This window comes from Triticum aestivum, chromosome 2D (genome assembly GCF_018294505.1).
Source record: "Triticum aestivum cultivar Chinese Spring chromosome 2D, IWGSC CS RefSeq v2.1, whole genome shotgun sequence".
Classification (NCBI taxonomy): Eukaryota; Viridiplantae; Streptophyta; class Magnoliopsida; order Poales; family Poaceae; genus Triticum; species Triticum aestivum.
Genome location: NC_057799.1, coordinates 546,513,038 through 546,657,216, shown reverse-complemented (window position 1 = coordinate 546,657,216; position 144,179 = coordinate 546,513,038).

Sequence of the window (144,179 nt, the reverse complement as noted above, 5' to 3'; positions counted from 1 at the left end):
AAAGATGAACAATATGGAGGTGAGAAAACTTTGTATGTATCAAGCATATGACCACACACACACACACACAGAGACACACACGCACGAACACAACAACAATCCAATAAGTATAGTGCATCTATTTTTCCAAACCATGCATGTATGACACGAATTCAAAAATACTCCTTCTATTCCTAAATATTAGTCTTTTAGAGAGTTCAACAAGTGACTACATACGGAGCAAAATGAGTGAATCTAGACTCTAAAATATGTCTATATACATCCGTATGTGCCAGTCCATTTGAAGCCTCTAAAAAGACTAATATTTAGGAACGAAGGGAGTAAAATGTAAGACATCCATGGTCCTCAGTTCAATATTTAAAATGAACATGAAACTGAAACATGAATATTAAGTCTAGTACTACAGTACATGCAAATGTTGTGTTTAGGCGGAGCTATGATTGTCGGGGGTCAACCCCTCGACCTTAGATAAAATTGTGGAGCTCTGTTTAGGGTTGTTTAGATTATATTTGTCCCCACCCTCCCAACCACCGATTGGTTGTGCACCCCCACCCCTCCTCCCCGGGAGAATATCATGTGCCCCCATACCTTAGATGCTATATGCCGATACGAGTTGCTTGGAGCTTGTAGATCTGAGATATAGCAGCTCACATGATGTGTCTTAATATTTTTGCAGGAAACCTTGATGAGTTTGAGAATTGCACACAATTTGTACAAAAACTACTTAGATGCCCTTTGATCCCATATCCAACGACCTCGAAGCTCGTATCACCGTAGCATCTAAGATGAAGGAGGACATCATATTCTCCTGTATGTAAGAATATCATGTGCTACCACACCTTAGATGCTTTGGTGATACAAGCTCTTCGGAGGCGTTGGATTTGTGACCCAACACCTCCTCGGTGGTTCGAATGGTTTTTTGCAGAAAAGCCCCAAAAGAGTTCGGCCACTGCTTACAAGCACAAAGACTGCTCAGATGCCATTGGATCTCAGATCAAACGACCTCCAAGCTCGTATCACCGTAGCATCCAAGCTGCGATAGCACCTTATGTTTTCTCGCACGGGAGAGTATGAGGTGCTCCCGCACCGTAGATTCTATGGTGATACGAGTTCACTGAGATCTAACGGCCCACAGTAGGAGGTTTGAATGTTTTTGCAATATACGACTGATAGAGTTTGGGAAATGCGCAGAAAGTACAAGTACTACGCATGTGCCATCTGATCACTGATCATACGACCTAGATGCTCATATCACCGTAGCGGGTAATTAAGCTACGGGGAGCACCTAATATGAGCACCGGGGAGCCGTTGGATCGAAGATGCAGCGGCACACACGAGGCCTGAATGTTTTATTTGCAAAAAAAACCTTTGGAGAGTTTGGAAATTGCGCATAATTACAAAGACTACTCCCAAGCCATTGGATCTCACTTCCAACGGTGTAAAAACTCGTATCACCATAGTATCTAAGCTGCGGGGTGGATGTGATATTCTATGCCGCTGTCATTTTTGTTCGTAAACTTGCAAAATACGTGTAACTCGTGCCGTTACTTGTCTAACCGCGCAAAGTGTTTGTTCAAAAAAAACCATCCTACACTGAAATATCGGAACAACACACGGGGGTCCCACTTGTCATTAATCAAATTTGGACCTAAAACTAACAAATCTGAAAGACGAGATTCGAACTGGCAACCTGGACTACAAAGCGTAAGTCGATAGCCTGAAAAAACGAACGGTTGTTGGCTTTGTCCCATAACTTGATTTTATACAGTACTTGCGTTGAGTAGAGTAGAGGGAGTGCCTCGTCAACACGTGCATGACCGTTGTCTCACTTACTGGTGGGTCCCAGGTCTGCGATCTCAATCTCTCTTCTCTCCATCGTCTAACCTTTGCACGGGCACACACGAAGAGCGGCGCTAGCTTGCCGTGGTGTTATTACAACTAAAAAAAGCTTGGAAAATAGAAGAATCGCCTAGAACAAGAGACGTTGTGGCTGGTCGAGACGGAGCTAACCACATCTATCCTCCGTGCCACGTTTGCATGATGAAGCTGTGTGGCTAGTGGGGTGTTTTCGACCGACTGGCTGGGTCCCGAGGTCGAACCATAGGTACTACGTCTGATACAGTATATTTTTACACGCACATTTTTCCTCCGTGCCGAGACGTGGCACACCCTACCGCGCGGTTTCGGGGTCCTCCCGGGTGGTGCACGCATATATTCTTCCTAACGTGGGATGCCCTACCGCGCGTTTTCTGGGTCCTCCTCGGTCGTAGCGCCGAAGCATGTAAATGAGTCGTCAAATCACGAAAGACCACCTTTCCCGCCGAGTACATCAGTGAAGCACGGTGGCTAGCTAGTTGGGCTAGTTCGACCGATTAGCTAGGCCGCCGCCACATTTGTTTTTTCACCCCTTTTTTATCTACTTGCCGGCAGGTAAATTTAAATATCCACCGCGGCGTTGCTCTGGTGTTTGGGTGCGGCAGGATTTTTAATTTTTTGATTGACGGGAGCAGGCGCGGCAGGATTTTTAATTTTTTGATTGACGGGAGCAGGCGCGGCAGCAATTAGTCACGATGACTCCGCCTGTAAAAACCCACTGCTCCCTGATGTGAGAAGTCGTCGACTGGTGTTTTACCGTGGTGAAAACCAAAAGATTCCCCGCTCCCTCCGCCTTCCCGTAGATTGCATTGCCTTTCAGCCGTTTCGCCCCCTTTGCTTCCTCTCCCCATTGCTTCTACCTGGTGCCATGGCGGCGCAGCAGATCACGGAGTCCGAGGTGAGGCGCCTGACACAGGAGCTCCATGTCAAGGATGCGGAGCTCAGGGCCAAGGACGTGGAGCTCCGTGAGCTCAAGGAGGAGAGGAGTGCCATGCTCCTCCGTTATGTGCGGGAGTTCACGGAGCTTCAAAAGCGGCAGGCGTCCACCACAAAGATGCTCGAGGCGTCGGCGGCGTTGCTGCAGAAAGCGGGAGATACGATAGGCCGTCAGGGGAGCCGGCTGGAGCGCGAGCGGGCCGATCGTGACGAGGTCCAGGATCGCCTCAGCCACTTGGTGAACCAAGTTGCCACGCACGTGTTGCGGCTGCGCGATGCCTACCGTCGTGCCAGCGCGACGATGCCGGCCGTCGGGCTAAACCCGTTCGACCACCCGGTCGACTTCAACGAGCTGCGGCTTCCTGACCTGGTCTCCTTCTTCACCTATATCTCCGAGGAGCTGAGCCGTCTCCGCGCGATGGTGGGGGCTGAGCTGGACAAGGAGGGGTTGCGGGCTGCCGTCGCCATTGCCGGGCGAATCCTTTCAGGGCTCCGTCACCGGAATCCATTCGTGCCATTGGACGCCGTCTTTGACGAGCTGGCTCCCGTCGACCGGGAGCGGGCTCTGCGGGCGGTTGCACCCTGCATCACCAACGTCGTGCGCCTCGAGAAGCAGAGGGACTTCGGTGGTGTTTAGGCGCCCTCTGCATGGGCATGTCCATGTCTCGGCGCAACATGACCGTTGGATCAAACTCAGACGGTGCAGATCAGTCACTGTAGCACAAAGCGTGTGGGTGTGTTTGGTTGCATTCTCATCTCAATATAGTTGTTTCCTCTTCGTGTATTTTTGTCAACCTACTAGTGTGGACTCATGCACCCTTCATGCACTCTGCCAAACACCCAAAAGTGGGTCGAGAAGGGAACTTTTGCTCCCATCCCGTGCACCCTTCATACACCCTGCCTAACACTATTCGTGCTTCATATGGTTCATGTTTCGTGGAGTACTGTAGCACCGTACTCTCCGTGCGCTGTGGACCTAGTTCTGTTAACATTGATCTCACCGTTCATTCTCGACCGGACAGTCGAAAAAGCGGTACTATGTTACATATAGGAGTAGTTGACATGCGCACAACATCATTTGTTATCCTCATATCTTACTACACTAGCAACAAGATTGTGTAGTACTGACGTATGAACCACTGCACATGCCTAGTAGTAGGAGCACTGTGTATGTTCAAGTGGCTGCCGTGTTTCGCACTCCTCCGTCGTAAGAGTGGAAACGCTTGCTGTAATCATTTTTTTCTTCAGAAAAACAGTGGACACGCTCTACCATGCGGATCCTCCTCCAGCCATGCACTAAATTACTCACTTTCGCCGACGTGTGGGACAGCCAGCACCTGGGTCCACCAGCCATGCACTAAATTACTCCGTAGTAGAGTGACGGTAGACTACCCCGATCGAACCGCCGCAGTAATGCCCAATGAGCCGTCAAATCACAAAACCCCCTCCTTTCCAGCAGTAAGTTGGACGGACGAAGCAACCATCATTTCACTCTTCTCTCTCAGCTTCCTCTCTTGAAGAAAACCCCCACTCGCTTCGCTTCTCCCTCATCTCGTTCCTCCTTTCACTCTTCTCTCTCAGCTTCCTCTCTTGGATGGACGCCGGAGCACCGGCCGACGTGATGTCTATGGCTCTGGCCAAAACCGTCGAGGCTCATGGTACGAAGAAGCGCAAGCACCCCGCCGAGACTACCGCAGACAAGCTCAAAGCCATCGCCCTGTCCAAGCCCCCCTCTCCGGGATCCCTCATTAAGCAAGTCCAGGTAATGTCTCTTGTTGACGATCTTTTTCTCGATCTTGATCGTGTTTTTTCATCTAACACGCAGTACTAGTACTGGTAGTACAACTTTCTGGGTGATCTTGCATGTGATTTTAGTGTGCCAAATGACGGTTCTAAATTCCTCTTTTGACCAAAACATGCGAGAGGTTGACACTGATTTCTTATAGATTACTTTCAACTACTCCCTCTGTCCCAAATTTCTTGTCTTAGATTTGTCTAGATACGGATGTATCTAATACTAAAATGTGACTTGATACATCCGTATCTAGACAAATCTAAGACAAGAATTTTGGGACGGAGGGAGTACTTTATGAACATCAATGCTACCTTTTAAGAGGGTATATTTGCCTCAGTAACTTGTGTTATGGATATTGCATGTAATCCCTCTGCTCTCATGCCTTTGAAGACATGTTCTAGTGTCTTTGTTCACTCATTTCTGTGCGTATATGTAGTCATATATGGAGTATAATATCGAAAATCATCTTATATTTCTGAACGGAGGTAGTAATAAAATATGGTTTCTGTTTGAATTAGAACCAGGTCCGCGGTGGAGATGAAGTTCTCAAAGTCATGCCGTGTGAACTGGAAGACCTGATGATGAGTTCTACTGCTGAACTATCCAGCTGCTGTGTCCTTGTCGCCACGTGTCCTGAACTAGTGTTTTCCTGTAGCATTGTTGTCAGGCGTGTTCTCGAGGCTGTACTTGACCACAACAATTTCCTGGCTGTGCCTTCGATTACGAAGGGTGTGGTTCTTGTAAAGCTTCCCAACAAATCTGATGCGGCCTGTCTTCATCATCATGTTTATGAGTGGAAAGACCACTCTGTTAGGTTCTCCAAGGTTGACAAGATGGTGATGGTGCATGTAGACATCTCACACGAAGTCCATGGCCTAGTCAGTTATGCGGGGTTCATCCCGTAGGTCGGTGGCAAGAAATAGTCTGCAGAGTTTAGTTAGTGCAACTTTGCTTGTCTGTAGTAAGTACTATTGTTCAGTACTTGATTTGTGTTTGTGAACCCTGTATTGTTTATTAGTACTGCCGCTTTTGGTGTGTGAACGGTCTATGTTAATGTCTGTCCACTCAATTCAGTCTGTATATTTTGAAGTATCCAGATCATATTTTTTGTGAGGACGGTTTATCAATTATGGTTACACTCCAATATCTGTATGCATTGCAGGGTTTATCGCACCCACCAGGATTTCCAGTCCCATGGATGTTCGGTCCATACGATTTGTCACGACCTTTGGACTGTCCTGCTTGTGGGAGTAGGCGGGGCCCCTGCATGCCACGCGTAGTTGGACGATCAATCTTCTGTTTAGTACTTCAACATAGTGATTTCCTGGTAAGGATTCACTCGTGTCACATCAAGTAAATCTTATTGATTTACTGTCTAAATCTTATTGATTTAATGTCATGTTTTCTTTCTTTTCCTGCAATTTTACGATGCAGGTTTTGCCATGTGACATTCATCACAGAATAAACCGTTTGGTTTGCTCTACGATGGCTATTTTTGCAGGTTTCACTTCTTATGTCGTGTCAGTAACGAAGGCACTGTCCATCACTTATATTACTAGAAAAAATTGGATCAGTCTGTTGTCTGAGTACAAGCTGAATCCCTATGATGAACTGCAATTTGGTTTAACAAAAACGCCACAATTAGTCCTTCTCGCGTTTAAAAGAAATGAAGAAAAAAACTGGATCACGGTCACGGATCCTAGTCAAGTTAGAAAGCTGATCATAGCAGACCAGACACGATCGCCGCTGTCTCGCACAGATCGAGCACCGGTAGTTGCTCTAGCACTGACAGCGGCAGCATCTCAGTCTGATCCAGCTGAGGGTTGGGCACCGACCACGTCAGCGGATCAGTCTGATCTACCGGAGGATCGAGCATCAACACCGGCACCTGCTCCGACACCAGCACCAGCTCTAGAAGGAGCACCATCTCTGGCAGCAGCAGCGGCTTCGGCACCTGCACCAACACTTGCACTTGCATCTGCTCCGGCCCGTGCAGTTGCACCGGCAACAGACTGGGCTGCAATTCGCACTTCATATACCAAAGTCCTTACAAAAACCGACATGTCCACCTTCTTGGTAAGCATTGGCCGCCCAAGTGCTTCATTCTTTTTTCTTTCCATGTTGTTTCACATGATTCACTGTGTTGATCTAACTGTTTGGGTATGTCTTCTTGTTTGCAAACAGAGAATTCCTAGAGCAACGAGGGAGTCGTTCAACAATTCGGGCGACCGCGGCCAAGTTTCTCTTACCATGCGCAGCCTTGGTGTGAATGAACCTGCTCAATATACCGTAAGTACAAAGGATGGTCGCATGATGATTGATGCTAAAGGATGGTTAAGGTTCAAATCTAAATCATATCTTGCGGTAGGGGATGATGTCAAAATCGAAATTTCTCGACAAGGAGAGCTGGTCCAAATCAACTTTGAAATTCTTCAGTAGCAGCACGCAACTGCCAAACTGATCTATCCTCCGAGAGATTTTGATGTAATAATCTGGCATGGTGAAACAAGTGTCCTGTGTGTATAAGTAGTACGACAGTATTATTTATCACATGGTATATCGTTGATAGAATTGCAACTCTGATTGCTGGTTAGGAACTGTCGTTCGATTTCATTCCAACAGCTGCCGTGCTTTATTCAATTTTGTGTATTCGCCTTGCGACAGCATCTAAAACCACCGCCGTACCGATCGCTTGCAATATGAAAAGCGCTGAGGTAGAACACATGGGCCCCCAAACATGCAGGGTCGGCCTGCGGTCCAAAGTCCAGAACTGTGAGCCTATCTGAGTATTATATTCTTAGCTAAACCCCCATAAAAAAAGCTGAACCCCCATAATGCCCGTGCGTTGCAGAGGGAGTATATTTCTCAGCAAGGTGAGCCTGTGATATAAAAGATTTGTATATTTCTTTACAGAGGGAGCATCTCTCTGTCAAAAAATATATTTATGTGTAACTAGTTACTCCTGTCTTTCTACTTCCTTTCGCTGATATATGGGGCAACCGACAACGGGGTCCACGTGCCATATGCACAAATTAGAGTGCACAACTTCACGGTAGACACACCCCGGTCGTAGCGCCGCAGTAATGCCCAATGAGCCATTAAATCACAACCCCCCTTTCCAGCTTTATCAGTAAGCTGGACGGACGAAGCGGCAATATTTCACTGGGCCTGAATCCCCTTCTCCCTCGTCTGCTTGTTCAGAGAAAACCCCCTCTCGGCGATTGCATAGGGTTTTCTCATGGAGAACCAGGTACGAATTCTTCATCCATCCCCGATAAATCCAAGTCCCTTGGTCGCAGGTAATCCTAGGATGGTAGCCGCCACTGTTCATGCATTTTCTTCCTACTGAATCTAGTGTGTTTCATTTGCAGTGCCCAAAGTGCGAGGACCCTACAGGTTTCTGCGCCCTCGGTGAGACGCCACACTTGTTCCTTCTCATCCTAACATAACATTTTGAAACGCGCACGGTATGTTCCTAGAATCCTCTTTTCTATCCGAGAGGGTGGGGTTTTTTTGAACATGCTGTGTTCTCATATTATTTTTCCTGCAGTGTATTATTTGCTCTGCCAGAACACATGTACTCAAGATGCTCGGCCTTGCCATAACTGAATACACTAGTTTAATGGTCACAGTGAAGACAAGCCATGGATATAAGTTCCGAGTTGGGTTCATGAACCAAGAAGATCGCTGCTTTTTTTATGGCCGAACTTGGATAAACTTTCTCAAGTGTTACAGACTGAAAGTTGGCGCATGAATGTTGATGGAAATAGCAGAACCTGGTCTCATCTTCACTGCGATCTTCCACCCCGACGTCGTTCCAATTGTTCATCCATGTTAGTTTTGTATCTGGTTCTTGCTTGTTGCCTCGATTACTTCTTAATCCACCTATTCTGTCTAACTAATCACAATTTAACTTTAGAAGTAGCAACGAATCTCTCACGAAGATGCTACTTCTAACTATTATTTTCTTATAATTGGTGGCACGTGTAGGTTTTTTCAGAGTTAAGCAGTCTGCTCGTTTGTTACTCTGTAATAACTCGGCTGTTACTAATGGCACTAAAGTTGACTGGATCGACATCCACAAGTTCCTACACTTTATTGATCGTCTTGAGGTCCTTGTGGGGCGTTTCAATGGTGGAAGTGTTGGGGAATGTAGTAATTTCAAAAAATTTCCTACGCACACGCAAGATCATGGTGATGCATAGCAACGAGAGGGGAGAGTGTTGTCCACGTACCCTCGTAGACCGACAGCGGAAGCGTTATCACAACGCGGTTGATGTAGTCGTACGTCTTCACGATCCGACCGATCAAGTACCGAACGTACGGCACCTCCAAGTTCTACACACGTTCAGCTCGATGACGTCCCTCGAACTCCGATCCAGCCGAGTGTTGAGGGAGAGTTTCCTCAGCACGACGGCATGGTGACGATGATGATGTTCCACCGATGCAGGGCTTCGCCTAAGCTCCGCGACGGTATTATCGAGGTGTAATCTGGTGGAGGGGGCACCGCACACGGCTAAAATATCATATATCCAAGTGTGTTCTTAGGTGCCCCCTGCCCCCGTATATAAAGGAGCAAGGGGGAGGCCGGCTGCCCTAGGCGCGCCAAGGAGAGAGGGGGAGTCCTCCTCCTAGTAGGAGTAGGACTCCCCTTTCCTAGTCCTACTAGGAAAGAAGGGGGGGAAGGAAAGAGAGGGAGGGGGAGAGGGAAAGGGGGCTGCGCCCCCCTCTCCTAGTCCAACTAGGACTCCCCTTGGGAGGGGGCGCGCCACCTCCTGGCTGCTGCCCTCCCTCTCCCCTCAAGGCCCACCAAGGCCCAATACTTCCCCGGGGGGTTCCGGTAACCCTCCGGCACTCCGGTTTAATCCGAAACTTCTCCGGAACACTTCCGGTGTCCGAATATAGTCGTCCAATATATCAATCTTTACGTCTCGACCATTTCGAGACTCCTCGTCATGTCCGTGATCACATCCGGGACTCCGAACAACCTTCGGTACATCAAATCACATAAACTCATAATATAACTGTCATCGTAACTTTAAGCGTGCGAACCCTTTGGGTTCGAGAACTATGTAGACATGACCGAGACACCTCTCTGGTCAATAACCAATAGCGGGACCTGGATGCCCATATTGGCTCCCACATATTCTACGAAGATCTTTATCGGTCAGACCGCATAACAACATACGTTGTTCCCTTTGTCATCGGTATGTTACTTGCCCGAGATTCGATCGTCGGTATCTCGATACCTAGTTCAATCTCGTTACCGGCAAGTCTCTTTACTCGTTCCGTAATACATCATCCTGCAACTAACTCATTAGTCACAATGCTTGCAAGGCTTATAGTGATGTGCATTACCGAGTGGGCCCAGAGATACCTCTCCGACAATCGGAGTGACAAATCCTAATCTCGAAATACGCCAACCCAACAAGTACCTTTGGTGACACCTGTAGAGCACCTTTATAATCACCCAGTTACGTTGTGACGTTTGGTAGCCCACAAAGTGTTCCTCCGGTAAACGGGAGTTGCATAATCTCATAGTCATAGGAACATGTATAAGTCATGAAGAAAGCAATAGCAACATACTAAATGATCGGGTGCTAAGCTAACGTAATGGGTCATGTCAATCACGTCATTCTCCTAATGAGGTGATCCCGTTAATCAAATGACAACTCATGTCTATGGCAAGGAAACATAACCATCTTTGATTAACGAGCTAGTCAAGTAGAGGCATACTAGTGACACTCTGTTTGTCTATGTATTCACACATGTATTATGTTTCCGGTTAATACAATTCTAGCATGAATAATAAACATTTATCATGATATAAGGAAATATATAATACTTTATTATTGCCTCTAGGGCATATTTCCTTCAGTCTCCCACTTGCACTAGAGTCAATAATCTAGATTACATAGTAATGATTCTTACACCCATGGAGTCTTGGTGCTGATCATGTTTTGCTCGTGGAAGAGGCTTAGTCAACAGGTCTGCTACATTCAGATCCGTATGTATCTTGTAAATTTCTATGTCTCCCACCTGGACTAAATCCGGGATGGAATTGAAGCATCTTCTGATGTGCTTGGTTCTCTTGTGAAATCTGGATTCCTTTGCTAAGGCAATTGCACCAGTATTATCACAAAAGATTTTCATTGGTCCCGATGTACTAGGTATGACACCTAGATCGGATATGAACTCCTTCATCCAGACTCCTTCATTCGCTGCTTCCGAAGCAGCTATGTATTCCGCTTCACACGTAGATCCCGCCACGACACTTTGCTTGGAACTGCACCAACTGACAGCTCCACCTTTCAATGTAAATACGTATCCGGTTTGCGATTTCGAATCGTCCGGATCAGTGTCAAAGCTTGCATCAACGTAACCCCTTACGATGAGCTCTTTGTCACCTCCATAAACGAGAAACATATCCTTAGTCCTTTTCAGGTATTTCAGGATGTTCTTGACCGCTGTCCAGTGATCCACTCCTGGATTACTTTGGTACCTCCCTGCTAAACTTATAGCAAGGGACACATCAGGTCTGGTACACAGCATTGCATACATGATAGAGCCTATGGCTGAAGCATAGGGAACATCTTTCATTTTCTCTCTATCTTCTGCAGTGGTCGGGCATTGAGTCTTACTCAATCTCACACCTTGTAGTACAGGAAAGAACCCTTTCTTTGCTTGATCCATTTTGAACTTCTTCAAAACTTTGTCAAGGTATGTGCTTTGTGAAAGTCCAATTAAGCATCTTGATCTATCTCTATAGATCTTAATGCCTAATATATATGCAGCTTCACCGAGGTCTTTCATTGAAAAACTCTTATTCAAGTATCCCTTTATGCTATCCAGAAATTCTATATCATTTCCAATCAGTAATATGTCATCCACATATAATATCAGAAATGCTATCGAGCTCCCACTCACTTTCTTGTAGATACAGGCTTCTCCAAAAGTCTGTATAAAACCAAATGCTTTGATCACACTATCAAAGCGTTTATTCCAACTCCGAGAGGCTTGCACCAGTCCATAAATGGATCGCTGGAGCTTGCACACTTTGTTAGCTCCCTTTGGATCGACAAAACCTTCCGGTTGCATCATATACAACTCTTCTTCCAGAAATCCATTCAGGAATGCAGTTTTGACATCCATTTGCCAAATTTCATAATCATAAAATGCGGCAACTGCTAACATGATTCGGACAGACTTAAGCATCGCTACGGGTGAGAAGGTCTCATCGTAGTCAATCCCTTGAACTTGTCGAAAACCTTTTGCAACAAGTCGAGCTTTATAGACAGTAACATTACCATCAGCGTCAGTCTTCTTCTTGAAGATCCATTTATTTTCAATGGCTTGCCAACCATCGGGCAAGTCAACCAAAGTCCATACTTTGTTCTCATACATGGATCCCATCTCGGATTTCATGGCTTCAAGCCATTTTGCGGAATCTGGGCTCACCATCGCTTCTTCATAGTTCATAGGTTCATCATGGTCTAGTAACATGACCTCCAAAACAGGATTACCGTACCACTCTGGTGCGGATCTTGATCTAGTTGACCTACGAAGTTCAGTAATGACTTGATCTGAAGTTTCATGATCATTATCATTAACTTCCTCACTAATTGGTGTAGGTGTCGCAGAAACTGATTTCTGCGATGATCTACTTTCCAATAAGTGAGCAGGTACAGTTACCTCATCAAGTTCTACTTTCCTCCCACTCACATCTTTCGAGAGAAACTCTTTCTCTAGAAAGGATCCATTCTTAGCAACAAATATCTTGCCTTCGGATCTGTGATAGAAGGTGTACCCAACAGTCTCCTTTGGGTATCCTATGAAGACACATTTCTCCGATTTAGGTTCGAGCTTATCAGGTTGAAGTTTCTTCACATAAGCATCGCAACCCCAAACTTTAAGATACGACAACTTTGGTTTCTTGCCAAACCATAGTTCAAAAGGCGTCGTCTCAACGGATTTCGATGGTGTCCTATTTAGAGTGAATGCAGCCGTCTCTAAAGCATAACCCCAAAAGGATAGCGGTAAATCAGTAAGAGACATCATAGTTCGCACCATATCTAATAAAGTACGATTACGACGTTCGGACACACCATTACGCTGTGGTGTTCCGGGTGGCGTGAGTTGCGAAACTATTCCGCATTATTTCAAATGTAGACCAAACTCGTAACTCAAATATTCTCCTCCACGATCAGATCGTAGGAATTTTATTTTCTTGTTACGGTGATTTTCAACTTCACTCTAAAATTCTTTGAACTTTTCAAATGTTTCAGACTTATGTTTCATTAAGTAGATATACCCATATCTGCTCAAATCATCTGTGAAGGTGAGAAAATAACGATATCCGCCATGAGCCTCAATATTCATCGGACCACATACATCTGTATGTATGATTTCCAACAAATCTGTTGCTCTCTCCATAGTTCCGGAGAACGGTGTTTTGGTCATCTTGCCCATAAGGCATGGTTCGCAAGTACCAAGTGATTCAAAATCAAGTGATTCCAAAATTCCATCAGTGTGGAGTTTCTTCATGCACTTTACACCGATATGACCCAAACGGCAGTGCCACAAATAAGTTGCACTGTCATTATTAACTCTGCATCTTTTGGCTTCAACAATATGAATATGTGTATCACCACTATCGAGATTCATTAAAAATAGACCACTCTTCAAGGGTGCATGACCATAAAAGATATTATTCATATAAATAGAACAACCATTATTCTTTGATTTAAATGAATAACCGTCTCGCATTAAACAAGATCCAGATATAATGTTCATGCTCAACGCTGGCACCAAATAACAATTATTTAGGTCTAAAACTAATCCCGAAGGTAGATGTAGAGGTAGCGTGCCGACGGCGATCACATCGACTTTGGAACCATTTCCCACGCGCATCGTCACCTCGTCCTTAACCAAACTTCGCTTAATCCGTAGCCCCTGTTTTGAGTTGCAAATATTAGCAACAGAACTAGTATCAAATACCCAGGTGCTACTGCGAGTATTAGTAAGGTACACATCAATAACATGTATATCACATATACCTTTGTTAACCTTGCCATCCTTCTTATCCGCCAAATACTTGGGGCAGTTCCGCTTCCAGTGGCCAGTCTGCTTACAGTAGAAGCACTCAGTTTCAGGCTTAGGTCCAGACTTGGATTTCTTCTCCTGAACAACAACTTGCTTCCTGTTCTTCTTGAAGTTCCCTTTCTTCTTCCCTTTGCCCTTTTTCTTGAAACTAGTGGTTTTATTGACCATCAACACTTGATGCTCCATTTTGATTTCTACCTCCGCTGCCTTTAGCATTGCGAAGAGCTCGGGAATCGTCTTATCCATCCCTTGCATGTTATGGTTCATCACGAAGCTCTTGTAGCTTGGTGGCAGTGACTGAAGAATTCTGTCAATGACGCAATCATCCGGAAGTTGAACTCCCAGTTGAATCAAGTGATTATTATACCCAGACATTCTGAGTATATGCTCACTGACAGAACTATTCTCTTCCATCTTGCAGCTATAGAATTTATTGGAGACTTCATATCTCTCAATCCGGGCATTTGCTTGAAATATTAACTTCAACTCCTGGAACATCTCATATGCTCCATGACGTTCAAAACGTCGTTGAAGTCCCGGTTCTAAGCCGTAAAGCATGGCACACTGAACTATTGAGTAGTCATCAGCTTTGCTTTGCCAGACGTTCATAACTTCTGGCGTAGGTCTTGCAGGAGGCCTGGCACCTAGCGGTGCTTCCAGGACGTAATTCTTTTGTGCAGCAATGAGGATAATCCTCAAGTTACGGACTCAGTCCGTGTAATTGCTACCATCATGTTTCAACTTAGCTTTCTCAAGGAACGCATTAAAATTCAACGGAACAACAGCACGGGCCATTTATCTACAACATAGACAAGCAAGATACTATCAGGTACTAAGTTCATGATAAATTTAAGTTCAATTAATCATATTACTTAAGAACTCCCACTTAGATAGATATCCCTCTAATCATCTAAGTGATTACGTGATCCAAATCAACTAAACCATGTCCGATCATCACGTGAGATGGAGTAGTTTCAATTGTGAACATCACTATGTTGATCATATCTACTATATGATTCACGCTCGACCTTTCGGTCTCTGTGTTCCGAGGCCATATCTGTACATATGCTAGGCTCGTCAAGTTTAACCTGAGTATTCCGCGTGTGCAACTGTTTTGCACCCGTTGTATTTGAACGTAGAGCTTATCACACCCGATCATCACGTGGTGTCTCAGCACGAAGAACTTTCGCAACGGTGCATACTCAGGGAGAACACTTTTATCTTGAAATTTTAGTGAGGGATCATCTTATAATGCTACCACCAATCAAAGCAAGATAAGATGCATAAAGGATTAACATCACATGCAATAAATATAAGTGATATGATATGGCCATCATCATCTTATGCTTGTGATCTCCATCCCCGAAGCACCGTGCTCGTGATCTCCATCTCCGAAGCACTGTCATGATCACCATCGTCACTGGCACGACACCTTGCTCTCCATCGTAGTATCGTTGTCGTCTCGCCAACTTATTGCTTTTACGACTATCGCTACCGCTTAGTGATAAAGTAAAACTATTACATGGCGATTGCATCTCATACAATAAAGCGACAACCATATGGCTCCTGCCAGTTGCCGATAACTCAGTTACAAAACATGATCATCTCATACAACACATTATATCACATCATGTCTTGACCATATCACATCACAACATGCCCTGCAAAAACAAGTTAGACGTCCTCTACTTTGTTGTTGCATGTTTTACGTGGCTGCTACGGGCTTAGCAAGAACCGTTCTTACCTACGCATCAAAACCACAACGATAGTTTGTCAAGTTGGTGCTGTTTTAACCTTCGCAAGGACCGGGCGTAGCCACACTCGGTTCAACTAAAGTGAGAGAGACAGACACCCGTCAGTCACCTTTAAGCAACGAGTGCTCCGAACGGTGAAACCAGTCTCGCGTAAGCGTACGCGCAATGTCGGTCCGGGCCGCTTCATCTCACAATACCGCTGAACCAAAGTATGACATGCTGGGAAGCAGTATGACTTATATCGCCCACAACTCACTTGTGTTCTACTCGTGCATAGCATCAACGCATAAAACCTGGCTCTGATACCACTGTTGGGGAACGTAGAAATTTCAAAAAAATTCCTACGCACACGCAAGATCATGGTGATGCATAGCAACGAGAGGGGAGAGTGTTGTCCACGTACCCTCGTAGACCGATAGCGGAAGCGTTATCACAACGCGGTTGATGTAGTCGTACGTCTTCACGATCCGATCGATCAAGTACCGAACGTACGGCACCTCCAAGTTCTACACATGTTCAGCTCGATGACGTCCCTCGAACTCCGATCCAGCCGAGTGTTGAGGGAGAGTTTTGTCAGCACGACGACGTGGTGACGATGATGATGTTCCACCGACGCAGGGCTTCGCCTAAGCTCCATGACAGTATTATCGAGGTGTAATCTGGTGGAGGGGGGCACCGCACACGGCTAAAATATCGTATATCAAAGTTTGTTCTTAGGTGCCCCTGCCCCCGTATATAAAGGAGCAAGGGGGAGGCCGGCTGCCCTAGGCGTGCCAAGGAGAGAGGGGGAGTCCTCCTCCTAGTAGGAGTAGGACTCCCCTTTCCTAGTCCTACTAGGAAAGAAGGGGGGGAAGGAAAGAGAGGGAGAGGGAGAGGGAAAGGGGGCTGCGCCCCCCTCTCCTAGTCCAACTAGGACTCCCCTTGGGAGGAGGCGCGCCACCTCCTGGCTGCTGCCCTCTCTCTCCCCTCAAGGCCCACCAAGGCCCAATACTTCCCCGGGGGGTTCTGGTAACCCTCCGGCACTCCGGTTTAATCCGAAACTTCTCCGGAACACTTCCGGTGTCCGAATATAGTCGTCCAATATATCAATCTTTATGTCTCGACCATTTCGAGATTCCTCGTCATGTCCGTGATCACATCCGGGACTCCGAACAACCTTCGGTACATCAAATCACATAAACTCATAATATAACTGTCATCGTAACTTTAAGCGTGCGGACCCTTTGGGTTCGAGAACTATGTAGACATGACCGAGACACCTCTCCGGTCAATAACCAATAGCGGGACCTGGATGCCTATATTGGCTCCCACATATTCTACGAAGATCTTTATCGGTCAGACCGCATAACAACATACGTTGTTCCCTTTGTCATCGGTATGTTACTTGCCCGAGATTCGATCGTCGGTATCTCGATACCTAGTTCAATCTCATTACCGGCAAGTCTCTTTACTCGTTCCGTAATACATCATCCCGCAACTAACTCATTAGTCACAATGCTTGCAAGGCTTATAGTGATGTGCATTACCGAGTGGGCCCAGAGATACCTCTCCGACAGTCAGAGTGACAAATCCTAATCTCGAAATACGCCAACCCAACAAGTACCTTTGGAGACACCTGTAGAGCACCTTTATAATCACCCAGTTATGTTGTGATGTTTGGTAGCACACAAAGTGTTCCTCCGGTAAACGGGAGTTGCATAATCTCATAGTCATAGGAACATGTATAAGTCATGAAGAAAGCAATAGCAACATACTAAACGATCGGGTGATAAGCTAACGTAATGGGTCATGTCAATCACGTCATTCTCCTAATGAGGTGATACCGTTAATCAAATGACAACTCATGTCTATGCCTAGGAAACATAACCATCTTTGATTAACGAGCTAGTCAAGTAGAGGCATACCAGTGACACTCTGTTTGTCTATGTATTCACACATGTATTATGTTTCCGGTTAATACAATTCTAGCATGAATAATAAACATTTATCATGATATAAGGAAATATATAATACTTTATTATTGCCTCTAGGGCATATTTCCTTCAGGAAGGCCACGTGGGATATGTGTGCCACTACTGCACTCGTTGAACAGGTCCAACTGTGTCGAGAAACTTATGGTACGAGCTATTTTCTGTTATATATGTTGTTCATAAACTATTGCTTATACACAGTTTTACAGCTGTGATCTTCTTGAAACAGGAACTGCCGAGTTCTATTGTTCCTATACAGATGCCTGACCATGGTTGGGTCAGACTTGCGCTCGGTTACAACATGATGTTTATGTCGACCTACTCAATTCCCCTTGGATGTGAAAAGATACTTATTCATGGGTGGTCTCAAATAATGAAGGCCCGTCCATCTTGGAGAATAGGATAGAAGATTATGTTCATGCTTTTCCATGGCTCTAAAGCGAATATCCTGTTTATTGACCACGTTGCGAGATGAAGCCGCTTTCAGAAGGTTGTGGATGTGCGGGGTGGCGCCTCGGCCTTGTCCTGGGGCTTGGCGGCCTCACCCTTGGTTAACTGTAGGCAAAGTAGCACTGTTCGAGGCGTGCTTTGTACGGTTGAACCTGTATAAGTACTCATACTGCTTTCAGCTTTGGTTGTTAAGTGCCCCTGCTGGTTTCAGTTAAGGTTGTTAAGTACTCCTGCTGCTTTTATAGTCTGTCGTGTTTCTTCAGTCCTGTCTTCCTCCAGCCGCCAAAACCAAACCAGCGCCGGCGGGGCCGCCTGCTTCCGCCTCCCATGGCTGGCTGCGCCTCAGCGCACGCATCGCCGCCCCACCGTCTCCTAAATCGTTAACGCCGACGTCCTCCGCGCGCTTTCGTGCGCTCGCCGCAGCGCCGCCCTCTCGCGTTTTCAACATGGTCAACAAACAACAGGAATCGGCAGAAGTACGTGGAGAGGATCACAGTAGGGCCCACCACATCAGCGTATGGAAAAATAAAATGCTTCCTCCTAGTGTTTTCCTGACATCTGGGACCCACGACATTGTGAGCGCATATAGTCAATAGACAAGAGAACAGCACAAGATCGACTGACACCTGGGACGTAGCTACTCGAGCAGTATTTTTTTTGTTTGGTATTGTTGAGACGGAGCAGGGTTTGAACTGGGCTGTGGCCCGTCTAGCCCAGGCTTATATTTTATGTTCACCATGTGACCAGCCCAGCTATTTTTTCTTTGTGAAAATGAGCCCAGTTTATTTTTTCTGAAGAATACCCAATCCAGGCCTACTTATTTTTCTACGCCCTGATGGGCTGCAACTCTTTCAAGATGCCTGCAAATCTTGAAAGTAATATGAAATGGGTTGTAAATATAAAAACAGATGACAAATTGGCAATTACTTTATAATTTCTGAATTTTTTCACATTTTCAGATTCCTATTTCACTCGGCATTAACCTAATTTAAATATATCTTCAAAGTACTTTAAATCTGGCTCGACATTTCGGTATTAAAAATAGTTTGGAACCCACATAAATATGCGAAATTGGCCCTGGCCAACCAAAAAAAACGACTGCAATAAATTGCATAAGAAGTTGCCATGAGCTATATATAAATTATTAAAAAAGAGGGAGTGGTCTGACTTGTGGGCCTGTTTAGTTGACGCGTATGCAATATTTTTTTAGTTATTATATACGTCAACAAACGATTCTAGCAGACGTAACTGTTGGATGTCAATCCAACGGCCGTCGTGTTTCTTCAATCTCTGATCTTCTTGCTCCAGCCGCCAAAGCAGCGCCGGCGGGACCGCCTACTCCCGCCTCCCGTGGCCGGCTGTGCTGCCGCGCAGGCCTCAGCGCCCCCTACTACTCCCACCGCTGGCTAGGGCATCCCTCTACTCACCCACACCCCCTGTTATTCTGCGGCGACGGCAGCCTCACACCGCAGCCGAACCGGTGAACCCTCGTACTCCTCTCCGCGTGGGCTTCCACTGCCGCGTCTTCCCCGGCTCCGCGTCGTCCCCTTCCTAGGCCTCGCCCTCGTCTACCGCCGTGGTGCTCTCGGCGCGGCCTGGTCAGTGTGGTCAACGACCGACTTCCATCGGAAGAGTACTGTACGTGGAGAGGCTGACAGCTGGGTCCACGGCAGCCGCAAGGAAGTGCCTCCTTATTACGCGGAAAATAATTATTCCTCCACCTGACAGCAGGGACCCACCGGACGGGCCACCAGTATTTCGCGAAAAAAAAGTTTCCCCCTGATTGCTGGGACCCACAGGACGGGCCACCGTATTTCGCGAAAAAAACGTTCCCCCCGCTGTCAGCTCGGACCCACCGGAAGTCCCTCCTTATTACGCACAAACAATGAATACCCCCCTGCTAGCTGGGACCCACCTTGGTGGGAGGCTGACTTGTGGGCCTAGTAAGTTGACTGGGATGGAGGCCTTTGTCAACTTTAGTCAATATATGAACGATTCTAGCTCCAGTGACCTTACGATGTCCATCCAACGGCCGTAGTGCTTCTTCAACCTCTGGTCTTCTTGCTCCAGCCGCCCAAAGCAGCGCCGGTCGTGCTGCCTGCTCCTGTAGCCCGTGGCCGGCTATGATGCTGCGGAGGCCTCACCGCCCCCTACTACTCCCACCGCTGGCCAGGCCATCCCTCTACGCACCCACACCCCTGTTATTCTGCGGCGACGGCAACCTCGCACCGCAGCCGAACGAGTGAATCCTCATACTCCTCTACGCGTGGGCATCCACTGCCGCGTCTTCCCCGGATCCGCGTCGTCCCCTTCCTAGCCCTCGTCGTCGTCCACCGCCCTGGTGCTCTCGGCGCGGCGTGGTCAACGTGGTCAAGGAATGGCTTCCATCGGACGTGGACTGTACGTGGAGAGGCTGACAGCTGGGTCCACGGCCGTAGCAAGGAAGTGCCTCCTTATTATGCGCAAAATAATTATTCCTCCACCTGACAGCGGGGACCCACCAGACGGGCCACCGTATTTCGCGAAAAAAACATTTCCCCTTGACTGCTGGGACCCACCAGCTACATCTTCGCACGCAAGGAAGTGCGTCCAAAAAAAAACGATTCGCCCCCCTGACTGCGGGGACCCACCAGCTACATCTTCGCACGCAAGGAAGTGCGTCCGGGAAAAAAAAACAAAACGATTCCCCCCTGACTGCTGGGACCCAGCAGCTACATCTTCGCACGCAAGGAAGTGCGTCCGGGCAAAAAAATAAACGATTCGCCCCCCTGACTGCTAGGACCCACCAGCTACATCTTTGCAGGCAAGTGCCTGACAGTCGGGACCCACCTGGTCGAAGCGTACATAGCATTGTCATTCTGGTCGCGAACGTTTACGTACATATATACTGGTCGATGTAGAAGCGCGCACGTGTCATAGTAGAGGCGCGTACGTGTCATAGTAGAGGCGCGCACATAGCATGTACACGTACGTACAGCGGCCAGGGTGCAAGAAAGAAAATACGGCCACGTACGTACATACGAGCAGGGTCTCGAACGCCTACTCGCGCATACGTACGGCCAGGGTCGTGTACATGGCTGGGTCGGAATGGAGAAACAGCATCGTCGTCGTGTTCATGGGGAGGCAACGGAATGCGTCGTGTTCATCGGGAGGCAACGGAACGCGTGGGAGCCAACCGACTGGGTCGGAATAGAATGCGTGGTCGTGTTCATCGGGAGGGCTTGGATGGAATAGGCGATGGAAACGAGGCCTGGCGTACCGCAAAACGGAGGAAACGGCCTTGTGTTCGCCCTGCCACGTTCAAAATGGGATCCTGTTCATCGGGAGGGGTCTGGCGTACCGCAAAATGGAGGAAACAGACCTCCTACGGTCGAAACGGGGGTCCTGTTGATCGGGAGGGGTGTGGCGTACCGCAAAACGGAGGAAACACACTTGTGTTGGGGCGCTACGGTCGAAACGGGTGTCCTGTTGATCGGGAGGGGTGTGGCGTATCGCAAAACGGGACTCCACGGGATACTGTTCATCTCCACCGTCGACCTCCTCCAGCATCCACGGGCTCTTGTTCATCCAGCCTCCACCGCGCGCTACTCCACCGGCTACTGTTCAACCACCCCTCCACCGTCTACTGTTCATCCAGCCCTCGACACCACGGGGTCCTGTTCAACCACCCCTCCACGGGCACCCCTCCACCGTCTACTGTTCATCCAGCCCTCCACACCACGGGGTCCTGTTCATCCAGAGGCAACGCCACCGCTCACTGTTCATCCAACCCCCCCCCCCCCCCCCCCCCCGCAACGCTCACTGTTCATCCAATCGATCGGCTTCAGTTAGCAGCAGTAGCGAAGGAATCGCTCGATCGGGTTCAGTTAACAGCCATCGATCGATCGCTCGGGTTCAGTAACGCGTAGCCTGCAGTGTAATAGCTCGGGTTCATTTAGAGCCCAACGCCTCGCTCGGGTTCAGTTAGAGCCAACGCCTCGCACACACGCGCGTACGTGTACGAGGGAAACGCGCATCGCTCGGCCCCCGACCTCCCACCGTAACCGGGAACTCCCCAAAATTTTCCTCCCCCTCGCTTCTACCACGGTTTTTTCCGTCATGGACGGCCCAAAGAATGTCATGCAGCTGCGTCTCCGGCCCGCCCAGGACGAAAAGCCCATTTTCTGTCATGATTTTTTGTCATAGAAGTAGGAGCCCACCACATCTATGATGATACCGGGTTTTGTCACAATTATCATCATAGAAGTGTCATATGTATGATAGAAAAAAATTTCGTTCGGCCCAAAATGTCACGGATGTGTCTTTTTTTTGTAGTGTTACTCCTCCGAGTAGCATGGGCGTCTCGGCCGTGAATCCTCTCAGTGCTCCTGCCGAGTGGGTTTCACTTCTCAGTACCCCTGTAGCCCCGATGCTTCATCCTACCCCTGCCCCTGAGGGAGAGCCCTCGAGGCAGCGGCGTCGTGTTACCTTTAACCCAGAGGTTTCCGTTAACCACGTCAGTTCAGGATCTGAGACCGCTTTAGGGGACAACACCGCAGCACCAGCAGAGCAGTAGTATCTTTGAGCATTCGCAGTCGTCCGAATGATGCACGGATGTAGTCGTACGAGTCATGATGTTTCATTGCATGTATGAGAGTAGTTGAACCTGGCATGTTGTTTATCTTTCATGTATGAGTCTATGTATAATTATGTTGGACTTTATTCGCCGTATTTTCTTCGCTCTTTTGTTTTCTTCCGGGATTTGTTGCTGGCTTTTCCCCAAATTTACTCTTGGATGTTTCTCATCTCGATTGCGTTGTCTTGGAAAAAATCCACAATAGGATGACCGGGGAGGCAGCAGTAGCAACGTTCGCGAGGGAACTCATGTTCGTCGTTCCGCACGCCAGGAAGGACATTCTCCCGAGCCGTACGTTCCGCCACCACCTCCACCGCCAAATCCGCCCTCCATCGAGCAAATTCTGCGTATGTTTGAGGAAAGAAGGAACAATGATTTGATTGAAATACTGAGAAGTGTGCAAGCTATGGTTGGACAGAATGCTAATCAGAACGGTCATCACTCAAAGCTGTCAGATTTTCAAAGGACCAAGCCACCCAGTTTCAGTCAGATTGTTGATCCATTGGATGCAGACGATTGGTTGTGCACCATTGAGAAAAAGCTTGAGATTGCTCGTACTGAAGAAAATGATAAAGTTCCATTTGCAACTCATTACCTTGAAGGCGCAGCTGCCATATGGTGGGAAAATGCAAAAGCCATGTGGCCGGTTGATGAAGAAATCACTTGGGAAAAGTTTAAGGATCAGTTCCAGAAATATCATAACCCTACTGGAGTTATGAAGACTAAGCAGCGTGAATTTCTCGCACTTGTCCAAGGAAATCAGTCTGTGGGTGAATATTTGCAAAAATTCAATCATCTGGCCCGTTACTCTCTTTATGACGTGGCCACCGAAGAAAGGAAGATCGACAGATTTCTTGGAGGCTTAAATCCGCAACTCTGGTGTACTCTCAGTATGCTTGATTTCCCAGATTTCCAAACTCTGGTGAACAAGGCTTTCATTGCTGAACGGGAGCACAAGATTATATCAGATAATAGGCCTGTTAACAACGACAACAAGCGATGGGCAACCAGTTCAAAAGGCTCGTACCTAGCAGCAGACTCAGGTGGAATACAAGCCAAATTGGCAACAGAATGTTAACAAGACCACCACTCAAGTCAAGAATGTCGTGACCAACCCAATGCATGAGGAGCGTTAGCACAATAATTCTTGCTTCAGTTGTGGGCAGAACGGACATTATGCCAGACAGTGCCCCAAGAACAACAAGGCGAATGCCCTAATCAGGCCACAAGTCAACTTTATGGAGTCATGCCTGACCCAGCAAAACTTCATTGGGCACGTGCATCATATCTCCGCCGATGAAGCCCAAGAGAAGCCAGAAGTCGTCATTGGTATGTTTTCTGTTAATGACATACCTGCCATAATTTTATTTGACTCTGGGGCTTCCCATTCTTTTATTTCTCGGAGTTTTGCTGCCCAAAACAAATTTCCTTGTACGCTTTTGGGCAAAAATATGCTGGTACAAACCCCGGGATCCATAATCAAGAGCAATCTGGTCTGCCGTGATCTGGAAATCAATATCAATGGAGTCTACTTCCCAACCTCTCTGATAATCATTGAGTCTGAAAAGTTGGATATTATATTGGGTATGAATTGGTTGACCCAATATCATGTTTGCATAAACTGCGCAACACGAGAAGTCACTCTGACCAGTCTGAATGGGTAGACTACCAAATTCTATGCTTGCAAGAATATACCCAAGCAAGACTTGGTTTGCACCGCTGTGGCTGAGTTGGAATTAATCCATGTGGTCAGCGAGTACCCTGATGTATTTCTAGAAGAACTGCCAGGCATGCCACCAGATCGAGAACTGGAATTTGCAATACATCTTGTGCCCGGAACTGCATCATTATACAAGAAGTATTACTAGATGCCCTCATTAGAATTAGTGGAGCAAAAGAAATATCTTGATGAACTGCTCCAGAAAGGATATATTCGTCCAAGCTCTTCACCATGGGGATCACCTGCTATTTTTGTGGACAAAAAGGATGGCAGTCTCCGCATGTGCGTAAATTACCGCCAGCTGAATGAGGTCACCATCAAAAATAAATATCCACTGCCAAGGATTGATGATCTGTTTGATCAGCTCAGTGGGGCTAAAGTATTCTCTAAGATCGATTTACGGACCGGATATCATCAGCTCATGATTAAAAAGGAGGATATTCCTAAGACCGCATTCACTTCTCGGTACGGTCTCTATGAATATACCGTGATGTCCTTTGGTCTCACGAATGCCCCTGCTTTCTTCATGCATATAATGAACAAAGTATTCATGGACTTCCTCGACAAATTCATGGTAGTCTTCATCGATGACATCCTCATTTACTCCAAGGGTGAAGAAGAGCATAAGGATCACCTCCGAGCAGTGCTGCAACGACTCCGCGACCATCAGCTATACGCCAAATTTAGTAAATGCGAATTTTGGCTCAAGAAAGTTGGGTTTCTCGGACATGTACTATCCGCCGAAGGTATAGCCGTGGACCCGAGCAAAGTAAAGGATGTGCTCGATTGGGTGCCGCCCACGACCGTGACGCAGATCCGGAGTTTTCTCGGATTAGCTGGATATTACCGTCGTTTCATTGAAGGGTTTTCCAAGATTGCTAAACCCATGACAGAGCTGCTCAAAAAGGATAAGAAGTTTGAATGGACGGAGGATTGTGAGAAAAGTTTTAATGAGCTGAAGATACGCCTGACGATCGCACCTGTATTGACTCTTCCAGACATTTATCGCAGTTTTGATGTGTACTGTGACGCCTCCAGGCAAGGCATTGGTTGCGTACTTATGCAAGACAGCAAGGTAGTAGCATATGCATCACGACAGCTACGACCCCACGAGGGAAATTATCCTACTCATGATTTGGAATTGGCTGCGGTGGTTCATGCGCTAAAAATTTGGAGACACTACCTCATTGGAAAAAGGTGCCAAATTTTTACCGACCACAAAAGTCACAAATACATCTTTACTCAGCCAGATTTAAACCTTCGTCAACAAAGATGGCTAGAGTTGGTCAAGGATTATGACCTTGGAATAAATTACCACCCGGGTAAGGCCAACGTGGTTGCCGATGAACTCAGTCGAAAGCCCGTCAGCTTGAATGTCATATTGAAATCCTTGCCTCCCGAACTCCAAGAGGAGATCGCTCAGCTCAACTTGGTCATAGTGGACGCTGGCCTCGCTAATATTTTGGAAGTTACCCCCACACTTGAGATTGAGATCCGCAAGGCCCAGCCAGCTGACGCCGAGCTGCAAAGATGTGCCAAGGGCCAGATGGCAGAGTAGGCCCCTGATTTCTCCAAGGACAAATTCGGTACCCTCCGATTCCGTGGACAAATTTGTGTACCCAATCAACCGGACTTAAGGAAGAAAATCCTGCCAGAAGCACATGAATCCTCATATTCTATTCACTCGGGAGGTACGAAAATGTATGAGGACCTTAGACAAATATTCTGGTGGGATGGAATGAAGAAAGATATTGCCTATTTTGTGGCCCGTTGCGACATATGTAACAAGGTAAAGGCAGAGCATCAGAAGCCAGCCGGACTCCTCCAACCGCTGCCGGTTTCACAATGGAAATGGGATGACGTCTGTATGGATTCATTAAGGGATTGCCTAAGACCCAGCGAGGCAATGACGCAATCTGGGTCATAGTGGACACCCAAACCAAGGTTGCTCACTTCATTCCGATCAGCACCAGGTACAGGGCAGATCAACTTGCACAACTGTATGTATCCAGAATAGTCAGTCTGCATGGAGTACCCCGAACTATCACTTCCGACCGAGGTTCCCCGTTTACCTCCGCTTTTTGGTCACGCCTCCATCAAGCCTTGGGGACAACACTGAAATATAGTACTGCTTATCATCCTCAGACGGATGGGAAGACAGAACGAGTAAATCAAATACTCGAAGATATGTTGCGAGCCTGTGCTTTAGCCCAAGGACCTAAATGGGAAGGTTGCTTGCAATATGCCGAGTTTTCCTATAACAACAGTTTCCAGACCAGTCTAAAAATGTCACCGTATGAAGCTCTGTATGGCCGTAAGTGCCGCACTCCTTTAAATTGGTCTCAAACTGGAGATAGCCGTATCTTCGGAACATATCTCATGATGGAAGCTGAGAAACAAGTTAAGGAAACCAGAGACAGATTGCAATTGGCCAAATCTCGATAGAAAAGTTATTATGTTGCAAACCACCGACAAATCAGTTTTGAACCCGGAGAACAAGTATACCTCCGAGTCACTCCTATGAAAGGAGTCAAAAGATTTCAGACTCGTGGAAAGTTGGCCCACAAATTTATTGGTCCATTCCCGGTTATGTCACGAGTGGGTACTGTTGCATATCAATTGGAACTACCCGCTGAGTTGGCAGACGTGCACAACGTGTTTCATGTTTCACAATTGAGACGATGCATATCCCCGCCTGAGAAAAGGACTGCTATGGCTGAGGTAGAGTTGGCAAATGATTTAACTTATGAAGAGAGACTGTTCAGAATTTTGGATCAGATGGAAAGGGTCACTCGCAGTAAAGTAAGGAAATTTTACAAAGTTCAGTGGGAGCATCACACAGAGTCAGAATCAACTTGGGAGCGGGAAGAATTTCTACAGTCACATTATCCAGAGTGGTTTTCCCAAGCAACCGAATCTCGAGGACGAGATTCATTCTAAGTGGGGGAGGTTTGTGACAGCCTGGTTTTTGCCCTCTCTCATTTGCTTGATTTTCTTTTGAAGTCATTTTGAAATTTGGGTTTTTGAATCTTTTCATATGGACTTAAACACTTGGGTACCCTTGGCTTTCACCCAAGTGCTTCATTTCCCTCCCTAATCATCATTCCCCTTCTGATCCACCCCAAAATACTCTTTGGAATATTTTTCTTAAATGAAAAATATTCATTTCCTTCCAAAAACCCTAGCTAGCTCTTTATGCTCCAAAGCAACCCCAATTTTTATGGCCCAGAAAAATCTGAGAAAATTCACAAATATTCTTTGAACCCTAGGGCACCTTCCTGAACAAAAATATTTCAGCACTTTTTGGAATATTTTTTCTACAGAAAATATTTTCTGTTCTGGACAGAAATGGTGGTTTCTACAGCAACTACCATTTTACTTGCTCCATTGTGCCTGGGTTTTCTTGTGCATTTTCACCTTAGTAACTCTTGGCTAACCTCCAAAGCACAGCCTCTAACTCCCAGCCATTTGACCTCAGTAACCTCTCAAAGTTACTGACCAGAAACTTACCTGGCATGTAAAAACTTCTCTACTGCACCTGGATCCAAACCAAAGCATGGTAACCTCTCAATCTACCATGAACAACATGCCAGACATGAAGTTTAGGCTTAGCTCGGCCTGATGTCATAGTCCACGTGGTGACCGCGTTCGTCCAGGGGTGCTGGCATGCGTGTCGACGCGCTCTGAGTGCCGCCGAGCGCTTTGTTTCGCGCGTGCTCGCTTCCCCAACTGTCGTAGCGCGCCAAACCTCGCCACCATCATCGTCTCAACGTCATTTACTCCTCCCTGGCGCTCGCCGACGCCGGAGCTCGCCGCAGCGAGCACGGGCACGGTCCGGCCAACCCAACAGTGCGGTGCGCACTGTGCTCGTCGCCTTCTCCTCGTTCCTGTGCTCGTCCCCGTTCGCCAACAGTTGCTGCGTGAGTTGTGTCGCCTTCTCCCCCTCTCACTGACGCCGCTCATCACCGGGCGCTGTGGACAGGTGTCCACCGGCGGAGCCCGAACCCCCCTCTCCGCTCGCCTATAAATGGAGCCGCCCCCAGCCTCCTCGAGCACCATCCAGCACTCCCACACACCCCACAAGCGAGTAGGAAGCCGTAGCCCAGCCGGGCAGGCCACGGGCCGCCGTCCTCGAGCTCGCCGGCAATCCCCTCTGGTCGTCGTGGTAGCTCCAGCCCCTCCCAGGCCAGGGTGATCCTTCCAGGGCCTCCGCCTCTCTCCGGTGAAGCCATCCCGGCCCTCTGGAGCCCCTGGAGTAGCCTCTACTTGCCGTCTTCCTCATCTTCGGCGACCACCGTGTCTGCCTCCGCTTGCGAGGTTGATTCCGACGCCGTCCGACCACCCCTAGCTACGCTACAGGTACGGGCAGGGGCGCCTCCATCCCCTCTTGCCATCCCTCCCTCTCATTTTGGCCAAGGAGCCCTCGTCGCCGGCAAGAGCTCCGGCGAAGCCGCGCCTCCCTCTGTTTCTTTCTCCCCTCCTCCTCACCTGACTAGCGGGGCCTGCTAGTCAGCCACTCTGTACGCGCGCGAAGTAGTACGAGTGGTGGCGCCCTTGAGCTTTACGCCTTCGACGTCACCCCCCAGTCAGTTTATTTTTATTCAAATTCATTTGAATTTACAGAACACTTCAAACAACCATAACTCCTCAACCATAAGTCCAAATGAATTGATTATTTTTGCATTTTGTTCTTTGCAAAGAAATCTAGCAGCTCACCAAAGATGAGATTTTTCTGAGCTGTTTAGAATTTCTGGTGATTTTCAGAAGAGTTCTTGATATGTTCTTTTTGTGTTTAAAATTATTTTCAGAGGGCGAGGCTTGTCTTGAGGATCACCAGAAGGCTTGTGAACCTCATCTGCACTAAGGCAAGCCACAGCAACATTTTCATGGTGCCATTTCAATATTTATGATTTTCTTACTTGAATGAAATGATTAATCCATGCATTTTAATAACTATTATGTTATTTATATTCTGTGAAGTGTTTATTAGTTGTTATGTCTGATTTGCAGAATGTTGAAATTAGCTTAGTTGGTAAATCATAGCTAAGATCTATTTGTGGTGATGATAGAAATAATTTTGTTATGCATGTTAGTAATTACTTAAAGTTATTTTCTTACATAAATAAGATGGTAAAAATTTGCTAGAAAATATTCTGTTAAGTACTTGTTTAGTCCTTTTATTTGACTTACAGAATGTTTGAACCTAAATTGGTTGGTAAAGAAATTAGGAATTGTTTGTGGTATAATCTTGGCTATGCATGTGAGAAATTTCTCGGAGTTACGTTCTTGCATGATAAATAATAAAACTTGCTGCAAAATATTTTGGTTAAAATGTGAGTTATCATGACCAGCAAAGTAATATGAGTTGTTGATGTTTATGCTTAGTGTGAATATGGTTGACATCAGTTAGTTTCTGTAATATGTGGTGCATGTGTAGTTTTGCATTTCATGGCATGCTATGACACCGGTCATTTTCATTTTAAGTTGAACCTGAATATAACTCAACTTGAATATATCGTTGACCGGGTCATGGTGCCGCTGAATCGAATTTTTCCCAGTGCAACCACATTTGCCTTTGTGGGAAGGCCTTGATTCGGTCCATTGACATTGCCTCTGGTCGGTGCCTCCAACTAGGGAAGGTTACGTTGTGCTTACCCTGGCCCGGTAAGCAGGCATAACCTTGTGTGCCCGTTGTTGAGATTATGGTACCGGGTCACAGAGTGGGATCGTTTTGGTCATGACGGTGGTCGTTGTGTCTTTGGTAGACACGGGGCTACCCAGGACTAGCCCGTTGGGGGATTGGGTCGGAGTGGCCGGGAGAGTGTCATGGCAATGGAAGGGTTTCGTCGGAATGCCGTTGGTCCACCCGAATGGGAGTGCGAGGCCGTGGGTTCCATGGTGTGGATACAGTGTGCTAACTCTGCAGAGTGTATAATCTATCGATAGCCGAGTCCACGGTCACGGACACCTCGTAGTAGGTCCCACCATGAGTCAACGTTAAATAAAATCTGCACACTAAGTTATGAACTTTGCATTGTTGAGGATGGCAGAAGGGCCATCGAGATGTTCGGGACCAGATATTGGTCGTGGTTGTGATCGCCGTAAGGATCACGAGTTACTCTTGTCAAGACCATGATGGTGGTTTGTTTGTGATCCCAGGATGATCACGGTTGGTAAGTTCGTCCCGAGGGACGTTTGAGCATGATCACAGCATGTTGGACATATAGTGTTGCATTATTATTAATTGGTTAATTATCATGATATTGTTTTCCATTATGATAATGCCTGTTGTGAGCTTGCAAGTACATTCAATGTACTGACCTGGCGTGTCATGCCAGATTTCAGGAAAGTCTCGTTGGAAAGGAGCGCTACTCGAGTCTAGATCGTGTCCACATCGGTGTCCCTGTGCTATGGAGTTTCCGCTACGACGTTGTTCCGCTGCCGCGTAGTTGTTGTGATCGAGGCCCCCTTTATGTTCACTAAATAATGTACATATTGTTCAGCCGCACCGGGCGTGCTGCTTGGCCTCGACATTTGTTGTAATATAAACTCTGATCCGCTAGCATCAATAAAGCGGTTGCTTTCTGTACCAAGATGTTGTGTCTTGCCAGAAGACATGGTCTCTGGGCTGGCAATGCATGGTAAACCGGTCGCTCTGAGCCGAGGTGCCACAGAGACCTTGGACTACGATCCTCTGGGAGAAATCGCATGCCGCTCCGATGTCCTCACCACCGCAAGACTCGGTGCTTCCTGCACAGACTATTTCGAGACGGTGCTTAAAATGGCTTGGGAAACGGCCATGCTTGTTGGTCTTCCATGCGTCCTCGAGGAGAAGGTTCTTCTATGGGACAATCCTTCGAATAGTCCACCGCTCCCTGGCCATGGTTGCACGTTGACTCCGCTAGAGTTGCCGACTTTGAGAGGTAGTCGGATTTTGTCCGATGAGCAGGTGAGTAATGGAGTTTGATCAGGTAGTACTTAGTTATTCCATTTCCATCCCGTAATTTCTCCGTTGCCCACCATCTTATATATAGGTCTGGGTCGGTGCCAACGAAGATTGGCTTGCATACCTTCATTTTGCACAACATCCACAGCAGTGCGGCCGTTCCGGTAGACCCCTTCTCCGCCATTGGGATCGGCCTTCCGGACTGGCTGGGCTTGAATACGTATGATGATGCCTACATGAGATTGAAGAAGATAGCAATTGCGGACCCGCTGACAAAGCAACGCGGCTACGACGATTACTATCTCATCGCGGTGTTCGACATAAGGATTGCCATCAATGCAAGAGGCAGTAACGGCAGAGGCTGGCGCATGTTGGCGGCGACAGATTTGTACCCCTACACGTTCGAAGACGCCGTGCGCCATCTAGGCCGCATCTTCGCGGTGACAAGCCAGGGACTTGTTTCATCTGGTTGCCACCCTACGGTACGGGAGATTACAAACGGAATGCACAAACCATCATTTGCATCCCTAACGGTACTCCATTATTTTGCAGGGACTAGTCATCCCGCGATCAAAATAAGATCACCGATCCAGGATGTGCATTTGCATCCGCGATTCGGTCAAACCTGGAAGCTTGTAGCTGACTTTGGCATATTGGGATCAACTATCTTAGCAGTCGTTACCCATGGTACCACTGATGTGCAACATGGTCACACAATCTACGACGATTGGACCGTCACCATCTGCCCAGGTATTCCATTTTTTAACCCTCTCGCCTTCTTTTTCATTGTTGTACTAGTACTCTACTTACATACTAGTAGGAGTACTTTTTACCTTGGAGGACGCGTATAGCTAGCTAGGCCCTTGAAGACTTGAACCCACTAGCTGCCACCATTTTTGTTTTTCCATGTCTTACTATCTCATCCATGTAGCCAACAATGGCTATATATAATAAGCCGGTTATTTTACTTCCTCTATACCGGAGTAGTACTATTTGCTGCACAGTATTACTGACCGCCATATTTGAGCACAACATTATTATGCATGGACCTTGACTATGTATGTCACCACGTGTCCAGATATGAGATGCAGCATGTACCAGATGAACGGCGCCGAGTTCGATGATACGTCTCCAACGTATCTATAATTTATGAAGTATTCATGCTATTATATTATCTGTTTTGGACGTTAATGGGCTTTACTAAGCACTTTTATATGATTTTTGGGACTAACCTATTAACCCGGAGCCCAGTGCTAGTTCCTATTTTTTCCCTTGTTTCAGTGTTTCGAAGAAACGGAATGAAACCTTCGGGAGAGTTATTTTTGGAAAGAAAGCAATCCGGGAGACTTGGAGTGCACGTCAGGGGATCAACAAGGAGAGCACGAGGCAGGGGGGCGCGCCCACCCCCTGGGCACGCCCTCCACCCTCGGGGGCCCCTCGTGGACCCCTGACGTATTTCTTCCTCCTATATATACCAATATACCCTAAAACCTTCGGGGAACAGAATAGATCGGGAGTTCCGCCGCCGCAAGCCTCTATAGCCACCAAAAACCAATCGGGACCCTGTTCCAGCACCCTGCCGGAGGGGGGAACCCTCACCGGTGGCCATCTTCATCATCCCGGCGCTCTCCATGACGAGGAGGGAGTAGTTCACCCTCGGGGCTGGGGTATGTACCAGTAGCTATGTGTTTGATCTCTCTCTCTCTCTCTCGTGTTCTTGAGGTGATACGATCTTGATGTATCGCGAGCTTTGCTATTATAGTTGGATCTTATGATCCTTCTCCCCCTCTACTCTCTTGTAATGGATTGAGTTTTCCCTTTGAAGTTATCTTATCGGATTGAGTCTTTAAGGATTTGAGAACACTTGATGTATGTCTTGCATGTGCGTATCTGTGGTGACAATGGGATATCACGTGATTCACTTGATGTATGTTTTGGTGATCAACTTGCGGGTTCTGCCCATGAACCTATGCATAGGGGTTGACACACGTTTTCGTCTTGACTCTCCGGTAGAAACTTTGGGGCACTCTTTGAAGTTCTTTGTGTTGGTTGAATAGATGAATCTGAGATTGTGTGATGCATATCGTATAATCATACCCACGGATACTTGAGGTGACATTGGAGTATATAGGTGACATTAGGGTTTTGGTTGATGTGTGTCTTAAGGTGTTATTTTACTACGAACTCTAGGGCTCTTTGTGACACTTATAGGAATAGCCCAATGGATTGATCGGAAAGAATAACTTTGAGGTGGTTTCGTACCCTACCATAATCTCTTCGTTTGTTCTCCGCTATTAGTGACTTTGGAGTGACTCTTTGTTGCATGTTGAGGGATAGTTATATGATCCAATTATGTTATTATTGTTGAGAGAACTTGCACTCGTGAAAGTATGAACCCTAGGCCTTGTTTCCTAGCATTGCAATACCGTTTGTGCTCACTTTTATCATTAGTTACCTTGTTGTTTTTATATTTTCAGATTACAAAAACCTATATCTACCATCCATATTGCACTTGTATCACCATCTCTTCGCCGAACTAGTGCACCTATACAATTTACCATTGTATTGGGTGTATTGGGGACACAAGAGACTCTTTGTTATTTGGTTGCAGGGTTGCTTGAGAGAGACCATCTTCATCCTACGCCTCCCACGGATTGATAAACCTTTGGTCATCCACTTGAGGGAAATTTGCTACTGTCCTACAAACCTCTGCACTTGGAGGCCCAACAACGTCTACAAGAAGAAGGTTGCGTAGTAGACATCCAACTCTTTTCTGGCGCCGTTGCTGGGGAGGCTAGGTAAGCGGCACTCACACCCCGTCAACTAAGCTCTTTTCTGGCGCCGTTGCCGGGGAGGTGATTGCTTGAAGGTATATCTTTAGATCTTGCAATCGAATCTTTTAGTTTCTTGTTTTATCACTAGTTTAGTTTGTAAAAGAAAACTACAAAAAATGGAATTGAGTTTGTCTCATACGCTTCATCTTTTTAATATCTTTCGTATGTTTGATGAAAAGGAAAATTGTGCTCAAGTGCTAGAAGAAGAAGTTTATAAAATGTTTGGCACTAAATCTTTGAATGATGAGCATGATTGCAATGTTGTTAGTATGAACTCTTTGAATATCAATAGTACTAATGATGATTGCACTAGTTATGATGAAAATGTCTCCTATGAACATGTCAATTTTTGTGGAGTGCATTGGGTTTGCATGTACATACCAAAAAGGGAAGATATATTTGTAAGAGGCACAAGTACTTAGAAACTAAATGGTTGCAAGAGAGGTTAAATGTTAGTGCTGAAAATTTAAAATATCTTAGCCATACTTGTGAACTTTGCAATGAACATGGTCATTTAAATATCAAATGCAAATTGTTTCATGATCGAATCGTGTCCAAAAATTGTGATGACTTGATTTCCCTTGCACATCATAATGAACTTAGTCTGCTTTTGGGTTATGAAGAATTGAAACGTCAAACTAAGTTTATTGCAGAATATAACCTCGAGAAATTCCTCGATATTGATCTAGAAGAAATTTATATGTATTGTGCGGTGAATTGTATTGAAAATCCTTATATTGCCAATTACATAAAGAAAAGAAAACAAATAGAAGATGAAGAGAACACTAATGAAAGGGAAGAGACTTCCCAATATCCTCCTATTATTTCTTATGATGAATCATATAACAAGGGGGAGCTTTCTATTCAACCAATCTCATCAATAAGGAGCTCAAAAAAGGAGGGATAAACCCGCACATGATGTGAAGAAGAAAAAGAAAAGACGGAGAAGCAAAGGTAGAAAGGTATCCCTCCCAAATGATGTTGCTCCTACTACTCATTGTGATGATGATAATTGCTATACTATTGGTGCTTTCCATACTATTAATGATGAGAATGATTATGCTTATGATATGAAAAGGCTCAAGCTTGGGGATGCTATGTTTGATGAGGATAACACATTTGAGAATATATTTGCTGAAATTAATGTTTGTCCCAAGCTTGGGGATGCTATGTTTAATGAAGATGATATTTTTAGTCTCCCGAGTTTTGATATGCAAATTTATAGTGATGATAGCATGCCTCCTACTTATGATGATTATATTGATGAAAGTGGGTTTGGAAGAGTGTCAACTTTATGAAGTAATGATTCCACTATCTTGGAAGAGGTTTCAATCGATTATGATGAGAACAAAGTCGATACTTATGATGATTATTGTGATGATACATATGCTATAAAAAGTAGTGATGATTATATTTATAAAACTTGTCATGATTATGATTCCCCTTTTTCTGAAAATTACTCTTTTAATGTGGAAACAATTTATAGTATTCAAGTCTCTTATGACACTCCCACTATTCCGAATGAGAAGAATTTTGCTTATGTGGAGAGTAGTAAAATTTCTATGCTAGTAGATCATGAAAAGAATGCTTTAGGTGATGGTTATATTGTTGAATTTATTCATGATCCTACTGAAAATTATTATGAGAGAGGGTCATATGCTTCTACATATTGCAATAATATCAAGTTTCCTCTCTATGTGCTTAAAGTTTTGAAGTTATGCTTGTTTTGCCTTCCTATGCTAGTTGATTATTGTTCCCATAAATTGTTTGATCACAAAATCCCTATGCATGGGAAGTGGGTTAGACTTAAATGTGCTAGTCATATTCTTCATGATGCTCTCTTTATGTTTCAATTCTTATCTTTTATGTGAGCATCATTGAAATCATCATGCCTAGCTAGGGGCGTTAAACGTTAGCGCTTGTTGGGAGGCAACCCAATTTTATTTTATTTTCTTGCTTTTTGGTTCTGTTTAGTAATAAATAATCCTTCTAGCTTCTGCTTAGATGTGGTTTTATGTTTTAATTAGTGTTTGTGCCAAGTAGAACCTTTGGGAAGACTTGGGTGAAGTCTTTATGATCATGCTGTAAAAAACAGAAACTTTAGCGCTCACGAGATTTGCTTCAACTTTTTACTGGAGAGTGATATTTAGTTGATTATTTTTGAAGATGATTACTAGACAAATTCCTCAGGTCCACCAATTTATTTTAGAATTTTTGGAGTTCCAGAAGTATACGTTTGATAGAGATTACTACAGACTGTTCTGCTTTTGACAGATTCTGTTTTCATTGTGTTGCTTGCTTATTTTGATGAATCTATGGCTAGTAAAATAGTTTATAAACCATACAGAAGTTGGAATAAAGTAGGTTTAACACCAATATAAATAAAGAATGAGTTCATTACAGTACATTGAAGTGGTGTTTTGTTTTCTTTCGCTAACGGAGCTCACGAGATTTTCTGTTAAGTTTTGTGTTGTGAAGTTTTCAAGTTTTGGGTAAAGATTCGATGGACTACGGAATAAGGAGTGGAAAGAGCCTAAGCTTGGGGATGCCCAAGGCACCCCAAGGTAATATTCAAGGACAACCAAGAGCCTAAGCTTGGGGATGCCCCGGAAGGCATCCCCTCTTTCGTCTTCGTTCATCGGTAACTTTACTTGAAGCTATATTTTTATTCACCACATGATATGTGTTTTGCTTGGAGCGTCATTTTATTTTCTTTTGTTTTGCTTGCTGTTTGAATAAAATACCAAGATCTGAAATTCTTAAATGAGAGAGAGTCTTCACATAGCTACATAATTATTTAACTACTCATTGATCTTCACTTATATCTTTTTGGAGTAGTTTGTCATTTACTCGTGTGCTTCACTTATATCCTATGAGTAAATAGTTGAATGATTTGAATGTCATAAATATGAAATTATATATGTTTCATATGCCTTTCCCATGGGGAGTAATGCCTTCACATATAAGAAGTAGAGGTGGTAAATTTATTGAAGGTTAGCAAACATTGTATTGGTCACTTGAACAATTCATGAAAGAATATTGACGGAAGAGAGATTTCACCTATAAATATACTATCTTGGACATCTTCTATGATTGTGAGCCCCATTAATTATTTTCAAAACTGAGCAAATTAGTTGAAGTTGGACAAGGAAGACAACATAATGAGTTATGCTTGCGTATATTTGTATAGAAGTTATATTTTTATAGATCCTCTAACATGTGGTGCTTGCTATTTAGAATCCTTTGCTAGCCAAAATATCTATACTAAGCGGGAATACTGCTTGTGCATCCAAATGCCTTGAACCAAGTTTCTTCCATGAGTGTCCACCATATCTACATATATGCGGTATTTACCTGCCATTCCAAGTAAATTTGCATGTGCCAAACTCTAAACCTTCAAATAATAATCTGTTTTGTATGCCCGAATCGCTCATGTAGCGACTAGGGGCTGTCAGTATCTTCCATGCTAGGTAGGTTATTTTCACGATGAGTGGACTCCGCTCATCATTCACGACAAATGGCTGGTAACTGGGATGCCCAGTCCTATTATCAAAAGATCAAAAACAAATTCACAAATAATTTAAACAAACTCCCCCAGGATTGTTGAAAGTTGGACGGCACCCGTTGTTTCAGACAAGCCGTGGAGTGTGAATGTTAGTGGAGGGGGAGTAAAAACTTTACCTTTCTGCGTGGGAACCGCCTATAATGTATCTAGTATGGAAGATATTGGGAACTCTTGGTCGTTATGTTGACAATGAAAGCATACCTCTCAAAATTATTTTCATCTCTGTTTTTGCTCCGAGCTCTGGCACCTCTGCAAATCCCTGCTTCCCTCTACGAAGGGCCTATCTTTTACTTTTATGCAAGAGTCAATAGTATTCCTTCTCATTCCAACCCACTCTTTAGTTGGCAAGCATCATGTGATGGAAAGATCTAACCATATATGGCCATTCAAATATATTTGAGCATGAATTATTACTGTTGACATTACCCTTGAGGTAAAAGGTTGGGAGGCGAAACATTAAACCCCTATCTTTCTCTGTGTTCGATGAATACTATTTGTTCTAAAAATATGCTTTGAGTGGTAGCAATCATGGAAGACTAAATGATAGTTGAGTATGTGAAGTTTGCTGAATCAAAGCTCTGACATAGACTCTTCCTGAAAATAAGATGAATTGTAATTGTTTGATGACTAATAACACGGTTTGTTAGTTTTCAAGAAAGTTTATGATCTATACTTTAACATGTGAATAGTTTGTTACTTGATCATGCAAAGTTTTATGATATGAGCTATTGTGATGACATATAATGATGCTAGAAAAGGTGATTGAAATTATCATTGATCAAAGTTGTGCACCTGCTAGCATTCACACTTCATAAATTCTTTCTTTTATCATTTACCTACTCAAGGACGAGCAGGAATTAAGCTTGGGGATGCTGATACGTCTCCAACGTATCTATAATTTATGAAGTACTCATGCTATTATATTATCTGTTTTGGACGTTAATGGGCTTTACTAAGAACTTTTATATGATTTTTGGGATTAACCTATTAACCCAGAGCCCAGTGCCAGTTCCTGTTTTTTCCCTTGTTTCAGTGTTTCGAAGAAAAGGAATATCAAACGGAGTCCAAACGGAATGAAACCTTTGGGAGAGTTATTTTTGGAAAGAAAGCAATCCGGGAGACTTGGAGTGCACGTCAGGGGATCAACGGAATAAACCTATGCATAGGGGTTGACACACGTTTTCGTCTTGACTCTCCGGTAGAAACTTTCGGGCACTCTTTGAGGTTCTATGTGTTGGTTGAATAGATGAATATGAGATTGTGTGATGCATATCATATAATAATACCCATGGATACTTGAGGTGACATTGGAGTATCTAGGTGACATTAGGGTTTTGGTTGATGTGTGTCTTAAGGTGTTATTTTACTGCGAACTCTAGGGCTGTTTGTGACACTTATAGGAATAGCCCAATGGATTGATCGGAAAGAATAACTTTGAGGTGGTTTCGTACCCTACCATAATCTCTTCGTTTGTTCTCCGCTATTAGTGACTTTGGAGTGACTCTTTGTTGCAGGTTGAGGGATAGTTATATGATCCAATTATGTTATTATTGTTGAGAGAACTTGCACTAGTGAAAGTATGAACCCTAGGCCTTGTTTCCTAGCATTGCAATACCGTTTGTACTCACTTTTATCATTAGTGACCTTGCTGTTTTTATATTTTCAGATTACAAAAACCTATATCTACCATCCATATTGCACTTGTATCACCATCTCTTCGGCGAACTAGTGCACCTATACAATTTACCATTGTATTGGGTGTGTTGGGGACATAAGAGACTCTTTGTTATTTGGTTGCAGGGTTGCTTGAGAGAGACCATCTTCATCCTACGCCTCCCACGGATTGATAAACCTTAGGTCATCCACTTGAGGGAAATTTTCTACTGTCCTACAAACCTCTGCACTTGGAGGCCCAACGACGTCTACAAGAAGAATGTTGCGTAGTAGACATCATTCGACCCCCGTGATTCTACGTGGGTGCCGAGGAACACTCTTGGAGAGTACTCGCTTTTCATTGGGGACAGCTTCCCCATTGTGAAGCGGATGCCACCTTCCATGCACGACACGGAAGGCCTGCCGTTCATGAAGCATGGTTGTGTCTTTCGTGCGCACCGCCGGATGATCGACATGCTGGGACACGCAATCCCTGATTTATGCCGCTTCAGCTTGGATGAGTCTCCATCGCGTGGAACCGGACTAGAAAGCTGCGGCAATGATTCCCGTTGCCCACTGCTATGGATCGTGCCATCCATGAAGAACACCTGGGACTGGAATCTGGAGGAGGACATGTAGCCATCTATAACGTGTAAGTGGAGTACGGTAAATTTTGAACGGTAGCACTGTGAATATATGTACACTAGTCGTGCACAAATTTATCACATGAATTGGAGATGAACTTGTGTGGCATACTGGCATTTGTCCTTTAGAATTTATTACTAGTAAATGTGTTATGTGTACGTGCAACTTGTGTGGTTGTTGCACGGGCTCCAACACGCTCTTTGAGAGAAAAAAGGTGGCACAACTTTGGATATCCGTGACGTGGTGGCATCATACAGTAGCATCGTTCTCTATAGTTGTAGTACGCTCCTACTAGGACGACAACTCCTATAAAACCTTACGCTTGGCTCTTTGCCTCTTCGGGAGGTTCAACAGTTCGTACACGTGTGAACCTTGCACTTGGCTCTTCGCCTCTTCGGAAGGTCCAATAATGATGATACTACAGTACACATTATGCTTCTGGCAATCTCACACCGATTGAACTGCTGCACGTCCACCGCGAGGGCGAGGGAGAGGGAGAGGGAGAGGGCGCGCTATAGTCAAAACCCTCTCCTCGTCCTGCGAACCACCGCGCGCGTGGGCGAGGGAGAGGCGTAGTAAGCAAGCTTCTCCTCGTTGGGCGAGTTGATGTTGGGGAACGTAGCAGAAATTCAAAATTTTCTACGCATCACCAAGATCAATCTATGGAGTAATCTAGCAACGAGGGGAAGGGGAGTGCATCTACATACCCTTGTAGATCGCGATGCGGAAGCGTTGCAAGAACGCGGATGAGGGAGTCGTACTCGTAGCGATTCAGATCGCGGTTGATTCCGATCTAAGCGCCGAACCACGGCGCCTCCGCGTTCAACACACGTGCAGCCCGGTGACGTCTCCCACGCCTTGATCCAGCAAGGAGAGAGGGAGAGGTTGAGGAAGACTCCGTCCAGCAGCAGCACGACGGCGTGGTGGTGGTGGAGGAGCGTGGCAATCCCGCAGGGCTTCGCCAAGCACCGCGGGAGAGGAGGAGGAGGAAGAGGGGTAGGGCTGCGCCGAAAGAGAGACGTTCTCGTGTCTTGGGCAGCCCCAAACCTCAACTATATATAGGGGGGGAGGGGGCTGCGCCCCCTCTAGGGTTTCCACTCCAAGGGCTGGCGGCCAGCCCTAGATCCCATCTAGGGGGGCGGCCAAGGGGAGGAGAGGGGGGGGCGCCACTAGGGTGGGCCTTAAGGCCCATCTGGACCTAGGGTTTGCCCCTTCCCACTCTCCCATGCGCCTTGGGCCTTGGTGGGGGGCGCACCAGCCCACCTAGGGCTGGTCCCCTCCCACACTTGGCCCACGCAGCCTTCTGGGGCTGGTGGCCCCACTTGGTGGACCCCCGGGATCCTCCCGGTGGTCCCGGTACATTACCGATATCACCCGAAACATTTCCGGTGACCAAAACAGGACTTCCCATATATAAATCTTTACCTCCGGACCATTCCGGAACTCCTCGTGATGTCTGGGATCTCATCCGGGACTCTGAACAACATTCGGTAACCACGTATATCTATTCCCTATAACCCTAGCGTCACCGAACCTTAAGTGTGTAGACCCTACGGGTTCGGGAGACATGCACACATGACCGAGACACCTCTCCGGTCAATAACCAACAGCGGGATCTGGATACCCATGTTGGCTCCCACATGTTACACGATGATCTCATCGGATGAACCACGATGTCGGGGATTCAATCAATCCCGTATGCAATTCCCTTTGTCTATCGGTATGCTACTTGCCCGAGATTCAATCGTCGGTATCCCTATACCTTGTTCAATCTCATTGCCGGCAAGTCTCTTTACTCGTTTCGTAACTCACATCATCCCGTGATCAACTCCTTGGTCACATTGTGCACATTATGATGATGTCCTACCGAGTGGGCCCAGAGATACCTCTCCGTTTACACGGAGTGAAAAATCCCAGTCTCGATTCGTGCCAACCCAACAGACACTTTCGGAGATACCTGTAGTGCACATTTATAGCCACCCAGTTACGTTGTGACGTTTGGTACACCCAAAGCATTCCTACGGTATCCGGGAGTTGCACAATCTCATGGTCTAAGGAACTGATACTTGACATTAGAAAAGCTTTGAGCAAACGAACTACACGATCTTGTGCTAGGCTTAGGATTGGGTCTCGTCCATCACATCATTCTCCTAATGATGTGATCCCGTTATCAACGACATCCAATGTCCATGGTCAGGAAACCATAACCATCTATTGATCAACGAGCTAGTCAACTAGAGGCTTACTAGGGACATGGTGTTGTCTATGTATCCACACATGTATCTGAGTTTCCTATCAATACAATTCTAGCATGGATAATAAACGATTATCATGAACAATGAAATATAATAATAACCAATTTATTATTGCCTTTAGGGCATATTTCCAACAGTCTCCCACTTGCACTAGAGTCAATAATCTAGTCCACATCACCATGTGATTAACACTCATAGGTCACATCACCATGTGACCAACATCAAAGAGTTCACTAGTGTCAACAATCTAGTTCACATCACTATGTGATTAACACTCAATGTGTTCTGGTTTGATCATGTTATGCTTGTGAGAGAGGTTATTAGTCAACGGGTCTGAACCTTTCAGAACCTTGTGCTTTACGAATATCTATGTCATCTTGTGGATGCTACCACGCGCTATTTGGAGCCATTTCAAACAACTGCTCTACTATACGAATCCGGTTTACTACTCAGAGTCATCCGGATTAGTGTCAAAGTTCGCATCAACGTAACCCTTTACGACGAACTCCCTTTCACCTCCATAATCGAGAAAATTCCTTAGTCCACTAGGTACTAAGGATAAGTTCGACCGCTGTCATGTGATCCTTTCCCGGATCACTATTGTACCCCTTGACCAACTCATGGCAAGGCACACTACATGTGCGGTACGCAGCATAGCATACTGTAGAGCCTACGTCTGAAGCATAGGGGACGACCTTCGTCCTTTCTCTCTCTTCTGCTGTGGTCAGGTCTTGAGTCTTACTCAATACTCACACCTTGTAACACAGCCAAGAACTCCTTCTTTGCTGATCTATTTTGAACTCTTTCAAAATCATGTCAAGGTGTGCGTTCTTTGAAAGTATCATTAATCGTCTTTGATCTATTTCTATAGATCTTGATGCCCAATATGTAAGCAGCTTTATCCAGGTCTTCCTTTGAAAAACTCCTTTCAAACAACCCTTTATGCTTTCCAGAAATTCTACATCATTTAGGATCAACAATATGTCATTCACATATACTTATCAGAAATGTTGTAGTGCTCCCACTCACTTTATTGGAAATACAAGTTTCTCATAAACTTTTTATAAACCCAAAATCTTTGATCATCTCATCAAAGCGTACATTCCAACTCCGAGATGCTTACTCCAGTCCTTAGAAGGATCGCTGGAGCTAGCATACCTTTTAGCGTCCTTAGGATCGACAAAACCTTTCTGATTGTATCACATACAACCTTTCCTTATGAAAACTGGTAAGGAAACTTGTTTTGACATCCATCTGCCAGATTTCATAAATGCAGCTAATGCTAACATGATTCCGACGGACTTAAGCATCACTACGGATGGGAAAATTTCATTGCAGTCAACTCCTTGAACTTGTGGAAATACTCTTTGCCACAAGTCGAGCTTCATAGACGGTAACATTACCGTCCACGTCCGTCTTCTTCTCAAAGTTCCATTTATCTCGGATTTCATGGCTTCTAACCATTTGTCGGAATATGGGCCCACCATCGCTTCTCCATAGCTCATAGGTTCATCGTTGTCCAACAACATGACTTCCAAGACAGGATTACGCATTACTCTGAAGTAGTACGCATCCTCGTTCGTCCTACGAGGTTTTGGAAGTGACTTGATCCGAAGTTTCATGATCACTATCATAAGCTTCCACTTCAATTGGTGTAGGTGCCACAGGAACAACTTCCTGTGCCCTGCTACATACTAGTTGAAGTGACGGTTCAATAACCTTATCAAGTCTCCACCATCCTCCCACTCAATTCTTTCGAGAGAAACTTTTCCTCGAGAAAGGACCCGTTTCTAGAAGCAATTACTTTTGCTTCCAGATCTGAAATAGGAGGTATACCCAACTGTTTTTGGGTATTCTATGAAGACGCATTTATCCGCTTTGGGTTCGTGCTTATCAGCCTAAAACTTTTTCACATAAGCATCGCAGCCCCAAACTTTTTAAGAAACGACAACTTAGGTTTCTGTAAACGGTGTCGTCTCAATGGAATTGCGTGGTGCCCCTTTTAAAGTGAATGCGGTTGTCTCTAATGCCTAACCCATAAACGATAGCGATAATTCGATAAGAAACATCATGGTATGCACCATATCCAATAGGGTGCAGTTATGATGTTCGGACACACCATCACACTATGGTGTTCCAGGCGGTATTAATTGTGAAACACTTTCCACAATGTCTTAATTGTGTGCCAAACTCGTAACTCAGATACTCATCTCTATGATCATATCACAGACATTTTATCCTCTTGTCACGACGATCCTCAACTTCACTCTAAAATTACTTGAACCTTTCAATAATTCAGACTTGTGTTTCATCAAGTAAATACACTCAGCATCTACTCAAATTATCAGTGAAGTAAGAACATAACGATATCCACTGCATGCCTCAGCACTCATTGGACTGCATACATCAAAATGTATTACTTCCAATAAGTTGCTCTCTTGTTCCATCTTACTGAAAACGAGGCCTTTCAGTCATCTTGCCCATGTGGTATGATTTGCATGTCTCAAGTGATTCAAAATCAAGTGAGTCCAAACGATCCATCTGCATGGAGTTTCTTCATGCATATATACCAATAGACATGGTTCGCATGTCTCAATCTTTTCAAAAACGACTGAGTCCAAAGATCCATCTACATGGAGCTTCTTCATGCGTTCTATACCAATATGACTCAAATGCAGTGCCACAAGTATGTGGTGCTATCATTACTATCTTATATCTTTTGGCATGAACATGTGTATCACTACGATCGAGATTCATTTTAGGTGCAAGACCATTGAAGGTATTATTCAAATAAACAGAGTAACCATTATTCTCCTTAAATGAATAACCGTATTGCGATAAACATAATCTAATCATGCTCAACTCAAACACCAAATCTCGATGGTAGAGGGAGCATGCGATGCTTGATCACATCAACCTTGGAAACACTTCCAACACATATCGTCATCTCACCTTTAGCTAGTCTCCGTTTATTCCGCAGCTTTTTTTTCGTGTTACTAACACTTAGCAACCGAACCGGTATCTAATACCCTGGTGCTGCTAGGAGTACTAGTAAAGTACACATTCATATAACGTATATCCAATATACTTCTGTCGACCTTGCCTGCCTTCTCATCTACCAAGTATCTAGGGTAGTACTGCTTCAGTGACCGTTCCCCTCATTACAGAAGCACTTAGTCTCGGGTTTGGGTTCAACCTTGTTATTCTTCACTAGAGCAGCAAATGATTTGCTGTTTCAGAAGTGTCCCTTTTGCTCTTGCCCTTCTAGAAACTAGTGGTTTTACTAACCATCAACAATTGATGCTCCTTCTTGATTTCTACTTTCGCGGTGTCAAACATCGCGAATAGCTCAAGGATCATCATAACTATCCCTGATATGTTATAGTTCATCACGAAGCTCTACTAGCTTGGTGGCAGTGACTATGGAGAACTATCGCTATCTCATCTGGGAGATTACCTCCCACTCGATTCAAGTGATTGTAGTACTCAGACAATCTGAGCACATGCTCAACAATTGTGCTTTTCTCCCTTAGTTTGCTGGCTTAAGAAACTTGTCAGAGGTCTCATACCTCTTGACGTGGGCACTAGTCCGAAATCCCAATTTCAGTCTTCGGAACATCTCATATGTTCTGCGACGTTTCAAAAAAAAAACGTCTTTGGTGCCACAATTCTAAACCGTTAGCATTACTCACTGAACTATCACGTAGTCATCAAAACGTGTATGTCAGATGTTTCACAACATCTACAGACAACGTTGAGGTTCAGCACACCGAGCGGTGCATTAAGGACATAAGCCTTCTGTGCAGCAATGAGGACAATCCTCAGTTTACGGACCCAGTCCGCATAATTGCTACTACCAACTTTCAACTAAATTTTCTCTAGGAACATATCTTAAACAGTAGAACTAAAGCGCAAGCTATGACATAATTTGCAAATACCTTTTTTTTGACTATGTTCATGATAATTAAGTTCATCTGATTAATGAACTCCCACTCAGATAGACATCCCTCTAGTCATCTAAGTGATACATGATCCGAGTCAAACTAGGCCGTGTCGGATCATCACGTGAGACGGACTAGTCATCATCGGTGAACATCTCCATGTTGATCGTATCTTCTATACGACTCATGCTCGACCTTTCGGTCTCTTGTGTTCCGAGGCCATGTATGTACATGCTAGGCTCGTCAAGTCAACCTAAGTGCTTCGCATGTGTTCCGAGGCCATGTCTGTACATGCTAGGCTCGTCAACACCCGTTGTATTCGAACGTTAGAATCTATCACACCCAATCATCACGTGGTGCTTCGAAACAACGAACCTTCGCAACGGTGCACAGTTAGGGGGAACACGTTTCTTGAAATTTTAGTGAGGGATCATCTTATTTATGCTACCGTTATTCTAAGCATATAAGATGCATAACATGATAAACATCACATGCAATCAAATAGTGACATGATATGGCCAATATCATTTTGCTCCTTTGATCTCCATCTTCGGGGCACCATGATCATCTTTGTCACCGGCATGACACCATGATCTCCATCATCATGATCTCCATCATTGTGTCTTCATGAAGTTGTCACGCCAACGATTACTTCTACTTCTATGGCTAACGCGCTTAGCAATAAAGTAAAGTAATTTACATGGCGTTATTCAATGACACGCAGGTCATACAAAAAATAAAGACAACTCCTATGGCTCCTGCCGGTTGTCATACTCATCGACATGCAAGTCGTGATTCCTATTACAAGAATATGATCAATCTCATACATCACATATATCATTCATCACATCTTCTGGCCATATCACATCACATAGCACATGCTGCAAAAACAAGTTAGACGTCCTCTAATTGTTGTTGCAAGTTTTTACGTGGCTTGTATAGGTTTCTAGCAAGAACGTTTCTTACCTACGTAAAACCACAACGTGATATGCCAATTTCTATTTACCCTTCATAAGGACCCTTTTCATCGAATCCGTTCCGACTAAAGTGGGAGAGACAGACACCCGCTAGCCACCTTATGCAACTAGTGTATGTCAGTCGGTGGAACCTGTCTCACGTAAGCGTACGTGTAAGGTCGGTCCGGGCCGCTTCATCCCACAATGCCGCCGGAACAAGATAAGACTAGTAGCGGCAAGAAGAATTGGCAACATCTACGCCCACAACTACTTTGTGTTCTACTCGTGCATAGAAACTACGCATAGACCTAGCTCATGATGCCACTGTTGGGGAACGTAGCAGAAATTCAAAATTTTCTACGCATCACCAAGATGAATCTATGGAGTAATCTAGCAACGAGGGGAAGGGGAGTGCATCTACATACCCTTGTAGATCGCAATGCGGAAGCGTTGCAAGAACACGGATGACGGAGTCGTACTCGTAGCGATTCAGATCGCGGTTGATTCCGATCTAAGCGCCGAACCACGGCGCCTCCGCGTTCAACACACGTGCAGCCCGGTGACGTCTCCCACGCCTTGATCCAGCAAGGAGAGAGGGAGAGGTTGAGGAAGACTCCGTCCAGCAGCAGCACGACGGCGTGGTGGTGGTGGAGGAGCGTGGCAATCCCGCAGGGCTTCGCCAAGCACCGCGGGAGAGGAGGAGGAGGAAGAGGGGTAGGGCTGCACCGAAAGAGAGACGTTCTCGTGTCTTGGGCAGCCCCAAACCTCAACTATATATAGGGGGGGAGGGGGCTGCGCCCCCTCTAGGGTTTCCACTCCAAGGGGTGGCGGCCAGCCCTAGATCCCATCTAGGGGGGCGGCCAAGGGGAGGAGAAGGGGGGGCGCCACTAGGGTGGGCCTTAAGGCCCATCTGGACCTAGGGTTTGCCCCTTCCCACTCTCCCATGCGCCTTGGGCCTTGGTGGGGGGGGGGGGCGCACCATCCCACCTGGGGCTGGTCCCCTCCCACACTTGGCCCACGCAGCCTTCTGGGGCTGGTGGCCCCACTTGGTGGACCCCCGGGATCCTCCCGGTGGTCCCGGTACATTACCGATATCACCCGAAACTTTTCCGGTGACCAAAACAGGACTTCCCATATATAAATCTTTACCTCCGGACCATTCCCGAACTCCTCGTGATGTCTGGGATTTCATCCGGGACTCCGAACAACATTCGGTAACCACGTATATCTATTCCCTATAACCCTAGCGTCACCGAACCTTAAGTGTGTAGACCCTACGGGTTCGGGAGACATGCACACATGACCGAGACACCTCTCCGGTCAATAACCAACAGCGGGATCTGGATACCCATGTTGGCTCCCACATGTTCCATGATGATCTCATCGGATGAACCACGATGTCGGGGATTCAATCAATCCCGTATACAATTCCCTTTGTCTATCGGTATGCTACTTGCCCGAGATTCGATCGTCGGTATCCCTATACCTTGTTCAATCTCGTTACCGGCAAGTCTCTTTACTCGTTCCGTAACTCACATCATCCCGTGATCAACTCCTTGGTCACATTGTGCACATTATGATGATGTCCTACCGAGTGGGCCCAGAGATACCTCTCCGTTTACACGGAGTGACAAATCCCAGTCTCGATTCGTGCCAACCCAACAGACACTTTCGGAGATACCTGTAGTGCACCTTTATAGCCACCCAGTTACGTTGTGACGTTTGGTACACCCAAAGCATTCCTACGGTATCCGGGAGTTGCACAATCTCATGGTCTAAGGAACTGATACTTGACATTAGAAAAGCTCTGAGCAAACGAACTACACGATCTTGTGCTAGGCTTAGGATTGGGTCTCGTCCATCACATCATTCTCCTAATGATGTGATCCCGTTATCAACGACATCCAATGTCCATGGTCAGGAAACCGTAACCATCTATTGATCAACGAGCTAGTCAACTAGAGGCTTACTAGGGACATGGTGTTGTCTATGTATCCACACATGTATCTGAGTTTCCTATCAATACAATTCTAGCATGGATAATAAACGATTATCATGAACAATGAAATATAATAATAACCAATTTATTATTGCCTCTAGGGCATATTTCCAACAGTTGACGGGACACATCAAAGCAGTACTAGCACTAGTCCATACTGCGTCCTTTCCGGTTAATATGGCTTAATTTGAACCGAGAAAAATACACTGGCGGTCAACGTATGTAACTATACGCTCTTTACGGTCACTATATATAGTTTTGCGGTGATTATACGATCACTAGCACTACAAAAAAAATACACTTCCGTGATGATACGTGTTTGTCACAGTAGGTCGCGTTTTTTTTCATGCATGTACATCCATGACAAATTTATGACATAATCAAGATAGTCATACCTGTGTTGTCGTAGAAGTGTTCCATGACATTACCAAAATTATCATCACGGAAGTGTCCACTTCCATGACGATAAATCGCGCGTCACAGAAGTGCTTTCGTCAAGGGTGACCGACACGTGGCATCCATCGTAACGGAACGCCGTTAAGCTACCGGGTCGGATTTTGGATCCGATAACCCGTTAACAGCCCTGACCAATGGGAAATTTCCACGTGTAAAATTCTGATTGGCCGAAGGGAACACCTGTCAGCTCGTCAGTGGGCCAGATGTCGCCCGTCCATTGGAGGAGACATGCCTATGATACGTCGACACGTGGCTGGGCCCAACAGAGGCCCATATAGGTTAAAAAGGCCGGCCCAGTCAAAGGCCCGTAGAACTTAATCAGGTACTAGTGGGCCAGCCCAATAACGGCCTGCTTAATAAAGGCCCATTTACGGCCCGAAGCCAGATCTGGCCCGTTAATTGTTCGCCCAATATTTGGGCCCATTTACGGCCCGAAGCCAGATCTGGCCCGTTAATTGTTCGCCCAATATTTGGGCCCATTTGCGGCCCGAAGCCAGATCTGGCCCGTTAATTGTTCGCCGAATATTTGGGCCCAACTACAGCCCAGTGACTTTCGGCCTGTTAGAGGCCTGATGTAGACATGGGCCCATTTCAGCCCGGTGTGACTTTCGGCCTGGGAATGGCCCGTGCTGCCCATGGGCCATATATGGTCCGACGGGACATCGGGCCCACTAACGGCCCGTGCTAAAGGTGGCAACAGTTAAGCCCAACGTGACTTTGGGCCTGTTAAAGGCCTGTCGCGTAATTCGGCCCGTTGATGCCTGTGCTAAGCTTTCGGCCTCTTAAAGGCCCATGATATCAGTGGGCCAACTAAGGCCCGAGATATGTTTCGGCCTGGTAACGGCCCGTGAGCTAACTGGGCCCAAAACGGCCCGGTCTACATTTCGGCCTGCTGAAGGCCCGTCGACGACTAGTGAAAATTGAGGCCCAACATGCATTTTGGCCTGCTAAAGGCCCGTGGTTTCATCTCGGCCGTAACAGGCCAGTACAATATTCAGCCTGTTAATGGCCCAACGCTACCTGGGCCAAACTAAGCGCTGGGTCGACAAAAGGCCCAACTAAAATATAGGCCGGTGTAAGTTTGGGCCTGGCGCAATGTGTGAAGGCCCCAATCATTCGGGCCCAAGAAAGACGCAGGCCGGCCCAATTGTGGCCCGCTAAAAACCTGGCCCGTTAGAGTCGAATGTTTCGGTCCGGTCGACTACATCTGATTTTTTTTCAGATAGCGAATGATGGCAGTAACTAGTAGGAATTAAGAACAAACCTACTCTATACAATAAAGAAATTACGGCATAGTAACTAAGAATAAACCTACACTATACAATAAAGGATTTAAGGTATATTACATCCACTGGGCATCGAAGTTCGCCACCAGTGATCATAAAGCGCAACGAAGAAGCAGATTACAAAAACTGGGCACCATTGCAGCGTAACAAAATAATACTGAACCGAGACCACTTCCAAGACAGTTCAAGAAAGGTTAGCCTTGCGGGGGAACTGCTGCGCAAGCTGCTGAGCAAGGCTGTGAGACCGGCCTAGCATGTCGGTCATAGCTTCCAGGTGTAGCTGTTTAGCGATGAGGTTCTCATTGGTGTTCTCCGCAATCTTTCTTAGAGATAGGACTTCAAGTCGAAGTTGAGTTGCAGAATGCCTTTCTGCTAGAACTTGGGACTGAAGAAGTCGAACTGATTCAGACAACGAATTCTGTGAGCTTGTCTGACTGTTAGTCTCAAGTAACTTGAACACTGCATCAAGACAAGACTTTGGGGTTGTCTCGCTATCTTCAAGATGTTTTGCCTTCTTTGCTGCAATATATGTTGGGTTTGTCTCACAGCCTTCAGCAGACTTGTGCATGCCATCAGGCATATCACCCTGAAACAAAGCAGAGAGATGACAGGTTTTGCACGTGTATAAACAAAGATGATAACTGTTCTGTCAATTCTATCCAATTTCAAATTAGAAAATAAAGAGTAAGTTCAAAATATCAATAGCATAATTTGGCATTGTTCATAATGCGGGGAGCTTCACCACACTACTGGATTACCATGTCAACATAACAAGCATAGATGAAGGGCAAAGAAAATCATTGTATCTATTTTGGATAATGTGCATGGCATGTTGTTCATATCATCAGCCACATCAGTAAGATAAAACAGGAGATGACAAGGTGCAAACGTGGGCTGCTTCACCACACACTGGATTATAGATCCACAAAAACAAGCATACATATAGGGAGTATTAAGTAATGTGCATGGTATGAATAAGGAATTTGGTTTTACAAGTAAAACTTAGAACTTACGGTTCTTACGAACATGCATTTTGGTAGAAACAGCAAACTAAACAGCAGTAAACGATAGGGAGTATGAGCAAATTAAACAGCAGTTGAGGATAAAGGCTTTAGAAGGACTGACTTACATTAACAGTTAACACCGGCTTTATAATGCCCTTCTCCATGTCAAGGGAAGGATAACTCAAGAATTTCAGCACAGAATCTTCTTCATAAGCATTGCCTGTACTCTACATTTTGTAGAGAGTAATTATAGATATGATAATACTGGAAGGGATAGAGGATAATGAAGATAAGATGCAGATTGATGCTACATAATCAACTACCAATCCCTGGAAGTACAAGCGTTACAGGACAAAATGTACTGACAAGAGCAATGGGCTACACTTCTGCACTGGCATTGTCTGTGTATTCTACTTGTTGGTAAGATTAAATATAGATCTGATCTTTTTTAGTAAATGGTGGGCGAGGGAGATAAGATGCAGAATGCTACAAAATGAACCAATCCCTCTTCCCATAATACAAGAGTGTTTTGAACACTGGTGTACTGTACAAAACGTTCTTATATTATGGGACGGAGGGAGTAGCTGTTAATGTAAGTACAGTGATAGACCACGTTCAGTCCTTACAAGAGGACTGCAGAGCTAAACCTCTTCAAAAGCATTGGGTTGATTCTAAATTTATGTAAGAGTCCATACGGATCTTATAATGTCCACCAAATGGACGATTACGAGGCTAACATGTGCAGTGATGCTACATAATCAAACAGCTATGAAAGTAAGTATGGTCATACAGGGCAAGAGGTACTCACAAGAGCAATGCAGTGTGCAGTATAGTTGCGAGATTCTGTGGTCCCTTGAGAACGAATGTTCTTCTGCTAACAGTTTTCGTACAAGTGAGACATTAAGGCAAATGCAGAAATGTAGTTCAAATTGTGATGTGATATCATAGACAGTACCTTACGCTGCAGCCGAGACCAATGTGTAACAAGATTATTCCAGTCACCGTCGGATAAATGTAGCACCGGAGACTTTACAGAAATTTCGTTCAGAGGCTTGCCATCGAAGTGCGCTTGCCTCAGGTAGGAACGATACTTCATCAACGAGTGCTTGAAAAGCGCAACCAACCCTTGCTCGTCATCACAATCCAGTTTGCTCCTCGCCTATTTAAAAGAATGAAATCTTGTGTCTTCTGTCAGCAGAAACATATGCAGTAATGACCATGAATAACATTAGTACATTACTTACGCGTAAGTTGCGGAGGAAGACTGGAAATTGTTCTGTGTCTGCGGTATAATCTTTCCATGAAGGAAAGATGCGCACAAAGTTCCTGACAACAACATAAGCTTCGTCTTCTAAACTGGGAAGAAATGGAACAGGGGTCCTATTTGCTGCAATTGGGGCTCTCTCTGGTTCGAAAAGGGATTTGGCAACTGGATTTGGTGTACTCTTTGCTGGAATGGGGGTTTTGCGTCGTACAGCTGGTGCTATGTCAACTGGCATAATCATACTGTTTGCTGCAGTTGGGGTCTGCTGAGTTGGGGCATCAGAAATGACCAGTGTAGTAGGGCTAGAGTCTGCTAGAGTTGGGGTATTTTGTGGGTCAGGTGATATTGCAACTACACCTAATGGGCTATTTGATTTATCAGGTGCCACTACCTTTTCCAAATACTTTGCTTGTGCTCCTCCACGATCAGCAATCGCCCTCTTCCTTTTGAACGTCTGATACACAAGAACAACATTTGAATGGATAAATATGGTATGATGACAGATGGAATATGTACTGAAAATGGATAGGCAGGGCGTATTCACATACACGATGTGTAAACTAAGCTAATGGCAGTTCAACAAAGTAGAAGCAATGCAAAGCATCAGTTGCAAGATATGTGCGAGCAATGTAACCTTGGAAAGTTAGAGCAAGTACCTTGATGGGTGAATAAGATAGGGCATCTTCCTCTGACTCCTCCACTAGGGAGCTACATTGACTTAGGTCTCCCTCTAGCTCAGAATCACTGTTAGGATCATATTCTGAGCATGAATCTGTAGGTGGAGAGCGTTTGCATTGCATTGCATCCAGACTTGATTTCAGTCCCTTAATGCCAAGTTTGACAGCCATGGCATTGTTCTGCTTTATTCTTTTCATGCGCGCAAGCTCATAATCATTATGATGCTGTTCAGAATCTGAGATTCATGAAAACATAAAAAGTAGTCAGATTATCTATGGAATGCATTGCGGATTCAACTCGGAGAGTGTCTCCCTATAAACCCCTGCATATGCAAAGTTCACCTCCCCAACCGTGCTGACCAGACCACACACAGAAATACAAACCCCTTATGTCTCTATAACAGGCAGGCACACATTTCAAAACTGAAGTAGGAACATTAGAATCATATGAAATTCGTATTTGAACAAATAAACTAAGCAATTATGAGTGGCGTAATGTTTAGCTTCAAGGGTGGAGTGTTGGTAGTGCGACACAAAGCAAGTAGGCAGATTGTATTCCATGTAAAAGATCGAAACCTATGTAAAAGCTGGAAATGACACTTTCTTTCTATACAATGCAGTGTTCGTTACCCACACATGATGGAAGAGATCACATAGAGAAATACTATTCACTCATGTCTACGGTTCCAGTATTTAGAAACAGGGTGGTCCACCCTAAAAGAATATTGACAACAAATATGACAAGGCAAGCATAGATGTAGTGAATCAATCATTTACTTGTGAGCTTACTAGGACAAGTATGCAGAATTGTAACTGCAGTAAGAGACCGTCCAAAATCTGAATGAAGAAGTTTGTCTAGCACTTATTGTTTGCAACTAATCGACGTGAATAATTGGATATTATATCGAATGAGTAAGAAAGACAAGTAAAATTGTCAACAAACCTGGCTTGCAGTAGTAATCTGGGTCAATGTCACTACGACCAACAATCCAAAATGACTAGTTTCTGTTCCGAGGGCCGGAATTTTGAAAACCCTGTGAACTTTAGAGGTACTAAAGATTACCGAAATACATCTGAACCATTAAGTGTAGGTAGCACTGAGCACACAACAAACCCTAATGACAGTCCTGCCTAATGAGTAATGAATCAATTAGAAAATGGGTGATGAGGAGTGGCTGCTGAGTGTTGAGGACGTATCTCAGGATAAATCGGGTTGGCTTGGTGGGTGCTGCACGCCTGAGCCCTGAACGGACTGGGAAGGTAGGCACGGCGGCGCGCCCGGGCAGCGGTGACGCTGTTGGGCGAGCGGCTCCTGGCCTCCTGTTAGTCCGGCGTCTCCTCCTAGAGTCATGCCGTCCGGGGACGGCAAGTCGCCGGCGAGGCAGGCGGCTGGGGGCGAGTAGAGATCGGAAGCGCGCAGCAGAACAGAGGGGAATCGGGGCCTGGGACGACCCAAAATCCCAGGGTGGGCCGGCCCACCATGGGCACCCTGTAGAGATACACACCCGAGCGGCGAACATGCATTTTCGAAACTAATTTAGGAACATTTAGCTGACCAATTAAACAACTCTGTTTTAATAATATCAGATTCGTATTTGAACAACTAAGCTTGTTTAGCTTGATGGGTGGAGCAGTGTTATTATGACACGAAGCACGTATTCTGATCGTATAGTGATCATAAAAGGGGGAAACTCTAAGCATATTTTTTTAGCAAAAGAGGGTTTCCCCTCCGATTTCTATTAAAGAAACCACCACGGAACCAACATGATCAATTAAACCCTAAGCATGATCAATTAAACCGTATTATGGCTGTGCCATGGCAGATTTGAAGCTGCAAACCGGAGAAATGATATTTAGCATCCATTGTTTGCTTCGAACTAAGAACTAAATTCTAAGAGCTGAAAAGAAAGTAGAGTAACCAAGTTAAGATCTATTTTCTGGTTGAGATCAAAAAGTTGAGGAGATATGAAGTACCACCTCTCTTGCGGCGCCGTGTAGGCATCGGGGGTGCGATGGCTGTCGGTGGCGTTGAAGCAGATCTGCGACGGTAGACGGGTGCATCGGGGGATAAGTCCCGTTGCGGTGGAAGAGAAGGTCGTGTGAGCGGCCCCGGCAAAGAGGACGACGGCGCCGATGAAGCGAGAGGACGCGATGCAAGGCTATTGGTCCGTCGCCATGGATGAGAAACGTCCATCTCTAGCAGTGGACGACGCGGTCTTGGTAGGCGCTCCGGCATGGTGGAGGACGGTGGCGATGGATGTGGTGGAGGACGGCGGCGATGGATGGGGTGGCGGACGGAGGCTGGTGTGGGGATGGGGTGTTCTAGCGCGGACGGTGTATGAATGGGAAAATGGAGGGAGAGGTACGGGGAACCATGTTTTTGGGACGCGCCTGTCTGAAATATGGGAAAGTTACGAACTTAGCCCCCGTTTAAAATTTGGACGTCTCGTCGGTTGGGGATAGGACGGTAATCTCGCATCTCGCCAATATTTGCCCAGAGCGATTTCGGGCGAGGAGAGGGTGGTTGGCGCCCACGGTGTATGAACGGGGCTGATAGGTAGGGCGGTTGTGTCACGTCTGAGTGAAGTTACAAACCTGCCCCTATTGAAAATATTTGCCTACATCGATTTCGGCCGAGTCGAGTTTGTTTTGCCGCCCACCGTGTATGAATGGGGAATGGAGGGAGAAACAGAGGTCTTTCGGACGAGCTTGAATCAAATGAGTTTTGCCGCCCATGTTTGACGCCCACCGTGTCGGAATGGGCTCAGAGGCGGTCGTGTCACGTCTAATTGAAGTTACTAACCTACCCCTATTTAGAGCAGTGGAAATCGGGCCGATGGATTGTCCGTGTAATGGGTAGACAGTAATTTCCATCTCCCAAACACTTGGCTTCGGGCAGCCGACGTGGGAGTGGACATTTTGCTGCTTCTTTCGAATTTTGGGACAATAAGCATCCACGTTTACCCTGGCAACTAAATTCGAATCCATTTTGTATTCCTATATGAATCTTTATAAATCATTCTATGTGTTTTTATATATCTTCAAAAGGACGACAAAGATGTATTCCACTGTCATATATGAATATGGTTTACAAATGCCGATACTCAAATTCAGAAACTAGAATCCAGTTTAAGGTGAATTCGAATATTTGGAACACTTCATGTCCAACTCAAATGTCACACGCAGCATAATGTGTACTCCCATTTAGATATGTACACAAGCGATGTATCAAGATTCAAATACCGAGTCAATCAACCAAGAATGTACAGAACTAACAGACATATAAACACTTATAGAGTATATGGATCAATAATATCAACTAACATACATAAGCCAGGCCGCTGTACTTTTTTTGGCTACAACAGCATCCTTTTTTAGCCAGCATCTTGGCCCTTTCCGATGCGTGCCACTTATGGTCCATCTATACTACTACTATTGCTGAATGCACATTCAGCCCGATTGGCATATTTGTAGGTCTGGCACAGCAATCCAAATGAAATGTCTCCGAGTCTTATCAATTGATACAGACTTGTGCTCAAATAAAATTACAAACCAAAAACAAAAAAAACAATTATTACATGATCTCTAAAACAAATGGTTTGATTGATTACATGAACAGACAACACAAAGGTTATTCAACTATGGAAAGAACATTTCACCTATGATTTACCAAGTAGGAATTTAATTTCCTTTTTTCCTTCAGGACCTTAACAATCTGGTCAGTGTCAGCTTGCTTCGTTTTGAAATCCACCAAATATTTAATGGTTGTCTTGAGTACTACTTGTGATTGTGCTGTTTGCTTCCTCAACATGTCAACTTCATCTCTAAGTGCAGAAGCAGAATCTCTTTCTACCACTAGTTTAGCCTCTAGAGCATCAGCAGTTGGCAATTCATAATGCACGATTGGGCCGGTGCCACTGCTGTGGGATGATGCAACGTCCATGGGGACCTCGCTCTTTGATCTTGGGCTAACCTGTTTTGCCATTAAAGTTCCGACTGGATTCAGAAAAGTTGAAGTTAGCAAAACATCTCAACTAGGAGTTATAACAGCAAACCAGTTAAACAAACAAGGAATTAAAGAGTTTCAATTGGAACCTGAAAAGTAGTTATTAACATCATGGTAACCCGCTGTTGCAGCAGCAAAGCAGTTAAGCAAACAAGTAGATATTTAAGTTAAGGCAAACAGGTAATTCTTAACAGTAAGTATCAAACACAAAGATAGGCACAGTTCTACAATATGATTAACAGGTTGTGCCATTATGTAATCAGTAGCAAACTAAATTAAGCCAAGCAACGTAATTGAACAATTTTGCAATAAGTGGCTAACAAAAATTCCGAGAAGCAGGTAACTGAACTTACGCTAGTTCTTTGTACAGGCACACTGCAACTTCTTTTTCTCTTACAAGGTTGTACGAAGGAGTCCATGGCATCAATTGCTTGGATACGCAGTACCAATACTTCTTTCTTCCCACACTGCATGGGTAAGTCGAATGGTTAATCTGGTAAGATGGTGCGTCCTTGATATGTTATATGAGGACGTGTAGTCAGACTAGTTGTAGCCAAACACATCACACCGGCTTTTATTGTATATTTCATGTGATTACTTTTGGCATATCGAGATCTAAGCAATCTACAATAGGATGAGAAGACTGGCATCCTTCACATTATTGGCGAACTCAGTTCATAGAAACAAGCAATTCAACCATTCTATGGGTAAATCAAAAGCGCCACTGGAATATTTTTCACTATCCAATCATACACGCAAAAAGGGGCGACGCCACCATAGGGGCTGGTATGGGCGGCCGCCTCAGGTGGCTGGAAAGTGTGCACCTAGTTTGAGTCGTCCAGGTTGGCCCATGCTAGTTTTGTTCGTCCCAACGCACGAGCAGGCAATGTAAAAAATGAAGAAAAATATTTCAATTTGGATGGGCCAATAACATAAGTGCAAGGCAGGCCCTATAGCAGGCTCGCGGCCCAAACGAGCGCCTCCCATATCGATCGACAGCAGGAAAAATCCCAATTCATTCGCTCCAGCCTCCAGTCTGGTTCACTCCTAACCTAGCCGCCGGTGGACAGGCCGACACAGCACTTCCTCGCGCCCTCGTTGGAGGGCGGCCGCCGGGCTTCAAGCGAACAGAAGGACAAGAAGATGAAGATCCAACCCTGGGTGTAGCCTGCGTGGGAGGCAGCGGCGGCAGCACGGGCATGGCATCGAGCTTGCGCAAACGGATAGTCGCAGCTTGCAAGAGTAGCATGCGCAACGAGCAGGTACATCACATCCCTGATTATATCTAATTCAACTCTTCAATTTTTGGCCAATAGTTAAACCTGACGGTGTTGTAAAACTGCTTGTATGTAGGGAATCTATGAGAAAATGAAACCAATTTCCACTTATTTTATAACTCCCCCAATCAATACTGAACTGACTTAATCTGATGTATCTAATCAAGTTTCTGGTGCAAACATACAAGCTCATGTTGTTCTTGAGCCTGAAGTGTCTAATGAACAGACTGCTAATGAAGGATTTGATGCAAACATTTTACATGCTCCTGGTGATGAACATATAGTGTCTAATGAGGGATCTAATGCAAGCATTTTGCAGGCTCATTGAAGGATTTAGTGTCTAATGATGATCTACTATGTTGAGAGAGACAGAGATTTGCAGGCATTGATGACAAGCAAATTATAGTGCATTTTCATAGCTTGAGGAAACGTCGAGGCCATCTACCAGAAAGTCCCCGTATCATGACAACATAGCATAAATACTTTTCTAATCTTTTGTTTGAAACTATTGCCATACTTGTGCAGGATAGATATATTGATATGCAGTTTGCGCACTGGTTATACGTGCAATTACACTTTGATATTTTCAGCCAGAGAACGAATAATTCAAGCAGGTACAGACCATGTTTGTAGTCCTTGTACCCCATGTTGCATTTTGTGTTTTTGCATCATTTAGTGTTTATAATCTGAACTACTTTGGGTCATTAGCTGGTTTTCAAAGTGCATGTAGCTTCACATTTCTGGAGTTATGTTGATTTCCGGAGTGCAAGTGCCTTCGTATTTTTTAAGTTAAATGTTCGCCCCTGGTAACTTGAATTCGTGGATTAGCCACTGCACACAAATCATACACGAACGCCAGTACGAATAAAAGAAATGCAGGGACTTACGCTAGCTCGTTGTACAGGCTCACTGCAGCTCTGCTTGCGCTTGGGATGTTCCATGTACAAGTCCATGTTACCACTTGCTTGGATGTGCAGGCCTTGTGCTCCTTGCATCCCCCTCTGCATTTTTGACACGGCGAATGGTTGATCAAATAAGAGGAATCGACCTTGATGTTGTACCGGAGGACAGATACTTACAAGGTTATACAGGTGTGCAGGATGTGTACCAGATCCCGTAGCGCCGTCATGCTTCGCTAAAAAATGGATTTGCTTGTTTCAGATGATATCTCCAGAAGAAATAAGAGTTAAAGTCAGAGTTGCATAGGCGTGTAAGCTAAGAGAGCAGTGAAAGGATATCCAAACATCGTCGGAACAGTGCACAAGGGAGTGATGTGTGGATACCTAGTTCGGGCCGGCGTTTGGGCATGCTCGCCTAGCTAGAGTGCGGGTCACTTCAGAGCTGTTGAGGGTGATGCGCTGGCGTTGACTGGGCGCGCACGGATGCAGATCTTGAGTGGCAGCGGAGCGCTACGATGCGGTGGACGAGACCGTTGGTGAAGCCCCAACGGCCTCGGGGGGCGGAGGTGCGACGATGTGCTCGGTGAAGTAGCCCCGGTGAGCTGGGAGACGGCGTCGGTGAAGCGCACCTGATGCGGTGGAACTCAGTGTCTGTGAGGCACGTCGGTTGCAGCGGCCGACGTTGTCGGTGGACCACCCGGTGCGGTGGACGAGGGCGTAGATGAGGTAGCTCCGGTGCGGTGGTGAAGCGCGTCCGTCGTCTTCATCGTCGTCGTCCGGCACAGAGGTGGGGAACGGTGGGCAAAGAGATGAGACGAGGGGCGATTCGAGGGTTGGCGGCGAATTAGGGATTTGAGCAATCTGGGCGCGGAAGGGGACGGTGGAGAAGAGTGATTTTGCAGGGCTGGAATTGGGGCCGCCAGATATTTCAATACGAAACGTGGAAGCGCGAACTTATATTGTCGTCGTCCTTTTTTTGGGGGGAGGGGGGGTGCGTGGCTGGGTGCTACGCGTCCGTCCGACACACGCGACCACCCCGACAGGACTATGGTTCGGTGCCTTAAGGCACCTGCCTTTGTGTCCATGACTTGTGGGCCCAACAGGTGGCTGGCCCACATGTCAGTGACCCAAAGGCAGTTGCCTTTAAGGCACCGAAGCAGCGTCCACCCCGACACGACCCTGGCCTGCGTGGTGCGCCTACATTTGAGAATGCAAACGAATCTTCTTTCATTTGCAAACGAATCTGTATGTATTACCATGCCCGTGTTTTCCTTGCAATAATTAGTCATTCGAAACGAGATACTCCATCCGTTCACTTTTGTAAGTCGTTTAAGACAACTTAAAATGAACTGTTTTGCACATTGTCTGAAATGTCTTCAAGGTCTTATAAAAGTGAACAGAGGGAGTACTATAAATTAATTAATGAGGAGTTATTTGAAAAAAAATCGAAACGGTACCCACGCTAACGTGGATTAGAGTGTGTGTCACATAATTAGTTATTTGAATTAGAGTGTGTGTCACGTAGTTAGTTATTTGAATTAAAGTGTGTGTCACGTAGTTAGTTATTTGAATTAGAGTCTCCAATTCTAACATGGATTTCGCATTTCACTGTATCCACGCTGCTTTTTTTAATACAAATTCATATGTATGTGATGAACACCATGGTAGTGAGAAATGTTTTGGATGGATTCAAACATATGACCTACAAAATAGCACAACAAACTGAGTCAATGTCAACTTTTCGAAACTTAGTATGGCACGAATTCGAAATAATTACCCGTATGCCTGGTCCTCGGTTCAAATCTTACAATGTACACCGAATTGAAACATCGATATTAAGTCTCGTACTATGTACATTCAAATGTTGTTTTTAGCCCCCCCCCCTCGCACAAACGCTACATACTTCCTGTATCGGTCAATATTCCTCTCCTAACCACCTTAGGAAGCTATCGGTTTCCAACACACGTTCATTCTTTCTCTCCATGTTTCGATCTCTAAGCCTCTCAACTACACAACCGCCTTTTCCACTCTGTTACCAAATGTATTTACCTCACACACCCGCCATTGCACCCCATGCCGAGCTCTCTCTCTCCCCCTCTCCCTCTCACCCTCTCGCGCTAAATACATGCATTGCCTATCTAACCCCCCAACCTCTCGTGCGCACGCACGTTGTATATCTAGGTCACTCCCTCGAGACTGTCTCACTCTTTCTTCCGCACGGCGGGCCACACTCGCTCAATGAACCAATCCCTCTTCCCATAATACAAGAGTGTTTTGAACACTGGTGTACTGTACAAAACGTTCTTATATTATGGGACGGAGGGAGTAGCTATTAATGTAAGTACATTGATAGACCACGTTCAGTCCTTACAAGAGGACTGCAGAGCTAAACCTCTTCAAAAGCATTGGGTTGATTCTAAATTTATGTAAGAGTCCATACGGATCTTATAATGTCTACCAAATGGACGATTACGAGGCTAACATGTGCAGTGATGCTACATAATCAAACAGCTATGAAAGTAAGTATGGTCATACATGGCAAGAGGTACTCACAAGAGCAATGCAGTGTGCAGTATCGTTGCGAGATTTTGTGGTCCCTTGAGAACGAATGTTCTTCTGCTAACAGTTTTCGTACAAGTGAGACATTAAGGCAAATGCAGAAATGTAGTTCAAATTGTGATGTGATATCATAGACAGTACCTTACGCTGCAGCCGAGACCAATGTGTAACAAGATTATTCCAGTCACCGTCGGATAAATGTAGCACCGGAGACTTTACAGAAATTTCGTTCAGAGGCTTGCCATCGAAGTGCGCTTGCCTCAGGTAGGAACGATACTTCATCAACGAGTGCTTGAAAAGCACAACCAACCCTTGCTCGTCATCACAATCCAGTTTGCTCCTCGCCTATTTAAAAGAATGAAATCTTGTGTCTTTTGTCAGCAGAAACATATGCAGTAATGACTATGAATAACATTAGTACATTACTTACGCGTAAGTTGCGGAGGAAGACTGGAAATTGTTCTGTGTTTGCGGTATAATCTTTCCATGAAGGAAAGATGCGCACAAAGTTCCTGACAACAACATAAGCTTCGTCTTCTAAACTGGGAAGAAATGGAACAGGGGTCCTATTTGCTGCAATTGGGGCTCTCTCTGGTTCGAAAAGGGATTTGGCAACTGGATTTGGTGTACTCTTTGCTGGAATGGGGGTTTTGCGTCATACAACTGGTGCTATGTCAACTGGCATAATCATACTGTTTGCTGCAGTTGGGGTCTGCTGAGTTGGGGCATCAGAAATGACCAGTGTAGTAGGGCTAGAGTCTGCTAGAGTTGGGGTATTTTGTGGGTCAAGTGATATTGCAACTACACCTAATGGGCTATTTGATTTATCAGGCGCCACTACCTTTTCCAAATACTTTGCTTGTGCTCCTCCACGATCAGCAATTGCCCTCTTCCTTTTGAACGTCTGATACACAAGAACATCATTTGAATGGATAAATATGGTATGATGACAGATGGAATATGTACTGAAAATGGATAGGCAGGGCGTATTCACATACACGATGTGTAAACTAAGCTAATGGCAGTTCAACAAAGTAGAAGCAATGCAAAGCATCAGTTGCAAGATATGTGCGAGCAATGTAACCTTGGAAAGTTAGAGCAAGTACCTTGATGGGTGAATAAGATAGGGCATCTTCCTCTGACTCCTCCACTAGGGAGCTACATTGACTTAGGTCTCCCTCTTGCTCAGAATCACTGTTAGGATCATATTCTGAGCATGAATCTGTAGGTGGAGAGCATTTGCATTGCATTGCATCTAGACTTGATTTCAGTCCCTTAATGCCAAGTTTGACAGCCATGGCATTGTTCTGCTTTATTCTTTTCATGCGCGCAAGCTCATAATCATTATGATGTTGTTCAGAATCTGAGATTCATGAAAACATAAAAAGTAGTTAGATTATCTATGGAATGCATTGCGGATTCAACTCGGAGAGTGTCTCCCTATAAACCCCTGCATATGCAAAGTTCACCTCCCCAACCGTGCTGACCAGACCACACAAAGAAATACAAACCCCTTATGTCTCTATAACAGGCAGGCACACATTTCAAAACTGAAGTAGGAACATTAGAATCATATGAAATTCGTATATGAACAAATAAAATAAGCAATTATGAGTGGCGTAATGTTTAGCTTCAAGGGTGGAGTGTTGGTAGTGCGACACAAAGCAAGTAGGCAGATTGTATTCCATGTAAAAGATCGAAACCTATGTAAAAGTTGGAAATGACACTTTCTTTCTATACAATGCAATTTTTGTTACCCACACATGATGGAAGAGATCACATAGAGAAATACTATTCACTCATGTCTTCGGTTCCAGTATTATAAAACAGGGTGGTCCACCCTAAAAGAATATTGACAACAAATATGACAAGGAAAGCATAGATGTAGTGAATCAGTCATTTACTTGTGAGCCTACTAGGACAAGTATGCAGAATTGTAACTACAGTAAGAGACCGTCCAAAATCTGAATGAAGAAGTTTGTCTAGCACTTATTGTTTGCAACTAATCGACGTGAATAATTGGATATTATATCGAATGAGTAAGAAAGACAAGTAAAATTGTCAACAAACCTCGCTTGCAGTAGTAATCTGGGTCAATGTCACTAAGACCAACAATCCAAAATGACTAGTTTCTGTTCCGAAGGCCGGAATTTTGAAAACCCTGTGAACTTTAGAGGTACTAAAGATTACCGCAATACATCTGAACCATTAAGTGTAGGTAGCACTGAGCACACAACAAACCCTAATGACAGTCCTGCCTAATGAGTAATGAATCAATTAGAAAATGGGTGATGAGGAGTGACTGCTGAGTGTTGAGGACGTATCTCAGGATAAATAGGGTTGGCTTGGTGGGTATTGCACGCCTCAGCCTTGAACGGACTGGGAAGGTAGGCACGGCGGCTCGCCCGGGCAGTGGTGACGCTATTGGGCGAGCGGCTCCTGGCCTCCTGTTAGTCCAGCGTCTCCTCCTAGAGTCATGCCGTCCGGGGACGGCAAGTCGCCGGCGAGGCAGGTGGCTGGGGGCGAGTAGAGATCGGAAGCGCACAGCAGAACAGAGGGGAATCGGGGCCTGGGACGACCCAAAATCCCAGGGTGGGCCAGCCCACCGTGGGCACCCTATAGAGATACACACCCGAGCGGCGAACATGCATTTTCAAACTAATTTAGGAACATTTAGCTGACCAATTAAACAACTCTGTTTTAATATTATCAGATTCCTATTTGAACAACTAAGCTTATTTAGCTTGATGGGTGGAGTAGTGTTATTATGACACGAAGCACGTATTCTGATCGTATAGTGATCATAAAAGGGGGAAACTCTAAGCATATTTTTTTAGCAAAAGAGGGTTTCCCCTCCGATTTCTATTAAAGAAGCCACCACGGAACCAACATGATCAATTAAACCCTAAGCATGATCAATTAAACCGTATTATGGCTGTGCCAGGCAGATTTGAAGCTGCAAACCAGAGAAATGATATTTAGCATCCATTGTTTGCTTCAAACTAAGAACTAAATTCTAAGAGCTGAAAAGAAAGTAGAGTAACCAAGTTAAGATCTATTTTCTGGTTGAGATCAAAAAGTTGAGGAGATATGAAGTACCACCTCTCTTGCGGTGCCGTGTAGGCATCGGGGGTGCGATGGCTGTCGGTGGCGTTGAAGCAGATCTGCGACAGTAGACGGGTGCATCGGGGGATAAGTCCCATTGCGGTGGAAGAGAAGGTCGTGTGAGCGGCCCCGGCAAAGAGGACGACGGCGCCGATGAAGCGAGAGGACGCGATGCAAGGCTATTGGTCCGTCGCCGTGGAAGAGAAACGTCCATCTCTAGCAGTGGACGACGCGGTCTTGGTAGGCGCTCCGGCATGGTGCAGGACGGTGGCGATGGATGTGGTGGAGGACGGCGGCGATGGATGGGGTGGCGGACGGAGGCTGGTGTGGGGATGGGGTGTTCTAGCGCGGACGGTGTATGAATGGGAAAATGGAGGGAGAGGTACGGGGAACTATGTTTTTGGGACGCGCCTGTCTGAAATATGGGAAAGTTAGAAACTTAGCCCCCATTTAAAATTTGGACGTCTCGTCGGTTGGGGATAGGACGGTAATCTCGCATCTCGCCAATATTTGCCCAGAGCAATTTCAGGCGAGGAGAGGGTGGTTGGTGCCCATGGTTGGCACCCACGGTGGATGAACGGGGCTGACAGGTAGGGCGGTTGTGTCACGTCTGAGTGAAGTTACAAACCTGCCCCTATTGAAAATATTTGCCTACATCGATTTCGTCCGAGTCGAGTTTGTTTTCCCACCCACCGTGTATGAATGGGGAATGGAGGGAGAAACAGAGGTCTTTCGGACGAGCTTGAATCAAATGAGTTTTGCCGCCCATGTTTGACGCCCATCGTGTCAGAATGGGCTCAGAGGCGGTCGTGTCACGTCTAATTGAAGTTACTAACCTACCCCTATTTAGAGCAGTGGAAATCGGGCCGATGGATTGTCCGTGTAATGGGTAGACAGTAATTTCCATCTCCCAAACACTTGGATTCGGGCAGCCGACGTGGGAGTGGACATCTTGCTGCTTCTTTCGAATTTTGGGACAATAAGCATCCATGTTTACGCTGGCAACTAAATTCGAATCCATTTTGTATTCCTATATGAATCTTTATAAATCATTCTATGTGTTTTTATATATCTTCAAAAGGACGACAAAGATGTATTCCACTGTCATATATGAATATGGTTTACAAATGCCGATACTCAAATTCAGAAACTAGAATCCAGTTTAAGGTGAATTCGAATATTTGGAACACTTCATGTCCAACTCAAATGTCACACGCAGCATAATGTGTACTCCCATTTAGATATGTACACAAGCTATGTATCAAGATTCAAATACCGAGTCAATCAACCAAGAATGTACAGAACTAACAGACATATAAACACTTATAGAGTATATGGATCAATAATATCAACTAACATACATAAGCCAGGCCGCTGTACTTTTTTTTGGCTACAACAGCATCCTTTTTTAGCCAGCATCTTGGCCCTTTCCAATGCGTGCCACTTATGGTCCATCTATACTACTACTATTGCTGAATGCACATTCAGCCCGATTGGCATGTTTGTAGGCCTGGCATAGCAATCCAAATGAAATGTCTCTGAGTCTTATCAATTGATACAGACTTGTGCTCAAATAAAATTACAAACCAAAAAAACAAAAAAAACAATTATTACATGATCTCTAAAACAAATGGTTTCATTTACATGAACAGACAACACAAAGGTTATTCAACTATGGAAAGAACATTTCACCTATGATTTACCAAGTAGGAATTTACTTTCCTTTTTGCCTTCAGGACCTTAACAATCTGGTCAGTCTCAGCTTGCTTCGTTTTGAAATCCACCAAATATTTAATGGTTGTCTTGAGTACTGCTTGTGATTGTGCTGTTTGCTTCCTCAACATGTCAACTTCATCTCTAAGTGCAGAAGCAGAATCTCTTTCTACCACTAGTTTAGCCTCTAGAGCATCAGCAGTTGGCAATTCATAATGCATGATTGGGCCGGTGCCACTGCTGTGGGATGATGCAACGTCCATGGGGACCTCGCTCTTTGATCTTGGGCTAACCTGTTTTTTCCATTAAAGTTCCGATTGGATTCAGAAAAGTTGAAGTTAGCAAAACATCTCAACTGGGAGTTATAACAGCAAACCAGTTAAACAAACAAGGAATTAAAGAGTTTCCATTGGATGCTGAAAAGTAGTTATTAACATCATTGTAACCCGTTGTTGCAGCAGCGAAGCAGTTAAACAAACAAGTAGATATTTAAGTTAAGGCAAACAGGTAATTCTTAACAGTAAGTATCAAACACATAGATAGGCGCAGTTTACAATATAATTAACAAGCTGTGCCATTATGTAATCAGTAGCAAACTAAATTAAGCCAAGCAACGTAATTGAATTTTTTTGCAATAAGTGGCTAACAAAAATTCCGAGAAGCAGGTAACTGAACTTACGCTAGTTCTTTGTACAGGCACACTCCAACTTCTTTTTCGCTTACAAGGTTGTACGAAGGAGTCCATGGCATCAATTGCTTGGATACGCAGTCCCAATACTTCTTTCTTCCCACACTGCATGGGTAAGTCGAATGGTTAATCTGGTAAGATGGTGCGTCCTTGATATGTTATATGAGGACGTGTAGTCAGACTAGTTGTAGCCAAACACATCACACTGGCCTTTACTGTATATTTCATGCGATTACTTTTGGCATATCGAGATCTAAGCAATCTACAATAGGATGAAAAGACTGGCATCCTTCACAGTATTAGCGAACTCAGTTCATAGAAACAAGCAATTCAACCATTCTGTGGGTAAATCAAAAGCGCCACTGGAATATTTTTCACTATCCAATCATACATGCAAAAAGGGGTGACGCCACCATAGGGGCTGGTATGGGCGGCCGCCTCAGGTGGCTGGAAAGTGTGCACCTAGTTTGAGTCGTCCAGGTTGGCCCACGCTAGTTTTGTTCGTCCCAACGCACGAGCAGGCAATGTAAAAAATGAAGAAAAATGTTTCAATTTGGATGGGCCAATAACATAAGTGCAAGGCAGGCCCTATAGCAGGCTCGCGGCCCATACGAGCGCCTCCCATATCGATCGACAGCAGGAAAAATCCCAATTCATTCGCTCCAGCCTCCAGTCTGGTTCGCTCCTAACCTAGTCGCTGCTGGACAGACCGGCACAGCACTTCCTCGCGCCCTCGTTTGAGGGCATTCGCCGGGCTTCAAGCGAACGGAAGGACAAGAAGATGAAGATCCAACCCTGGGTGTAGCCTGCGTGGGAGGCAGCGGCGGCAGCACGGGCATGGCATCGAGCTTGCGAAAACGGACAGTCACAGCTTGCAAGAGTAGCATGCGCAACGAGCAGGTACATCACATCCCTGATTATATCTAATTCAACTCTTCAATTTCTGGCCAATAGTTAAACCTGACGGTGTTGTAAAACTGCTTGTATGTAGGGAATCTATGAGAAAATGAAACCAATTTCTACTTATTTTATAACTCCCCCGATCAATACTGAACTGACTGAATCTGATGTATCTAATCAAGTTTCCGGTGCAAACATACAAGCTCATGTTGTTCTTGAGCCTGAAGTGTCTAATGAACAGACTGCTAATGAAGGATTTGATGCAAACATTTTACATGCTCCTGGTGATGATCATATAGTGTCTAATGAGGGATCTAATGCAAGCATTTTGCAAGCTCATTGAAGGATTTAGTGTCTAATGATGATCTACTATGTTGAGAGAGACAGAGATTTGCAGGCATTGATGACAAGCAAATTATAGTGCATTTTCATAGCTTGAGGAAACGTCGAGGCCATCTACCAGAAAGTCCCCGTATCATGACAACATAGCATAAATACTTTTCTAATCTGTTGTGTCACATCCCTAGCTCCTGGCATTGCACTAGGCTAGCTTCATGTGTGCATCATGTTTAAATTTGCCTAAACTTGAAATGGGGATGTTCAAACCCTAGCACCAAATGAAATCCAACTAGGATCACAAAGAAATATTTTAAATGAACCCAAAATGCCCGTTGGAAATGTTCATCATTTCTGATAAAGGTAAAAACCTCTGCCAAAAGTGATGAACATATTTCTAGGTCATTTATGGATTTTTGAATTAACTCATGTTGTCTTTGAATTGGGGCATTTACATCCTATAAATAATTTAAATGCTCTAATAATTCTGAAACTAGTTGAGGGCTATTGGGAAGAATTTCAATAGTGCCCACAAATATTTTCAGGATTTTTGAAAATGCTCTGGCATTTTTCATAAAGCAGAAACAATTGCAGAAAGTAGAAAACAGAAACATTAGAAAGGAGAGGGAGCCACCTGGCAGCCCAAGTGGCCGGCCCAGCCCACCTGGCCCCCTCCCCTGTCGTCTTCCTCCTTTGCAAGGAGGATGGGCGCGTGGCCGACGCACGCAGGCGCGCCCTGGCCACCTCCTGCTTCGCCGTGTCGACGCCTCCTTCCTCCCAACCCCGCGCCAGGAGACGTGGACGAGGCCGTGCTGACCCCCCTTCTCCCCTGGCCATTTTCCCCTCTCCCTGCTCGTTCTTCGCCCGAACAGAGAGCCGTCGCCGCCGTTCACCGTACCCAAGGCCACCGGCCACCCCTCGCCCTGCCTCTGAGCCTAGAAGCTCCGCCGCGTCTGCCTTGCCCTCTCCACCGAGCTACGCGACGCCGGAGGCTTTGCTTCGTCGCCACCGTCGTTGTCTTCACCGACGGGCACCGAAGATCGCCGGCTCCGATTCACCGTCTCCAGGCCGCCCCCGAGCCCACTGACCTGCTCTGCGAGCCCACCGTGAGATCCCCTTGCTTCTCCCCTCTCCCCTAACTCCCGCGCAAGCTCTAGCCCCACCGCCACCGTGCCCGTGAGCTTCACATCGCCGGCGATGTCGCCGCCGTCATCCTAGCCACCAGAGCTTGCGTTTGAGCGCTTCGTCGTGCTCAGAGCATCTCCAGGAACCCGTATCACTCGCTGGTTCGCCTACCATGCACCGTAGCCTCGTCCCCGAGGTCGACCGAACTCCGGTGGCCGCAACCGAGCTCGCCGCCATCGACTCCGACCACCCCAGGCCCAGCCACGGCCACCACCCGATGCGCCATCGAGCTAGCTTTCCAACGCGCCTAGCCACGCGTCATTTGGAGCACTACAGAGGAAACCCGATGGCACAAGTACGCCGCGGACCTCGTCGGCGACTAACCGCCGGCGGGTTTGACTCTTTGACCAGGGGTTTGACCTCCCCTGCGTCACTAACGTGTGGGCCCGGACCCTGCTAACTTCTGGTTAAGTTAATAACTAAATCTAGTTTGGCCACTGACTCACTGACATACGGGCCCCGCCCGGCTAATTAAACTTGATTAGGTTTAATCTATATTAGGATTAGCTACAGACACTGACGTATGGGTCCCACAGGTCAGGTTTGACCTGGCCGACCCAGTTGACCTGCTGACGTCACACCTATGTCATGCTGACGCAGTAAAGCATTTCTCGATTTAAGTTTATTCAGGAAATTCCAGAAAATACTACAAACTTCAAAAATTCATAGAAATTCAACCATAACTCCAAATGAAACAAATTACATATGAAAAATGATCAGGAAAATCCAATCTATCCATCTGTACTGGTTTCATGCATGTTAGAGCAACCTAACCTTGCTGTTTATGTGAAACAAGTTAATGCACCTTTATGACTTCATAACATGGGTATGCATTTGAATCTTTGGTTCAAATGGACTCATCTCAATCTGTTCTAGCTTGCATTAGCCCAAAACACATTCATATTGCCATGTCATAGCATGCATCATATTGTTGCATATTGTAATGTGTTGATTGTGTTCGACGTATCTTTCGTTCTGCCTCCGAGGATACCCACGATTATCCGACTGAAGGGCAGTATCCTACCACCACTCCATCAGGCAAGCATAACCCCCTTGTTCATTCCGATACAATCCCACTCTCTCGCTCCTGCTCTCTTTTACTGCACTAGAACAACAACGATTCAACTGTTACATGCTGCTGTAGCTGAACCCCTTATCCTCTGCATGACCTGTCATTGCCACGGTAAATAGATGAAACCCACTAGCATGAGTAGGAGTTGTTTGAGCCCTGATGTGCCTACTCATTCATGCTTGTTTGTCATGCCTGCTACTGCTTAGAGTTGAGTCAGGTCTGATTCATCGGGGATGGGTTGGAATGGTGATGAACATGTCCTACTGTGTGTGAGCTAAGTGTGTGAACACGATGTTGGGGAACGTAGCAGAAATTCAAAATTTTCTACGCATCACCAAGATCAATCTATGGAGTTTACTAGCAACGAGAGGGAAGGAGTGCATCTACATACCCTTGTAGATCGTGAGCGGAAGCGTTCAAGTGAACGGGGTTGATGGAGTCGTACTCGTCGTGATCCAAATCACCGATGATCCTAGCACCGAACGGACGGCACTTCCGCGTTCAACACACGTACGGAGCAGCGACGTCTCCTCCTTCTTGATCCAGCAAGGGGGGAGGAGAGGTTGATGGAGATCCAGCAGCATGACAGCGTGGTGGTGGAAGTAGCAGGATTCCAACAGGGCTTCGCCAAGCGCTGCGGGAGGAGGGAGGTGCGTCACGGGAGGGAGAGGGAGGCGCCAGGGCTTAGGTTTTGCTGCCCTCCCTTCCCCCCACTATATATAGGGCCAAGGGAGAGGGGGGCGCAGCCTTGGCCCGTCCTCCAAGGAAGGGTGCGGCCAGGGAGGAGTCCTTCCCCCCCAAGGCACCTCGGAGGTGCCTTCCCCCTTTAGGACTCTCCTTTTTTTCTTATCTCTTGGCGCATAGGCCTCTTGGGGCTGGTGCCCTTGGCCCATATAGGCCAAGGCGCACCCCCTACAGCCCATGTGGCCCCCCGGGGCTGATGGACCCCCTTGGTGGACCCCCGGACCCCTTTCGGCACTCCCGGTACAATAGCGATAAAGTGCGAAACTTTTCCGGCGACCAAAATAAGACTTCCCATATATAAATCTTTACCTCCAGACCATTCCGGAACTCCTCGTGCCATCCGGGATCTCATCCAGGACTCCGAACAACTTTCGGGTTACCGCATACTAATATCTCTATAACCCTAGCGTCACCGAACATTAAGTGTGTAGACCCTACGGGTTTGGGAACCATGCAGACATGACCGAGATGTTCTCCGGTCAATAACCAACAGCGGGATCTGGATACCCATGTTGGCTCCCACATGTTCCACGATGATCTCATCGGATGAACCACGATGTCGGGTTTCAATCAATCCCGTATACAATTCCCTTTGTCTACCGGTATGTTACTTGCCCGAGATTCGATCGTCGGTATCCCTATACCTTGTTCAATCTCGTTACCGGCAAGTCTCTTTACTCGTTCCGTAACTCACATCATCCCGTGATCAACTCCTTGGTCACATTGTGCACATTATGATGATGTCCTACCGAGTGGGCCCAGAGATACCTCTCGGTTTACACGGAGTGACAAATCCCAGTCTCGATTCGTGCCAACCCAACAGACACTTTCGGAGATACCCGTAGTGCACCTTTATAGTCACCCAGTTACGTTGTGACGTTTGGTACACCCAAAGCATTCCTACGGTATCCGGGAGTTGCACAATCTCATGGTCTAAGGAAATGATACTTGGCATTAGAAAAGCTCTTAGCAAACGAACTACACGATCTTGTGCTAGGCTTAGGATTGGGTCTTGTCCATCACATCATTCTCCTAATGATGTGATCCCGTTATCAACGACATCCAATGTCCATGGTTAGGAAACCGTAACCATCTATTGATCAACGAGCTAGTCAACTAGAGGCTTACTAGGGACATGGTGTGGTCTATGTATCCACATATGTATCTGAGTTTCCTATCAATACAATTCTAGCATGGATAATAAACGATTATCATGAACAAGGAAATATAATAATAACCAATTTATTATTGCCTCTAGGGCATATTTCCAACACACGATTTGGTAAAGGTAGCGGTGAGAGGCCATGTAGGAGTACATGGTGGGTTGTCTCATCGAAGCCGTCCTCAGGAACTGAGTTCTGTGTTTGTGATCCATGAAACAGTTACTACCACGCACTGGGCCCGAAACCAATGGACCCTCTCGGCTTCTTAACCACCCTTGTCCTCTATCCAGGAGTTGCAAGTAGTTTCTGGTGTTTGTAGTATGCTGGAGGCCGTGACAGCGCTGACCCAAGGGGTGGGCTGTGATGTGGTAGGCACGTGGCACGGTGTACCGGGCGCCCGTTTGGTGTCACGGGAACCCTGCACACATCGTTCGGGGCCGTATGTGGAAACCTCGGCCGGACTCCCTGCGGATGGAACCTGAATAGGCGATAAACCTGGACTAGAGACTTGAGTGTTTAGGTAGGCTGTGGCCGACACCCTCGCTGGGCTTCCGCTTGAAGGTTGCCGAGTACATGCTGTGTAAACGGCGGTAAGTGGTGAGAGCGTGTGTGACGAAGTACACCCCAGCAGGGTTAATATGATCTATTCGAATAGCCGTGTCTGCGGTAAAGGACTTGTGGGTTGCCTATAACAGTTCATAGACAAGTGAAAGTGGATACTCTAAAATGCGCAAGATAAGCGTGAGTGCTATGGATGGCGTTCTCGTAGGGAGACGGGAGCGAATCCATAGTGGTGTATTGATATGGTGAATATGTGGACTCGTGTGCGCCACCTCAAAAGAGTTACTTGCAGTCGTAGTTAGGATAGCCACCGAGTCAAAGCTGGCTTGCTGCAGTTAAACTCCACCACCCCCTTTGTTAATACCGATGCATATGTAGATAGTTCTGATGTAAGTCTTGCTGGGTACATTTGTACTCACATTTGCTTATTTTATGTTTTGCAGAGAGATGTCAGTCTCGCTAGTAGTTCCGTGTGGACTTCGACATATAGCTTGATACCTCAGCTACGATCTTGTGCCCTCGGCAGGATCTGGTAGATAGTCAGGCTTCTCAGCATTTTTCATTTGTAGACGTCTGTACTCAGACATGTTAAGCTTCCGCATGTGCTTTGACTTGTATGCTCTGAATGTTGGGTCATGAGAACTATGTTTGTAATATCTCGCTCCTCGGAGCCTAATGAACAAATACTTGAGTCGTAGAGTTATGCTGTGATGCCATGTTGTATTTACACATATCGAGCATATTGTGTGTATGATTGAAATGCTTGATATGTGTGGGATCCGACAACCTAGTTGTTTATCCTTGGTAGCCTCTCTTATGGGGAAATGTAGTCTTGTGCTTCCATGAGCCATAGTAGTCCGCTACAGCCCGGTTCACCGGAGTCCTTCTAGCCCAGCACTATTGCTCCGGAACACTTGACTGGCCGGCATGTGTTTCACTTCGTTCCTGTGTCTGTCCCTTCGGGGAAATGTCACGCGGTGACATCCGGAGTCCTGCCTAGCCTGCTACAGCCCGGGTTCCCGGAGTCCTGTTAGCCCAGTGCTACAGCCCGGATTCACACGCTGCTGACCGACATGCTCGATGTTGATTCATGTATGCATGTCCCCATAAGTTAGTGCCACTTTGGGTTCACGACTAGCCATGTCGGCCCGGGTTCTCTGTCATATGGATGCTAGCGACACTATCATATACGTGAGCCAAAAGGCGCAAATGGTCCCGGGCCATGGAAAGGCGACACCCGTGGGAATACCGTGCGCGAGGCCGCGAAGTGATATGAGGTGTTACAGGCTAGATCGGTGTGACTTAGAATCGGGGTCCTGGCAGCGTTGGTATCAGAGCCTGACTGCCTGTAGGATTACCAAGCCAAACTGGTCGAAGTTGTGTCTAGAAATGCTTTAGTTATATAAGGGAATTGATTGTGGGAGGGAACGTAAGGCTCTTTTTACTCCTTTACCTTATGCCCTTCTGATCTGAGTCACCCTCTTCTCTTCTACGGGGATTAAGAACTAGGCTTCTCATCTTTCTATCAGGATCACGTGTTACTAATCCATAGACTCATAGGATTGATGGATTTAAGCCTCAGTTCAGTTCCTACTACTTCCATATGTTGACCATTGATCCCGGAAGTTTATATTGTGATGTTGAGTGGTTATGCCACCATTTTGTAGGATGTCTCAAATCCTTTGAGCATTTACAGCCGTTATGCTGTCTGAGTCATCCCAGGCTCCTAAATAGTCTGATGCATTTGCAAATCCTTTCCGTCCGTTCTCGATGTCCCTTTGGGCCAGTTCAACCACACTAATCGGTGAGTTGGGGTACTCTATTGCCTCGACATATATGTTGGAGCTATTATTATGACCCTAGGTGTTTTAGGGAGTCACTTAGTAATCTAGCAATGCTTGCATCCCCAGTGTGATGATTCTGGCCATTATTCTCGAAAGCATCCCGTGATGCCATTTAGTTAGTAGGTATTCTATTCCTGGGTTTGAACCAGAGATTCACTCCACTCACCACCTGTTGATAGTATTTGCTAGCTCCCTTAAGATATCAGTAACCTTTGCTATAGTCCTCGAGGTCCGTGGTATCTCCTTCTTCCAAATACCATGAACTGCTTATGGCAGAAGTTCTCTTGAACCAAAAGATCACAACCAGAGTGCTCTTGACGAGTTCTCCATTCAAATTGTGAATCTGCCAGTCCTTCTTCTTCTGCATGGGTTATCCGGAAGAAATATGTTGAACTTGTTCGACATGCTAAACCATGCATCCACAACACAGAAAATCATATGTTCCTTTGGGTTGTCCCTCTTTAGTTATTTCCTGGCCTTCGTCTATCAATTGATAGTCAGGAGTAATTGTGCATTCATGTTATCGATGCTTATTATTCTTGTGGTCCGTCAAGCCATTCTAATCCGGAGTGACTAGGAGAAACAAACTCCAGTACCTCATCCATTTCTTGGACTGGTCAAAGTAGTTGTATCTCGCGGATCAAATGCCTAACCAGCTTTTGTTCTGTTCTACCTTCGAGTATTACCCCCTTTATGTCGAGAATATCGTAGGAATTGCACCACCTTTTGTGAATTCTTGACGCAGTGATACTCCTCGCCATCATCATTCATTTCTCGGTCCCGTGTTATTGTAACCGAAACACCGACAAGTGAATCGTAATGCATGAAATCAATACTCCTAGCAACTCCGTTGCTTGGTAGTTAAAGGACAATAATTTCATCCTTAGCGTGTTGGTTACTGAATCACATCCTAAGGTTGATCGTGCTACCCAGTCCTTATCTCCGGTGCACTTTTCGATCAATGAGTTAGGATAGTGTCAGTCCTTGCTTATTCGGTCATATTGTCTTGCCCTGAAAAGCAAGATTCTTCTCGATCTTAATAACATGTCGGTGGATCGTGATTTTCCAAATATCTTCTTGGAAGTACCACCAGGTTGTCCCTGACCGATATGTTGAGTTCGTGAACTAGTTGGTTTTCCAATAAACCACCCCTTCTCCAAGAATCTGTGTTGGATACCCCTGAGCTAGTTGGTCAGGCTAAACAAAAACTTGGAGAGTTGGAAGATAAAAGCTTGTCTAACTTAGTTCATTTCCAAAGGGATATCTTGTGTCTGTGTGTGTGTGTTGAAGAAAGATGATATCTTCATTGATTGATCCTTGTGATCAATTGTTGGATCTATTGTCTTACCCAAATCTTTTATTTGCATATGGGCTATCATCAAATCAAGTCAGAACCAACGATATGCATAATGTTGTCTTACTCGTGGTTGATCCCTCGAGCATACACCATTACATCCTTTGGTATGACCAGTGCTATCACCATGTTCACATAGTTATAGAATTACATTTATATGGAAACCTGGATGAATTGTTGTTAAGCCCATTGACAACATTTTCATCTTGTCCATGATTCATGTTGAACATCTAAGTTAGTGTTGGAAACTTTTGAAAGCATTTTATTTGTGCTAGTTCATGAAGCCTATGTTTGGATGAAAGGAGTGACTTCCTCTAACTCATTTGCAATTGATGCAAGTTGCCGCCGTGAATTCGAGAAAGCATGTTTCTACCTCCTCTGGAATCATCCCAAGTCAGTTATGCATGTGCGAAGTATTCCGTGGTCTGTTAGACTGATCATCTTCATTCCATATGAATTCTCTAGCACACTAAGCCACTGACTGATTTGTTCAAGGAGAAGGAGTTCCTTCATAAGAGCTAATCCGGACTTATGAAAGAACCTCGATATCCTCGTTGATGGTTCCCAACCAGAACTCGGTAGTGTTTCATTGTAAGACTACCATGTGGGCATGCTTGTCTGGGACAACGTGTTCACCTGTTTGTAGCAGAACCAGCTCATTATTTGGAGCTTACTACCGTAGTCCATCTCCCGAGAATCTTGCAACGTCTTCTCGTCGATTTGTGTTGCAAACTTTAATTTTCTTTCTAGACTTGATGAGTTTGGAATATTCTGACACCAACTAGATCTGAATCTCAGGCAGATATGATGGTTGGAACATTTCCCAAGAATTATAATATTGCCCTCTCGATAACTGGTAAAGTGGATCTCGTGGCCAACACATCCAGCCGGAAGGCCTATTATTGTAGTATCTTGATTGAGGAAGTTGGCCACCCCCCCCATAAGGATCTCGTAGAATTTATTCCAATAGATGTTCCTTATGGATTTTTGTGTTCCCGAAGTCCGACCTTTTACTTGATGTTCTAGATATCAAACCATATCTATGAATGGATTACGCTAGCACATCAAGGAGAACATTAGAAAGCGGAGTGCTAAATGTCTCTCCGTCGATCATTCAGATTCTGTTCCCTTAGCCTCGCTAAGGGGAAGTCAGAGAAAGGTGTTATCTTCCTTTGTATCCGCATCATCCATCACTAGTCATCATGGTAGTATGTCGTGTTGCCGGGATCCTTGCTACGGATGTTGGTAAAACCTTGATGAATATAGAAATGCTCAAGTTCTTGAGAGCACGCGCAAGCAAAGTCATCCCTTACGTTGTCTTCAACAAGGTAGTCCACATCATCCATCCTAGTCTGAGTATGCCATTCCTTCGAACTCCGCCAAACGATTGCTGTGATTTGCCTTAGGCTGATATAAGAGTCTCAATGATCTCTATATCAAAGGTAATTCTTTTTGCCACTTAAGGTAATAATTCTACGAGTCACCTTTCCCAAGGTGCCCCGTTATGGAATCATGGCAATTTTCCTCGCTGCTTTGAAACCCTCGTCAAATTGTTTCTCCCGCCCCTCCTGGTGCATGTTTTGCCTCTCAGCTCCAGAGATGTTTGTATATGTCATTCCGTGAATTGATCTTGTGATCATTAAGATGATCCTAAGTTGCTCGAATCTCAGAAAGATCGATACTTCTAAAATTCTCTCTTTCTATTCGTTGTCATGTTGGATGTAGTTCTCAAAGCAAGACGTCGAGATCAAGGTGATGCAATGAATCAACATCTTCGAGAAGAGCAATTGGATCATGAAGATCGTGTTAGTTTGTGTCCCCTCTGTCTTCTTACCTCACGTCTTGAATCTCGGGACGAGATTCTTGTTTAGTGGGGGTGAGTTGTCACATCCCTAGCTCCTGGCATTGCACTAGGCTAGCTTCATGTGTGCATCATGTTTAAATTTGCCTAAACTTGAAATGGGGATGTTCAAACCCTAGCACCAAATGAAATCCAACTAGGATCACAAAGAAATATTTTAAATGAACCCAAAATGCCCTTTTGGAAATGTTCATAATTTCTGATAAAGGTAAAAACCTCTGCCAAAAGTGATGAACATATTTCTAGGTCATTTATGGATTTTTGAATTAACTCATGTTGTATTTGAATTGGGGCATTTAAATCCTATAAATAATTTAAATGCTCTAATAATTCTGAAACTAGTTGAGGGCTGTTGGGAATAATTTCAATAGTGCCCACAAATATTTTCAGGATTTTTGAAAATGCTCTGGTTTTTTTAATAAAGCAGAAACAATTGCAGAAAGTAGAAAACAGAAACATTAGAAAGGAGAGGGAGCCACCTGGCGGCCCAAGTGGCCGGCCCAGCCCACCTGGCCCCCTCCCCTGTCGTCTTCCTCCTTTGCCAGGAGGATGGGTGCATGGCCGACGCACGCAGGTGCGCCCCGGCCACCTCCTGCTTCGCCGTGTCGACGCCTCCTTCCTCCCAACCCCGCGCCAGGAGACGTGGACGAGGCCGTGCTGACCCCCCCTTCTCCCCTGGCCATTTTCCCCTCTCCCTCCTCGTTCTTCGCCCGAATAGAGAGCCGTCGCCGCCGTTCACCGTACCCAAGGCCACCGGCCACCCCTCGCCCTGCCTCTGAGCCTAGAAGCTCCGCCGCGTCTGCCTTGCCCACTCCACCGAGCTACGCGATGCCGGAGGCCTTGCTTCGTCGCCACCGTCGTCGTCTTCTCCAACGGGCACCGAAGATCGCCGGCTCCGATTCACCGTCTCCAGGCCGCCCCCGAGCCCACTGACCTGCTCTGCGAGCCCACCGTGAGATCCCCTTGCTTCTCCCCTCTCCCCTAACTCCCGTGCAAGCTCTAGCCCCACCGCCACCATGCCCGTGAGCTTCACATCGCCGGCGATGTCGCCGCCGTCAACCTAGCCACCAGAGCTTGCGTGTGAGTGCTTCGTCGTGCTCAGAGCATCTCCAGGAACCCGTATCACTCGCTGGTTCGCCTCCCATGCTCCGTAGCCTCGTCCCCGAGGTCGACCGAACTCCGGCGGCCGCAACCGAGCTCGCCGCCGTCGACTTCGGCCACCCCAGGCCCAGCCACGGCCACCACCCGATGCGCCATCGAGCTAGCTTTCCAACTCGCCTAGCCACGCGTCATTTGGAGCACTACAGAGGAAACCCGATGGCACAAGTAAGCCGCGGACCTCGTCGGCGACTAACCGCCGGCGGGTTTGACTCTTTGACCAGGGGTTTGACCTCCCCTGCGTCACTAACGTGTGGGCCCGGACCCTGCTAACTTCTGGTTAAGGTAATAACTAAATCTAGATTAGCCACTGACTCACTGACATACGGGCCCCGCCCGGCTAATTAAACTACATTAGGTTTAATCTATATTAGGATTAGCTACAGACACTGACGTATGGGTCCCACGGGTCAGGTTTGACCTGGCCGACCCAGTTGACCTGCTGACGTCACACCTATGTCATGCTGACGCAGGAAAGCATTCCTCGATTTAAGTTTATTCAGGAAATTCTAGAAAATACTACAAACTTCGAAAATTCATAGAAATTCAACCATAACTCCAAATGAAACAAATTATATATGAAAAATGATCAGGAAAATCCAATCTATCCATCTGTACTGGTTTCATGCATGTTAGAGCAACCTAACCTTGCTGTTTAGGTGAAACAAGTTAATGCACCTTTATGACTTCATAACATGGGTATGCATTTAAATCTTTGGTTCAAATGGACTCATCTCAATCTGTTCTAGCTTGCATTAGCCCAAAACACATTCATATTGCCATGTCATAGCATGCATCATATTGTTGCATATTGTCATGTGTTGATTGTGTTCGACGTATCTTTCGTTCTGCCTCCGAGGATACCCACGATTATCCGACTGAAGGGAAATATCCTACCACCACTCCATTAGGCAAGCATAACCCCCTTGTTCATTCCGATACAATCCCACTCTCTCGCTCCTGCTCTCTTTTACTGCATTAGGACAACAACGATTCAACTATTACATGCTGCGGTAGCTGAACCCCTTATCCTCTGCGTGACCTGTCATTGCCACGGTAAATAGATGAAACCCACTAGCATGAGTAGGAGCTGTTTGAGCCCTGATGTGCCTACTCATTCATGCTTGTTTGTCATGCCTGCTACTGCTTAGAGTTGAGTCGGGTCTGATTCATCGGGGATGAGTTGGAATGGTGATGAACATGTCCTACTGTGTGTGAGCTAAGTGTGTGAACACGATGTTGGGGAACGTAGCAGAAATTCAAAATTTTCTACGCATCACCAAGATCAATCTATGGAGTTTACTAGCAACGAGAGGGAAGGAGTGCATCTACATACCCTTGTAGATCGTGAGCGGAAGCGTTCAAGTGAACGGGGTTGATGGAGTCGTACTCCTCGTGATCCAAATCACCGATTATCCTAGCGCCGAACGGACGGCACCTCCGCGTTCAACACACGTACGGAGCAGCGACGTCTCCTACTTCTTGATCCAGCAAGGGGGGAGGAGAGGTTGATGGAGATCCAGCAGTACGACGGCGTGGTGGTGGAAGTAGCAGGATTCCAACAGGGCTTCGCCAAGCGCTGCGGGAGGAGGGAGGTGCGTCACGGGAGGGAGAGGGAGGCGCCAGGGCTTAGGTTTTGCTACCCTCCCTTCCCCCCACTATATATAGGGCCAAGGGAGAGGGGGGCGCAGCCTTGGCCCTTCCTCCAAGGAAGGGTGCGGCCAGGGAGGAGTCCTTCCCCCCCAAGGCACCTCGGAGGTGCCTTCCCCCTTTAGGACTCTCCTTTTTTTCTTATCTCTTGGCGCATAGGCCTCTTGGGGCTGGTGCCCTTGGCCCATATAGGCCAAGGCGCACCCCCTACAGCCCATGTGGCCCCCCGGGGCTGGTGGACCCCCTTGGTGGACCCCCGGACCCCTTTCGGCACTCCCGGTACAACACGATTTGGTAAAGGTAGCGGTGAGAGGCCATGTAGGAGTACATGGTGGGTTGTCTTATTGAAGCCGTCCTCAGGAATTGAGTTCTGTGTTTGTGATCCATGAAACAGTTACTAGCATGCATTGGGCCCGAAACCAATGGACCCTCTCGGCTTCTTAACCACCCTTGTCCTCCGTCCAGGAGTTGCAAGTAGTTTCTGGTGTTTGTAGTATGCTGGAGGCCGTGGACAGCGCTGACCCGAGGGGTGGGCTGTGATGTGGTAGGCACGTGGCACGGTGTACCGGGCACCCGTTTGGTGTCACCGGAACCCTGCACACATCGTTCGGGGCCGTATGTGGAAACCTCGGCTGGACTCCCTGCGGATGGAACCTGAATAGGCGATAAACCTGGACTAGAGACTTGAGTGTTTAGGTAGGCTATGGCCGACACACTCGCTGGGCTTCCGCTTGAAGGTTGCTGAGTACATGTTGTGTAAACGGCGGTAAGTGGTGAGAGCGTGTGTGACGAAGTACACCCCTGCAGGGTTAATATGATCTATTCGAATAGCCGTGTCCGCGGTAAAGGACTTCTGGGTTGCCTATAACAGTTCATAGACAAGTGAAAGTGGATACTCTAAAATTCGCAAGATAAGCGTGAGTGCTATGGATGGTGTTCTCGTAGGGAGACAGGAGCGAATCCATAGTGGTGTATTGATATGGTGAATATGTGGACTCGTGTGCGCCCCCTTTGTTGATACCGATGCATATGTAGATAGTTCTGATGTAAGTCTTGCTGGGTACATTTGTACTCACGTTTGCTTATTTTATGTTTTGCAGAGAGACATCAGTCTCGCTAGTAGTTACGTGTGGACTTCGACGTTTAGCTTGATACCTCAGCTACGATCTTGTGCCCTCGGCAGGATCTGGTAGATAGTCAGGCTTCTCAGCATTTTTCATTTGTAGACGTCTGTACTCAGACATGTTAAGCTTCCGCATGTGCTTTGACTTGTATGCTCTGAATGTTGGGTCATGAGAACTATGTGTGTAATATTTCGCTCCTCGGAGCCTAATGAATAAATACTTGAGTCGTAGAGTTATGCTGTGATGCCATGTTGTATTTACACATATCGAGCATATTGTGTGTATGATTGAAATGCTTGGCATGTGTGGGATCCGACAACCTAGTTGTTTATCCTTGGTAGCCTCTCTTATGGGGAAATGTAGTCTTGTGCTTCCATGAGCCATAGTAGTCCGCTACAGCCCGGTTCACCGGAGTCCTGCTAGCCCAGCACTATTGCTCCGGAACACTTGACTGGCCGGCATGTGTTTCACTTCGTTTCTGTGTCTGTCCCTTTGGGGAAATCTCACGCGGTGACATCCGGAGTCCTGCATAGCCTGCTACAGCCCAGGTTCCCGGAGTCCTGTTAACCCAGTGCTACAGCCCGGATTCACACGCTGCTGACCGACATGCTCGATTTTGATTCATGTATGCCTGTCCCCGTAAGTTAGTGCCACTTTGGGTTCACGACTAGCCATGTCGGCCCGGGTTCTCTGTCATATGGATGCTAGCGACACTATCATATACGTGAGCCAAAAGGCGCAAACGGTCCCGGGCCATGGAAAGGCGACACCCGTGGGAATACCGTGCTTGAGGCCGCAAAGTGATATGAGGTGTTATAGGCTAGATCGGTGTGACTTAGAATCGGGGTCCTGACATGTTGTTTGAAACTATTGGCATACTTGTGCAGGATAGATATATTGTATGGAGTTTGCGCACTGGTTATATGTGCAATTACACTTCGATATTTTCAGCCAGAGAACGAATAATTCAAGCAGGTACAGACCATGTTTATAGTCCTTGTACACCATGTTGCATTTTGTGTTTTTTGGTGCTTGCATCATTGAGTGTTTATAATCTGACCTACTTTGGATCATTAGCTGGTTTTCAAAGTGCATGTACCTTCACATTTCTCAAGTTATGTTGATTTCCGGAGTGCAAGTGCCTTCGTACTTTTTAAGTTAAATGTTCGCCCCTGGTAACTTGAATTCGTGGAGCAGCCACTGCACACAAATCATACATGAATGCCAGTACGAATTAAATGAAATGCAGGGACTTACGCTAGCTCGTTGTACAGGCTCACTGCAGCTCTGCTTGCGCTTGGGATGTTCCATGTACAAGTCCATGTTACCACTTGCTTGGATGTGCAGGCCTTGTGCTCCTTGCATCCCCCTCTGCATTTTTGACACGGCGAATGGTTGATCAAATAAGAGGAATCGACCTTGATGTTGTACTGTAGGACAAATACTTACAAGGTTATACGGGTGTGCAGGATGTGTACCAGATCCCGTAGCGCCGTCATGCTTCGCTAAAAAATGGATTTGCTTGTTTCAGATGATATGTCCAGAAGAAATAAGAGTTAAAGTCAGAGTTGCATAGGCGTGTAAGCTAAGAGAGCAGTGAAAGGATATCCAAACATCGTCGGAACAGTGCACAAGGGAGTGATGTGTAGATACCTAGTTCGGGCCGGCGTTTGGGCATGCTCGCCTAGCTAGAGTGCGGGTCACTTCAGAGCCGTTGAGGGTGATGCGCTGGCGTTGGCTGGCCGCGCATGGATGCAGATCTTGAGTGGCAGCGGAGCGTTACGATGCGGTGGACGAGACCGTTGGTGAAGCCCCAACGGCCTCGGGGGGCGGAGGTGCGACGATGTGCTCGGTGAAGTAGCCCCGGTGAGCTGGGAGACGGCGTCGGTGAAGCGCACCTCATGCGGTGCAACTCGGTGTCTGTGAGGCACGTCGGTTGCGGTGGACAAGGGCATAGATGAGGTAGCTCCAGTGCGGTGGTGAAGCGCGACCGTCGTCTTCGTCGTCGTCGTCCGGCACAGAGGTGGGGAACGGTGGGGAAAGAGACGAGACGAGGGGCGATTCGAGGGTTGGCGGCGAATTAGGGATTTGAGCAATCTGGGCGCGGAAGGGGACGGTGGAGAAGAGAGATTTTGCAGGGCTGGAATTGGGGCCGCCAGATATTTAAATCCGAAACGTCGAAGCGCAAACTTATATTGTCGTCGTCCTTTTTTGGGGGGGGGGGTGGGTGGCTGGGTGCTACGCGTCCGTCCGACACACGCGACCACCCCGACAGGACTATGCTTCGGTGCCTTAAGGCACCTGCCTTTGTGTCCATGACATGTGGGCCCAACAGGTGGCTGGCCCACATGTCAGTGACCCAAAGGCAGTTGCCTTTAAGGCACCGAAGCAGCGTCCACCCTGACACGACCCTGGTCTGCCTGGTGCGCCTACATTTGAGAATGCAAACGGATCTTCTTTCATTTGCAAACGAATCTGTATGTATTACCATGCCCGTGTTTTCCTTGCAATAATTAGTCATTCGAAACGAGATACTCCATCCGTTCACTTTTGTAAGTCGTTTCAGACAACTTAAAATGAACTGTTTTGCACATTGTCTGAAATGTCTTCAAGGTCTTATAAAAGTGAACAGAGGGAGTACTATAAATTAATTAATGAGGAGTTATTTGAAAAAAAATCGAAACGGTACCCACGCTAACGTGGATTAGAGTGTGTGTCACATAATTAGTTATTTGAATTAGAGTGTGTGTCACGTAGTTAGTTATTTCAATTAGAGTGTGTGTCACGTAGCGATCTCCAATTCTAACGTGGATTTCGCATTTCACTGTATCCACGCTCCCTTTTTAATACAAATCCATATGTATATGATGAACACCATGGTAGTGAGAAAACTTTTGGATGGATTCAAACATATGACCTACAAAATAGCACAACAAACTGAGTCAATGTCAACTTTTCGAAACTTAGTATGGCACGAATTCGAAATAATTACCCGTATGCCTGGTCCTCGGTTCAAATCTTACAATGTACACCGAATTGAAACATCGATATTAAGTCTCGTACTATGTACATTCAAATGTTGTTTTTAGCCCCCCCCCCCCCGCACAAGCACTACATACTTCCTGTATCGGTCAATCTTCCTCTCCTAACCACCTTCGGAAGCTATCGGTTTCCAACACATGTTCATTATTTCTCTCCATGTTTCGATCTCGAAGTCTCTCAACTACACAACCCCTTTTTCCACTCTGTTACCAAATGTATTTACCTCACACACCCGCCATTGAACCCCATGCCGAGCTCTCTCTCTCTCCCCCCTCTCCCTCTCACCCTCTCGCGCTAAATACATGCATTGCCTATCTAGCCCCCCAACCTCTCGTGCGCATGCACGCACGTTGTATATCTAGGTCACTCCCTCGATACTGTCTCACTCTTTCTTCCGCACGGCGGACCACAGTCTCTCAATCTCGCTCTCTTTATCTGAGTCTCATTTAACCTCGTTTTCTTTCACACACAAATGATATATCTCCCTATTCGGGCCTCGATCGACACACTCTATACTCTCTCACGCAGATTGTCTATCTAGGTCAGTCCATCCAAGCCGCCGCCACTCTTTCGACCTCATGGTGGGCCACGCTCTCTCTCTCTCTCTCTCTCTCTCGTATGTCTCGATTGACCTTGCTCTTTCTCGGACAAAAATGATATATCACCATGTTTGAGCCCAATTCGACCTATTCACATTGTATACTCTCTCACGCACATCGTCTATCTAGGTCACTCTCTCCAACCCGTCTCACTCTTTCGATCGCACGGCGACCCTATGTGATCGGTTGACCTTGCTTCCTCCCACGCACAAAATATATCTACACGTCTGTGACTGGATCATCTCTCAAGCTCTATCTTACAGCCCTCACCCTTGCCAAAAAGCTCAATCGGACAATATCTCTCCAGAGCATATATATTTGTTCAATGAATGTCGGACCACACTCACTTTGTCTCTCTATCTATATGTCTCTCGATTGACCTCGCTTTCTCACACCGTATCTTCCACGCGTTGAAGCTACTACCTCTCCATCCCTCGCAAAGCCGGAGCTATTTACATTGCGAGGGGCACTCCAACCTTGGATTAATTTGTGTAGGCATTTATTCCGGTCGGTTTAGATTATATTTTCGTAGCATTCGGCCCACAACTACTCCAAACACCGTTGCAACCCACGCAACTCCCCTAGTTGATTTCCCTCTGGCTCGGTCATCGCTCTCTCGCACGTCCTTTCTCGCCTTCAACGTCGCACCATGGTATTATTGAAAAAACTATGTTGTTCTCTTTAATTATTATAAATAAGCTACAAAACTACACACCGATAGTCCACTTGGAATGGAACAAATTTCGACCCACAAATTAAAGTGCTACAAACTACACACCGAGGGGCCCACATGTCATGAAACAAATTTGGACCCATATACAAATTAAAAAATAAAGGACGAGGATCGAACATGCGACCGGGCCTTCAAGCCGCACGTCAATAGGCAACATACGTAGAATAGCAATGTTTGTTGTACCCCCTTTGTTCACATAATGTTTTTATATTACCACAGCCTAATTAATGGATAACATGTAATATTATTTTTAGTACTATTCGCCTTCACTTACTGGTGGGTTCCATGTGTGCTCTCTCTCTCTCCTCCCCTTCTGCGTTTAGACGCACGGGCAAACAGGAAGAACTCGCGGGCGATGTTGCCGTTGACCATATCTGGACGCGTTCACAAGTCACGGCACCAGTTTCACGTACTAGCAGCACTAGTCAGTGTGTACGTGCAATGCACGTTAATTTGGAAGTATATTAAGTGCATGCGGATATTAACTACTAGGATATTATTTGCGTGTTGTCATGTGATTAGCACTATTTTTGGCATGAAATTAACTGCACGCTAAACGTGTTGAGCGCTCGACATTGAAGCAGTCTAGGTCGTTGGATGACAAGGAATACATGTGGCTTGATGACGTTTTATATTTAATTTGATACGGCTCTAGCAGAACATTCAATCGATCAAACCATACATTTCGTTCAGTCTGACTCCGACTTTAAATTATACGACGATCGATATAAAATAAACGGAAATGATAAACGTTCGGATTTTAAGCATGGCAATCCGAACGTTTTTCATGGCAAATTTAGATTACGCGGCGGCGGCGGGGGCGTCTCGCGGTGGGAAGCGGCTCCTCTGCCGTGCTCTGTGTGTCGTCGGGCCACTGACCGACGGCGACGGCGGCGTCTTGCGCCGTTGTTGGCGTACTCCTGGACGTTGGCCTAGCTTCAAGGAAGGCCAAAATGTTCTGGACTTCGGAGCGAGTCAACTGGCGGGAGGAGGCGACTGGCGTTGGTGCAAGGAAGCGGTCGACGGCGGCCATCCATGCCGCTGAGGGGGGCACTGGCACCCGCGCGGGGACAGGCGCTGTCAACGGCGCGGCGGAGACATTCGTGTGCACGGGCACCGGCACGGGCGCGCACGTCAGTGCACGCGCAGGCGCATGCGCTGGCAGGTGCACGGGCACCGGCACGGGCGTGCGCGTCAGTGCACGCGCAGGCGCATGCGCTGGCAGGTGCACGGGCGCGTGAAAGTCGGCGGGGACCTCGTGGAACCCCGTGGGATCAAGCTCGGCGACAATGTGCGGCTCCCAGCCCATCAATGCCACGGGGATGGGCGCTGGCGCAGTCGGGGCGACGGGAGCCGGAACGGGAGCGGGGACAGGCGCGGCGTCTTCCCGCAAGGCCAGTTCAAGCTCGTCCCAAAGCGCCTTATGTTCTTGAGACTCCGGCTGGGTGTCTTCCTCAGGAAACTGGAACACTAAGGGCAGACCATCGTGATGCGGCATGGCGTACGTTTAGGTCAGGCTAGTTGGAGGTAGACGACAGGAGAATCGGAGAGGAAGAGAGAGGATTGTAGCGATACCGGGTAGTGCGGGGTTGATTTTAAACTGCGGCGCCGGCGACATTAAAAGTGGGAGCAGTTGGGACGACGGTGGGCGGCGGAGCCTGGTCAAAGGGCTCGCCTCCCGGTGAGCCTGCACAGCGGTCTGCTCGCACGCCTCCCTGACAGCCGGCGCAGCGGTCTGCTCGCACGCCTCCCGTCGACTCACACGCTTGCTCGGACGGCACCTGCCGATGAGAAGCGGGGACTCGTGGCGGCACGTAAACGCCCACGGTTTCAATAGTGAAAGCGTTCGCCTTAACGTGACAGGTCTTTGTTCCAAAATACCTTGGCTCTTCATTTGTGCAACTTGTCATAAGCAGCTTGTCTCAAATTGAAGAAAAAACTTACGAAGTAATATTTGTGCCATATCACGTGACCATGCTTAGTTTCAAGAATTTATGCTCACTTTTGGATTTTCTGAAATTTAAGATCCAGGATTCGAAACAATATCATAACCTGCATCATGCAATAAATTTTCAAGCCGTACATCTGTCCTGTTGTATTTCTTAAGAAAGGATTTGGTCAAACATTTTGCTTAGTTAGACTTCAGACAAGTTATATATGCAGAGTAAAAGGATAATCCCTCCGTACCAGTGCATTGCCTGATATATTAACTCAAGTACTAGGCACGAACAAACGGGCTCAATTCTGTGCTCATCCTGGTGTAGTAGTAGTAGTAGTACTAGGCAATGCAGTTGACGGGTGACCTTGACGAGCGGCGACCGAGGGAATTGAACCGTGCTCGGCACGGTAGGTAACGTTGTCTAGTTACTAAAGCATCCCTCCGTTGTTCATCGGTAGTCATTATGGACCGGGGACATGAGGGGAATTTCCTAGGGCTGGAATTCTGGCCGCCAGATATTTCGACTTGAAACGCTGAGGCTCGACTGGTTGGGGTTGCCTAATGTGCGTACCACGCACGCCACCGAAGGACACGAGCCCGGTTTTTTTAGGATCAACACGAGCCAAGGTCTGGCTGGTACGCCGTTGGGTCCTACCATTCGAGAATACGAAAGGAACCTTTTAAATTGCCGAACGAATCTATGTGTATTACAATACCCGTATTTTCCTTGCAAATACTAATCTCAACGTGGTAATTGATTTATGACGAGTTGTTGAATTAGAGTGAGTTTGTGATATAGTGATCTCAACGTGGATTTCACATTTCATGGTATCCCTAGTAAGTTTTCCAATGCAAATTCAAATTTAAAAGATGAACAATATGGAGGTGAGAAAACTTTGTATGTATCAAGCATATGACCACACACACACAGAGACACACACGCACGAACACAACAACAATCCAATAAGTATAGTGCATCTATTTTTCCAAACCATGCATGTATGACACGAATTCAAAAATACTCCTTCTATTCCTAAATATTAGTCTTTTAGAGAGTTCAACAAGTGACTACATACGGAGCAAAATGAGTGAATCTAGACTCTAAAATATGTCTATATACATCCGTATGTGCCAGTCCATTTGAAGCCTCTAAAAAGACTAATATTTAGGAACGAAGGGAGTAAAATGTAAGACATCCATGGTCCTCAGTTCAATATTTAAAATGAACATGAAACTGAAACATGAATATTAAGTCTAGTACTACAGTACATGCAAATGTTGTGTTTAGGCGGAGCTATGATTGTCGGGGGTCAACCCCTCGACCTTAGATAAAATTGTGGAGCTCTGTTTAGGGTTGTTTAGATTATATTTGTCCCCACCCTCCCAACCACCGATTGGTTGTGCACCCCCCACCCCTCCTCCCCGGGAGAATATCATGTGCCCCCATACCTTAGATGCTATATGCCGATACGAGTTGCTTGGAGCTTGTAGATCTGAGATATAGCAGCTCACATGATGTGTCTTAATATTTTTGCAGGAAACCTTGATGAGTTTGAGAATTGCACACAATTTGTACAAAAACTACTTAGATGCCCTTTGATCCCATATCCAACGACCTCGAAGCTCGTATCACCGTAGCATCTAAGATGAAGGAGGACATCATATTCTCCTGTATGTAAGAATATCATGTGCTACCACACCTTAGATGCTTTGGTGATACAAGCTCTTCGGAGGCGTTGGATTTGTGACCCAACACCTCCTCGGTGGTTCGAATGGTTTTTTGCAGAAAAGCCCCAAAAGAGTTCGGCCACTGCTTACAAGCACAAAGACTGCTCAGATGCCATTGGATCTCAGATCAAACGACCTCCAAGCTCGTATCACCGTAGCATCCAAGCTGCGATAGCACCTTATGTTTTCTCGCACGGGAGAGTATGAGGTGCTCCCGCACCGTAGATTCTATGGTGATACGAGTTCACTGAGATCTAACGGCCCACAGTAGGAGGTTTGAATGTTTTTGCAATATACGGCTGATAGAGTTTGGGAAATGCGCAGAAAGTACAAGTACTACGCATGTGCCATCTGATCACTGATCATACGACCTAGATGCTCATATCACCGTAGCGGGTAATTAAGCTACGGGGAGCACCTAATATGAGCACCGGGGAGCCGTTGGATCGAAGATGCAGCGGCACACACGAGGCCTGAATGTTTTATTTGCAAAAAAACCTTTGGAGAGTTTGGAAATTGCGCATAATTACAAAGACTACTCCCAAGCCATTGGATCTCACTTCCAACGGTGTAAAAACTCGTATCACCATAGTATCTAAGCTGCGGGGTGGATGTGATATTCTATGCCGCTGTCATTTTTGTTCGTAAACTTGCAAAATACGTGTAACTCGTGCCGTTACTTGTCTAACCGCGCAAAGTGTTTGTTCAAAAAAACCATCCTACACTGAAATATCGGAACAACACACGGGGGTCCCACTTGTCATTAATCAAATTTGGACCTAAAACTAACAAATCTGAAAGACGAGATTCGAACTGGCAACCTGGACTACAAAGCGTAAGTCGATAGCCTGAAAAACGAACGGTTGTTGGCTTTGTCCCATAACTTGATTTTATACAGTACTTGCGTTGAGTAGAGTAGAGGGAGTGCCTCGTCAACACGTGCATGACCGTTGTCTCACTTACTGGTGGGTCCCAGGTCTGCGATCTCAATCTCTCTTCTCTCCATCGTCTAACCTTTGCACGGGCACACACGAAGAGCGGCGCTAGCTTGCCGTGGTGTTATTACAACTAAAAAAAGCTTGGAAAATAGAAGAATCGCCTAGAACAAGAGACGTTGTGGCTGGTCGAGACGGAGCTAACCACATCTATCCTCCGTGCCACGTTTGCATGATGAAGCTGTGTGGCTAGTGGGGTGTTTTCGACCGACTGGCTGGGTCCCGAGGTCGAACCATAGGTACTACGTCTGATACAGTATATTTTTACACGCACATTTTTCCTCCGTGCCGAGACGTGGCACACCCTACCGCGCGGTTTCGGGGTCCTCCCGGGTGGTGCACGCATATATTCTTCCTGACGTGGGACGCCCTACCGCGCGTTTTCTGGGTCCTCCTCGGTCGTAGCGCCGAAGCAAGTAAATGAGTCGTCAAATCACGAAAGACCACCTTTCCCGCCGAGTACATCAGTGAAGCACGGTGGCTAGCTAGTTGGGCTAGTTCGACCGATTAGCTAGGCCGCCGCCACATTTGTTTTTTCACCCCTTTTTTATCTACTTGCCGGCAGGTAAATTTAAATATCCACCGCGGCGTTGCTCTGGTGTTTGGGTGCGGCAGGATTTTTAATTTTTTGATTGACGGGAGCAGGCGCGGCAGGATTTTTAATTTTTTGATTGACAGGAGCAGGCGCGGCAGCAATTAGTCACGATGACTCCGCCTGTAAAAACCCACTGCTCCCTGATGTGAGAAGTCATCGACTGGTGTTTTACCGTGGTGAAAACCAAAAGATTCCCCGCTCCCTCCGCCTTCCCGTAGATTGCATTGCCGTTCAACCGTTTCGCCCCCTTTGCTTCCTCTCCCCATTGCTTCTACCTGGTACCATGGTGGTGCAGCAGATCACGGAGTCCGAGGTGAGGTGCCTGACACAGGAGCTCCATACCAAGGAAGCGGAGCTCAGGGCCAAGGACGTGGAGCTCCGTGAGCTCAAGGAGGAGAGGAGTGCCATGCTCCTCCGTTATGTGCGGGAGTTCACGGAGCTTCAAAAGCGGGAGACGTCCACCACAAAGATGCTCGAGGCATCGGCGGCGTTGCTGCAGAAAGCTGGAGATACGATCGGCCGTCATGGGAGCCGGCTGGAGCGCGAGCGGGCCGATCAAGACGAGGTCCAGGATTGCCTCAGCCACTTGGTGAACCAAGTTGCCACACACATGTTGCGGCTGCGCGATGCCTATCATCGTGCCAGCGCGACGATGCCGGCTGTCGGGCTAAACCCGTTCGACCACCCGGTCGACTTCAACGAGCTGCGGCTTCCTGACCTGGTATCCTTCTTCACCTATATCTCCGAGGAGCTGAGCCGTCTCCGCACGATGGTGGAGCTGAGCTGGACAAGGAGGGGTTGTGGGCTGCCATCGCCATTGCCGGGCGAATCCTTTGAGGGCTCCGTCACCTGAATCCATTCGTGCCATCGGACGCCGTCTTTGACGAGCTGGCTCCCGTCGACCGGGAGCAGGCTCTGCGGGCGGTTGCACCCTGCATCACCAACATCGTGCGCCTCGAGAAGCAGAGGGACTTCGGTGGTGTTTAGGCGCCCTCTGCATGGGCCTGTCCATGTCTCAGCGCAACATGACCGTTGGATCAAACTCAGACGGTGCAGATCAGTCACTGTAGCACAAAGCGTGTGGGTGTGTTTGGTTGCATTCTCGTCTCAATATAGTTGTTTCCTCTTCGTGTATTTTTGTCAACCTACTAGTGTGGACTTAGGCACCCTTCATGCACTCTGCCAAAGACCCCAAAGTGGGTCGAGAAGGGAACTTTTGCTCCCATCCCGTGCACCCTTCATACACCCTGCCTATCACTATTTGTGGTTCATATGGTTCATGTTTCATGGAGTACTGTAGCACCATACTCACCGTGCGCTGTGGACCTAGTTCTGTTAACATTGATCTCACCGTTCATTCTCGACCGGACAGTCGAGAAAGCGGTACTATGTTACATATAGGAGTAGTTGACATGCGCACAACATCATTTGTTATCGTCATATCTTACTACACTAGCAACAAGATTGTGTAGTACTGACGTATGAACCACTGCACATGCCTAGTAGTAGGAGCACTGTGTATGTTCAAGTGGCTGCCGTGTTTCGCACTCCTCCGTCGTAAGAGTGGAAACGCTTGCTGTAATCATTTTTTTCTTCAGAAAAACAGTGGACACGCTCTACCGTGCGGATCCTCCTCCAGCCATGCACTAAATTACTCACTTTCGCCGACGTGTGGGACAGCCAGCACCTGGGTCCACCAGCCATGCACTAAATTACTCCGTAGTAGAGTGACGGTAGACTACCCCGATCGAACCGCCGCAGTAATGCCCAATGAGCCGTCAAATCACAAAACCCCCTCCTTTCCAGCAGTAAGTTGGACGGACGAAGCAACCATCATTTCACTCTTCTCTCTCAGCTTCCTCTCTTGAAGAAAACCCCCACTCGCTTCGCTTCTCCCTCATCTCGTTCCTCCTTTCACTCTTCTCTCTCAGCTTCCTCTCTTGGATGGACGCCGGAGCACCGGCCGACGTGATGTCTATGGCTCTGGCCAAAACCGTCGAGGCTCATGGTACGAAGAAGCGCAAGCACCCCGCCGAGACTACCGCAGACAAGCTCAAAGCCATCGCCCTGTCCAAGCCCCCCTCTCCGGGATCCCTCATTAAGCAAGTCCAGGTAATGTCTCTTGTTGACGATCTTTTTCTCGATCTTGATCGTGTTTTTTCATCTAACACGCAGTACTAGTACTGGTAGTACAACTTTCTGGGTGATCTTGCATGTGATTTTAGTGTGCCAAATGACGGTTCTAAATTCCTCTTTTGACCAAAACATGCGAGAGGTTGACACTGATTTCTTATAGATTACTTTCAACTACTCCCTCTGTCCCAAATTTCTTGTCTTAGATTTGTCTAGATACGGATGTATCTAATACTAAAATGTGACTTGATACATCCGTATCTAGACAAATCTAAGACAAGAATTTTGGGACGGAGGGAGTACTTTATGAACATCAATGCTACCTTTTAAGAGGGTATATTTGCCTCAGTAACTTGTGTTATGGATATTGCATGTAATCCCTCTGCTCTCATGCCTTTGAAGACATGTTCTAGTGTCTTTGTTCACTCATTTCTGTGCGTATATGTAGTCATATATGGAGTATAATATCGAAAATCATCTTATATTTCTGAACGGAGGTAGTAATAAAATATGGTTTCTGTTTGAATTAGAACCAGGTCCGCGGTGGAGATGAAGTTCTCAAAGTCATGCCGTGTGAACTGGAAGACCTGATGATGAGTTCTACTGCTGAACTATCCAGCTGCTGTGTCCTTGTCGCCACGTGTCCTGAACTAGTGTTTTCCTGTAGCATTGTTGTCAGGCGTGTTCTCGAGGCTGTACTTGACCACAACAATTTCCTGGTTGTGCCTTCGATTACGAAGGGTGTGGTTCTTGTAAAGCTTCCCAACAAATCTGATGCGGCCTGTCTTCATCATCATGTTTATGAGTGGAAAGACCACTCTGTTAGGTTCTCCAAGGTTGACAAGATGGTGATGGTGCATGTAGACATCTCACACGAAGTCCATGGCCTAGTCAGTTATGCGGGGTTCATCCCGTAGGTCGGTGGCAAGAAATAGTCTGCAGAGTTTAGTTAGTGCAACTTTGCTTGTCTGTAGTAAGTACTATTGTTCAGTACTTGATTTGTGTTTGTGAACCCTGTATTGTTTATTAGTACTGCCGCTTTTGGTGTGTGAACGGCTATGTTAATGTCTATATTAATGTCTGTCCACTCAATTCAGTCTGTATATTTTGAAGTATCCAGATCATATTTTTTGTGAGGACGGTTTATCAATTATGGTTACACTCCAATATCTGTATGCATTGCAGGGTTTATCGCACCCACCAGGATTTCCAGTCCCATGGATGTTCGGTCCATACGATTTGTCACGACCTTTGGACTGTCCTGCTTGTGGGAGTAGGCGGGGCCCCTGCATGCCACGCGTAGTTGGACGATCAATCTTCTGTTTAGTACTTCAACATAGTGATTTCCTGGTAAGGATTCACTCGTGTCACATCAAGTAAATCTTATTGATTTACTGTCTAAATCTTATTGATTTAATGTCATGTTTTCTTTCTTTTCCTGCAATTTTACGATGCAGGTTTTGCCATGTGACATTCATCACAGAATAAACCGTTTGGTTTGCTCTACGATGGCTATTTTTGCAGGTTTCACTTCTTATGTCGTGTCAGTAACGAAGGCACTGTCCATCACTTATATTACTGGAAAAAATTGGATCAGTCTGTTGTCTGAGTACAAGCTGAATCCCTATGATGAACTGCAGTTTGGTTTAACAAAAACGCCACAATTAGTCCTTCTCGCGTTTAAAAGAAATGAAGAAAAAAACTGGATCACGGTCACGGATCCTAGTCAAGTTAGAAAGCTGATCATAGCAGACCAGACACGATCGCCGCTGTCTCGCACAGATCGAGCACCGGCAGTTGCTCTAGCACTGACAGCGGCAGCAGCTCAGTCTGATCCAGCTGAGGATTGGGCACCGACCGCGTCAGCGGATCAGTCTGATCTACCGGAGGATCGGGCATCGACACCGGCACCTGCTCCGACACCGGCACCAGCTCTACAAGGAGCACCATCTCCGGCAGCAGCAGCGGCTTCGGCACCTGCACCAACACTTGCACTTGCATCTGCTCCGGCCCGTGCAGTTGCACCGGCAACAGACTGGGCTGCAGTTCGCACTTCATATACCAAAGTCCTTACAAAAACCGACATGTCCACCTTCTTGGTAAGCATTGGCCGCCCAAGTGCTTCGTTCTTTTTTCTTTCCATGTTGTTTCACATGATTCACTGTGTTGATCTAACTGTTTGGGTATGTCTTCTTGTTTGCAAACAGAGAATTCCTAGAGCAACGAGGGAGTCGTTCAACAATCCGGGCGACCGCGGCCAAGTTTCTCTTACCATGCGCAGCCTTGGTGTGAATGAACCTGCTCAATATACCGTAAGTACAAAGGATGGTCGCATGATGATTGATGCTAAAGGATGGTCAAGGTTCAAATCTAAATCATATCTTGCGGTAGGGGATGATGTCAAAATCGAACTTTCTCGGCAAGGAGAGCTGGTCCAAATCAACTTTGAAATTCTTCAGTAGCAGCACGCAACTGCCGAACTGATCTATCCTCCGAGAGATTTTGATGTAATAATCTGGCATGGTGAAACAAGTGTCCTGTGTGTATAAGTAGTACGACAGTATTATTTATCACATGGTATATCGTTGATAGAATTGCAACTCTGATTGCTGGTTAGGAACTGTCGTTCGATTTCATTCCAACAGCTGCCGTGCTTTATTCAATTTTGTGTATTCGCCTTGCGACAGCATCTAAAACCAGCGCCGTACCGATCGCTTGCAATATGAAAAGCGCTGAGGTAGAACACATGGGCCCCCAAACATGCAGGGTCGGCCTGCGGCCCAAAGTCCAGAACCGTGAGCCTATCTGAGTATTATATTCTCAGCTGAACCCCCATAAAAAAGCTGAACCCCCATAATGCCCGTGCGTTGCAGAGGGAGTATATTTCTCGGCAAGGTGAGCCTGTGATATAAAAGATTTGTATATTTCTTTACAGAGGGAGTATCTCTCTGTCAAAAAATATATTTATGTGTAACTAGTTACTCCTGTCTTTCTACTTCCTTTCGCTGATATGTGGGGCAACCGGCAACGGGGTCCACGTGCCATATGCACAAATTAGAGTGCACAACTTCACGGTAGACACACCCCGGTCGTAGCGCCGCAGTAATGCCCAATGAGCCGTCAAATCACAACCCCCCTTTCCAGCTTTAGCAGTAAGCTGGACGGACGAAGCGGCAATATTTCACTGGGCCTGAATCCCCTTCTCCCTCGTCTGCTTGTTCAGAGAAAACCCCCTCTCGGCGATTGCATAGGGTTTTCTCATGGAGAACCAGGTACGAATTCTTCATCCATCCCCGATAAATCCAAGTCCCTTGGTCGCAGGTAATCCTAGGATGGCAGCCGCCGCCGTTGATGCATTTTTCTTCCTACTGAATCTAGTGTGTTTCATTTGCAGTGCCCAAAGTGCGAGTACCCTACAGGTTTCTGCGCCCTCGGCGAGACGCCACACTTGTTCCTTCTCATCCTAACACAGCATTTTGAAACGCGCACAGTATGTTCCTAGAATCCTCTTTTCTATCCGGGAGGGTGGGGTTTTTTTGAACATGCTGTGTTCTCATATTATTTTTCCTGCAGTGTATTATTTGCTCTGCCAGAACACATGTACTCAAGATGCTCGGCCTTGCCATAACTGAATACACTAGTTTAATGGTCACAGTGAAGACAAGCCATGGATATAAGTTCCGAGTTGGGTTCATGAACCAAGAAGATCGCTGCTTTTTTTATGGCCGAACTTGGATAAACTTTCTCAAGTGTTACGGACTGAAAGTTGGCGCACGAATGTTGATGGAAATAGCAGAACCTGGTCTCATCTTCACTGCGATCTTCCACCCCGACGTCGTTCCAATTGTTCATCCATGTTAGTTTTGTATCTGGTTCTTGCTTGTTGCCTCGATTACTTCTTAATCCACCTATTCTGTCTAACTAATCACAATTTAACTTTAGAAGTAGCAACGAATCTCTCACGAAGATGCTACTTCTAACTAATATTTTCTTATAATTGGTGGCACGTGTAGGTTTTTTCAGAGTTAAGCAGTCTGCTCGTTTGTTACTCTGTAATAACTCGGCTGTTACTAATGGCACTGAAGTTGACTGGATCGACATCCACAAGTTCCTACACTTTATTGATCGTCTTGAGGTCCTTGTGGGGCGTTTCAATGGTGGAAGGCCACGTGGGATATGTGTGCCACTGCTGCACTCGTTGAACAGGTCCAACTGTGTCGAGAAACTTATGGTACGAGCTGTTTTCTGTTATATATGTTGTTCATAAACTATTGCTTATACACAGTTTTACAGCTGTGATCTTCTTGAAACAGGAACTGCCGAGTTCTATTGTTCCTATACAGATGCCTGACCATGGTCGGGTCAGACTTGCGCTTGGTCACAACATGATGTTTATGTCGACCTACTCAATTCCCCTTGGAGGTGAAAAGATACTTATTCATGGGTGGTCTCAAATAATGAAGGCCCGTCCATCTTGGAGAATAGGACAGAAGATTATGTTCATGCTTTTCCATGGCTCTAAAGCGAATATCCTGTTTATTGACCACGTTGCGAGATGAAGCCGCTTTCAGAAGGTTGTGGATGCGCGGGGTGGCGCCTGGGCCTTGTCCTGGGGCTTGGCGGCCTCACCCTTGGTTAACTGTAGGCAAAGTAGCACTGTTCGAGGCGTGCTTTGTACGGTTGAACCTGTATAAGTACTCATACTGCTTTCAGCTTTGGTTGTTAAGTGCCCCTGCTGGTTTCAGTTAAGGTTGTTAAGTACTCCTGCTGCTTTTACAGTCTGTCGTGTTTCTTCAGTCCTGTCTTCCTCCAGCCGCCAAAACCAAACCAGCGCCGGCGGGGCCGCCTGCTTCCGCCTCCCACGGCTGGCTGCGCCTCAGCGCACGCATCGCCGCCCCACCGTCTCCTAAATCGTTAACGCCGACGTCCTCCGCGCGCTTTGGTGCGCTCGCCGCGGCGCCGCCCTCTCGCATTGTCAACATGGTCAACAAACAACAGGAATCGGCAGAAGTACGTGGAGAGGATGACAGTAGGGGCCCACCACGTCAGCGTATGGAAAAATAAAATGCTTCCTCCTAGTGTTTTCCTGACATCTGGGACCCACGACATTGTGAGCGTATATAGTCAATAGACAAGAGAACAGCACAAGATCGGCTGACACCTGGGACGTAGCTACTCGAGCAGTATTTTTTTGTTTGGTATTGTTGAGACGGAGCAGGGTTTGAACTGGGCTGTGGCCCGTCTAGCCCAGGCTTATATTTTATGTTCACCATGTGACCAGCCCAGCTATTTTTTCTTTGTGAAAATGAGCCCAGTTTATTTTTTCTGAAGAATACCCAATCCAGCCTACTTATTTTTCTACGCCCTGATGGGCTGCAACTCTTTCAAGACGCCTGCAAATCTTGAAAGTAATATGAAATGGGTTGTAAATATAAAAACAGATGACAAATTGGCAATTACTTTATAATTTCTGAATTTTTTCACATTTTCAGATTCCTATTTCACTGGGCATTAACCTAATTTAAATATATCTTCAAAGTACTTTAAATCTGGCTCGACATTTCGGTATTAAAATAGTTTGGAACCCACAAAAATATGCGAAATTGGCCCTGGCCAACCAAAAAAAACGACTGCAATAAATTGCATAAGAAGTTGCCATGAGCTATATATAAATTATTAAAAAAAGAGGGAGTGGTCTGACTTGTGGGCCTATTTAGTTGACACGTATGCAAGATTTTTTTAGTTATTATATACGTCAACAAACGATTCTAGCAGACGTAACCATTGGATGAAAAATCCAACGGCCGTCGTGTTTCTTCAATCTCTGATCTTCTTGCTCCAGCCGCCAAAGCAGCGCCGGCGGGACCGCCTACTCCCACCTCCCATGGCCGGCTGTACTGCCGCGCAGGCCTTAGCGCCCCCTACTACTCCCACCGCTGGCCAGGGCATCCCTCTACTCACCCACACCCCCTGTTATTCTGCGGCGACGGCAGCCCCACACCGCAGCCGAACCGGTGAACCCTCGTACTCCTCTCCGCGCGGGCTTCCGCTGCCGTGTCTTCCCCGGCTCCGCGTCGTCCCCTTCCTAGGCCTCGCCGTCGTCCACCGCCCTGGTGCTCTCGGCGCTGCGTGGTCAAGGAGGTCAAGGAATGGCTTCCATCGGACGTGGACTGTACGTGGAGAGGCTGCAGCTGGGTCCACGGCCGCAGCAAGGAAGTGCCTCCTTATTACGCGCAAAATAATTATTCCTCCACCTGACAGCGGGGACCCACTGGACGGGCCACCGTATTTCACGAAAAAAACATTTCCCCCTGACTGCTGGGACCCACCAGCTACATCTTCAAACGCAAGGAACTGCGTCCGGAAAAAAACGATTCGCCCCCCTGACTGCTGGGACCCACCAGCTACATCTTCGCATGCAAGGAAGTGCGTCCGAAAAAAAAACGATTCGCCCCCCTGACTGCTGGGACCCACCAGCTACATCTTCGCACGCAAGGAAGTGCGTCCGGGCAAAAAAACAAAACGATCCCCCCCTGACTGCTGGGACCCAACAGCTACACCTTCGCACGCAAGGAAGTGCGTCCGGGCAAAAGAAAACAAAACGATTCACCCCCCCCCCCCTGACTGCTGGGACCCACCAGCTACATCTTCGCAGGCAAGGAAGTGCCTGACAGTCGGGACCCACCTGGTTGAAGCGTACGTAGCATTGTCATTCTGGTCGCGAACGTGTACGTACATATATACTGGTCGATGTAGAGGCGCGCACGTGTCGTAGTAGAGGCGCTTATGTGTCGTAGTAGAGGCGCGCACGTAGCATGTACACGTACGTACAGCGGCCAGGGTGCAAGAAAGAAAATATGGCCACATACGTACATACGGGCAGGGTCTCGAACACCTACTCGTGCATACGTACGGCCAGGGCTCGTGTACATGGCTGGGTCAGAACGGAGAAACAGCGTCGTCGTCGTGTTCATGGGGAGGCAACGGAATGCGTCGTGTTCATGGGGAGGCAACAAAATGCGTCGTGTTCATCGGGAGGCAACGGAAAGCGTGGGAGCCAACCGGCTGGGTCGGAACGGAATGTGTGGTCGTGTTCATCGGGAGGGCTTGGACGGAACAGGCGATGGAAACGAGGCCTGGCGTACCGCAAAACGAAGGAAACGGCCTTGTGTTCGACCGGCCACGTTCGAAACGGGATCCTGTTCATCGGGAGGGGTCCAGCGTACCGCAAAACGGAGGAAGCAGACCTCCTACGGTCGAAACAGGGGGTCCTATTGATCGGGAGGGGTGTGGCATACTGCAAAACGGAGGAAACGGACTTGTGTTGGAGCGCTACGGTCGAAACGGGGGTCCTATTCATCAGGAGGGGTGTGGCGTACCGCAAAACAGGACTCCACGGGATACTATTCATCTCCACTGTCGACCTCCTCCAGCATCCACGGGCTACCGTCGACCTCCTCCAGCCTCCACAGGCTCCTGTTCATCCAGCCTCCACCGCGCGCTACTCCACCGGCTACTGTTCAACCACCCCTCCACGGGCACCCCTCCACCATCTACTATTCATCCAGCCCGCCACACCACGGGGTCCTGTTCAACCACCCCTCCATGGGCACCCCTCCATCGTCTACTGTTCATCCAGCCCTCCACACAACGGGGTCCTGTTCATCCAGAGGCAACGCCACCGCTCACTATTCATCCACCCCCCCCCCGCAACGCTCACTGTTCATCCAATCGATTGGCTTCAGTGAGCAGCAGTAGCGAAGGAATCGCTCGATCGGGTTCAGTTAACAGCCATCGATCGATCGCTCGGGTTCAGTAACGCGTAGTATGCAGTGCAATCGCTCGGGTTCAGTTAGAGCCCAAAGCCTCGCTCGGGTTCAGTCAGAGCCAACGCCTCACACACACGCGCGTACGTGTACGAGAGAAACGCGTATCGCTCGGCCCCCGACCTCCCACCGTAACCGGGAACTCCCCAAAATTTTCCTCCCCCTCGCTTCTACCACGGTTTTTTCCGTCATCGACGGCCCAAAGAATGTCATGCAGCTGCGTCTCCGGCCCGCCCAGGACGAAAAGCCCATTTTCTGTCATGATTTTTTGTCATAGAAGTAGGAGCCCACCACATCTATGATGATACCGGGTTTTGTCACAATTATCATCATAGAAGTGTCATATGTATGACAGAAATTTTGTTTGTTCGGCCCAAAATGTCACGGATGTGTCTTTTTTGTAGTGTAGCTCACCGTAGAGCACCGTATTGCGCCCTACTGACCGGCCACATAGTCGATGTGGCACTTTGTTGACTGGTTAAATTGTCACCTGGTTTCTGGGTCCCACCTGTCAGTTGGCAGAGCAAAGAAATCAGCTAAAAAACAGAGAGTGTAGTACATCTACACTTCCAATGCATTTAGCCTTTAATTTAAATCGATATTGATTGACTAATGCACCAACTTGTGCTCTAGGTATAGGCTACATGTCTATCCTTAATTACAACATGCAACGACCTTCATTTAATCTTCTTCTCTCAATGGTCGCATGCACACATAACTTTTGGGCGTTAATTATGCCCTAGTCAATGTGTAAATCTCTAAATGTACAGTCTTTCACGGACGTAGGGAGTAGGTTGAGCACTTGAGCATGAGCTTGTGTGTTGCGTCGTGTGCTGTGTGCCGCATGGGTGCGTGAGTGTTGCGTGTGTCCATGTGTACGTGTGAGTGTTGCATGTTGCATGCATGCATGCATGGGGCCTACTCCCTCCCATTGATATGTTCATATTTCAAGCTTCCTCTGTTCCCTCCATATGGTGATACTCCCTCTGTTCCCAAATACGGACTAAATTCTCCCTCTGTTCCCAAATACGGAGTAAAATCCTCCCTCTGTTCCCAAATACGGAGTATTTGTCTTTCTAGAGATTTCAACAAGTGACTACGTACGGAGCAAAATGAGTGAAGTGAGCGTAGAGGCATAGGGATAATGTAGAAAGAAAGTCTTCGTGATCCATTATTCCCCATCTCGGTCAGAGAGAACTATTCAACTAGTCTTCGCAGTGAAGTGACAATGCACGCTGCAGTAGATGGGACAATTGATTAATAAGCTGAACCAGCATATTGGTGTTACTAAATCAGCCTTACCCAGTACTGCCATCATGTTTGCCAGTAGAGCACGCTTCTGTCCTCCATTAACTGACATATGGGCCCTCTTGTGGTAGACCCACATGTCATCGGTGTAACTATTTACAATCCGAAGGACGGTATATCCTGGTAGTAGTAGTAGAATTGAGGTTTAATGCACTTTCTTCCCCGTCTTCCACTCTTCTTCCTCCTCTCTTCTTCTTCCTCCTCTCTTCCGCATCGTCGGCCGCACACCATTTCCCCCCGCTCACTGCTCGCCCGCCCGCGCTATCTTCCTTGGTAGCTCGCGCGTACCATATCCCCCCGCTCACTGCTCGGCCACATGAGGAGAAGCTTCTTCGCTCGCCCGCCCGAATCCACTTCCTTGCTGGCTCGCAGGCACCGAAAACCCCAATGGCAGAACCGACTGACACGCAGAGCCGCGATTGGAATTCCCTCCCCGATGTTCTCTTGGAGCAGGTCTGTAATCGTATGGACCTACTCAGCACCATCCGTCTGGCCGCATGCTCGGTGTCTTTGTACCGTCTACTCGTCTGCAACTGACCGGGTCTTTTCAAGACACCCTACTTGCTGATGCCCGATCCTCGCAGGTGGCCCAGACACCGACTTGACGATCCTATAGAGGTTGTCGTGGTGCCCCTCGACATGCTACCACTACCCGTCCACCTGCCCTTCATGCGTGGCCACTACTGGGCGGGCATGAAGGCCAACTGGATCGTCCTCATCCACCAATCCGGTAGTCCGTGGCGTCTCGTGGATATCTACACCCAGCGAGAGATCACCCTCCCATCTTTGGATACCGCCGCCATCGAGCCTCGCGGCCCGCCGGACACTCCTGCCTACTACGCACGAGACGCGTCGAGCTTTCGGCTCGACCTCTGTTTGCTGAAGGTTGTAATCTGCGAAGTTCCCACACCATCAGAAGACTATATGGATTACAAGCTCATTGCCGTGTTCAACATGGGATTAGTCTATCTAGAATCCGGTTGCCATACATGGTTATGGCTCATCGTCGATCCTCTTCACCCAACACTTCTGTCTGATGCTATAGTGCACGATGGTATCGTTTATGCGGTCGACGCACAGATTTGCTGCCTATACTGGTGGAATCTACCGTCGTGTAATTGTTCTATCTCATCTCATCTTTACCTTAATAATACGACTGCCTGTTCATTGTTACAAATTTAGAATATATAGTATGTATATAACCACATCATTGCTATATGTTCCTCTCATTTCCTAGATTTTTATGACCACACATGTTATTGTTAGAGTTGATATGAGAACAATTGGTATCTAATGATTTTTAGAATAGATATTATGAGTATAACCTCATGATTGCTATATGTTACTCTCATTTCCAGGATTTTTATAACAACGCATGTTATTTCTTAGAGATGATATGATAACTGTAGTAAGTGCTATGGTAGAATATGAGTAGGCCCTGTCATATCTGTTTTCCTCTCATCGTTACATGATGTTTGAACCATGATACATTGCTAGAATATGAAAGCCATTGGCTTTTTTTTAACTAGGGGTATGATTATGACCACGACATTTCAATTCTTTGTCTATGATATGTGTCACTGTTATAATAATCTTAATTCCACACATACTCTAAACATGATTGTTTATTTTTGTCCTTTTGGTCTCCAATTTGAATTGTTGCAGCAGACGCAAATGCGCTGGCCTTCATGATTCCAGGACTTGGAATCATACCAGCCGATGGGTGGTGGTTTATTGCTCGTTCAGCTGACGGTGGTCATTTGATGCTCATTTGCACGTACCAAATTGACCAAACCATTTCATCAAACCACATGCAGTACAATGCCTGGCGCATTCGTGACATTGATGGCTATGGCTGCTTCGTGTTCGAGAAAGATCCCAGCTCCGTTGTGCCAGGCGTATTCAACTGGAGGCGGGTTTACAGCCTCGGCAACCACTCCATGTTCCTCGGGCTCAATTATCCGATCATCCAACCAATCATCGATCATATCATCGACGATGATTACTGTGCTGTGCAACTTCCATTCGCCAGGGGGGACTGTGTTTACACATCATACCATGGGTTTCATGAATCACCATATCCAGAGCTTCGTTGACACAACTTGTTGCGAGATAATCTTCAGTGTGTGAAAGGCATCATGCTTCCATGCGATGGATGGCTTTTGCAAACCCGACATGCGGCGATGTGGTTCATGCCAACAGCAAATATGCACAAGTTGATTCGTACTGATATGTAGACTGAGCCATGTATTCTGCTGCTGTAGCACGACCCTCTTTTGTTGGACTGTTGTTAGTTTGAAGCACTCCTCTGGTTTGAAGGATAAATACGTTTCTGGGATAAAGTGCATCCTAACTCACCTGCGCAGGATGTACCGATAATGATGATGGAGATGCTGTGCAGTATATATATATAGGCTTCAAGTGCGTACTTGTTAGTTAAACCTATGGTTAAAATGTGACAATTAATACGACTAGTAAGTAGTACAGTAGCAGTACTAGTATACGTCGGTCAAATTATTCATCATTTCCACACATTGAATTGACGTGACAACATGCTGCGCGTGAGGTGACACAAGAATCCTGGCGCCGTGTTCGGGTATTCTGGACTTCAGATTTGGAGTACCACTTATCTGTCGAAATCTTTCATCATTCACTTAAAACAGTCGATTGATCATACATTGAGTACCATATAACTGGAATTAACCCATGCAAGTCGAAGAAGGATTGGCCGGTGCTGCCGGCTGGTGTCAAGTTTGATCCCACGGATCAGGAGCTGATCGAGCACCTTGAGGCCAAAGTGAGTGCTGACAGCGCGAGATCTCACCCTCTCATCGATTTGTTCATACCAACCATCGACAGCGAGCACGGCATATGCTACACCCATCACTTGCACAAACATATTCCTTTGTTTATAGCTCTATTTTTCTTTGTAGACGCAGACCTGGTGAAGCAATTACCATTTGACAGTTAATAAAAAGTGAAACAAGTGACTGCAATATGCCAAAGATGTTATGAAAATGCCAACTACGTACACTAAAACCTGTATTCGACAATACTGCAGGTATCACACTGAGTGGCCTAAGCAAGCATTTCCTCCAGTGCAATTCCAGGGCGTTCAAAAGGGGCACTGGACGCGTCGCAACATACAGTCGGGGTGCGTCATGCACGCGATGTGGCACAAAACCGGCAATACCTTGCCGGTGATGGTCAATGGATGGCAGACGGGCAGCAAAAAGGTTCTGGTGCTGCACACGAACAAGAACTTCGACCAGCAGAGGACCAATTGGGTGATGCACTAGTACCACCTCGGGGACCTGGAGCAAGAGAAGGAGTGGGAGCTGGTCCTCTACAAGATTTTCTACCAGACGAACGCTAGGGCCCGGAGTAAAAAGATTATAAGTTAGTTTGGTATTGGTAGTTGTACTATTGTCGGTGTCAAAACCGGCGGATCTCGGGTAGGGGGTCCCGAACTGTGCGTCTAAGGCGGATGGTAACAGGAGGCGGGGGACACAATCTGTTCGGGCCCTCTCGATGGAGGTAATACCCTACTTCCTGCTTGATTGATCTTGATGATATGAGTATTACAAGAGTTGATCTACCACGAGATTGTAGAGGCTAAACCCTAGAAGCTAGCCTATGATTATGATTGTCCTTGTCCTACGGACTAAACCCTCCAGTTTATATAGACACCGGAGGGGGCTAGGGTTACACAGAGTCGGTTACAAGGGAGGAGATCTACATATCCATATTCCCGAGCTTGCCTTCCACGCCAAGGAGAGTCCCATCCGGTCACGGGACGAAGTCTTCAATCTTGTATCTTCATAGTCCAACAGTCCGGCCAAAGGATATAGTCCAGCTGTCCGAGGACCCCCTAATCCAGGACTCCCTCAGTAGCCCCTGAACCAGGCTTCACAGACGATGAGTCCAGCGCGTAGATTGTCTTCGGCATGGCAAGGTGGGTTCCTCCTCCGAATACTCCATAGATGATTTCGAACACAAGGAGCGTGCCCGGCTCTGCAAAAAAAATCCACATACCACCGTAGAGAGTATAATATTTCCACAAATCTAATCTGCTGACTACTTTTCATAACGTGACATCCTGCCGCAGTCCGATCATTACGAAGCATTTTTCCCAGCCTGCCACTGCACGTATTGCGAGGCGGTTTTATTGGCACGTCTTGTCAAAGCAGAGATCGTGTTCCCCTTATCATGGGATTCTCATCAATACGGGTGTGGGTAACCCAATCGTGCCTGCTGGTATGACTCCTCGATTTTAGGCAAGTTCCAAACGGTCACGCGGAGGACGCTTGATATTCACCCTCTTTATAAAGGGGCCAAGGCCTGTCCTTTTCTTCTCGCGCTCGATCCTTCCCTCCCCCCACCTCGAATTCCAACACTCAAGGCTCAGGCTAAGCGCTTCGGACCTTCAATCATGTCCGGATCCAACCTTCAAGGCCAGTGGATGGCCTCCTCTGTCACAGAGGAGGACATCAAGAAGCTAAGAGAGGCCAGGTATCTGACCGACGAAATCTTGCACAGGCTGCCTGCTCAAGGGCAGGTCATCCCCACTCCCAAACCTAACGAGAGTGTCGTATTTGTTTCCCACTTCCTCCGAGAGCTAGGCTTTAGTCTTGATCCCTTTGCTAGAGGACATATGTTCTATTACAGGCTCGATTTCCATGATCTGGCTCCGGATTCCATCCTTCACATCTCGTCGTTTATCGTCGTGTGTGAGGGCTTCCTCCGCATCGCCCCACACTTTGGCTTATGGCTCAAGACCTTCAATGTGAAGCTGAAGATGATCGATGGGCGACACACAGAGTGCGGAGGTGCCATAATAAGCAAAGGCGTCGATGCTCCATGGCTAAAGGGATCCTTCCCAGAGATGTCCAACTTATGGCAGCGGGAGTGGTTTTACATCACGGCTCCCCGAAGTACTAAGTGGGTAGTTGCCCCTGTCTTCCGTTCGGGGCCCCCACCACAACTGGCGTCATGGGTCAAAAAGGGGCTGGACTGGAGGCCGGCTAATGACGTGTCGACATTGCAGAGTCGCATCCGAGATCTCCTCAAGAGATATGTCCGCCTTGTCAAGGTAATGCAAGTCATGCTAATTCGTTGGGTCCTGCCATGCCAACATCGATCTCTCCGTATGTGGGAGTTCAACCCGGAAGGATCGCGAACCATTCAGCAATTCTTCGGCGTGACGCTCGAAGAGATGTATAGATTGTTCTTCGGATCACAAATAAAGTGTCCGGACACCACCGAGGATGCGGGTCTAAACTGCAATCGTCCAGACACCCAAGTGAGCAATTCTTCGGCCGAACATGATGTCTCTTTATTTATCACAACATCATTCTGAAAAGTCGCTCTTTGACCAGGACTGGATAAAAAAGGCGAAGAAGATCAGGTGTTCGGCCCCCCTTCCCGAAGGTTCAGCGGATCCAGTACTAGCCAGAATGCTTGAGCTCGCGCCTTATCAAGCGCCATCAGGGGAAGATAAAGGGAGGAATAAATAAGCCAAAAGCGGGCCTCACTCATTACTCATCCAAATCGGGGGAATTAGTGTCTCCGCGAAGGAGGATAACCGGGTAGAAGAATCTAAAATTCCCTCTCCACAAGGAAGGAAGAGGACCGCCTCTGAAGACTTGGAAACAATGGTTTCCAAACGAGGGAAGAAACCTTTGTCAGGGGGCCCTGCCCCGGAGGGCATCCTTACCGCACAGTGCCCGCAAGGGGATCAGCCCTCCACCAAGCTGTAAGTAAACAAAAGTACTTTATAGTGAATATATTCTGCTTTATTTTTTAGGACAATAACCGAGACGTATGTCTTGTAGTTCGGATCGTAGCCCTTCTCGACAGAGTTCGTCTTCGGGGGATCTTCTTCCGGAGATGATGGAGAGCGAAACGCCTCCCCGCCTCATGAGGCGTAATACCCTGAGGTGTCGTCACGGAGGATTTCTCCTGATCCACCAAGGCCAGAAGGTAACCCTTCGGCCACCCAAAGTCTGGAGTATTAGCTCCTAAGGGGAGCAACAAAAAGAGTCCGGAACTGTCCGGTGCGCGACCGGACTCATTGATGAATCTTTTGGAGCAAGCGGCTATCTGAGAGGCGCATCGTACATTAATGGGTACGGTGGTTGAGAGGATTTCATCCGCCGAAAGCGGGTTGCATGAAGCTTTTATGAGCCTGCTAAGAGGCTTTGAGGTCCGCAAGGTAATATATATTTTTTGATGGTACCACACACGCTAGTTGTGCCCTATGCAGATAGTAGCCCCTGAGACTCTGGTTGCTATCGAAAGGAGGCAAACAGAGGATCATAGTCCCAGGTAATGATCATGCTGCTTTCGTGTGCAGGCGGCTGAGGGTCCGGTGGCTAGCCTGGATGGTGAGTTTGCCGAACTGAAGCGGCAACTTGATGCGGTAGATGCCGACATCGTGCTTGTAAACAAGCGGCTTGACGAGGCACAGGGTATGTATTCTCCGGTGGTTTAACAGGTATTAAGTGGAGCATGATGCTAGTATCTATAATATTCTGTGACTGCAGATGGAGCTGCCGCCGTGGAGACCCTTCGGGCAGAGCTGGCCCGAGCCAAGGAACAAGCGAGGAGAAGTGATGCGGCCGAAGATTTAAAGGCCGAACAAGCTGCTCATCGCCATAGCGAAGAAAAAATAGCCAAGATGGCTGTTGAGCTGAAGGATGCCGCCGACTGGTATGAGCTTCTTGAAAAGGAAAGCCAAGCGAAGGCGGCGGACCTAAAACAAGCGATGGTAGCAGCCAAGGAAACCCGCTCTAAAATCAGAGCGACGAAGGAGGAGGTTCGTCAAGCCGGAAGTATCACGGTTGGGAAGCCCTTTCTGTTGCGGACGAAGTTTGGAGATCCGAAGTATGCCCCTTTGGATAAATTATAGAGTGCTGTAGACGCGTACTTGGACTTGGCAACGAGTGCTGCTGATGCGACTGAGTTTTTCAAATATCAAAAATATCATGAAGTGGATAAGTTATTCTGGTCGCAGTTCAGTGCTCCAACGCGTCCGCTGCTATTAAATGATCAAATGGCCGAGTGGGCTGAACTCCATAATTGTCCGGACTTGCCATGAGGTCTGTCGTGGATCATCTTTGGCCGGAAGGACCAAGGCCGAATAGTTATTTTGGTCTAGTGCAACGGTTCCTTGGTGCTGTGCCGCATATCGATGTTGTAAAGAGGTCGACGTGCATAGAAGGTGTGCGGGTGGCTCTTGCCCGTGTCAAGACATACTGGGCAGAGATGGAGGCCACCGCTATTGCAACGCAGAATCCAGCCGTAGGCCAGGTTTCGGCCGAGCACTATTTTGAAGAAGTCCTAGAAGGTGCTCGTTTAATAGAGGCTGAGTGCTCGAAGAGTGTGATGTTCGAGTGACATGTATCCCGATTGTAAAAACAATGCTATTTGAATTATAAAGGCTGTGTTTATACTTTTGCCTGAAAGGATTATGATGCCTCATGTGCGGCCGTTTATGTATATATATATATAACCTGAAAGTTTGCAGTCGTCGGCTTCAGCCCCCACGCATATAATGCGGGGGTGTTTGCAAAAGCGCGTGTTCACACTTGATCCAACGTCTTGGTCCATTAAGGAGGTGGTAGCGCGGCGAACGAGGCAATCGGACTATATTGCTTTAACACTTTCACTTAACCATAGGAGTTTGACAGTGGGGCTACTATATAGCCCCTGGTACTTCCGCGCTCGTCCGAGTACGGGGCGCGTACGTACATGACCGGGGAAACCGGCCCTTCGTTAATGCGGAGGAATCCCGAAGATTCTGCTAAGTCATCGAGTGGTTGACCAGTCTCGCGCTTTATCATGACAGTCAGTTTTCGGCTTTCTCTACTGAGGTGCTCATCCGGATGAACCAGGTCACAATCGCAGTAGTTCTCCCGGTGCCACCTTAGCCGATAGAGCGGAACATAAGGTAGCAAAACGCGGGAGCCAGGCAAACCCAACATTTGACCAAAGACATGATTCGGAGCTGATGCATATAAGGCCAAACTCGCAATGCTGAACACTCCCTAAGGTGTTCGGTCTTTACAACATGTACCGGGCTAAGTAACGCCCTTGATAATGGACCCTAAATTTCCAGGTACGTGCATTAGTCTGACGTGGCGAAATGCCAATAACGCCAGCATCCCTCACGGTTGTGTTAGCTATCCGGGGGGTGTCAAGCAACAAGAGACAGTAAGAAAGGTTTACACAAGGTCTTAATCTAAAAAGAAACCTTTGAGAGGGGCACTGCTGCACGTCTGCGCCTGTGTCTCCATTGTGCCGTATCCTGGAAGGGTGTAGCACGATTGTCATCTGTAAAAGAGAAAAACTTAGATGAAAGTCTTCGTGGGAAAAATTGATTATTCTTAATAGACCATTAAAATTCAATCTAAATAAGGTCAAGCCGAACTGTAGTCCTTTTACACGCGGGAAGCCCCTGGTACCACCTATGGGGGTATATCCATCGAACCAATCTCAGGTTTATCTAAGCTCTTATAGCTAGTGGTGCGCCGGACTCGTCTAGCCGTGTCCGCGGTCTTGATGACCGATCATTTATTCTGGTTGGGGAGGCTGTTTAGTGTTCGGCTGCTAAAGCCCCCACACGTTCTTCCGCGCGTAAGGAACGCCCAGTGTTTCCGCTAACTATGATGATGCCACGTGGACCGGGCATCTTAAGCTTAAGAGAAGCGTAATGTGGTACTGCATTAAAACGAGCGAAGGCCGTTCTTCCGAGTAGTGCTTGATAGCCGCTTCGGAATGGAGCAATGTCGAAGGTTAACTTTTCACTTCGGAAGTTGTTGGGAGAACCTAATACAACCTCTAGTACTAGAGAGACCGTACAGCGGGCCTCTGGGCCTGGTATTACTCCTTTAAAGGTAGTATTGCTTTGGCTAATTCTTATTGGGTCTATCCCCATTTTGTGGACTGTGTCCTGATATATCAGATTAAGACTACTGCCACTGTCCATAAGGACTCGGGTGAGATGGTATCCGTTAATTATTGGGTCTAGCACCAAGGCAGCCGATCCTCCTGCGATCAAAAGTGATCGGGTAGGCCGACCAAGGTTTGAACTTGGGGGCGCATATGTCTCGGAGTGCATGTTTGCTCCTCCTCTTTGTTACGTGAACCATGTTAACTGTTTTGACCTCTGGTGGGAAATTTTTCTGTCGCCCGGTGTTTTGCTGGCGAGGCTCATCCTCGTCTTCACTTGGCGTCTCCCTCCCCTTGTGTTTGGCGTTTAGCTTGCCGGCCTGCTTGAAGACCCAGCATTCTCTGTGGGTGTGATTTGCAGGTTTATCGGAGGTGCCATGAATCTGACATAATTTGTCTAGAATCTTGTTTAGGCTGGACGGTCCATCTCTGTTGCCTTTGAAAGGCTTTTTTCGTTGACCGGGTCGAGAGCCCCTAAATCCGGCGTTTACCGCCGTGTTGTCTGGGCTATCTTCGTTGTTTCGACGCTTGCTTTTATTGCGTCGTGGTTTTCCAATGCCATCCCTGACTTCGGATGTGCCTGGGTCGCTGGTGCCGCTACGGGCCAGCCAGCTATCTTCGCCCGCGCAAAAGCGGGTCATGAGGCTTGTTAGGGCTGCCATTGTCCTCGGTTTTTCTTGGCCGAGGTGTCTGGCGAGACATTCCTCCCGGACACTGTGTTTGAAAGCCGCTAAAGCTTCGGCGTCCGGGCAGTCGACGATTTGATTCTTCTTAGTGAGGAATCTGTTCCAAAGCTTTTGGGCTGACTCTACGGGCCGTTGAATTATATGACTTAAATCATCTGCATCCGGAGGCCGGACATAGGTCCCTTGAAAATTAGCCCTAAAAGCATCCTCAAGCTCCTCCCAACTTCCAATTGAGTTTTCGGGGAGGCTCTTCAGCCAGTGCCGAGCTGGTCCTTTCAACTTGAGGGGCCAGTATTTGATGGCGTGGAGATCATCTCCGCGAGCCATATGGATATGGAGGATGAAGTCCTCAATCCAGACCCCATGGTCTATCATTCCGTCGTACGCCTCTATGTTCACGGGTTTGAATCCCTCTGGGAATTCGTGATCCAGGTCATCGTTGAAGCATAGGGGGTGCGCGGCACCCCTGTATTTGGATGTGTCATGGCGTTCTGATGGTTGTAGTGTTCGGTTTTGATTCTGCACCGGAGTGCGCTTCCTAGATCCGTAGATGGACCTCGCCATACCGGTTTTTTGATGCAAGTCCTCGCATGAATCGTGTGCTGACTTATGTGCGACATCGTTAGCCGCCCTATCGTGGCGACGGGGTGGTAGATCCGCCTGATCGGCCGTTTTATTTTTCGGCTGTATAGGCTCTAAAGCCTCGTCATCGAATTCAGGCAGCAGCTTGCGCTTTGGATAGCTCTTCGTGTGGTGACTGCCATCGTACTTTTCTTCAGTGTCGAGCACTTTGTTCCATCTACTGTTGAGCGTATTCTACGTGGCCTTAAGCCTTTGCTTCTGCTTCTTCAGACTCCTCATGGTGGCAATAAGCCTTCTATGGAGGTTCTCTTGTTCCAAGTGCCTTTCCGGGATGATGTGTGCATCGTCGTCCGGACTATTCTCCTCTCCGGAGAGAGGTTGATGAGCTTTATCCTCGGCGTCGCCGTGATCGGACATCGGTTCCGTACTATGTTCACCGTCCGCTGGTTCGTCCTGCTCTGTCGCTGGGTCCAAGTGGTCGTCGTTTCCTTTCGAGTCGACCGGGGTATTATTCTTTCCTGCGCTGTTATCGCTATTTTTGCTGAGGCGGGATTTGGAGCGGAGCTTACGTCGTCGCTTTGGTTGCTTCTCGAGGGAACTATCCTTCGCTGCATCCTTCCGTTCCTCGCCATTGTTTTCTTTGGGTGTATCCACCATATATATATCGTGTGATGAAGTGGCTGTCCAGCGCCCTGTGGGCGGTGGTTCCTGTTCTTCTCCTGCATCGTCGTCCATACCGTAGATGTCTTCGGAGTCGAAATCGAGCATGTCGGTTAAGTCGTCGACAGTGGCTATTAAGTGGGTGGTGGGTGGGGAACGAATTTCTTCATCGTTCGCTTACCACTCGAGCCGAACATAGTTCAACCAAGGTCCTCCTGACAAGGAGAGAGACCTTAATGAATTTAGCACATCGCCCAGGGGCGAGTGCTTAAAGATATCCGCGGAGGAAAACTCCATGATCGGTGCCCAATCGGATTCGATAGGCACGGACGCAGGCGGTTCGGAGCCCGTGGCCGGGGACAAATCCAAGGATCCGGCAACACAGGTCTCATAGGAGGTGAAGTCAGTATTCGGCTCAATCGCCACTAAGTGTGCGGCCTCCGTGGCGGGGTCCATCCACCCGTCCTCGGACGGCGCAATCTGCTCCGGATCGAGGGCCGGAGTAGCCACAGGTGCGATCTCCCAAACACCGTCCGGCGGCAGAGCTAAGTCATGCTCATCGTGACTGTGCGGCACCCTGACACGGGCTCGAATCCGTCGAAGATCAAGTCTCCGCGGATGTCGGTAGTATAGTTTAAATTTCCAAACCTGACCTGACGGCCAGGGGCGTAGCTCTCGATCTTCTCCAGATGGCCAAACGACTTGGCCCGTAGTACGAAGCCGCCGAATACAAAGATCTGTCCGGGGAGGAAAACCTCACCCTGGATCGCATCATTGTCGATGATCAAAGGGGCCATCAAGCCTTGTGGTGACGGCACAGTGGAACTCTCAATGAAAGCACCAATGTCGGTGTCAAAACCGGCGGATCTCGGGTAGGGGTCCTGAACTGTGCGTCTAAGGCGGATGGTAACAGGAGGCGGAGGACACAATGTTTACCCAGGTTCAGGCCCTCTCAATGGAGGTAATACCCTACTTCCTACTTGATTGATCTTGATGATATGAGTATTACAAGAGTTGATCTACCACGAGATCGTAGAGGCTAAACCCTAGAAGCTAGCCTATGATTATGATTGTCCTTGTCCTACGGACTAAACCCTCCAGTTTATATAGACACCGGAGGGGGCTAGGGTTACACAGAGTCGGTTACAAGGGAGGAGATCTACATATCCGTATTCCCAAGCTTGCCTTCCATGCCAAGGAGAGTCCCATCCGGACACAGGACGAAGTCTTCAATCTTGTATCTTCATAGTCCAACAGTCCGGCCAAAGGATATAGTGCGGTTGTCCGAGGACCCCCTAATCCATGACTCCCTCAACTACCTTGTCGTCCGCAAGTTGGTATTGTTGTTAACGATCTTTTGGTATGAACTTGGCATTTTCTTCCAACCATCATGCCGAGGGTCGACGTGGATATAAAGCTGATTCATTTGTTTCGAAACGAATTTTTAGGCACCTGATTTTTATTTGATGTGTAGCATAAGCACCTGCCGTTCGAATTCCCAGTTCTCCAAGTTTTTCTAAACAAGTGCATGCTCTTATTATCACGATGAAAAAACAATATCCCTGCTGCATCCCAGTTATCAGTCTGTACCTGCAGAATTCTCTCATTTATTGAGCACATATATTGTTTTTTCAGGTCGAGCAAGTTTCAACTGGGCTGTAGATTGCCCGGGCTTCGTTTTGTTTTTAACAGGCCCAGCCCATGACGACAACGGGGCACAAAGATCCAGCAGGTATCTACTGGCCTCTGGCCCGCCAGCGTTAGTTAGATTTTGTCTTACAACATCCGCAGTCACTTTTTTTACTGAATCAAACACACAGCTTATTTCTATTTTCCTCTTGAAACGCATGTCCTATATGCGTTTTCTAATCTCTACCTATAGTTTTACTAGTTCATATACACGTATCATTATATTGAAAATACATAAAATTCACTTTTCATATTTACATCCTTATTTTTGTTGTTGTTTTCCCTCCCAGCGATGATTTTTTTTTACCACTGGTTTTCCCTTAAACAAACTCAATTGTCCCACATCTTATTTGCTTACAAAAACAAAACATTTTTTTGGAAAATCAATAAGTTCTTAAAAAAATGTTTATCATTTCGGGATTACAAAAGTTCGGACTCCACAGAAATATGCAAAATAAGGTTGAACTTTTTGACTGTGGTCCTAGGCAGAAAATGGGCTGTAATAAATTACTTAAGAATTAGCAAATGGGCTGCAAATTATTAAAAAATAGCAAATGGGCTCTATGTTGTCTGCCACAGATTTGGAGGCTGACTTGTGGGCCTACTAAGTTCATGCGTACACAAGGTTTATCAAAAAAGAAACTTAGTCAACAATCGAGTCTACCAGCGTCAGACCGTTAGATGTCAATCTAACGGCAATCGTGCTTCTTCAGTCTCTAATCTTCCTGCCCCAGCCGCCGAAACCAGCGCTGTCAGAACCGCCTGCTCCCGCCTCCCGTGGCCGGCTGTGCTGTCGGGCAGGCCTCATGGCCCCATCATATACTCGCATCCCTGGCCTATCTATCCCTCTACTCACCCACACCTCCTGTTATTTTCCGGCGACGGCAGCCGAACTAGTCAACCCTCGTACTCTCCACCGCGTGGGCAGCCACTGCCGTGTCTTCCCCGGCTCCGTGTCGTTCCCTTCGTAGGCCTCGCCATCGTCCACCGCCCTGGTGCTCTCGGCGCGGCGTGGTCAACGAACGACATCCATCGGAAGTGGACTGTACGTGGAGTGGCTGACAGCTGGGTCCACGGCCGCACACAAGGAAATGCCTCCTTATTACGAGCAAAATAATGATTCCTCCACCTGACATCTGGGACCCGCCGGAAGGGCCTTTGTATTTCACGAAAAAAACGTTCCCTCCGCTGACAAGTCGGACCCACCAACTATATCTTCGCACGCAAGGAAGTGCCTCCTTATTGTGCACAAAAAAGGAATACTCCCTGCAAGCTGGGACCCACCATAGTGGGAGGCTGAGTTGTGGGCCTACTAAGTTGACGGGGACGGAGGGCTTTGTCAACTTAGTCAATATGAACGATTCTAGCTCCAGTGACCGTACGATGTCCATCCAATGGCCTTAGTGCTTCTTCAACCTCTGGTCTTCTTGCTCCAACCGCCCAGAGCAGCGCCGGTCGTGCCGCATGCTCCTGCCTCCCGTGGCCGGCTGTGTTGCCGCGGAGGCCTCACCGCCCCCTACTATTCCCACCGCTGGCCAGGCCCTGCGGCGATGGCAGCCTCACACTGGAGCCAAACCAGTGAACCCTCGTACTCCTCTCTGCGCGGGCTTCCACTTCCGCGTCTTCCCCGGCTCCACGTCGTCCCCTTCCTAGGCCTCGCCGTCGTCCACCGCCCTGGTGCTCTCGGCACAGCGTGGTCAGCGTGGTCAAGGAACGGCTTCCATCGGAAGTGGACTGTACGTGGAGAGGCTGACAGCTGGGTCCACGGCCGCAACAAGGAAGTGCCTCCTTATTACGTGCAAAATAATTATTCCTCCACCTGACAGCAGGGACCCACCGGACGAGCCACCGTATTTCACGAAAAAAACATTTCCCCCTAACTGCTGGGACCCACCAGCTACATCTTTGCACGCAAGGAAGTGCGTCCGGGCAAAAAAAAACGATTCGCCCCCTGACTGCTGGGACCCACCAGCTACATCTTCACAGGCAAGGAAGTGCCTGACAGTCGGGATCCGCCTGGTCGAAGCGTACATAGCGTTGTCATTCTGGTCGTGAACGTGTACGTACATACTGGTCGATGTAGAGGCGCGCACGTGTCGTAGTAGAGGCGTGCACGTAGCATGTACACGTACGTACAGCGGCCAGTGTGCAAGAAGGAAAATACGGCCACGTACGTACATACGGGCAGGGTCTCGAACGCCTACTTGCGCATACGTACAGCCAGGGCTCGTGTACATGGCTAGGTCGGAACGGAAAAATAGCGTCGTCGTCGTGTTCATGGGGAGCCAGCCGGCTGAGTCGGAACGGAATGTGTCGTTGTGTTCATCGGGAGGGCTTGGACGGAACAGCCGCTGGAAACGAGGCCTGGCGTACCGCAGAACGGTGGAAACGGCCTTGTGTTCTACCGGCCACGTTCAAAACGGGATCCTGTTCATCGGGAGGGGTCTAGCGTACCGCAAAACAGAGGAAACGGACCTCCTATGGTCGAAACGGGGGTCCTGTTGATCGGGAGGGGTGTGGCGTACCGCAAAACGGAGGAAACGGACTTGTGTTGGAGCGCTACGGTCGAAACGGGGGTCCTGTTTATCAGGAGGGGTGTGGCGTACCGCAAAACGGGACTCCACGGGATACTGCTCATCTCCACCGTCGACCCCCTCCAGCCTCCACAGGCTACTGTTCATCCACCGTCGACCTCCTCCAGCCTCCACCTGCGACTGTTCATCTACGGGCTCCTGTTCATCCAGCCTCCACCGCATGCTACTCCACCGGCTACTGTTCAACCAGCCCTCTCCACGGGCTCCTGTTCAACAACCCCTCCACGGGCTACTGTTCATCCTGCCCTCCACCGTCTACTATTCATCCTGCCCTCCACAGGGTGGTCCTATTCATCCTGCCCTCCACAGGGTCCTGTTCATCCAGCCCCAACCAGCTCGAACGATCGGGGTCTTGTTCATCCACCCCCACCGGGAACTGTTCATCCAAACCCCCCAGCAACGCTCACTGTTCATCCAGAGGCAATGCCACGGGGTCCTGTTCATCCACCCCTACCAGGAACTGTTCATCCAAATCCCCCAGCAACGCTCACTGTTCATCCAGAGGCAGCATCGATCGGCTTCAGTTAGCAGTAGCGAGGGAATCGCTCGATGGGGTTCAGTTAACAGCAATAGATCGATCGCTCAGGTTCAATAACGCCTAGCCTGCAGTGCAATTACTCGGGTTCAGTTAGAGCCCAACGCCTCGCTCGGGTTCAGTTAGAGCCCAACGCCTCGCACACACGCACGTACGTACGAGAGAAACGCGCATCGCTCGGCCCCCGACCACCCAACGTAACCGGGGACTCCCTGATATTTTCCGCGCCCTCGCTTCTACCACGGTTTTTTCTGTCATGGACGGCCCAAAGAATGTCATGCAGCTGCGTCTCTGGCCCGCCCAGGATGAAAAGCCCATTTTCTGTCATGATTTTTTGTCATAGAAGTAGGACCCCACCACATCTATGATGATACCGGGTTTTGTCACAATTATTGTCATAGAAGCGTCATAAGTATGACAGAAACGATTTTCGTTCGGCCCAAAATGTCACGAATGTGTCTTTTTTTGTAGTGCAGGCACTCTTGAAAGTAGTGTCGCAGCTTCCGAGGTGCCATGAAAACCGCATATGCTATCTTTTGATAGTGCGGGTATCGGGATTTGCTTGGTGTGAGAACCGCCGATACGTAGTATACGGGCTTTTGGAGTGGGAATTTATGTCCCTCTTCCTCTCGTTCAACGACGAGTACAGCGCTCACCACCTGGTGAGTTGCTGATATATACAGTAGCATAGGTTCGCCGATATTGGGTGCGGAAAGGATTGGGTTGTTTGCCAGTAGAGTTTTGATTTCTTCCAGCCTGGCTGTTGCTGCGTCCGTCCACTCGAAGTGGTCGGTACGTCGAAGCAGGCGATAGAGTGGCAGCACCTTCTCTCCCAATCTGGAGATAAAGCGGCTCAGGACTGCCACGCACCCAGCTAGTTTTTGGACCTGTTTTAGGTATCTTGGTATTGCCAACTGTGACAAGGCTCGGATGTTGGCTGGGTTTGCTTCGATTCCTCTATTGGAAATGATGAACCCGAGCAGCTTTCCAGCTGGAACGCCAAAAAAGCATTTTTCCGGATTGAGCCATATGTCATATGCTCAGAGGTTGTCGAATGTAAGATGTAAGTCATCCACCAGTGATTCGACATGTTTAGTTTTGATGACTACATCATCTACATATGCCTCCACCGTCTTGCCAATTTGCTTCTCCAGGCATGTTTGAATCATGCGTTGGTATGTGGCGCCGGCGTTTTTGAGTATGAAAGGCATAGTGTTGAAGCAGAAAGGCCCGTATGAGTTAATAAATGCCGTTGCGGCCTGATCGGATTCCTTCATCTTGATCTGATGGTATCCGGAGTATGCGTTGAGGAAACACAGTGACTCGTGTCCTGCAGTTGCATCGATGATTTGGTCAATGTGGGGCAGTGGGAAGGGGTCCTTTGGGCAGGCTTTATTGAGGTCTTTAAAATCGACACAAAGGTGCCAGGATTTGTCCTTCTTTGGCACCATAACCAGGTTTGCTAGCCAATCCGGGTGTTTTATTTCTCGAATAAACCCAGCTTCAAGTAGTTTGGCTAGCTCCTCCCCCATAGCTTGTCGCTTGGGTTCGGAAAATTGCCATAGTGTTTGCTTAACTGGCTTGAATCCCTTTATTATGTTGAGGCTATGTTCGGCCAGTCTGCGTGGGATTCCTGGCATATCCGAAGGGTGCCAGGCGAAAATGTCCCAATTCTCGCGCAGGAATGCTCTCAGAGCGGCGTCGATTGCCTAATCAAGCTATGCTCCAATGGTTGTTGTTTTATTAGGATCCGTCGGGTGAACTTGGAATTTGACTATTTCGTCTGCCGGTTTGAAAGAAGTGGATTTAGGCCTTTTGTCAAGGATTACATCATCTCGATCCACTGTGGAACACAGAGCGGTGAGCTCCTCGGCCGCAAGGGCCTCGGATAGTGCCTCGAGGGCCAGGGATGCAGTTTTCTCGGTGTGGAGTGCTATGTCCGGATCACTGGCGATAGTGATAATTCCGTTGGGCCCGGGCATTTTGAGCTTCATGCACCCGTAATGAGGTATGGCTTGAAAGTGTGTGAATGCATCTCGCCCCAACAGGGCATGATATCCGCTGTTGAAAGGTGCCACTTGGAAGATTAACTCTTCGGACCTGTAGTTCTCAGGCGTGCTGAATACCACATCCAGTTTTATTTTTCCCAAACACCGAGCTTCTCGACTGGGGATAATACCCCGAAAGGTTGCAGTGCTCTGCTCGATGCGGCTCTTGTCTATTTGCATTTTTTAGAGCATGTCTTCGTAGATGAGGTTCAATCCGCTGCTGCCGTCCATGAGCACTTTAGTAAGCCAAAAGCCATCCACAATTGGGTTTAGAACTAAAGTGGCTGGTGCTTGGACTGATCAGGTCCGTGGTTCGTCAGTGGTGTTGAAGGTTATCGCCATGTCGTTCCAAGGGTTCATTGCGGCTACTTGGTTAACTTCGGTGAGGTCGCGAAGCACCCTCTTACGCAGATTATTTGAAGAAAAGGTCTCAAAGACCGAAAATACATTTAGATCGTTATCCTCAGGGTAGTACTTCTCTGTGGTAGTGTTGGTGAAGATTGCCTCACCGCACTTAGCCACCTGCCGGAGTATCCAACATGCCCGAAGGCTATGTGTTGGTTCGGAATTTGGCATCGTGTGTATCAAGCAAGGCTTGTCGAGCCACTCATCAAGGATAGCTCTATGTCCCATTAAGATCTTAATTTTCTTGTCCGTGAAGAGATGATCAGGTGCCCCGTGAGGGTGCATCCTTTTTGCCCGGCTGGTGGGTGGCTTAAAGTCTGATGGTTCCCACCGAGCTGTCTGGGCTTTCCAGGTGCTTTCCATTGCACAATACTTCTGTACTATGTGTGCCAAATCTGCAAAGTGCAGTATGCGGCGTCAGTTGAGGGCATTGAGGATCCCCTCGTCTGTGAAGTTGCGGCAAAAGACTGATACCGCATCGTCATCGCAGCAATCTTTAATCTTGTTTTTAACAAGTAGGAATCTAGCCCAAAAGTGATGGACTGTTTCCTGAGGTTGCTGCCATATATACATTAAGTCGTATACAGCCCGGGGACCGGAATTGCTTGGAGAGTATTGATTGTGGTGGGCTGGTGGGTTTAAATCCGAACCCTGACCCCCCGAGGAATCCGGATTTTGCAAAATTTCTGAGGTCACTAGCCCAGGATCCGGAATGTCTTTGGGATTTTTAGGCTCAACGCCTGATTCTATGTTCGGAGGACAAACGTGAAGGAAATATGCCCTAGAGGCAATAATAAAGTATTATTTATTTCCTTATATCATGATAAATGTTTAATATTCATGCTAGAATTGTATTAACCGAAAACATAATACTTGTGTGAATACATAGACAAACAGAGTGTCACTAGTATGCCTCTACTTGACTAGCTCGTTGATCAAAGATGGTTATGTTTCCTAGCCATAGACATGAGTTGTCATTTGATTAACGGGATCACCTCATTAGGAGAATGACGTGATTGACTTGACCCATTCTGTTAGCTTAGCACTCGATCGTTTAGTATGTTGCTATTGCTTTCTTCATGACTTATACATGTTCCTATGACTATGAGATTATGCAACTCCCGTTTACCGGAGGAACACTTTGTGTGCTACCAAACGTCACAACGTAACTGGGTGATTATAAAGGTGCTCTACAGGTGTCTCCAAAGGTACTTGTTGGGTTGGCGTATTTCGATATTAGGATTTGTCACTCCGATTGTCGGAGAGGTATCTCTGGGCCCACTCGGTAATGCACATCTCTATAAGCCTTGCAAGCATTGTAACTAATGAGTTAGTTGCAGGATGATGTATTACAGAATGAGTAAAGAGACTTGCCGGTAACGAGATTGAACTAGGTATCGAGATACCGACGATCGAATCTCGGGCAAGTAACATACCGATGACAAAGGGAACAACGTATCTTGTTATGCGGTCTGACTGATAAAGATCTTCGTAGAATATGTGGGAACCAATATGAGCATCAAGGTTCCGCTATTTGTTATTGACCGGAGAGGTGTCTCGGTCATGTCTACATAGTTCTCGAACCCGTAGGGTCCGCAAGCTTAAAGTTACGATGACAGTTATATTATGAGTTTATATGTTTTGATGTACCGAAGGTTGTTCGGAGTCCCGGATGTGATCACGGACATGACGAGGAGTCTCGAAATGGTCGAGACATAAAGATTGATATATTGGACGACTATATTCGGACACCGGAAGTGTTCCGGAGAAGTTTCGGATAAAACCGGAGTGCCGGAGGGGTTACCGGAACCCCCCGGGGAAGTATAGGGCCTTAGTGGGCCTGAGGGGAGAGAGAGGGCAGCAGCAGCCCAGGAGGTGGCGCGCCCCCTCCCATGGGGAGTCCGAATTGGACTAGGGGAAGGGGGCGCGGCCCCTCTTTCCCTCTCCCTCTCCCTCTCTTTCCTTCCCCCTTCTCTCTTCCTAGTTGGACTAGGAAAGGGGAGTCCTGCTCCTACTAGGAGGAGGACTCCCCCCCTCCTTGGCGCGCCCCAAGGGCCGGCCGGCCTCCCCCCTTGCTCCTTTATATATGGGGGCAGGGGGGCACCTCTGAACACACAATTGATATTCGATATTTTAGCCGTGTGCGGTGCCCCCCTCCACCATATTACACCTCGATAATATTGTAGCGGAGCTTAGGCGAAGCCCTGCGTCGGTAGAACATCATCATCGTCACCACGCCATCGTGCTGACGAAACTCTCCCTCAACACTCGGCTGGATCGGAGTTCGAGGGACGTCATCGAGCTGAACGTGTGCTGAACTCGAAGGTGCCGTGCGTTCGGTACTTCATTGGTCGGATCGTGAAGACGTATGACTACATCAACCGCGTTGTGTTAACGCTTCCGCTTTTGGTCTACGAGGGTACGTGGACAACACTCTCCCCTCTCGTTGCTATGCATCACCATGATCTTGCGTGTGCGTAGGAATTTTTTTGAAATTACTACGTTCCCCAACAGTGGCATCCGAGCCAGGTTTTATGCGTTGATGTTATCACGAGTAGAACACAAGTGAGTTGTGGGCGATATAAGTCATACTGCTTACCAGCATGTCATACTTTGGTTCAGCGGTATTGTGAGATGAAGCGGCCCGGACCGACATTACGCGTACACTTACGCGAGACTGGTTTCACCGTTGCGAGCACTCGTTGCTTAAAGGTGACTGGCGGGTGTCTCTCTCTCTCACTTTAGTTGAACCGAGTGTGGCTACGCCCGGTCCTTGCGAAGGTTAAAACAGCACCAACTTGACAAACTATCGTTGTGGTTTTGATGCATAGGTAAGAACGGTTCTTGCTAAGCCCGTAGCAGCCACATAAAACTTGCAACAACAAAGTAGAGGACGTCTAACTTGTTTTTGCAGGGCATGTTGTGATGTGATATGGTCAAGACATGATGCTATATTTTATTGTATGAGATGATCATGTTTTGTAACCGAGTTATCGGCAACTGGCAGGAGCCATATGGTTGTCGCTTTATTGTATGCAATGCAATCGCCATGTAATTGTTTTACTTTATCACTAAGCGGTAGCGATAGTCGTAAAAGCAATAGTTGGTGAGACGACTACGATGCTACGATGGAGATCAAGGTGTCGTGCCGGTGACGATGGTGATCATGATGGTGCTTCGGAGATGGAGATCACAAGCACAAGATGATGATGGCCATATCATATCACTTATATTGATTGCATGTGATGTTTATCTTTTATGCATCTTATCTTGCTTTGATTGACGGTAGCATTATAAGATGATCTCTCACTAAAATTTCAAGATAAAATTGTTCTCCCTGAGTATGCACCGTTGCGAAAGTTCTTCGTGCTGAGACACCACGTGATGATCGGGTGTGATAGGCTCTACGTTCAAATACAACGGGTGCAAAACAGTTGCACACGCGGAATACTCAGGTTAAACTTGACGAGCCTAGCATATGCAGATATGGCCTCAGAACACGGAGACCGAAAGGTCGAGCGTGAATCATATAGTAGATACGATCAACATAGTGATGTTCACCATTGAAACTACTCCATCTCACGTGATGATCGGACATGGTTTAGTTGATTTGGATCACGTAATCACTTAGATGATTAGAGGGATGTCTATCTAAGTGGGAGTTCTTAAGTAATATGATTAATTGAACTTAAATTTATCATGAACTTAGTCCTGATAGTATTTTGCAAATTATGTTGTAGATCAATAGCTCGCGTTGTTGCTTCCCTGTGTTTATTTTTGATATGTTCCTAGAGAAAAATTATGTTGAAAGATGTTAGTAGCAAAGATGCGGATTGGATCCGTGATCTGAGGATTATCCTCATTGCTGCACAGAAGAATTATGTCCTTGATGCACCGCTAGGTGACAGACCTATTGCAGGAGCAGATGCAGACGTTATGAACGTTTGGCTAGCTCAATATGATGACTACTTGATAGTTTAGTGCACCATGCTTAACGGCTTAGAATCAGGACTTCAAAGACGTTTTGAACGTCATGGACCATATGAGATGTTCCAGGAGTTGAAGTTAATATTTCAAGCAAATACCCGAGTTGAGAGATATGAAGTCTCCAACAAGTTCTATAGCTAAAAGATGGAGGAGAATAGCTCAAGCAGTGAGCATGTGCTCAGATTGTCTGGGTACTACAATCGCTTGAATCAAGTGGGAGTTAATCTTCCAGATAAAATAGTGATTGACAGAACTCTCTAGTCACCATCACCAAAGTTAGTAGAACTTTGTGATGAACTATAGTATGTAAGGGATGACGAAGGTAATTCCCGAGCTCTTCGCGATGCTGAAATCGACGAAGGTAGAAATCAAGAAAGAGCATCAAGTGTTGATGGTTAACAAGACCACTAGTTTCAAGAAAAGGGCAAAGCGATAGAAGTGGAACCTCAAAAAGAACGGCAAGCAAGTTGCTACTCAAGTGAAGAAGCCCAAGTCTGTACCTAAGCCTGAGACTAAGTGCTTCTACTGTAAAGGGACTGGTCACTGGAAGCGGAACTGCCCCAAGTATTTGGTGGATAAGAAGGATGGCAAAGTGAACAAAGGTATATTGGATATACATGTTATTGATGTGTACTTACTAGTGTTTATAGCAACCCCTCTTTGATACTGGTTCAGTTGCTAAAGAGTAGTAACTCGAAATGGGAGTTGCATGAACATAAACTAGTTAAGGATGAGGTGACGATGTGTATTGGAAGTGGTTCCAAGATTGATATGATCATCATCACACACTCCCTATACTTTCGGGATTAGTGTTGAACCTAAATAAGTGTTATTTGGTGTTTGCATTGAGCATGAATATGATTTGATCATGTTTGTTGCAATACGGTTATTCATTTAAATTAGAGAATAATTGTTGTTCTGTTTACATGAATAAAACCTTCTATGGTCATACACCCAATAAAATGGTTTGTTGGATCTCGATCGTAGTGATACACATATTCATAATAATGAAGCCAAAAGATGCAAAGTTAATAATGATAGTGCAACTTATTTGTGGCACTGCCGTTTAGGTCATATTGGTGTAAAGCGCATGAAGAAACTCCATACTGATGGGATTTTGGAATCACTTGATTATGAATCACTTGATGCTTGCGAACCGTGCCTCATGGGCAAGATGACTAAAACGCCGTTCTCCGGAACTATGGAGAGAGCAACAGATTTGTTGGAAATCATACATACAGATGTATGTGGTCCGATGAATATTGAGGCTCGTAGTAGGTATCATTATTTTCTGACCTTCACAGATGATTTGAGCAGATATGGGTATATCTACTTAATGAAACAGAAGTCTGAAACATTTGAAAAGTTCATATAATTTCAGAGTGAAGCGGAAAATCATCGTAACAAGAAAATAAAGTTCCTACGACCTGATCGTGGAGAAGAGTATTTGAGTTACGAGTTTGGCCTTCAGTTAAAACAATGTGAAATAGTTTCACTACTCACGCCACCTGGAACACCACGGTGTAATGGTGTGTCCGAACATCGTAACCATACTTTATTAGATATGGTGCGATATATGATGTCTCTTACCGATCTACCACTATCGTTTTGGGGTTATGCATTAGAGACAGCTGCATTCACGTTAAATAGGGTACCATCTAAATCCGTTGAGATGACATCTAATGAACTATGGTTTGGCAAGAAACCAAAGTTGTCGTTTCTTAAAGTTTGGGGTTGCGATGCTTATGTGAAAAGGTTTCATCCTGATAAGCTCAAACCCAAATTGGAGAAATGTGTCTTCATAGGATACCCAAAGGAGACAGTTGGGTACACCTTCTATCACAGATCCGAAGGCAAGACATTCGTTGCTCAGAATGGATCCTTTCTAGAGAAGGAGTTTCTCTCGAAAGAAGTGAGTGGGAGGAAAGTAGAACTTGATGAGGTAATTGTACCTGCTCCCTTATTGGAAAGTAGTTCATCGCAGAAACCAGTTTCTGTGACGCCTATACCAATTAGTGAGGAAGTTAATTATGATGATCATGAAACTTCAGATCAAGTTTTTACTGAACCTCGTAGGTCAACCAGAGTAAGATCCGCACCAGAGTGGTACGGTAATCCTGTTCTGGAGGTTATGTTAGTAGACCATGACGAACCTACAAACTATGAAGAAGCAATGGTGAGCCCAAATTCCGCAAAATGGCTTGGGGCCATGAAATCTGAGATGAGATCCATGTAAGAGAACAAAGTATGGACTTTGATTGACTTGCCCAATGATCGGCGAGCCATTGAGATTAAATGGATCTTCAAGAGGAAGACGGACGCTGATAGTAGTGTTACTATCTACAAAGCTAGAATTGTCGCAAAAGGTTTTCGACGAGTTTAAGGTGTTGACTACGATGAGAGTTTCTCACTCGTATCTATGCTTAAGTCTGTCCGAATCATGTTAGCAATTGCCGCGTTTTATGAAATCTGGCAAATGGATAAACAAAACTGCATTCCTTAATGGATTTATTAAAGAAGAGTTGTATATGATGCAACCAGAAGGTTTTGTCAATCCTAAAGGTGCTAAGAAAATATGCAAGCTCCAGCGATCCATCTATGGACTGGTGCAAGCATCTCGGAGTTGAAATATACGCTTTGATAAGTTGATCAAAGGATATAGTTTTATACAGACTTGCGGTGAAGCCTGTATTTACAAGAAAGTGAGTGGGAGCACTACAACATTTCTGATAAGTATATGTGAATGACATATTGTTGATCGGAATAATGTAGAATTATTCTGCAAAGCATAAAGGAGTGTTTGAAAGGTGTTTTTCAAAGAAAGACCTCAGTGAAGCTGCTTACATATTGAGCATCAAGATCTATAGAGATAGATCAAGACGCTTGATAAGTTTTTTCAATGAGTACATACCTTAACAAGATTTTGAAGTGGTTCAAAATGGAACAGTCAAAGAAAGAGTTTCTTGCCTATGTTACAAGGTGTGAAATTGAGTAAGACTCAAAGCCTGACCACGGCAGAAGATAGAAGGAGAATGAAAGTCATTCCCTATGCCTCGGCCATAGGTTCTATAAAGTATGCCATGCTGTGTACCAGGTCTATTGTATACCCTACACTGATTTTGGCAAGGGAGTACAATAGTGATCTAGGCGTAGAGCACTGGACAACGGTCAAAATTATCCTTAGTGGAATAAGGATATGTTTCTCGAATATGGAAGTGACAAAAGGTTCGTCGTAAAGGGTTACGTCGATGCAAGTTTTGACACTAATCTAGATGACTCTAAGTCTCGGTCTAGATACATATTGAAAGTGGGAGCAATTAGCTAGAGTAGCTCCGTGCAGAGCATTGTAGACATAGAAATTTGCAAAGTACTTACGGATCTGAATGTGACAGACCCGTTGACTAAAATTATCTCACAAGCAAAACATGATCACACCTTAGTACTCTTTGGGTGTTAATCACATAGCGATGTGAACTATATTACTGACTCTAGTAAACCCTTTGGGTGTTTGATCACATGACGATGTGAACTATGGGTGTTAATCACATGGTGATGTGATCTATTGATGTTAAATCACATGGCGATGTGAACTAGATTATTGACTCTAGTGCAAGTGGGAGACTGAAGGAAATATGCCCTAGAGGCAATAATAAAGTATTATTTATTTCCTTATATCATGATGAATGTTTACTATTCATTCTAGAATTGTATTAACCGGAAACATAATACTTGTGTGAATACATAGACAAACAGAGTGTCACTAGTATGCCTCTACTTGACTAGCTCGTTGATCAAAGATGGTTATGTTTCCTAGCCATAGACATGAGTTGTCATTTGATTAACGGGATCACCTCATCAGGAGAATGACGTGATTGACTTGACCCATTCCGTTAGCTTAGCACTCGATCGTTTAGTATGTTGCTATTGCTTTCTTCATGACTTATACATGTTCCTATGACTATGAGATTATGCAACTCCCGTTTACCGGAAGAACACTTTGTGTGCTACCAAACGTCACAACGTAACTGGGTGATTATAAAGGTGCTCTACAGGTGTCTCCAAAGGTACTTGTTGGGTTGCCGTATTTCGAGATTAGGATTTGTCACTCCGATTGTTGGAGAGGTATCTCTGGGCCCACTCGGTAATGCACATCACTATAAGCCTTGCAAGCATTGTAACTAATGAGTTAGTTGCGGGATGATGTATTACAGAATGAGTAAAGAGACTTGCCGGTAATGAGATTGAACTAGGTATCGAGATACCGACGATCGAATCTCGGGCAAGTAACATACCGATGACAAAGGGAACAACGTATGTTGTTATGCGGTCTGACCGCTAAAGATCTTCGTAGAATATGTGGGAGCCAATATGGGCATCCAGGTTCCGCTATTGGTTATTGACCGGAGAGGTGTCTCGGTCATGTCTACATAGTTCTCGAACCCGTAAGGTCTGCACGCTTAAAGTTACGATGACAGTTATATTATGAGTTTATATGTTTTGATGTACCAAAGGTTGTTCGGAGTCCCGGATATGATCACGGACATGACGAGGAGTCTCGAAATGGGCGAGACATAAAAATTGATATATTGGACAACTAAATTCGTACACCGGAAGTGTTCCGGAGAAGTTTCGGATTAAACTGGAGTGCCGGAGGGGTTACCGGAACCCCCGGGGGAAGTATTGGGCCTTAGTGGGCCTGAGGGGAGAGAGAGGGCAGCAGCCCAGGAGGTGGCGCGCCCCCTCCCATGGGGAGTCCGAATTGGACTAGGGGAAGGGGGCGCGACCCCTCTTTCCCTCTCCCTCTCCCTCTCTTTCCTTCCCCCTTCTCTCTTCCTAGTTGGACTAGGAAAGGGGAGTCCTACTCCTACTAGGAGGAGGACTCCCCCCCTCCTTGGCGCGCCCCAAGGGCCGGCCGGCCTCCCCCCTTGCTCCTTTATATATGGGGGCAGGGGGGCACCTCTGAACACACAATTGATATTCGATATTTTAGCCGTGTGCGGTGCCCCCCTCCACCATATTACACCGCGATAATATCGTAGCGGAGCTTAGGCGAAGCCCTGCGTCGGTAGAACATCATCATCGTCACCACGCCATCGTGCTGACGAAACTCTCCCTCAACACTCGGCTGGATCGGAGTTCGAGGGACGTCATCGAGCTGAACGTGTGCTGAACTCGAAGGTGCCGTGCGTTCGGTACTTCATCGGTCGGATCGTGAAGACGTATGACTACATCAACCGCGTTGTGTTAACGCTTCCGCTTTCGGTCTACAAGGGTACGTGGACAACACTCTCCCCTCTCGTTGCTATGCATCACCATGATCTTGCGTGTGCGTAGGAAATTTTTTGAAATTACTACGTTCCCCAACAAAACGGTCTCTTCTCGAAGGCGGGTATCAGGCTCGCAGGGCTCGGAGATCCAAAAATAGTTTGTTTTTAGCATAGGACGAGCAGTATCCTCAACTTGCTCTTCCACAACGGTCACCAGGTGGGTGACAGGTGGGGACCTAATTTCCCTCTGATTGGGTTTAAGCCCAATCAGATCATAATCTGTTGCGACCCCCAGGGCGGCGATGCGATATAGCAGTTCGTTTAAAGACGAGATATCTGCCGGATCCATCTTATCGACGCTTTCGGTGCTGATGCTGAGATGGTTTTTGGCAATCTGGGGGACCGCTTTGGGCTTGACGGCCGGGCGGGCGCTAATACGACTCCAACGTATCTATAACTTTTTGATTGTTCCATGCTGTTTTATTATCAATCTTGGATGTTTTATAATCATTTTATAGTCATTTTATATCATTTTTTGGTACTAACCTATTGACATAGTGCCAAGTGCCACTTGCTGTTTTTCCATGTTTTTTACATCGCAGGAAATCAATATCAAACGGAGTCCAAATGCCACAAAACTCCATGATGATTTGTTATGGGCCCGAAGAAAGGCAATGGGCCCTGGTTGCACCGGGGGGTGCCCCGAGGGGGGCACAACCCACCAGGGCGCGCTAGGAGGCCCAAGCGTGCCTTGGTGGGTCGTGCCCACCTCGGGTGCCCCCGGACCGCCTCTTTGCTCTCTAAATACCCCCAAAATCCACAAACCCTAGGGGAGTCGACAAAATATTCATCCAGCCACCGCAGAGTCCAGAACAACCAGATCCAATCTAGACACCATCACGGAGGGGTTCACCACTTCCATTGGTGCCCCATGATGCGTGAGTAGTTCTTTGTAGACCTTCGGGTCCGTAGTTAGTAGCTAGATGGCTCTCTCTCTCTCGCTGAATTCTCAATACAATGGTATCTTGGAGATCCATATGATGTAACTATTTGGTGGTGTGTTTATTGGGATCTGATGAACTTCGAGTTTATGATCAGTTATATCTTTTTATATCCATGAAAGTTATTTGAGTTTCTTTCATCTATTATATGAATGTTCTCTTATAGCCTCATATTTCTTCTCTGATATTTGGGTTTTGTTTGGCCAACTTGATCTATTTATCTTGCAATGGGAAGAGGTGCCCGGTAGTGGGTTTGATCTTACGATGCTTGATCCCAGCGACAGAAGGGGAACCGACACGTATGTATCGTTGCTACTAAGGATAAAAAGACGAGATCTATATCTACCGCCATATAGATAAACTGATCTTGTCTACATCATGTCATCATTCTTATTGCATTACTCCATTTTTCCATGAACTTAATACACTAGATGCATGCTGGATAGCGGTCGATGTGTGGAGTAATAGTAGTAGATGCAGGCAGGAGTCGGTATACTAATCTTGGACGTGGTGCCTATGTAATGATCATAGAAGTGGTTTGCTTTCTTATAGTAGTGGTTTGCTTTCTTATAGGAATTGGTTTGATACATCACTTATAGTAGTGGTTTGCTTTCTTATACTAACAAATCTCACGAAGGTTTTGTTGAGTTTTGTGTGATTGAAGTTTTCAAGTTTTGGGTTATCTTACGATGGATGAAGGAAGGATGTAAGAGCCAAAGCTTGGGGATGCCCCAGCATCCCAAGCTATTATTCAAGAATGAGCCACCAACTAAGCTTGGGGATGCCCCCGAGTGGCATCCCCGCTTTCTTCCAACAACTATCAAAATTTTACTCGAGACTATATTTTTATTCGTCACATGATATATGTTTTGCTTGGAGCGTCTTGTATGATATGTGTCTTTGCTTGCCTTATTTTGTGTTTTAAGTCATCAATCCTTGCTGGACACACCTATTTGAGAGAGCCAAAATTATATCATGACTTGTTAGAATTGCTCTCTATGCTTCACTTAAATCTTTTATGAGCTAGGACTTGCTCTAGTGCTTCACTTATATCTTTTTGAGCACGGTGTGCTTTGTTATTTTTGAAGAAATGCTCTCTTGCTTCACTTACATTTATTTTAGAGTTAGTAAAATTTTAAAGAAATTCTCTCCTACTTCACTTAAATTATTTTGAGAGAAAGAAAATTTGTTATGCTCATGATCTTCACTTATATTTGTTTGAGCTTATGAAAAGCAAGACATAGAAATTAGTCCCAAAGTGATAGATATCCAAGAAGGAGAAAAGTAAAAAAAATCATGAAGATCATTGGACAAAATAAACTTGATTCTTAGTAATAGTTTTGAGATATGATGATGTGATATGTGAGTTATGTTGATGAGTAATTGTGCTCTAGTAAGAATATTGGTATTAAGGTTTGTGATTCCCTATGCATGCACGAAAGTCAATAATCATGCAATGAAAATTATATCCTACTTGTGGTGCATTATTCGGTGTTACTTATGCTCAATGCTTGCATCACGAGATTATTTGTTTCTTGGTTGGTCGCTTCTCAATCTTTTTGCTAGCCTTCATTTTGCACTAAGTATGATCTCTACTTGTGTATCCAAAATCTTTTAAACCAGTTTTTCCACATGAGTCCACTATATCTACCTATATGCGGTATTCTTTTGCCATTCTAAGCAAATTTGTATGTGCCATCTCTAATTTTCAAAATAAACTTCTCTTTTGTGTATTTGTTTCGCTCGCAGAACGGTAACGGGTAGCTAATATTTTCCATGCTGGATGTGTTATTCTCACGATGAGTGTTTATTCACTTGTCATTGCATGAGAGTAAGTCAAAGGTTTTAGGGATGCCCAGTCCCGAAATGCAAAAATGAATTTACTTTGTGTAGTCAAATAATAAATTCCTTGGAAAGTGTTGGTATGGAAGGCACCCGTGGATACGGCTAGCCATGGAAAGTGAAAGTATGGTGGAAAAAGGAATAAACTTTATTTTCTGTTTGGGAACCGCCTATGGCATATTTAGCATGGAAAGTGTTTGTTGCTCTACGTCGTTTTCGCTGGTGGGATGGATACACCTCCCAAAATGTTTTTATCTCTAATTTTTTGCATTGAGCTCTGGCACCTCTACAAATCCCTACTTCCCTCTGCAAAGGGCATTTCTTTTACTTTATGCAATTTTTATTTTGAGTCTCCATCTTCTCTTACAAAAGCACCAGCTAAGAGGCAATATGATCATATTTAAGTAATGGGTGTAGCTAATATTCGAGTATGTTTCATGAATGGATCAATGTTTGAGCATGATGGGCTAGGGATAACTTGTTTTTAGCATTGATATTTTGAAAGACATGGTTGCTTGTTAATATGCTTGAGTATCTAAATTATTATGTCAAAACTAGACTATTGCTTTGAATCACATAAAAGTCCAATTGTCCATGCTATAAAGAAAAGAATATGATATGACTTGATGAACAACACTCCACATCAAAAATTCTGTTTTTATCACTTACCTACTCGAGGACGAGTAGGAGTTAAGCTTGGGGATGCTCATACGTCTCCAACGTATCTATAATTTTTTATTGTTCCATGCTATTTTATTATTAGTCTTGGATGTTTTATAATCATTTTATAATCATTTTATATCATTTTTTGGTACTAACCTATTGACATAGTGCCAAGTGCAAGTTGCTGTTTTTCCAAGTTTTTTACATCGCAGGAAATCAATATCAAACGGAGTCCAAATGCCACGAAACTCCATGACGATTTTTTATGGGCCAGAAGAAAGGCAATGGGCCCTAGTTGCACCTGGGGGGTGCCCCGAGGGGGGCACAACCCACCAGGGCGCGACAGGAGGCCCAGGCCCTCCCACGTGGGTGGTGCCCACCTCGGGTGCCCCTCGGACCGCCTCTTTGCTCGATAAATACCCCAAAAATCCACAAACCCTAGGGGAGTCGACGAAATATTCATCCAGCCGCTGCAGAGTCCAGAACCACCAGATCCAATCTAGACACCATCACGGAGAGGTTAACCACTTCCATTGGTGCCTCTCCGATGATGCGTGAGTAGTTCTTTGTAGACCTTCGGGTCCGTAGTTAGTAGCTAGATGGCTCTCTCTCTCTCTCTCGGTGAATTCTCAATACCATGGTCTCCTGGAGATCCATATGATGTAAATCTTTTGCGGTGTGTCTGTTGGGATCTGATGAACTTCGAGTTTATGATCAGTTATATCTTTTATATCCATGAAAGTTATTTGAGTTTCTTTGATCTCTTATATGCATGATCTCTTATAGCCTCGTATTTCTTCTCCGATATTTGGGTCTTCTTTGGCCAACTTGATCTATTTATCTTGCAATGGGAAGAGGTGCCCGGTAGTGGGTTCGATCTTACGGTGCTTGATCCTAGTGACAGAAGGGGAACCAACACGTATGTATCGTTGCTACTAAGGATAAAAAGACGAGATCTATATCTACCGCCATATAGATAAACTGATCTTGTCTACATCATGTCATCGTTCGTATTGCATTACTCCATTTTTCCATGAACTTAATACACTAGATGCATGCTGGATAGCGGTCGATGTGTGGAGTAATAGTAGTAGATGCAGGCAGGAGTCGGTCTACTAATCTTGGATGTGATGCCTATGTAATGATCATTGCCTGGATATAATCATGATTGTTTGAAGTTCTATCAATTCCCCAATAGTAATTTCTTTACCCACCGTTTGCTATCTTTTTCGAGAGAAGCCACTAGTGAAACCTACGGTCCCCGTGTCTTCTTTCTCATATATTTGCTTTGTGATATATTTTATTTTCTCTTTTTATTCAGATCTATTAAACAAAAAATAGAAAAATACTTTGCTGCACTTTTATTTATTTGCGATCTATTATTTCAATCTACCATAATTTTCTCCCGTCTCCTTGCCAATTTCTGGCGCCGTACCCCGGAAGGGATTGACAACCCCTTTAGCACGTCGGGTTGCGAGGTGTTGTTGTTTGTGTGCAGGTGATGTTTACATTCTGTTGCTTGGTTCTCCTACTGGTTCGATACCTTGGTTTCATAACTGAGGGAAATACTCTACCGTCGTTGTGCTACATCATCCTTCCCTCTCCGGGAAAATACTGACGTAGTTCCAGCTACCATCAAGGAGAATTTTTGGCGCTGTTACCGGGGACAATCCAGTCAAGGTAGACTCCCGTCAACGTGCTTTCTGGCGCCGTTGCCGGGGAGAATCAAGTCAAGATAGCCTCCCGTCAACGTGCTTCCTGGCGCCGTTGCCGGGAAGGATCTTCAACACAACCAGGTTCCTAATCACAAATCTCATCTCCTCGCAATTTACAGTATTTTCCATTTGCCTCTCATTTTCCTCTCCCCCACTTCACAAAAATTTGTCCTTTTATTTGCCTCTCTTTTTCCGTACGCCGTTTTCTTGCTAGATCTGTTTTTGTGTGCAATCTTGTTGTGTGGTCATCATGACTCAAGAGAACACCAAGTTATGTGATTTCTCAAATACCAAAAACATTGATTTTATTGGCACTCCGCTTGCTCCTCCTGCCACTAGTGCGGAGACATGTTATATTAATACTACTTTGCTGAATCTTGTTATGAAAGACCAATTTTCCGGTACTCCTAATGAGGATGCCGTGTCCCATCTTAATACCTTTGTGGAATTATGCGATATGCAAAAGAAAAAAGATGTGGACAATGATCTGGTCAAGATGAAATTGTTTCCGTTTTCTTTGCGTGATTCTGCAAAAATTTGGTTCTCTTCTTTGCCTCGCAATAGTATCAATTCTTGTAACAAGTGCAAAGATGCTTTTATCACTAAGTATTTCCCGCCCGCAAAAATTATTTCCCTTAGAACCCAGATCATGAATTTCAAGCAACTTGAACATGACCATGTTGCACAATCTTGGGAAAGTATGAAAATGATGCTAAGGAATTGCCCAACTCATTGGCACTAGTAGAAAAAGGGCCATTTGTCCCGGTTCGCAAGGGCCATTTGTCCGGTTGTTGAACTGGGACTAAAGTGTCGTTACTAATGCCCTAGGCCTTTTGTCTCGGTTCTTACATGAACCGGGACAGATGGGCCTCCAGGTGGCCGGTGCGGCAAGCCCAGGCAGGAGGCCCTTTGGTCCTGGTTGGTGGCACCAACCGGGACCAATAGGCGTCCACGCGTCAGCAGCTGGCAGGAGCTGAGGTTTTTGTTTTTTTAAAGGGGGTGGTTTAGGGGTTTTGGGGGGTTAATTTAGGTGCCTCATATATTGTGTTATCTAGCTAATTAATAGAGAGAAGTGTCCACTCTTATCTCCGTGCTTGGTCGACGTACGCTACGTATTATACGTATAGAGAGGACTCGACACGCTAGCTAGTAAGCAAATCAAGGAAACAGAAGATCGTCATGAACATATGCATACATAGAGAAGTGATATCGACCACCTCTCCTTCTCCGAGAGATTGGTCGAACAACAAGTTTTCGTATATCTATCCGACGCTACTGGCTACATATATACAATATAATTATCTCTTACAATATAATCTCCTAATTATATATGAAGTCAAGGTCCACATGGTATTCTTCGTCTTTAGCGATCATGTGGTCAAGAAAGAATGCCGCCAATTCCTCTTGAATTGCTCGCATACGATCTGGTGGTAGGAGTTCATCCCGCATCCGAAACATCTAATTTGAAGAAGGGGGTCAATACATATATATATATATGAATAAATGAAACTCAACACAAATGATGGTAATAAAATAAAATTGTGAATATTATTATTTACACACTTCATATTGTTTGTCAGACTGGCCCCGCTCACAGGTCGTGTGGCGGATGGACTCGCAAATGTAGTATCCACAATAATTATTCCCGGCTTCCTGCCACAACCACTTTACAAAAAATAGAGGTCAATCAAACTGATAAGCAAGCATGCTATAAATGGTATTGATGAAACTAGCACTTGAATCACTAGGAGATGCGCGGAACATGCTAGTAGTACTTACTTTCGGGCGTCTAAATTGCAGCTTCTTCGGCAGTCCCGGAGCTTTTGAGGTGAATTTTGTCCAAACCCTGCCAGACAAAGAAAACAATTACTTGATATCAGGAAATGAACAAAGTTGCCGATATGGTGCGATAATGATTGATTTAACTTACTTCTCGAGCATTTCGGTCATGTCCACATACTCCTCGGGATTTTTTTGTCTCGAGTCTAAGGTGGTTACTAGTCCCTGCTGAAGCTTAATCTCTAGGAGAATATAGTGGAACCTGCGCACTTATGCATAACTCATCAGTTACATTACTATAACCTGGACTAATAAGGGAAACTGAATATGCACAAGACAGTAACACTCACTTGAAGTTGTAAGGAAAGAGTATTATATCTTTGTTTTCATTTATTACCAACGATCGTAGAAAGTTGGCCTCGGTCTCTCTGGCCTTAAATTCAACCGTACATGCATCTATGAGATTTGTGTTAATGAACCCAATATTACCGATTTGTCTTTTCTTCAATTCAGTGATCTTCAATCTGCATAATATAGTGAGGATAATTATAAATACATGCAATGAAAGAGCTGACATATATAGAGACTTAATGACAGAAGTAGTACTTACAGACAGTAGCAAGTGACCGTTAATTTATCGAGGGCATGTTGATTGAAGAACTAGAAGACTCCTCAAATGGAACATTCAACAGTTCAATTCCAACGAGGTCATGCTCCTCTTTAACTCTCAGCATCAAAATATTCCTCCCCCAGACTCTCTGCAGGTTTTCATGTACCAATCATGGAATCTTCGCATCATCGTTGTTAGAGATCTTTCACCTTTGAGGAGAGGCTTCCCGTACACGTATCTGTGTTCGTCCACCTCCAAGAAATAATAATGTACATCGTCGGGCAGGTAATCTCCCAGATCGGTATAACCGAGCACCATCCTCGGATCATTAGCGACGATATTGCTAGACACCTTGAGCGAGGGGAACGATTGGTTCGCTTGCTCTCCGAGCTGGGCAATATTTTCCCAACTCGTCATTCTTTTAACCTTTGATCACTGATAGTACTTCCCGACCTCCCCGCTTCGATAAATGACCTTTCAATAATGTGCTCATAGTTGCCTTTCGGTGGAGACTTTGGTGGTTTCGTCAGGGCAGCCAGAGTGCGCTTTGCTTTCACCGGATCTACCTTCTCATCCGGAGGTGGATGTTTCTTTGCTTTCACCCCTTCAAAGAAGTTTTTCACTTCGGCTCGCACGATCTTCGCATTTTCCTCCTGGCTCCTCTCATATGGTAACTTCTCTGGAGTCTTCAGAGAAGGACCGAATCTGTATTGCCTCCCGCCTCTGGCTATACTGCTAGACACCGGAGCAGACAGAGCGGCTGCGGCTGTCTTCTTTCGTGCTTGCTTACGAGGGGGAGGAGAAGGACTACGACGCGCCGGAGCAGCCATAGCGGCGGCGGGTCTCTTCCGCCCTTGCTGGCAAGGCAGAGAAGGAGGAGGCTGGCTGCTCGGGCGCGCCGGCGCAGGTGGAGAAGGAGGCGCAGTGCCCGCACGCGCCGGAGAAGGAGGCCGAGTGCCCTAATCACTCGCCGGAGGAGGAGGCGGAGTGCCCTGACTAGCCGGAGGAGGAGGAGGCGGAGGCGTCCAATTCCGAAGGATGATGAGCTCCTTCCGCCATAGGCATGTAGTCTTCAGAGAAGAACCCAGCCGAGTCTCCCCTTCACCGGTAGGGTGGTCAAGCTCGAGGTCCTCAAATCCGTCAGTTATTTCATCCACCATCACCCTAGCATATCCTTCTGGAATTGGACGGCAGTGGTAGGTTGCGCCAGGTTCAGTAGGTAAAACAGAGCCAACGGCCGCCTTAACTTTGAATTTCATCCATTGCGTCATAAGGTGGCAATGTTGAGACTCCGTGATAGCATCCATGGGGTAGCTAGCAGGAGCCGAGAAGACAGGCTCCAGCTAAAGTTGCTCGGTGGAAGCCACGCTGCTTCTCCACTGAGATGGCGGGGTAGCTTCAAGGGAAGCTTTGGCAGGTCGTTTGCTGTGATTTGCTTCTCGTTCCTCTATTGCTTGTACCCTTGCGTGCAGCGCCTGCAGTTGGGTATGCTCCACTTTCTTCCTCCTCTCCTGGCATTTGTAACCCCCTGCGTCCGGAAACCCAGCCTTCCATGGAACGGAGCCTGGTGTGCCTCGTGTCCGTCCAGGGTGCTCAGGATTCCCGAGGGCCATTGTGAGCTCGTCGTTCTCTCTGTCTGGAACGAACGTCCCTTGCTGTGCTGCCTCGATATACTCCTGAAGCCTCGTGAAGGGTATTCTCAGTTGCTCGTCCGTCCAAACGCACTTCCCTGATACAGGGTCCAAGGATCCGCCAACCTCAAAGAACCAAGTCCGGCAATGGTCTGGCCAGTTCAATGTCTCTGGTTCGACCCCTTTATCAACCAGGTCATTCTCAGCCTTGGCCCACAACGGCCGGACTTTGAGGTAGCCACCTGACCCCGTGCGATGGTGATGCTTCTTCTTTGCAGCATTTTTCTTGTTTGTCACTGACATCTTCTTACTCTTGTTCGGTGTCTTGTGGGCCACAAATGCGGGCCAGTGATCTCTGATCTTCTCATATCGGCCGGTGAATTCTGGTGTCTTTTCTTTGTCGACAAATGATGTTTTCAGCTCATTCTTCCACCTCCTGAATAGTTCTGCCATCTTCTTAAGAGCATGAGACTTGATCAATTGCTCTTTAACTGGCTTCTCCGGATCCTCCTCTGGCGGTAGGGTGAAATTTTCCTTAAGCGCGGTCCAAAGATCATCTTTCTGCATGTCGGAGACATAAGACACCTCAGGGTCTTCATTCTTAGGCTTTAACCATTGGTGGATACTGATCGGGATCTTGTCCCTAACAAGAACCCCCACTACAAAAAAATACACTTCAGTGATGATACGTGTTTGTCACAGTAGGTCGCATTTTTTGTCATGCATGTACATCCATGAAAATTTTATGACAGAATCAAGATAGTCATACCTGTGCTATCGTAGAAGTGTTCCATGACATTACCCAAATTATCATCATGGAAGTGTGCACTTCCATGACGATAAATCGCGCGTCACAGAAGTGCTTTCGTCAAGGGTGACCAACACGTGGCATCCACCGTAATGAAACGTCGTTAAGCTATCGGGTCCGGTTTTGGATCCGATAACCCGCTAACAGCCCCGACCAATGGGGATTTTCCACGTGTAAAATCATCATTGGCTGGAGGAAACACGTGTCGGCTCACCGTTGGGACAGATGTCGTCCACTCATTGGACAGAAGGCGCCTATGATACGTCGACACGTGGCACGGCCCAACAGAGGCCCATTCCTATGAAAAGGCCGGCCCATTTGACTTGGTCAAAAGGTGGCGGGCCGGCCCATGGAAAGCCTGTTAACGGCCTGTTCGCATATAGCCCATTTACAGCCCGCTAACCCAGGGCCCGTTACAACCTATCCGAATTAGGCCTAGTAGCGTCATCTGGGCCGTCCAATATGATTCTAGCCCATTTTAAGTTCCGGCCCATGTATGGCCCATGACGTCTTTTGGCCCAGATGAGGCCCTTTGTAACTCTTGTTCCATTAACGGCCCGTGGTGAAACTGGCCCGTAATGAACAGTGTATCACTTTATACCCATTAACGACCCATTAATCCATTGGGCCGTTTGGAGCCCATGTTATCTTTCGGCCTTCTTAGGGCCCATTTATTCTTGGGCTCATTTCCAGCATTCGGTTACTTACGGCCCGTTACTGCCATTTTCTGCTTGTGGGCCAAATTCAGCCTGTGGTTACAGTCGGCCCGTTTGTGGCCCGTTAATACGTTGGGCCGTTTTCATAGCGTCATCAAATACGGCCTATTAACGACAGCCCGTTATGGTCGGCCCATGAACGATGACTCCAACTCTAGCCCGTTTACGGCCATAATGCGGTCTGTTTTTGGCCCAGGTTTGGCCAATCGATCATACGGCCCGTCTAAGGCCCATTGATGATAGGGCCATTAGAAGGCCGATTGTGTCTACGGCCCGTAGAAGGCCCATTGTTTCTACGGCCCGTAGGAAGCCCAGTGTCACTACAGTAAATATGTAGCCCATGGCCTGTTAGAGGCGGGAAACTACTATAGCTTTAGACCTGCTAATGGCCCAAGTTGATTATAGGCCCACGTTTTGGCGCATATTAGTAACTAGCCAGCCTGAAGACCGACAAGACTGAGATCCACTAAACCATCCGGCCTAAATTACAGCATACCGACCAAAGAATAAACCTAGACTATACAACAAAGAAATTACGGCATATTAGGAATCAAAGTTCGCTACCCAGTGATAATAAAGCGCAACATGACCGCGGATTACATACACTGGGCATCAAAGGTCGCCACTAGTGCATATAAACGTGCCGACAAAAGAATATACAAAACTGAGAGCACTTCAGAAGGCACTAGACCAGGCAAGCTGGGCCCCCGTAAGCAGCCGAACAAGCTGATGAGACCTCAGTTGTGTCAACGATAGATGCTTCATCCCTAGCTGTATGGCATCATAGTGCGCAAGGCAGTCCCCTGACATCTTCATTACATCTTTGACTTCAAGTCGGAGCTGAGCTGAAGCAAGCCTTTCCGCTTTTAGTTGAGACTGAAGAAGTTGAACTGATTGAGGCAGCGACTGCACAGAGGTTGTCTCACACCTGCTGGTGAGTAGCTTCAACTCACTGTCTTCATCAAGACAGGACCTTGGGGTCATCTCGCTGTCCTCAAGATGGTTTGGCTCACTATCTTTCCTAAAGTTCTGCCTGGCATAACAGATACGACTCTGAAAGAGAAACAAGGAGACACGTAACAGGTTTCACAATTATATAAGCAAATAAATGGATCTGTTCTGCATAAGGAACATGTTTTTACAACTACAATTTAAAACTGGTAGTTGTTGCGAACATCCAATCAGATGTAAACAGCAGTGGAGGAAATGATGCCTATCCAAATCTATACTAGAACAAAGTTTGAAGGCTTGAGAAGGATGAACTTACATTACATGTTAACACGGGCTGGACAAAGCCCTTCTCCATGTTGATGGAATGATAATTCAATAAATTCCCCAAAGAAAATTCTTTATAAGCGTTGCCATTATTCTACATTTTGCAAAGAGTAAATATAGATCAAATAATATTGGAAGAAATAGAGGATAATGAAGCTCAGGTGCAGACTGATGATACATAATCAAATAGCAATTAATTAAGTACAGCGTTACAAGGCAAAAGGTACTGACAAGAGGAATGCAGACATCAACGTGTGAAGTAGCATTGGCTTTATTCAACATTTTGGTAAGAGTAAATGTAGATATGATATTTTGAGAAAGTGGAGGGCAGGGCAGATAAGATGCAGACTAATGCTAGACAATCAACTATCTCGCGATGCATGTACAGTAATACCACCACCGTCCGTTATTAGTTGTCGCTCAAATGGATGTATCTAGCACTATTAAGTTCTAAATACATCCAATTGATCAACAATTAATTCGATAGAGAGGGAGTACATGACAATAGGTACTTACATGAGCAATCCAAAACTTCATAACCTAATTCTACATTTATCTAAGAGTAAATATAGATCTTATAATTTCAAGAAAAGGAAGGATAAAGAAGCGAACATTTACAATGATGCTACATAATCAAACAGTAATGAGTGTAAGTATGCTGACAAAGGGCAAGAGATACTGACAAGAGCAATGTAGAGCCCAGTATTGTCGTGAGATCCTATGATCTTTTGAGCAAGGAGATTCATCTGAAATTAGTTTTGATACAAGAGAGAAGGTAAGGCACATGCAGAAATTTAGAAGTTCAAATTTTGAATTCATATCACTGACAGTACCTGACGCTGGGCTGTCAGCAGTTCTAATAGGGGTTTGGCCACTGGAGTAGGGGTAAAGTCTGTTACAGTTGGGCCTGTGTTTTCTGTGGCTGCTGATCTATCTGAT